Genomic DNA, 144179 nt, shown 5'->3' with positions numbered 1-144179 from the left:
TTGAGAAAGACTGAAGCATACAGCAGTGGAAAAGTAATTTGGCTGCTATTCTTTGGGCATTTAAAGGTGGAAATGGGAGCAACAACACGGGGTAATGCCCAGATTCTCCATTGAGCACATTGCAGTTTATGGTCTCCGTGTCAAAGGTTAATGATTTGTAATCGGGGTCTTTGCAGGTTAAAGATTAAAGTGGCTCCAGAGAGAAGCTGCGCAAATATTTAATAAAACTGGCATAAGTGAGATTACTTGGCTGACAACAGTAGCCACCTGCACTCTTAATTCAATGACTTTTCTTTTGAGTCTGTTGAACTACATCAAACCTATGTGGCCACTTTATTAGATGCACCTGTTTAATTGCTCATTCATGCAAATATCTATTCAGTCAAACACATGGCAGCAACTCACTGCATTTAGGCGTGTAGGCACGGTCAAGATGACCTGTCGAAAGGGGAAGAAAGGTGATTTAAGTGACTTTGAATGTGATTTGCTTTACTTGGTACCAGATGGGCTAATCTGAGTATTCCAGAAACTGCTGATCTACTGGAATTTTCCCACACAAGCATCTCTAGGGTTTACAGGGAAAAGTCAGAAAAATCAAAAATATCCAGCGAGCGGCAGTTCTGTGTGTGAAAATGTCATTTCCCCCGATCTCTGCCAGCTACGGAGAACCGGTGAAAATGAATGGCTGAAATGCTTTAAGCTGATAAAAGGGCAAAAGTAACTTAAATGACGACTTGTTACAAGGAAAGCATGCAGAAGAACAAACAACCTGTCCAACACTGAAGCAGCAGAGATACCTCTGTGAGCGAAGAACAGGAAAGTGAGGCCCAACAAAATTGGACAATTGAAGATTGGAAAAATGGTTTGACGAGTCTCAGTTTCTGCTGCAATATTTGGATTGTCAGAAACATGTTGCAATGATGTTAGGGATCTTTCCATGGCACACCTTGGGCATCTTAGTACCAAATGAACAAAGTTCAAAGACCATACTATCTAAATGTTGTTGCTTGTCTTTTGTCATAAAGCTCAGAAACTGAACCTCAAACAGCCCTCAAGAGGCCTCCACAGTCGCGAGATCCCAGTTCAACAGAGCACATTTTGGGATCTGGTGAACTGAGAGATTTGATTTATGAATTTGTAGCAGACAAATCTCCAGCAACTGTGTGATGCTGTCATGTCAATATGGATCAAAATCTATAAGAAATTCTTCCTGCATCTTGTTGAATCTGTTCAATGAGGAATTAAGGCAGTTCAGAAGGCAAAAGGAGAGTGCAAAGTTGTATCTAATGAAGTGTCAAGTGAGTGTACTCAAATCCTTTTCCTTCAGAGTTCATTTATTCACTAATAACTTCACTATGGCCAGCAGACATTTTTCTCATCTAATCAGATTATTTTCATGTCCAGGGTGCTGCACCACCTAATAATGGAAAAAGCTCAAGTAACTTAATTACAGCTAAGAAGTTTCAATAGCAATCAGCTCTGTCAGTATAGCACTCCAAAGAGGCCTAATCACCTCTTATAAATCACTATGTATCTTGAGTGGAGCAGTGTGATGTATCATGACAACATACTGTATGGTTCAGAGCAAAACTACACGCACAAAGAGGGACTCCAGTCATGACAACAATAGCGGTCTTGCAGTATTACATCTAGGCGAGTGATGCGAATTGATTTTAGTCTCTTCTGACCCAAAAGTAGTTTGTCCCATATTTTTGTCAGTACGGGACAAACCTGCTTCACATCCTTCGGCTGAATGCGCTTTACCTTCACAGGCAAAGACAGATGTGGCTTTGTTTGAGCAGTGCATATTAAGTTCATTTTGAATGACAGTAAAGGTCGGATAAACTCCCCTCCACTAATCTTTGGATGGGATCCATGAACACACAATGGCAGAGGGTGATGCAAACATTTTCCTCAGGGCCCTGCGGCTCTGTAACACAGGACACCAGAGAGGCTTTGATTTCACGTCTCTGAAGATGGAAAAGGACAGAGGCTTGCACTCGTGGGGTTAGAACAGGAAGGGCGTGAGGATCCCAACACCACACTCATCCCTTTAATTTAGTCTCTAACAATAGCACCACAGCGCTATTCATCATGAACCATTTGCAAGGCTGATGAGACGCTGTGGTGACCACACCTCATGGAGCGATCTTCACTGCGGTTACGGGCGAAAAGGTTAAGTGCTGTGTAGAAGAAGCAGCTGAGAACAAGCAAAGCAAATATTTTCAAGAACAGCCTCAGTATTAAAGCTTTCAATTTTCCTTGCAGCAGATACTTTGAGCCCTGTGGAGCTTAAACAGAAACCATTCAAGTTCAACCACTTAATGCATAGTGCATCATATTTGATAGAGTTTTTGAGCCTTTACATCATCACTGGAATTTCATCACTGGGGCAGAGATTTCATGGCTCAGGCTTTAAAGTGATATTCATGGTTGCACAGCCAGTTGATAGTGGTTTGGGCCATTCTTTTATGTTACTTATGTTAGGACTATATTCATAAGAAGAGCCTTTCCACCCACAGAGATTTATATTTGGTGGTATAGCTCTAGCTCATGTCTCTTGAAACATTCCTGTGCATTTGTGGGCATGTATAAAAAGCCCAAGATAATAACTGAGTACTGTATGTCACTTAAAGAAGGAAAAGCTGGAAAAAGGTGGGTTGCAAAGTGGCTCGCTAATAATTGCTAATGCAAAAACCCACCTAAAGATCAGTATTTGCATTCTTTACTTGTTTATTTTCTCACATTTGAAAACTTTTAGTTTAATATGCTAAAACAGATCTCAGGATACTGATGGAAAAGTCACCAGTATCATTAAGGGGGCAAATTTTGCTGATATGTTTCACTACACTTTACCCGTCACGTCTCCCTGCTGCTATATAAAACAAACTGACTTTAATTTAATTAGGGGTTTTAGGTGTGCCGTTTGGTTTCAGTATCAGTTAAGTTTATTTATATAAATGGACACAGTTGTGCTTTTGGTTTATGCTAATAATGGCTATAAGCTGAAACGCATCGCTGATTTAGCTAAAAGCACTCCCTACAATGCCATAGACTGACTAACTATGCAATAAACAATGATTGTTCCACAAATCTTTGATGTGATGGTCGACCTCTATCCCCCTCTATTATTCCATATGAGCTTATCAGCTGTCATGATTTGCACAACCACAGCAAAGAGCCACAGTGGAGTCTTGTAAGGACAGTATTGATCCTGGTCAGGGTTTTTTAGGCTCTGACAATCTGTAGTTTCACATAAGCATATAAATTTGGTATCGGTAATTAAGAAAACTGTTGCAGTAATATCCACTTCTAATGTCTTCCAAAAGGCATGCACACATACGTGCATGCAGAGTAAAACTCTGCAGTTTTTGGAGTTGAATGACAGAAAAGCAGAAAGATGCTACTGCCCAAAAAATGTGGGAAGGCAGAGGGTGGAATAAATCAAATAGAGCTGAAAGTGGCCCTGAATATTAAACAGTAAGCTGAACCTCAGCTGATAACGCACCCTGAGAAGCAAAAAAAGCGAAATACTTCATGGATTCATCATGAAATTTTCAACGAGCTGCTAATCTCCAGAGCGAGAGAGTGTGTGTGTGTGAGAGAGAGAGAGAGAGAGGTTGTGAAAAGCGAGGAGGAAAATAATTGGTGATGAGTCACGCACCGGCTGAGGACAGCGGCGGCTGTCCGAGTACATGAGCGGAGAATGGATGTGGATGTGTGGAGGCTGAGGGGAGTTAGAGGTGTGCGCTAAAAATAGTTCAGCAGAAGAAATAAGCGTGGCCACTCGACAAACTCATCTTCCTGTGACACAGTCATTTCCTTTTATGGCTCCTCTTTATCTTTGTACATGGCAAGGAAAGACTGATTTTCTGGTATTTATACTGAGTAGAGGCACAGAACATTGGCTTCCTTCACTCCAGAAATACATCATTTGTAGTAATATTAGTAAAATCTGTGTAGGTGTGTGTCAGGTGAATAGGAACACGGGGGAGGGTTGGATTCTGAGGCCGCCAGATGGCCTTAAGCAGGCACAAACAGAAAAGGTGAATAGCACAGTCATTCTTTTCCTTTCTGAGGACAAAAAGCAGCTCTGGGCAGGAGATGCAGCACATTCAGAAGGAGAGGAAGTGGAGGAAGATAGAGAAAGACCAGCTGAGTGTGGGCATGCTAAGGGAATTCACTTTCATTGACATTTTAATGAAGCTTCAGAGATGGTAGAGGATGAGGCATCAGAGGGACTGATGATGTCTATCTGCTGTCTGAATACTCCTGCTCCTTACTGTAGCTGAAACTCAAACATGCAGTTAAGACTTTCAGAGGGTTTTGACTTTATTCTTAATGACCTCGTTTCACACATACGTGACGAGAAGTTTAGACACGTTGAAAGTTTGTGAAAAGGCACCATCAATTCAACAGCTTGCAATACTCAATATCAGTGAGTTCTCAAGGAGACAAACCACTACCCACAGTTCACCCACAGCAGCCCACTGTGGGCCTACATGCAGTCCAGCTTTGCCAGCAAAAAAATAATCAAGCTGGATATCTATACTGATACGGACTGGGTAAAGTGTTAGGCACAAAAGATGCCACATCATTTGTTGGAAATTAATATTATTAACCTACAGCAGAGGTGTCCAACTCCAGGCCTCGAGGGCTGGTATCCTGTAGGTTTTAGATGTGTCCTTGATCCAACACATCTGCTTTAAATGGCTAAATTACCTCCTTAACATGTCTTGAAGTTCTCCAGAGGCCTGGTAATGAACAAATCATTTGATTCAGTTGACCCAGGGTGAGATCTAAAACCTGCAGGACTCTGGCCCTCGAGGCCTGGAGTTGGACACCTCTGACCTACAGAGAGCTGAATTCAAAGACACCCTAAAAATCAAAGTGAAAAAAATATCCAGTAGGTCAGCCTATTTTGCAGCAACTCAAAATGATAGATGTAGTAGTTTTTATAGCTCCCACGCGGTTGACCTGACAATGTCTGGGTATGCTCCTAATGGCGTCCTACAGGATCTCCTCACAGATCTAAACCAGCACATCACTGAGCGTTTGATTGGTTAAGTCCCTTCTGTGACTCTGTCCAGCTCTCATAGAGTAACTTCTGGCAATTACACACAGTGCATTTAAAAAAATGAAAACTAAAGGTATATCATTCCTTTGCCTTCATAGTAGATGTTAAAGAAATACTTGTGCGATATTGATCTCTCGCCTCCACCATCTGGCCACTGCTGCTTACTCAGTTTGCAAATGACAGCACCAACACGAGCCGATCGTACCCATTTCTGCAATAACACGGCTTCATTTTTGGAAAATGGGAGGAAGTACTGATGAGTCATCTACTTATATAAAGTCTGAACCAAAGCATTTTATTAAGTGACATAGCCATCTCTGGAGCCATATAGCCACCATGCCTAAAACATGTTTTTACGCTAGCAGCATACACTGAACATGACTTCTGCAACAATAACCTGAGTGAGAAGTCATTCTTCCTTTGTTGCCCTGACTATACTCATCAGCCGCTGTGCACAGAGTTATCAGGGCATGCAGGGTCAACAATTTCCTTTCACACAGCAAACACTCAACTTGCACACTTAATTACTTTGGAAAGGCATGTTCAGATAAATACGCAGCCTTACTGTAGCTTTCTCACCTTTCTGGATGAAAGAAAAATACTTCCTGCCCATTTTAAAAGGTAATTAACGTCCTCACCTTTAACCTGCAATCCTTCCAATGAGAGTCCAACTTTAGCAAAGAACCAAGTGGAGATCCTGCTGATAATCTGATACATGTCAGCTACGTAACGGCATCCAAATCCAATCACTCATGCAATTGTGTCCGGATGCATCTTTTTTTCTCTCTCGAGCAATGATCAGCTGATCCTGATCAAAGAGAAGAACACAAACTGCTGTCGTTTCTTTCCGTTGGCTTCTGCCTGGAAAATGTCTATAATGCGTGAAAAAGAGTCGAATGCTAGTGTTTTAAAATCACCTCAATCAGGGCAATCACTAAAGAACAACCTGACTCTTGGCAATCGCTTGCTTTTTTTTTTCTTTCATTTGGACATTTTGTTTCTTGCCATCTGCTAAGAGCCCAAGATTGACCTCTTTTAGCTCTGTTTTGGTCTCCACATATGAAATTGTGCATTAAGGCGCCATACTCATTTTCTACTTCAATCAGATTCTGGGAACACAACAGTGCAGACTTATTAATCTAACATACTGTGAGACATTAAATTCATGTATTATTTACTGGACGTTCCTGCTGTCTGGTGATCTTGATAACTTTTTTTAAGCACCTGACCTCGGCTGCATGTTCGTGAGCACCTACTTGACTTTTCAGCTTTGCACAGAGAGGACTGGCTTGCTGGGCAAATAAGCCAAATTTAAAAGAATAAAGCCTTGAAATTTGATCAACTCTTATGTAACATATTCAAGTGCATAAAAGTCACTTAGCGCTTTGCACAGCACATCACTCACACTCTAAAAGCCATTTGGGAACCTTTTCAGATCTCTTATCTAAAACCAGTCAAATCTACTTCCGACCCACTGATTAGAGCACTTGTTCTGGGGTATAATGCATTCTATGAGTCACACCATATGGCTGCTCACCGGGTCCGGCACGGAGAAAGCAATCAGGAGGAGTCAAATATCCAGTCAGCTTCACAGCTTTGGGCTCTGTCAGCTGTCAAAGGCTGAGGGTGTGCCTGGAAGCTCGAGCAGCAGGACAGGCAATTTGCGCTCTTCTGCTTCTGCACCCTCGGAAATAGCTCGACTGTGCAATGTGAGGAGGTACACACAAGCATTGTTGATGGATGTCAAATAACTGGTGAGTTATTTGATCACTCTCCAGGTATTTCATTTCACCCAGCAGGAATCACAAGCAGTTGATTTTGGGAGCAGCATGGCCGCTGCAGTCAGAAAGTTTGACTGTGCCATCTTTCACCAGGTTTGTTTCAAAATCAGATCACACTGTAAAGTCAAACTCATTTTCTTCATTAGAGATTATATTACTGTAAGTGTTACAACATCTAATCCATATTTTGTTTTTCTGCAAAAAGAAAAAAACAATACCAAATAATCTTTTTACAGTAGTTTTTCACAGTAGAGTCCAACACAGTAGTGTTTTGTTTTTGTGGCCTCGTCTCCCCTGTCCGCCCTCTGAATGTCTGTTTACATCTCCAGACCATACATCAGGCTGATCCACGGTCCTCTTCTTGGCAATGAATGTGGTAAGCAAGTGGTATTTCAGAAGCAGACACATTTTAGCTCACTCCTTTGTTTTTGTTCTGCTGTCTGGCTGTCAGACAGGCCAGTGAGAGGAGGGGAAGGCGGCATGTTTGAGGAGTTAAGGTGACGGAAGTGACGGAGAAAGGTAAGCGACCCATGTTGTAGGTGACGTCAGACGCCGGAGATTTGGCGGAAAAAAAAAAGCGAATGGTAGCATAGAATTTAACAAAGTTTCTTTAAACTTCAGTATTGCCAAATAAACTAACCAACTGTCATATAACTAACAACATCTGTCCTATCATCTCTAACACCCTGGAGGACAACGAGGAGAGTTTAGACGCTCTCCAAGAATACATCGACCGGTGCTTTGAAGATTTAGTAATGAAGAAGGCCCAGAGCGCGTCTTCCCCGGCCAAAGCTGAGACGCCGTCATCTAAAAGATATCGCCCGGCAGACTCCCCCGGCACAACATCGCCTGCCGGCAAAGATATCGTCGACATCCTGGAGTCAATCGATAAGCGATTGTCCAGTTTCGATGCAAGGCTGTCCCTGGTGGAGATCTTACACCGGGAATTTAAATCTCTAAAAGAATCCCTGGAGTTCAGCCAGCGGCAGGTGGAAACACTTGCTGCGGAAAACGCCACGCTACGGGACTCGGTCAAATCTCTAACCGATAATGTGACCCAATTAAACATAGAAAATAAAAAAATAAAAGAGACCGTTATAGATTTACAAGCCCGTAGCATGAGAGATAATCTGGTGTTTTCTGGTATTCCAGAGTCTGCCGGAGAGGACCCGGAAACGACCGTGAGAAGCTTCATTAAAATCCACCTGAAGCTGCCGGAGGACACGGTGAAAAACATAGGGTTCGATAGAGTGCATCGCATAGGGGCTCCGAAGACAGGAAGTGGGAGACCACGTCCTATTGTAGCCAAATTCGGCCACTTCAAGCAGAAGGAGCAGGTGAAGAGTCGCGGCAGAGAGCTGAAAGGAACGGATTTCAGCGTGAACGATCAGTTCCCCAGAGAGATCCTGGAACGACGCAGGGTCCTCTTCCCAGTCCGACGTAGTTTTATCCAGAAAGGCTCCCGGGCTGTCATCGCCGTGGACCGGCTCTACGTGGACGGACAACTCTACCGCGACCCTGGCACCACTCCATGGCTGTATTGACCGCACACCAGATAAGAATCCGCTACACTATTCTCTTCACTCACACTCTCTTGTATTAACTTTTGCTTAACTATGTAATTTCAGTTTGCTAATTTAGTATAACGTCACCGTCACTCTCCGCCAATGCTTTAATTGGAATGTTTCTGTTTTTATTTCTTTTTTCCTCTCTCTCTCTTGTCGCGCACCTTGCTCTTTGGTTTATTTGCTTCTCTTTTCTATCACTATGTCGATCACCTGTTTCCCTATCCATTCACAAACGACACTGTCTATTTCTACATGCTTACTCTGCACGATCACGCACACACATGCGTTTAAAGGCAACACATTTACAACAGCCACACAGCGCACACAGATATAGGACACATGCACACATTTGCTCATATTAGTTATTATGCACACACATAGTCAGACCTATGGAGCTTCTTGCCGCGCATTTTCTTCTCTTTACTTACCAAAAAAAAAAAAAAAAAAAAAATGATGTGTTTCCATTTTCCTCACCCGTCTAAGCGAGACACACAGCGTACATCATTAGCCACAAACACACAACTATGGGCATGCTAAGATTTGTCACATGGAATGTGCATGGAGCTGGCTCTAGGGAAAAAAGGTTAAAAATACTTAACCAACTTAAAAAATTACAGGCAGACGTTGTTTTATTACAAGAAACCCACATGCCTGTCACAGGTTTGAATAAACTTAAAACACCTGAGTTTCCTAATGTGTTCTCAGCCTGTTATAATTCTAGACAAAGAGGAGTAGCAATTCTAATACATAAAAATATTAATTTCACAGTACTCGATACAGTTATAGATCCAGAGGGCAGATTCCTAATCGTCAAACTATCTATACTTAACCAAAAGCTAGGTATTGTAAGTATATATGGTCCAAATGTTGATGACCCCTCATTCTTCCACGGTTTTTTTAGTACACTCTCCGAACACCTAGACTGCACAATTGTTCTGGGGGGAGACCTCAACCTGGGACTAAATGAAGAAATGGATAGGCTCAATACAGCAGGAACTCAGCGTAACTGGCAGTCCACAAATATAATCAAACAGTATATGAGCGACTTTGGTCTTTGCGATGCATGGCGCTCCCTTCACCCCAATAGTAAGGAATATACTTTCTTCTCACATGTCCATCACTCCTACTCTCGTCTGGATTATTTTCTGGTCAGCAGCTCACTGCTGAGTAACATTACAGACACTGAGATTCATCCTATAGCTGTCAGCGATCATGCTCCTGTATCTTTAACACTAATACAGATGAATAATACTACACCAAGAAAAAACTGGAGATTTAATACATCACTGCTCAAAGACAAAGAGTTTATCAAATACTTTAAAAAAGAATGGACTCTATATTTAGGCTTTAATGACATTCCTGGAACATCAGCATCTGTCCTCTGGGAAGCAGGGAAAGCCGTGATGAGAGGTAAAATAATCTCTTTCTCATCACATAAGAAGAAAGAAGAAAACAAAAAAATTCAGGAACTAGAGAAAAACATCAAATCCTTAGAAAAAGCCTATGTGTCACACCAAGATCAAGAAATATTAAACAAAATACACAAGACAAAACTAGAATTAAATGAAATTATTAATAAAAAGACTAAATTCTTAGTACAAAGACTTCGCCTGCAAAATTATGAACACGGTAACAAATCCGGACAATTTCTTGCTAACCAGTTAAAAATCAATAAAGAAAAAACAACTATATGTGCTGTTAAAGATTTATCTGGGAATACAATATATGATCCTAAAAAAATAAATAACATTTTTAGGGATTTCTATGAAACTTTATATACACCACAAATAAACCCATCTAAAAACGAAATTGATCAATTTCTCGACAACATAACTCTTCCAAAATTATTAGACACCCAAGCAATAGCACTGGATTCGCCACTGACGCCAGGTGAACTCCAGGAAGCTCTGATAAGTATGCCCAATAATAAGGCTCCAGGTCCAGATGGTTTTCCAACAGATTTTTACAAAGAATTCTGGACAATTCTGGCACCAGTTTTTCACAGGATGTTGCAGGAAATCAAAGAAAATGGTAGACTACCACCAAATATGAACTCTGCAAATATCAGTCTCTTACAAAAACCAGGCAAAGACCCTGTATATCCCTCAAGCTATCGTCCAATATCCCTTATTAATGTAGACCTTAAAATAATCTGCAAAGCTCTCTCAAAGAGATTAGAGAAAATAACCCCCCTTTTAATTCATCCTGACCAAACTGGTTTTATAAAAGGTAGGCACTCATCAACAAATACACGTAGATTACTTAATTTAATAGACTACTCATGCAGTAAAAACACTGAAACCATAATATTTTCTTTAGATGCAGAAAAAGCATTTGACAGAGTTAACTGGAAATTTCTATTTGCAACTTTACATAAATTTGGTTTTGGACCCTGTTTCATAAACTGGTTAAAAATATTATATAACTCCCCAACAGCTTGTGTCAGAACAAATGACCAAACATCCTCCCGCTTCTCTCTTCTGAGGGGCACCAGACAGGGATGCCCACTCTCCCCTTCACTGTTTGCAATTTTTATTGAGCCATTAGCAGCAGCAATTAGACAGGCTACAACAATTAAGGGCATAAAATGTAAGAATATAGAACATAAAATCAGCCTTTATGCAGATGATGTGTTACTTTTTCTCCAAAACTCACAAACCAATATCTCTGGGGTAATTGCATTGATAAATTCCTTCTCAAGTGTCTCAGATTATTCAATTAACTGGTCGAAATCAACAGTTCTTCCGATTAATTGCTCCTTCCATAATTCTTCTCCTTCCCCACTGCAATGTGGAAATATAAAATATTTAGGTATTAATGTCTCTCCTAAACTTTCAGAATTAACTAAATTAAACCACATCCCACTTTTAAAGACAGTAGAAGGCGACCTGGCTAGATGGAAATCTTTACCCATATCACTCATGGGAAGGGTCGCCGCTATAAAAATGATGATCTTGCCAAAAATAAACTATTTATTTTCAATGATCCCAAATAAGCCATCACAAGATTGGTTCAGATCTCTAGACTCGTACATTTCTAAATTCCTTTGAAAAGATAAACCCCCACGTATCAGCTTAAAAACACTACAAAGGACCAAGGATAAAGGAGGATTAGATCTGCCTAACTTTAATCACTATTTTTTAGCCAACAGGCTTCAGTTCATCTCTAGATGGTTTAAACACACCTTCTTAGATGAACCTTGGATAGATGTAGAACAGGCACTATGTAATAACCTAGAAATTTCAGACCTACCATTTATCAGCTCAAACATCAAACGACATGAATGCTTTAAAAGCATCAATATTAGCTCTTCTCTGACAGCATGGTGGGAGTTTCTAAAAATGACAGAGTCTTCATTAATCCCATGCAAACGTACACCTATCTGGAACAACCCGGACATATTACAAAACAATAATATGATAAACTTTTCAGATTGGAGTTGCAAAGGAATTAAATACTTGGAACATATATTGGAAGGAACAGACTTTATTTCGTTTGACAGACTAGTTATACAATATGGGATCAACAAGAAACGATTTTTGGAATATCAACAAATTAAATCCATAGTAAAAAAGAAATTTAATCCCAGTGAAGCTGAATTACAAACACCACCAAGTGTGGTACAATTTCTTAGTCTAAAACCCCCCAAATTATTGTCTAAAATATACAGAACACTTTCTAAAATAGATGAATCAATATCCCTTCCTATTGCAAAATGGGAAGCAGATTTATCAATCAACTTAGACCCAAACCTTTGGTCTCAGATATGCTTAAAAACCTTTCAATGGATCAGAAATCCCAGTTTGCAATTAATACAATACAAAATATTACACAGAGTGCACTATACTGGTCATAGGATGTTCAAGATGGGCTATACGCCTTCCAACAACTGCTCACACTGCACAGCAAATACACCGGACAATTACATCCACGCTCTTTGGTTCTGTCCACCAGTTCAGAAATTTTGGCGTGAGATATGTGAAGACTTATCAAAGTGTCTGAAATGTAACATTCCAGCCTCCCCTTTAGTATGCTTGCTGGGCAACTTGGATGAGGTCACTGCAGAAATAAACACAGCCCACGTTGTTTTTACGGCCCTATGCATTGCCAAGAAAATGGTCCTCATTAACTGGAAAAATAAAAATAATCTTAATTCTAACCAATATAAAAACCATCTAATAGATCACATTAGTCTTGATACAACCTCTGCCATCACATTTGATCAATCCCTTTGGGCTCCTTTGATCGGCTTCATCACCTAGTGGGGGTGGGGGGTCATGGTTTGGTCCTGCCTTCGCTATTGTGGTTGATGTGGGGGTAGGGACGGCCTTAGGGCGTCTGGGGAGTCCCTAGGGACGTTTCCCTGGAGGGCCTAACCTGGGGGCTGTGGCCATGACCTGGTTAGAAGCTCTGGGGCTCTTGGATGGTGTTTTCCTTGTGGCTGCGTACAGCGGAGATGGGGGAGGGTCTGTGCTGGCGGACGTTGGTTACTGGCCTGGTAGCCTGGCTGCCCCTGGGAGGGTCCGGGACGGGCGTGGAGGCTTGGGGGTCTGGGGGTGCTCCGCCCCCCGGTCTGGGGTGCTGGCCGGGCCTTGGGGGCTTGGGTCCTGGCTGTTGTGTCGCCGGAGCAGTGGGCAGGTGGGTGCAGGGGGGCTCAGCCCCAGTGCAGGGGACCTCTGGTGCATCGGCCCAACTAGGGGGCTCTCTAACTGGTGGGGAGGTTGTTACATCTTTGCAGGTGGTCTCCTCACTACAGGAGCTCACTCTGCAGGTGGGGGGAGAGATATAGGAGAGGGGGAGAATGAACTCAACCTGGGTGTCTATTGTCTTGTGTAGTTTGGGAGATGATTGGATGATGGGGTGGGTGCAGTTTTCTCTGGGGTGGAGTCGGGTGGGCTGCCCCGGACTCTGTGGGGCTGGGCAGTGCTGCTGCTGCGGGCCCCGGTCCGGATGGGCCTGGGCCTCCTTGCCCTGGTGGGTTCCAGAGCGTGGGGGTGCCTACTGGGGTCAGCGGGGGAGCTGGCCCCAGGGAGGGGCCGCTTGCCCCTCCCTTTCTTCCCTCCCCATCCTCAGCTGCCTCCCTATTCCCGCTCTACCACACCCACCCACACACGCAGGGCTTGGGGTGCAGGTATGTCACCAGGGTGCAGGGGAGGCACTCCCCCTCTGTCCCCTTCTGGCCGCCTGTGCCTCAATTTTATTCTGCAACCTAGACATCCACATTACTCACACTCTCACATAACACATACATATAGGGCCTTGGGGGTGGGCACGTTTTACAGCATCCAGAGGATGGTCGTTGTACTCCAACCCACCTCTGGCGCTGGTGCCCTACCCTCAATTTTAAATGCATTTAGACACTGAGGGTTTTCGGGAGGAGCCGTGCTGCTCTCTGAGAGGAAGCTAGTACCATGCTCTCCTGAGTTTTAAATGCACTTTAGAACAGCACACAACAACATTACATATGAGCGGGCGTAGGGAGGTTTGAGGTCTTCACTCACCCCGGTTCTGTTAGCCGCCAGGGCTGGGGGGCTGGGAGGAGGTGCTGGCCGTCAGACTGGGGTCTGGGATGCGGGGCCTCCCTGCTACTGCAGATAAGGAGGTGGTCTGCTTGCCTCCACCCCAGAGAGAAGGGTTACATCTCCTGGGTCTAGGTGCGGCTTGCCCCTCTGGGGGTGGGGGTACCTGGACCTGGGATATAGAGTATGTTTGGGGAGTGCGACTGTCTGTGCAGCGTCTATTTGTGTCTGTCTACACGTTGGGTGAGTGCCGAGTATTTGGTTGTGCATATGGGGGTGGGAATGCACGTCTGTGTCCGCGTGTGCCTGTTTGTCTGTGTCTATATGTCAGGTTGGGTCTTAGACTCAACCTCTCTGGGTACATCTCAGGCCCTCTAAAGTACGGAGGCCTATCTCCCCTCACCACACTCCCTGCCGGTGGCTGATGCCCTTAGACGTTGGTGTGTTGGTGGTCCTTGTCATCTGGGGCTGGGCGCTCATGCATGTACCGGCTCACTCCTGGTGGCCGATTGGCGGGGCCGGGCGCCTGTGGCCCGGCTGGGCTCCTTCCGGGGGGTGGGATGCCCTCAGGCCTCTGGCCTCTGGGCGTGAAGCTCGGTCCTCTCTGGCACAGCTGGCTGCCGGCGGAGCCCGCGGGCACGCCACTGCAACCCCCTCTGGCCTCTGCTCCGTAGCTGCGGGGTGACCTCTCGTTTGGGGCTCTACTCAGCTCTTCCCAGGAGGGTGGCACGGTTCCCCCCCCCTTTGGTGGTCCTCCTCGGGTCCTTGTACTCTGGGCCCCTCTGGATATCTGGGGCCTGGATCTCCTCCATACCTGCTTCATACCCTGGTGGACGGGGCTATGGCTCCCCACACTCCCTAGCAGATCGTTACATGGAGAAACCTTTGGAATACAAGCATGCTGATCCACACAGGTATGCACACAGGTGTACACACGGGTGTTCACAGACGCGGACTACACCTTTCTTGGCTGCTGCCTCAAAGCACATTGTGCGCTGTCTATCTTGCGTGCTGCACAATATCGTTTATTATTTAGTATCTACTGTTATCTACTGCTAGCTAGTTTATTGTGATGGTGCTGTTTTTATTATGTTGCTCTTTGTTGTTTGCTTTCTCTTCTGTTTTTTTTTCTCCATACAGGTGATCCAGGCGTTTTGTTTGTTTGTTTGTTTTTTCCTTTCTTCCCCCCCTTCTCACCGTCTCTTCTCCCTTTGGTTTTCTTTCTCTCCCTCTCTTTCTTTCATTCTTTCTCCCTGTCCTATCCCCCAGTCACGTCTGTCCCGTTTGTATCAACCGAAAATAAAATAAATACATAATTATAATAAAGGTCAATCAAATGGACCAATATGGCAAGGCCATGATGATCCACTTGGTAAAATAAATCCGCTTGGCATCTTTCTTGGCCTTAAGACAACAATTCTGATGGCTAAAGATCCAAACGGGACACAAAAAAAAAAAAAAAAAAAAAAGAGATTATATTACTGTAAGTGTTACAACATCTAATCCATATTTTGTTTTTCTGCAAAAAGAAAAAAACAATACCAAATAATCTTTTTACAGTAGTTTTTCACAGTAGAGTCCAACACAGTAGTGTTTTGTTTTTGTGGCCTCGTCTCCCCTGTCCGCCCTCTGAATGTCTGTTTACATCTCCAGACCATACATCAGGCTGATCCACGGTCCTCTTCTTGGCAATGAATGTGGTAAGCAAGTGGTATTTCAGAAGCAGACACATTTTAGCTCACTCCTTTGTTTTTGTTCTGCTGTCTGGCTGTCAGACAGGCCAGTGAGAGGAGGGGAAGGCGGCATGTTTGAGGAGTGACGAGACAAGAGTTTTTACGAGCTGGCGCTTCACACGCCTTGAAGTTAACTTTCCGAAAGAATTTCCAGAGAAGTTACAAAGCACATTTCCCTCTGTTAATGTGAATGCTATATAAACAGACAGAATAAGTGAAAGCCAGCCTGTGAAAAACACTTTCTTACAGTTATTTTTGTTTATTAGTAATTACTGGCAGCACATTCACAGCAGAAGGAACAGAGCACACACGATCAGCTTATGAAGATGACAAAGGCAATAATACTAGTAAACATAATTTTAGTACTAACTTTGCTTTTTATATGTGGACTGAAACATTTAAGCTACACTAGGCTGAAGTCTAGGGAAAAAAATCACAACACCAACAATCAGATGACCCCTATGAGCAAGCACTTGGCAACAGTGGAAAGGAAAAACTCCCTTTTCACAAGAAGAAAGCTCTGGCAGAATGAGACTCAAGGAGGAGGACAGGAAAACAGACACATATGAAGAGAAGCCAGTGTGGGAGAAATCTGCTCTCTTTCTAGTCCCTGCCAGTACTCCCACTCCAGCCTTTTGGATCAATTGAAGGCTTCTCAGGGAGTTTCTTTTAGGACCACCTGATAATAATGAATTACAATAGTCCAGTCTAGAAGCAATAAATGCTTGAACTAGTTTTCACCGTTTCACTCTGAGACTTTCCAAATTTTGAAAGAAAGGCAGGAACATATCAGAAATTACTTCAGGATTCCTCACAGTGTTACTGGGGATACCATATTTCTAAAACTTTAGGGTTGAGTACAGTAACCTCAGTTTTATCTAAACTTAGCAACATGGATAGAAAAAGCTGAGTATCATTGGCATAGCAATGAAAATGTACGATACGCCTTTTCATAATACTGCCTAAGGCACAGGTGTCAAACTCCAGGCCTCGAGGGCTGGAGTCCTGCAGGTTTTAGATGTGTCCTTGATCCAACACTTGAGTATGAACTTATACAAAAAACAGCAAGATATTAAAAAAACTGTTTTATTGATTAAAAAAACCACACTATATCGGATTCATATCGGTATCGGCAGATATCCAAATTTATTATATCGGTATCGGACATAAAAAAGTGGTATCATGCCATCTCTAGTTTCAACAGTATGTCTTGGTTTTGCACATGATGAAATCTGTCCGAGGGTTTTTTTTAAAAGCAGCATATTTTTGTTAATTTAGTGATTTTTGTTTTTTGTTTTTTGTTGACCTGCAATACAAAATAAATAATTCTATATTAGTCATTTAATTGTTTAAAATTTTATAAGCACTTTGTTGTAGTGTGAATGAGCATAAATGTGAATACTGATTAATGCAGTTATAAATGCTGGCTAATCCATTCTAGTCTCATTTATTTGAGGGCAGCTTTAATGGCAATATTGGTAAATGGTAAATGGCCTGTATTTGTATAGCGCTTTACTAGTCCCTATGGACCCCAAAGCACTTTACACAACCAGTCATCCACCCATCCACACACTGGTGATGGCAGCTACATTGTAGCTACCCTGGGGCGCACTGACAGAGGCTAGGCTGCCGGACACTGGCACCACGGGTCCTCTGACCACCACCAGTAGGCAACAGGTGAAGTGTCTTGCCCAAGGACACAACTGTCCAAGCCGGGGCTCGAACCGGCAGCCTTCCGATTACAAGGCGAACTCCCAACTCTTGAGACACGATGGTAAGGCTCAAAAAATGTTAATATGAATTCCAGGCAAAGGTCCTCTCTGTAATATTCTAAAATTTATTATAACTGTAACAATCTGTCAGTGTGTGCAATAAAGAGCCTGGAAGTCATTTCTGCTGTGAGTCCTCTCTCTATACAATAGAACTGTTGAAAGATGGCGAGGCAGCAGAGGGAGAAAGTGCCTCTACGCTCAGATATTGACTGATGTTCTCTGCAGTGTTAAACATAATAATCTGCTGCCGTGTTTTTCCTAATACAGCATGTATTAAAAGTCAGAAATAGCTCATGGAACAGAATATTTACTTGATGTGCTGCACTCTGACAAATCAAACAATTTTGAGACACCCCAGAGGTCTGCTGCTGATCATTCGGAATAATCACAGCTAAAGTGAAAATACCACCGGTACTGCTGTCTAAAGTAAAGATGAAACACTGATACCTGACATTTTTTTCCAAGTTAAACTAAGTATCAGAAATCTAAAGCTGTTAAAGTGTTTGGAATCAGAAGGAACATTTAACACTCAAGGACTGCAAATTGTTCAAGGTTTTCGTTGGTTGAATTGATAGCAATTTGAACAAACCTGACAAAACATGTAAACAAACAAACAAAAATGCAGCACAAAGATGGAATTTAGTGTTCTGATTGAACACACTTCAGGTAGGTTAAAGACTGAACTGAGGGTTCACAACCTTGTGTTTAAAAGCTTTTAGCTAAACTGCATTGATAAGAGATTTATGAAGTTCACAGTACGGCTCCAAAACAACATATTAAATCTGCTTAACGTTGTTATTTTGCTTTTCCTCCCTGTTACAATGTGCGCGCAGGAGGAGTGTAATTTATTGCCCAAATGCAGATGTTTTCCCACTGAGAAGCAAACTGATTGATCTGATAGCATCTGCCAGTTTCCAGTGAAGGCCTATGTTTAGATGAGAGCTGCTCATTGCTGAAAGGATCACCAGGGCTACACGAAGCATCAGATGTGGCAACAATGCCTGTTGTCATGCTGTGCTCTGTTTTTGTACATTAAAATAAAGCAAAAGGGAGACATGCTGGTGACACGAGGATCAGGCAAATACAAAGCTGCAGCTGTCCACGTGAAGATCAAATGTCCATGTGAGAGAGGAAGAAACCTTTCATTGAGCAAGTGGCTTTGTCACCAGAAGAAGGAGCATCAATGTCATTGTTCTCAAGCTTGTTACAATTTTCTGTTCTTCTACACTTCTACAACAACTTAGGAGACGAGCACTCCACCAAAACTCTGGAAAAGGCCTGTGAGAAAGTTCTATAGCTCAGTCCTCGCTGAAATATTACCATTATCAGACTCCTTGAGAAGTTTTTCACAGACACTCAGTCTGAAAGGATGAAACCAACTGACTTCAGTGAGCTGTGACTTCTCTTTCAGAGTTATAATGAGCTGCAGTTGTACTGATATCTTGAGTAAACCACTGACTGGCCAGAATGACATAATGTATGTTGTTCTCAGCTGACTGCAAGTTTTATGTGCAACAAGTTAAAAACATTTGAAACATGCAAAAAAAAATATATATATATATCTGCAATACACCATCAACTGCACTTTGATTTTAGTACAAATGGCAAATGCTAACCCACTCAATAAGAATCAGTGTAAATAGAAACCATGAGGCATGTGAGGCCACATTCACACAGGCCCAGAGACTAATCAGCCAGAGAACAGAGCAACCTCTGGTCGCTGAGGAACAATGTGTGTCCTCTGACAAGTTGCTAAAGGTTGTTGGAGGTAGCTGTGGAACTGATTTTTAAACCCCATTCGATAGGTCTAGAGCCTGGTTAGTGACCAGTGGTTACTAGGGTTACTAAGTGTATACTCTGCAACTGGCTGGCATGTGGTTGCTGGTAGCCACTAGAGTGTAAAGAGGTATATGGTGCTGAATCAAAAACCGGCTCAGCTCACCAAGCAGAAAGTTTGAAAAATGCAATGCAAACTGGAAACAGAAAGTTTGGCTACAAAGTTAAAGTTGCACCCAAGCCCCAGTGTTTTCTCTTTGTGTTGGTTGCAGTGTTAAGGCCCAACATTTTCTCTGCAGGTGATTGTTCTCAACATTCATAAAGCTAAATGCTCCATTCCTGCAGACACCTGGAAATTGCATGGAGGTTGCAGACGTAACTGTTGCAATCTGCTGATGAAAGCAAATACAGGGAGGTTTTGGTGCATTGGAGGAAACCTCCAGCAACCACTCGCCAACTATTCAGGGAATATGGATTTTTCTCTAGCAAGCCGAGGTTGCAAGGGGGTCACTGACCAGCCTCTATTTCATTTGAGCCACTGTTTGTTCCAAACACAGATGTGTTAGCATGGCTGCAGACTTTGCAGCCTAGTCTTATGGCAAGGTGAGAAATAATCACAAAATTGCTACAAATAAAGAGGTTTTTTTCTTTAAAGTTTGGACAACTTTAAAAGACACATTTTTGTGCCTGTACCACTTAGGTTCTAATGAGTAAAAATATAAATAAGTCCTGAGTGTCTGAAGGCAGTTTCTATTGAAACTCCTGTCTGAAAGCACAGGGACAGCTGTGACTTGCGATTCATTGGGACATAAAGATTGCATGGTCATGGCTTTCTATCCAGGCACAGGACTCAATATATTACATCTTGCAAGAATTTCACAAACTGCTGTGAAATTTTTTTTGTACTATTTTATCTGTTTCCATCAGCTTTTTCACACGTATTTTGACAGTTGTGTGACTGTCAAAATACATGTGAAACACTGCAGGAAATAATCAGCAGTAACTGCTTGCAGCTGTTGGAAAAGTTATCAGTGAGGTGCTTTTCGTTTTGTTCTTAGAGAAAATGAGCAGTGACATGTTCATACATTGAAGACAGAAACCGGAACACTAATCTTATTTCCAGAAGTTTGGATGTGAATGACAGGCTAGCGTCTACAAAACAGAAAGTCGCAGTAAAAGACGGGAACTGCAGCAATGTGATTGACATGGACAGATGTCAGCTCCCTGATATATATTTTTTTTGCAGGGGGGGATAAAAACTTGATGAAATGATGAGCTTCCAGCACCAACATCACACTTTTCAGTTCATGGAAAGAAGCAGCAGATTCAAGCTTCAAGGTATGTTCTGAAGAAGAACCCAGACTTACGTCAGATGCCATCATCCTCACTGACGTGCTTCAGAGCTGCACTCCTTCCAGCTGGAGGCTATGAGCTCCTCAGTCGTTATACTTCTCAGTGCAGCACTTGAATTGACCTCCAACGACATTTTAATGGCCTCCTTTAACACAGAGGAGATCCCGCCAAGGCCTGTTTTCTAACATCTGATTGCTACATAGAAGCAATCAGGCTTGATTTTCCGCCAACGGGAAACACATGGTCTGTTTTATTACAGAGAAAACGTACACGGTGCCAGCTGAGCGTGAGTGGCTGCAGCTTATGGAGGAAAGCTGAAACCAGATGATAATGACTCAACTTACTTATCTGCGGGAATGAAGGCTTTTAAGCCAGACCGATAACAACCACCTACTGCATTGGTGACAATGCAAACAAAGTCAGTATGATTTTTACAGCAAGCATAAAAATCCTGAAGGGACGATGGAGGGAAAACACTGGAAAGCACAAACTATGAAGACACAATATGGCAACATTAATGAGGCGGAAGGAGATTGGGAACAAAAACCACATTTATGCACCTAGTCCTATGGTGAAGTTGTTTAATATATTAGTTTGAGCCACTCGAAGAACTAAAAGTGTGCGCACAGTAAAACAGTCCTTTGTTAGAGCTCGAACAAACACACACAAGCACACACTGATGTTTACCTGACTTTCCCACCCCGGCTCTGCCGAAGACGGCCAGCTTCACCTCCGGGCTTTTGGCCATGACAGCAGCTGTGACGAGAGAAGCTCAGCGAGCCAATCAGTGATCTCCGAGGTCAGCACCAAACATCCTCCATCCAGGAAGCAGCGTCTGAGGAGACGAGGTAATGTATCTTTAAGGTGCGTCTACGTTTAGCTCCACTGCAGATTCATATTAATGTACAGAATTCACCTGCTTGCTGCTACTACTGCACACTCACCCAATGTATATACTATATATATATATATATATATATATATATATATATATGTTCTTCCTCTACCCCCCCCATTTTTGCACATGTCGAGGAGCGTGTCAGGCTACATTTCACTGTGTGTTATACTTGTATAACTATGCATGTGACAAATAAAGAACCTTGAACTTGAGATTTCACGAAACATTTCCACCATCAGAAGTGAGTCACAGAGAAAGTGTTCAAGGAAGCAAGCAGAAGTAGCAGACTATGACTGAATGTGATGAAAAGGAAATAAATAGTTTTAGCAAATAAAATGAAATAATTCATACGTCAGTGTCACATCACTACTTGCAAATAAATATAAAAACCTGATTTTATGTGGACAAGGTTGCATAGATAACATGAAGATTGTGATGCTAGCAGCTCTTTTAAGAAGATGGCCACAAATTCAGGACCAAAGCATTTTCTTTCTTCCTTTTTTTTGTTGCAATTTTTGGTACTGAAAGGATCAAGTTCAGTCTAAAAAGGTGATGAGTTCATTGTGTACAGGTTAAAGAAAATATCAGTAGAAAGGCTGATTCACTTACTCAAAAAATGAATGAAACGATGTGAAAACATGTCAGCTCTCAGTGGAAAAGAATCATGTCTACACTGATATGGACTTTGTAATGTGTTAGAAATGAAAAGATGCCACATCGTTTGATGGAAATGAAAACGATTAACATGCAGAGAGAGGGCTGAATTCAAAAGTCAAAGTGAAAGTGAAAAAAAGGAGAATACCAGGAAAGGAGATACCAGCTTTAAAACACTATTAATCCATCAGCAGTCACCGAGGATGAAATGCACACTGCAACCTTCCTGCAGCTGTCATCTGTCTATGGAGCTTTAATCATCTGAAGGTGATGGCCCTCACACACCTCTCACTGTACCTCCACAGGAGAGAACCGATACAAATCACAAACCCACAAATCAGTGAGTTTTCCATTTCCAACAACATAGTGAAGTGAATGTTGGACAGTCATGTCCATCTTTTTTTAGGCTGTTGATCTACCCAGGCTATGGTTGTTTATGTTGGTGCATGAAAAATGTGAAGTGATAAAGACAGGAGAGAGTGGGGGAGAACACCGAGATCTGAAATCATCCATTCAAAAAGAAAACACCAGTACAGCCAGATGAAACAGCCACACGCCCGTCTGTTTAATAAGAAAACAAGCAGCTGTGGCGCTGTCTCTCTTGGTAATTGACTCTAAACTTCTGGCCTGATCACTCTGTTTTTCTCCTGGATTCCACTCGGACCTTTGACCCGAGAACAGATACTGACAAGGCTTTAATTCAAATCTTAGCTTGATGACTTCAGAGCAATCCTGGGACAAACTAGCAGGAGACTGCTGTGTTTCCCATTAGCACCAGTGCTGACAGAGAGAATGTAACACCCCAAGTTTATGTGGGAAGTCATGCTGTGTTTGGCTGGGCAGCTGCAGCTAAAGATAATTTTCATTTTTTCTCACTGCGCTGCAGTTTAGCAACGATATGTGCAGAAAAACATACAGCTTAGTCACAAATCTACTTGGGAAGCAAAGTTGTCGACATTATCTGTTCGCAAATCCTTTCTTCTAATGTGCTGCAGTGCAGAGGTGCAGCTTGTCAACCACAAGCCACAGTTAAAGGTACAGTATGTGGGAAGGGGCTACCTTTATTTGTCAGCCTGACTGTCTTTGAACACTTCAACACATGGACACTGAAGTAATCACTATTTCTGTATACCTGCCACCCGTGCAATGATACTCAAAGTAAGATCTTGGCTTGCTGTAGGAACCAAGATCTCCAGCTCTCACAGTCACCTGATGCCAGTGATCAGGAGGAGTGATGCCTCAGTTAATCCCGCTGTGTGTTAGTGAAAAAACTCTGGCAAGTGACAGTCTCCCCAGTTACTGAAAAGGTCAGACTGTGCCATGCTCAGAGAAAGTGTAATAAGCCAACAGCTACATCTCAGACTCTACGGGCCTCAGTCAGCATGTTGAATGTTAAAGTCCATGACAGTAGAATTAGAAAAACACTGAGCAAGTATGGCTTTTTTGGAAGGTTTTACAGAACATAGTGTCAGAACATGTAAACACAGCTTACGTTTGCAAAGTTTGATCTGAACAAATCATAAGACTTATGGATCAGTGGCGTTTGGACACATGAAACTAAAGTGGCAATAATTCAATTCAATTTTATTTATACAGCATCAAATCACAGCAACAATCACCTCAAGGCGCTTTATATTGTAAGGTAGACGCTACAATAATACATACAGAGAAAAACACAACAATCATATGACCCCCTATGAGCAAGCACTTTGGCGACAGTGGGAAGGAAAAACTCCCTTTTAACAGGAAGAAACCTCCAACAGAACCAGGCTCAGGGAGGGGCGGGGCCATCTGCTGTGATTGGTTGGGGTGAGAGAAGGAGGACAGGATAAAGACATGCTGTGGAAGAGAGACAGAGGTTAATAACAGATATGATTCAATGCAGAGAGGTCTATTAACACATAGTCAGTGAAGAAGAAACAACTAGTGCATCATGGCAATCGCCGAGCAGCCTACACCTGTTGCAGCATAACTAAGGGAGGATTCGGGGTCACCTGGTCCAGCCCTAACTATATGCTTTAGGAAAAAGGAAAGTTTGAAGCCTAATCTTAAAAGTAGAGATAGTGTCTGTCTCCCGAATCCAAACTGGAAGCTGGTTCCACAGAAGAGGGGCCTGAAAACTGAAGGCTCTGCCTCCCATTCTACTTTTAAATACTCTAGGAACAACAAGTAGGCCTGCAGTGCGAGAGCGAAGTGCTCTAATAGGGTGATATGGTACTACAAGGTACTGTAATAATATTACACAGCACCACAATTAGCAAGAAACACAAAGATCTCATGCCAGGTGTCCAGCACGGTGGTGGAGCGGTGATGATTTGAGCTTGTTCTGCACCTACAAGACCTGGGCACCTTGCAGTCCCCGAGCCACCCACGAACTCCTCTGTACACCAAGTATACGAGAGTCAAATGTGTGGCCAACAGCTAAACCCTGGATCATGCAATACGACAATGATCCCAAGCAGAGCAGCAAAACTACAACAGAATGATGTTGAACAGGCAGATGTCAAGAGACAACAGTAATTTGTTCTGTGAATTATTTTTAAATGTACACTCTAATTTAACACCACATAACTTTGCCGTTCAATAATTAAGACAGCCATTTATAGCGTGCTGAAGTTTGTCAGCCAAGTTTTTGAACAGATTTATCGTCAGTCACCGTTGTGTACATTACATGAAGTACAGACGATCCGTTTGGACTTCTCGCTCTTTGTTGGCTGAAATGAGCTACAGCAGGAAAATGAGAGAAAGCTGAAACCGGATCACACGTTCGTGTGCCCAGTTAAATAAAAGCTGTGCTTGGTTAATATGTTGCTGGCACTGACACACACCCAACTTCACACTGGCTGAAATTATTAAGTGGCCAGCATCCAGTTTTCTTCTCCTTTACTCCAGGCAGACGCTTAAACACACACATATGTTTTAAACTAACCTTTTCCCCTTCATAGCAACACACATATGTCTATATATGGTGTGACAGCGTGCCGCTCTGTGTGACCCAAGTGGAGATCGATCATCTGTCTACGTCTCCTACTCGGCGGGTGGTGTCACGGCAGCTGCCAGCATCTTTAAATATTTGTTTCGGTCATTGCTGATGTGGCTCCGATAACCAAACAGCACAGTCAAAGCAGTGAGTAAAACCGCTGCTGTAATAGGAATAATGACGTTGTGTTCTGTCCTCCCAGCTAAGTTTGTGGTGTTTGGCAGTTTCGAGGACAAAGATGAATCACTGAGTTTAACCCTGAGTGGCATTCTCCCACTGTTCAAGTTTGAAATGTGTCATTACATCTCCAACCAATATTAATATCACTGCCTCGGTGATGCAACATTGACCCTTTATTTCCTGAGTGCTTAGAATGAATGAAACTGCCACATTTAAACAGAGTCATTAAGGCTGGGTCTAAAATCAAGTCACAGACTCCCATGTCTTTAAGACAGAGGAAGCATGTTTACAACCTGGTTTAAAACAAACAGTATAGGGGTACATTTTTCACATGACCCACCCATTTAAATGCTATTAAGGCTTAAAGTTCTGATTAAGTGTGTGGCTGCTTTTAGAGACAGGCCAGTTCATCTTGTTTAGTCTTTGTTTTAAAGGACACTCTGAGCAGTTGGCTGGTTAGTTGCTCCAGTAAACAACGTGTCGACACAGCACTCGCATCAAGGCTTTAAAATGGGACTTGACAAACCAGTGGGTGACATCACTGTAGCGACATCCATCTGTTTTGCAATCTATGTCGATAACGTGGTCGTCCTATGTATAATAAATGGTGGAACCACAGTCTCTCCCCTCTGTCTATTCGACGCAGTAGGAAGCAAAAACATGGCATTGAAGACGAGCGATCTAACCAAGGTTTTTTTTGTGAAACTGACGGCACGTACGCTTATCAGTGTAATCACAATCAAACGGCACTTAGATCCCACCTGTTAAACAAGCTCTGTAAAATATCAGATATGAAATAACACTAGAAACTTATTGTGGCTACTCTGTTGCTCACAGGGTTTTACATAGTTCCACATATTTAAGTTGGGAGACTTTTTACAGTCTCATCCTGATCTCGCAGCAGGGATCTTTTGCATATTAGGTAAACACTATGATATGGAGCCATCAGATATGAAATGATACTAACAACCAAAAACAACTGCTGTCTGTTTACAGACTCATCGCTTCCTTAGTTTGCTGTGTACCATAATATACCGCTCAAAAACTGACATTTTTCCCATGGAGAGACTCACAAACCTCTACATGCTGTGCAACCACACCCTGCAGCGCAATGGCTGCCATTAGTTATCAGAATAAAACTCCTGGACCCGTTGTCAGAGCCCATGCCGGTGCAGTGGGTCCTGGATTCCTCGTGGTGCGCAACAATGCCCAGCTTCGTGTTCCTAGAGCAGAGGTAGGCAACTCCAGGCCTCGAGTGCCGGGGTCCTGCAGGATGTCTCCTTGATCCAGTACAGCTGATTCATCTTGATGCATTCTCAATCATCCAGGTAAGTAAATCTCCAAAAGTTGATTCTGTTCATCTGGACGTAGTGTTTTGTGGGAGAAACGTTTCGTCAATCATCCAAGTGACTTCTTCAGTCTCAGCTGATTGCAGGTTTCCCCAATCTTATAAACAGGGCATTTGCATAATGACTGAAACCAGCCCACTGAGGGAACAATGGGCTGGGAGGTCAGTCCTTTAATCTTAATTATGCAAATTCTCATGACCATTGATCAACAACCACTGATCAATGGCCATGAGTACCATTCACAGAGAGTTGGGGAATGGCTGCAATCACAGCATTGTAAGATGCGAAAGATGTACCCTTAGGCCCCTCCTCGATTCAGAGATGGTCTTTCCCTTTTCACGTAAATGGCCTCCTTGGGGGTTAATCAGATACAGCTGATTCAAATTGTTAAGTGACCTCTTCAGCATGTCTTGAAGTTCTCCAGAGGCCTGGTAACGAACTAATATTTGATTCAGGTGTGTTGATCAAGAGTGATAATTAAAACCTGCAGGACACTGGCCCTTGAGGCTTGGAGTTGCCCACCCCTATCCTAGAGGATAAAGGAAGTGACACCACTGACGAACCCCCAAGTCTTTCTGACCCAAATTCAACAGAACGCCTCTGGGATATTATATTTTGGTCATTCCAACGTTTCCAGGGTGAGAGGTAGGGTACACTGTGGACAGGTCACCAGTCTTTGAAAGAGCTAACATAGAGAGACGGACATTCACTAATCTAATCTGAGCTATCTAATCTGTTTTGTTATTGGTGTCTATCTAACACCTGCATTATAAAAGTCTGGACAGTTTGCTTGAGGGGACATGAGTATCTACTGATACTGGAGTTCGCTGTGCACCAGACCTGCTGCTACTTCTGTAAAACACACCCTCTGTCTTCTAAAATGTTTATTCACTCCATCAAATGCTAGCTATAAGAATTAGTAACATCCATAACAACCGCGCTCTAAAGGGAGATAAAAGCTTCTCTTTTAGCTCCATGCACAGTGTTTACACAGACAGTAGATGCTAAAGGAAAAGTCTTCAGTTGAATGTAAACAGGACATGAAGGGAATATGTATGGCTGTTACAGCACTTTTTTTTTCTGCCTTGTTTCTCACTTTTACGCTCGTGTTTGCTCTCCCTCTGTTTCCCATCTCGCACACATTGCTGTAACCGCACACATTGCTGTAACCACACACACACACACACACACTGCTGCAGTGATCCCTTGTTCTCCCACGCAGCAGCAGGGAATCACCACTGAGAGGAAGAAGAGAAGCACAGAGACGTGTCTCCCTATCGACTCGGCCATTCGTCTTCCTGTTTTGCCTTTTATGGCCTCCACACCTGCTCCATCCTTCATCCAAACACATACATGTACACACACACACACGCACACACCTCAGTCATGCAATGAAGTCACAGGATGATCTGCTTTAGTGAGGCTGAGGTGTCTTCTCTATTTTACTCAACACATGTAGAGCTTTCTTTTGACAGAGAGCAAATTCCAGTGGCTGCCAAGACAAAAACAAATGATATGTTGTTTCAACATGGATCCAAGGTCAAAGAAACATAGGATCAGCCAGAGAAAGGAAAAACAACAGCTATGAGCCAGGATAAGCACTACAAGTAAAGCAGGGATGCATTTTAAAGAGCAATTTTTCTCACATTCTGAAAGACAACAGCCTGTGTGTTTGCCACCTTTATGTGTCAAACGTGGTAATCACTATCAACTTCATCTCACCTGCATGCGGTACAGAGGTAAGACAAGCTGTGACTAGCTTGGCTGACCTTAGCACTGCACTCGTCCAGCGCTAACAAAGGTGCATTTGCATGTTGTCTCTTGTAAATATGGAGCCTCCTCTTTTTCTTCTGCTCTTTTTTAAAAAAAAAAACCTGATAAAAACCTGGCTAGCTGAAGTCTGATACTGTTGTTGGATAACAAATCACTGCTTGTTAGAACTGATTCTCTCAACTGAATCTGGAGATGGGGAAAAAAGAAGAGGGAAAGACAGCTCTCTGGATTTACTTCAACAAGTGAGTCTTTACCGTGACTGTAGTCTAGCTTAACTAGCATGCTGTAAAGACTAGTGAAAACTGCTGGCCCAACTTTTTCTAAAGTTAATAAAAATGATCTTTGGTTCAACTAGAAGTGCCAAAAATTCAGTTCCTTAAGGTATTTGTCCTCTGTGGGAAATTCATCCATCTGAATACAAGAGTTACAGATGTGTTTACTTTGACTGACAGGCAGCTACAGCCAGTGAGCGCCTGCCAGGCCTTCCCTCCACTATCTGGAATTCTTGACCACGGTCGTACACAGATTTCCAGATCAGCCACCCTGTGCTACCCCGGCAGTTCATTATATCTGCCAGGCTTCCAGTGTGTTATTATTTGTGCCATGTTGCTATTGTCAGTATTGTCTGTTGCCTATTGTGCAGTGTGCATTGAGAGCAAAGAAGTGACCTGAGCCCAATTCCTTGTGTGTGTACAAAATACTTGAGCGATAAAGTTCTGTACTGTTAGCTGACATGCATGTCTGTTTGTCGCATATATACGGCTTACGAATGCATTTCTGCTGGTGTTGCTTGTCTTAACCAGCAGTTCCCAACCCATGGGGCCGGTCCGTGAGTCGTTTGGTACCAGGCCGCGAGAGTTGAGGCTCGGGTGTGAAATTTATGATTTTTCAGGGTTTTTATCGTTAACTCGGTTTCCCTGGGTCTTTTCCCGGATTTTAGGAGGACACTGCTAATAAAGTTACACAATTACACAGTGAATTCGTGTTTATTATTATATTTACAAAATACCACAGTTTTTGTCTTGGTCGTATCATTTTATTTTGTTGTATTTATCTGCGACACCTTAAAGGCCGGTCCGTGAAAATATTGTCTGACATTAAACCGACCCGTGGTGCAAAAAAGGTTTGGGACCGCTGGTCTTAACTAGCAACACTACCAGTCTTAACTAGCCAAGATGCTACCGTTGACGCACCACAGGAACTACGTCCATTTTATACATCTAGTTTATTACAGAAAAGGGTCTTTTTTTCTTTTCTTTTTTGGCTGGGTGGAATGACTTCATTCTCAGACAGTTTTTGAGCAACACATGGTAACGGCAACGCTTTAGGAATTCACAGCACCAGACTGTTGCTAAGCTAAGCTAAGCTAAGGGTGTCCAGACTTTATAGGTACAAATGAGCGATCTCAGCTAACTTCCATCAGGAGACTAAATAAGTGAATTTCTGTATTTTCTACAACATTCCTTTAAATTGAGTTTCAACGTTAATTAGAACATTCTTAACAAATCAACATAAAAGAGGCGAAAGACAAACTCGCTGTGTACAGCAAAGGTTAAATACAGTCAGCACTAACTACAGCATGTGATTAGAAATGACTACAAGATTAGAAAGCAAATCCTGTGATCCTCATCAGACTGTCTTAATAAACTTTTCCATAATTGGCTACATAGCCAGTGCTGTCAAAGTGTTTCTGTGAAGCTGTTCTTGTTTACTTTCAGGAAAAGCAAAAACTTTAACAGAGAAATTCAAAGACTGATGATTGATGGACTCGATGCCCTCTGTCCAGGATGCAGCAGTGTGCTTATTTTGACACGTGGACCTCTGCTCTGCAGCGACTTCATCCAGACTGTCAAACTGGGCACGTGTATATATTTTTTTCCACTGTGTGCCCAGCTGGCCTTTTTGTAATTTTTACCCTGAGAAATGAATCTGGGTGGTGGTGCTGTGGTTGACTGAGATTACAGACCTCAGTGCTCCAAACCAAGGGAGGAGACCTGCTGCACCACAGGCTATAGAAAGACGGCAAACCACAGGCCTGTCATCAGAATATACAGTGAAATGGTGCGCAGCCTCTGGAGGGAAACTAGTGGGGAAAATACTTCTGCAATGCCCTGACTCTAAGAAAACATTTAAATTATATTTTTAGTTAAGTAAAAGCCAAAAAAAGCCACCTAGATTTTCAGTAACGATCCAGACCAGGCCTTAATATTATACAAAAAAATTCCAAAAATTTCTACCATATGGTGACACTGGAACACCAACCAGGGGTGACGGGTATCTGTCACACGTTCATCATCCTGATACATAAATAGAAGTAGGAGTGGCTCAGTATAAAAGCAGAACTCTTCACAACTCTTCTAATAAATTTCATTCAAGTTAAAGTAAATAAGTTTGGCCTCATTTGACCTGTTAACAAATAAGTCAGTGCGTACTCTGAGATTTCCTTAGGAGCAACTTTAACATTGAACTCGATACCATGCAGAATGGCCCCATCCTGGACATCATACTAATTTATATAATATGTTAATGATGTGTTGCTGTTATCTATGCATTAGTGTTAACATTAAAGTCCATTGTAACTAGTTGCAGTGGGTTTTTTCTTATAGGTTAACACGTGTTTATGTAATCATAATCGGAAGTTCAGTTCAAGGGATATTAAGTAGCAAAAACAGAGTATGTCGGTTGTACTTGTGTTTTTTAGTAAATGCACCAGTTACAATGCTTCATCAGAAGGCAGAGACTATAGTGCATGCTTCACAGCTCTGTTTACAAAAAGGACTATTATACACTTATTTAAGCTATTATAAACACAATATAGCAACATTTATCTCTGTTTTAAATATAATGAGTACATGCATATTATTTTTCATTATTATTATTACTATTTAATAATTAATTATTATTCTTATCTGGCCTTCAGTCCAGATTGAATTGATTGAAATTCAGTGCATAAGCAGTATATCAAAGCCACTCAGCATTTACTTGCCCCTCTTCTTCTGCCCAGTTTGGCAGGCACCAGTGCTGGGTGACAGGACCCTAAATCCCATAAAGATTTGGCCTGTTCTGCAGTACTCGGGGCTGCCCATGAATGCGAATGGAGAAGGAGAAGGGAGATCAAGCAGCAGAGTAACACGAAACTGCATATTCATAAAGACTGAACTCTTTTGGTTGTATTACAAAACTGGATTCTGGCTTTCTCTTTCATTGCTCCATTTTAATTTCCTAAATAACTGACTTGCAAGACTTTTCCAACTTGCAACACGTCATTAAGACCACAGACTAAATTACATTAAGCTATGGTTAAGGTTAATTTAAAGCAATCCCAGCAACACTTAGGATAGACTTTCCCCCCATGAGACTCAACCTCACCTCAGGAAACACGAGCTTCCTTAAAAGGATTCCCTCAGCTGCTAATATATCAGACCTCTTGGCCTGACCACAAGTCTGATCGCTTCCACGCCTCTATATTGCGGGGATTTCACCTCACGAGAAAACACCGGCAGGGCGACTCACCGGTGACCGCTGAATTCAGTAGTAATTCCTCCGGTGATGAAATCAAGAGGACAGAAATGGGGGAAAGAGAGGAAAAAAAGAAAGAAAAAAGTTGACAGGTCCGATGATCGAAAATATTGTGTCTGACCTTCTGAGGTGCAGATGCGGACGCTGCGCACCTCTGGGCAGAGGGGGAGGTGAACACGGATAGGTGGATGGACGGGTAGATGGAAGAGGAGATCCTGTCTGTGCGGACCGAGCAGCAGCTCTGACGGGGATGAATGAATCCCAAAAACAGAGCCTCAGTGGAAATATAGAGAGAGGAGCTGCTGGAGTTCCCGACACTCTGCTGCCTCTGACCAGGCTGATGCTGCGTGCCGCTGCATGAGCACAACGAGGGGGACAGCGGCCTCTGGTGGCGGGGAGCGATAACACAGGCTTCGAGTTTCTAAAGGGAAATGCATGTGTCAACACTGATTTTACGCCATATCCATCAAAGGTTGGGACATGCAGAAAGAGAAGAAGTCAAAACTAAGACAAAAATACTGGATAGTAAATTTCTATTTCCTTAATAATTTAATAATAAACACAATTGGCTACATTTTAAATGTGTCTGATCAACGTCTTCATTCAAGAATGAATTGTCTTTCTCACGGAGTCATGTGTATTTTGTGTTTTCCTCGGGCTGGTGATCCCCGCGGTCGTTCAGCTCCGGAGTCCAGAGTTTTAGTGTTTTAATCACATTTAGTGTTACATTTTAGATCACCACAATAGGATATCCATAATTTAGGATTCAGGCATTTGTTTTAGTTCAATATCGTAATCATTCTATGACTGAGTAGTTTACAGAACCTTCAGTCTGCAGCAATAACTTCTGTTGGAGCTATTTGTTCTTATTTTTTATTATTTTGAAATTAGTTAAAGTTTGTTGTTAGTTTACTTATATTTTGGGGTTTATTTACAAGTTTATTTGTAGGTTAATATTTGTTTCAATGTTTTGTTTGTTTGATGTTCCCTTGTTAAATTAGTCAGTAAAAGCTGTAGGGCCATTTTGTTTCTATAAATAAAGAGACTGGTATAGGACCAGCATGCACTGGGGTGAGCCTATGTTTTTTTTTTTTTTACCAGAGCAGGAGAAGCAGCAGGAAGTAACTAAAAATGGATCTTGTTATTGCTTGCCAAACTGGATAAAATAAACCATAAAAACGCAACTTTAAAGTTTGGACAGTGGACTTCTTTTGCCTGCGTACGAAATATTATCTCAGTGCAGCAGTGGCTTGTGGACTTTTAATTGTGGGATGTTTGGTTTGTCAAACAAAAGGAATTGCCACTACAAAAAGTAAAAAACCTGCCCGTGGACAAAGGAATAATCCTTCATTAATGGATATGTTGGATATATGGATTTCAAGGATCACCGTCGAACTCGAATAAAAGTTACTGGATCGTCTGTAAGTACTCCAGACGGATTTGATGTTGAAGCCTGGATCAACATGTCACTCGTTCATCAAAGCTGGTGAGTGATATTGTTTAAGCCGTAAAGGAAAACGGTGAAGCTATTGGAGTTTAAAGACATTATTTCACTACAAAGACTGATGAACTGAGTTTTGATGTACTAAATTTGTGCATAATAGGATCACTAATTGAAACATGCCAACGCCCTCTGTGGAAATGTTTGTTCACTGCAATCATGTTTGCGCTTTATGCTATGGATTCTCAGTGTGCTGTGCATCTTTATAATGTTTGAAATAATCCAAGAGGACAATAAAAATGTCGGATATTAAGAGTAAACAAGAGCGTAAACAAGAGGATGACACTCAGATGCAAGAAGAGAAAAGAAGCATCAAATTTACGCCAAAAGGTTTGGATTTGTATATAAAGACATGCCAAGAAAAGCGGAGTTCAATGTGTAAGCAAGCATCTAAGTACATGGGGAAAATTTCTGCTTTAATGACCTCACATGAGAACGTTAAGGAAGTGTCTTCTGAATTTGGGAAGTTTATTAAATGCTATCAAGATGCAAACGCTTTGCAAGAATCCTTTTTAAGTTTGCAACTGCCAGAAGATGAAGTGAAAAAGCAAAGCGCACATTTTCAGTCTAAGGTGACAGCATTCTCTGTTTTTATGGACAAAGTAAAGGTTTGGTTGCAGGAAGCAGGCGAGCCGTATACTGAACAAAGCAATACTGCTCTTAATGATCAAGCTGTTGAAAGTTTGGATGAAATAAATCCTGAAGACAGTGTCTCTAATATCTCAAGTGTAAAGCCACCTTCGAAAACATTGTCACAGCAAAGTCGAATTTCATCAACATCTTCCGCACGCATTAAAGCTGCGGCTGACAAGGCAGCGCTCATGGAGCGACTCGCTGCATTAAAGAAAAACATTCTATTGAAGCGCAAGAGGAAAAACTGAGAAAAGAAAAGGAGAAATTATCCTTGGAAACAGAGTTGGCAGCAACTAAGGCAAAGCTTCGTGTCTTCAAAATAAACTCAGTTTGTAGCTCTGAGCGTTCTGATGGAATGAACTCTTATTTTGAAAGAGGGCACGTACAAGAAGCGCCTAATTTAAATCCTTGTGCTCATTTGTTCCGGCAGAAAGAGATTACTCTGGTACAAATTCTGCATCTGAATCACAAGTAATCATACCTAGACAAAGTCAAAACCAACATCAGGTGGATGAGGTGATGGTAAAAGTTGATGATTCAGCTCAAGTGACGCAGCAAACACAGCCTCAGTCTCCTACTTTGACTGAGAATTGCACGAAGGAGATTGTCAATATTATGCAAAAACAAAATGACATCACTACTTTGCTTGTAAAACAAAACTTATCTTCTGTCCTTCCAGCTAGAAACATCCCTATGTTTGATGGAGACCCTTTACAGTACAGATCATTTATGAATGCCTTTGAAAATGGAGTAGAAGCTAAAACTGATAACTGGAGCGACTGTTTGCATTTTTTAGAGCAGTTCACTAGGGGGCAGCCTAAAGACTTGGTGCATAATTGTCAGCATTTACCTCCTGAGCAGGGCTATTCCACAGCCAAATATCTTCTTGAAGAACATTTTGGGAACGAAAATAAAATTGCCTCTGCATATATGGAGAGGATTGTGAGTTGGGCACCTATTAAAAGTGAGGATGTGAAAGGTCTACAGTCATTCTCTCTTTTTCTTCAAGGATGTTTGAATCTAACACAGCAAGTTGTTTATATGAAGGAGTTGGATTTGCCCTCAAATATGAGAATGATTGTTATGAAACTTCCATACAAATTGAGGGAAAAATGGAGAGTTGTTGCCTATGAACTGCAGGAACAAAATGGTCACAGAGCAGCGTTCACTGATCTGGTTGCCTTCATAATAAAACAGGTGAAAGTAGCATAAGATCCAGTGTTTGGCAACATCCAAGACTCACAATCTGGAAGCAGCTTTAAAGTTTCAAGTTCCACCAAGCAAAGAAAAAAGGGAAGTAGTTTTGCCACTAATGTCAGTACGGTTCCAGGAGTCAAAACTAATTCAACTGGAAGCAGAACAAATTCCACTGTTCTGCATAGTTGTTTGTTTTTTTCACACAGCAGTCATTTACTAGAGAATTGTAAGCAGTTTAAAGCTAAAATGCATCGGGATAAGGTGACTTTTATCAAGGAAAGGGGAATTTGTTTTGGTTGTTTAAAAGTTGGTCACATAAGCAAAGACTGTAGGAGTCGTTTGGATTGCAACGTGTGTCACCAAAAGCACCCAGGGGTTCTTCATATAGAGCGAAAAGATCCAGGTGCACCCTCAGAACAAGCTCAACAGATGACAAGCTCTAATGTCAACTTTTCAACTGCAACCACTCAGACATGTGGGCATATTGGGGCCGGTCACGAAGTTGATGCAGTTTTTCCTATAGTTCCAGTTCAAGTTAAGAGCCAAAAGAGCAACAAAATCGTGCAAACCTATGCGTTTTTGGATCCTGGAAGTTCAGGTACATTCTGTACAGAAACCCTGGCAAAAAGACTGAATCTAAAAGGTAAAAAGACCAATATCCTTTTGAGAACAATGAGTCAAAATAGGATTGTTAGTGCACAAGTTATGTCTGGTTTGGAAGCAAATGATTTCATGCCGTTGCCAGATGTTTTGACTCAAAAGACCACGCCAGTTTCTACAGTCAATATTCCCCAGCAAGGCGACATTGATCAGTGGCCTCATCTTAAACCTGTTAAACTTCACAACATTGATGCAGAGGTGGAGCTACTGATAGGCACTGATGCTTCCAATGTTTTAGAGCCATGGAAGGTGATAAACAGTGTGGAGGGTGGACCTTATGCTGTAAAAACAAAAGTTGGCTGGGTCATAAATGGTCCCCTGCGCACTGGAAGTAACAGTGGAAATAAAAACAACTGCACTGCTGTAACAGCCAATAGGATTTCTGTTGAGCGTCTTGAAGAAATGTTGATTAAACAGTACAATCGTGATTTTAATGAAAGCTCCTCAGAGGAGCAGACTGAAATGTCCAGAGAGGATATGTGTTTCATGGATATTGTTAATAGTTCAATAAAACTTATTGGAAATCATTATCACATTGATTTGCCTTTCAGGAGAGAAGGTCCCAGCTTGCCAAATAACCTCTGTGTCGCGGAGCAGCGTCTCCAGAGTCTCAGACGGAGATTTGAAAAGGATGCTCATTATAAGGATGAATACACTGAATGTGTAAACAACATGCTTGAACAAGGATATGCCGAGCTTGTGTCTGCAGATGAGTTGCACAAAGATGATGGAAAGGTGTGGTACATCCCTCATCACGGAGTGTATCATCCCACAAAGGGCAAGTTAAGAGTTGTATTTGACTGTGGAACAACTTATAAAGGAGCATCATTGAACAGCCAGCTTCTACAGGGACCTGATCTCACAAGCTCGCTGGTTGGAGTTCTGATCAGATTTAGACAAGAGCCTGTTGCATTAATGGCAGACATTGATTCCATGTTTCACCAAGTTCACGTCTCAGAAAAACACGTCATGGCAACACGTCATGTTGCCACCGTTTCCTGCGGTGGCAACATGGTGACACTACAAGGTCTGCACAGGAATACCGGATGAAAGTGCATTTGTTTGGAGCAGTATCTTCGCCAAGCTGTGCAAATTATGCTCTGCAGAGAACTGCAGATGATAATGCACAACAGTTTCCAGCTGAAGTGGTTGATACAGTCAAAAGAAACTTTTATGTGGATGATTGTTTGAAATCTGTTGCTTCAGAAGAGGAGGCAGTGCACATGGTGAAGAGGCTGACAGATATCTGCGCTAAAGGAGGATTTAACCTTTCAAAATGGATCAGCAACAGTCGCGCAGTGCTCATGTCAATCCCAGAGGAAAGAAGAGCAAAGGAAATTAAAGATCTGGATTTGGACACACATCAACTTCCAGTTGAGAGAGCACTGGGTTTACAGCGGTGCATAGACACAGACAAGTTCCGGTTCAGAACCTCCCTGCAGGACCGTCCAACAACCAGAAGGGGCATTTTGTCTGTGGTCAGCTCACTGTATGATCCTTTGGGAATCTTGTCTCCCTTCAGTATGCCAGCTAAACTGTTGCTACAAGAGCTTTGCCGACAAAATTTGAAGTGGGATGAAGTTATTCCCCACTCTCTTTCCCGGCGGTGGCGTGATTGGCTGGAGGATCTCCAGCTGATTTCAAAGTTCAAAGTGGAACGTTGCATTAAACCAAGTTGCTTTGGAAGACCAGATAAGGCACAACTTCATCATTTTTCTGATGCAAGTCAAGATGGTTATGGAACAGTGTCATATTTAAAGTTGGAAAAGAATAACATCACGCATGTTGCTTTTATCCTGGGAAAGGCTAGAGTTGCTCCTCTCAAGCAAACTACAATTCCCAGGCTGGAATTGACGGCTGCAGCTCTTGCAGTTCGAGTGAATATGCTTCTGCAAAAAGAGCTGCAGGTAAGGTTGGAAAAATCTGTTTTTTGGACTGATAGTACAACAGTACTGAAATACATCTCCAATGAAACCAGAAGATTTAATACTTTTGTTGCAAACAGAATTGCTGTCACTCGAGAAGCAACAGATGTGAATCAGTGGAGATATGTTTCTTCCAAGGAGAATCCTGCAGATGATACAGCCAGAGGCATGAGAGCTGGGGATTTCCTCAAATGTAGAAGATGGATAAAGGGGCCAGAATTTCTCTATAAGTCAGAAAAGGAATGGCCTAAACTGGATGTGGAGTACAGTGTAATTTCTGCAGATGACCCAGAGGTCAAAAAGGACCTGACAATGAATGTCATTGTGAAGGAATTACAAAATCCTACCAACTATCTTATCCATTACTTCTCGTCTTGGGCAAAACTTAAAATCTCTGTAGCCTGGCTTTTAAAGCTGAAAGAGGCTTTGGTGTTGCTGGCGCAGAAGAGGAAAGAGTTGCTTGCTGCAGGTTTGAATAAGAATGATCTGGAAAGTCAGAAAGAAGTGGAGATAAGAATGGAAAGATTTAGGACCACTTTGAAGAAAGGAAATCTGACTTCAGAAGATTTAGCAAAGGCAGAAAAAGCTATTTTTCAATATGCACAACAACAGAAATTTAAAACTGAAATGGCTTTAATCAGCAATGGCCTCAAAGGAGTCTCCAAGGGAAGTTGTCTTTACAAACTTGATCCATTGTTGGATGCGGGAATCCTCAGAGTGGGTGGCCGATTGAATAAAGCAGCCATGCCTATGGAAGTAAAGCATCCTGCAATTTTGACAAAAGATATTCCACTATTTTCCAGTTCATCTCTCATTTCGCCAAACCCCCTAAAGATTTCAAAGATCTCAAAACGTTAAACGATATTCTTCCAAACCGTCTGTCTATGTTAGATTTTTTCCAGTGTTTTGGGGGCATTTAGGCAAATGACACGCACAACTGTCTGCAGTTTGAATTATTATTGGTGGTATATGTTCTTGTGAGACAAATTGATATTATTTATATCAATTAAACCCTCAAAAATATGCCATCATCCTGAAATTTCTTAAATCATTACATGTAGAATTGTTCATCTAATGTGAATACTATTATTTTGAAATTCATGTATTAAAACTTTTTTTGTGTGTGTTTTTTTTGTTTTTTGTTTGTTTTTGGAGAATTGGGATGTCACTTCAGGTCCACTTCTGTTGTTTAAATGTGCTATGACATGTCAACACAGACACTTTTTCACTTTTATTAAACCCTGGCTGACTTTAAAAAGAGCACCACAGAAATGTGCAGTGGACTAAAACGTGTTCGGACACAATAACAAAATGTGGAGTTTGTCTGTGAAGGTTCAGCCAGTTTCAAGCAACTTAAAACAGTCCAGATGCTTTTCTTTCCAAGCTCCTTAGAAAAAATGTGGAGTTATTTAAAACTTTAGACAATATAAATCATTAAACTGAGAAAAGCAAAATGATACTTGTGAAACTATATGCAGCAGAAAACAGACAGAGAAAATATATACAGTCTGAGAACATGGCACCAAAACTGTATTGTCCAGTAGAGTCACGCTGCATACATCCAGCAGCCAGTTTATTATGTGTGCCTGTTCAGGTCAAACTAAGCATCACGATGGTGAAGAAAGATGATAGAATGTGTCATGGCTGTTGATGCCAGATAGGCTGATTCTGCTTGGATTTTCCAGAACAATGATCTCTGTGGTTTACAGAAAATGGTATAAAGAAGTTGAGATATCCAGTGAGCTGTATTTTCCTGGGGGAAAATACCTTCCTGATGCCAAAGGTCAGTGGAGAATGGTCAGACTGCTTTGAGCCAATAGTGAGGCAACAGGAACCATTTGTTACCATCAAGGTGTGCAGAAGAGCAGCTCTAAGTGCACAACACAAAGTAAATGGGCTACAGCAGCAGAAGACCACACCAGGTGTCATGATCCTCCAGTCCTCTCTAGAGCTCCGTTTGTTTTGGATGTTCTCTCTCTCCCTCTTCATTCCTCCTCCTGGTCCCTGCCTCAATCTCCACGACTGCTCATCATCACTCACCTGCTGCATGATTGCTCTGCCACTACTTAAAGCCACGGCAGACTGTTGTTCATTGCTGGGTTGTTGTGCTTACCTTCGTTAGTGTAGTTCCAGCTCTCTTTGTGAATCTCCGAGTCTCATCGTGATTCCTGATTTTTCCTAACGATTGTTTCCTCAGGATCCCTGCCTGTTTCATGTGGACCCTGCTTGGATGAGTGTCAGTGAGTTTCAGCGTGGGAGTGGATTGAGTACGAGTGAGTCACAGACAGTGTGAAGAGGACTGTGGACGTGGACCCCTGCCCTGGACCTTCCCCTAGATTTCCTGGAGCCCGTGTCCCTTCATCACTGTAATTCAATTCAATTCAATTCAATTTTATTTATATAGCGCCAAATCACAACAAAAGTCACCTCAAGGCGCTTAAATATGTACATATGTATATATATTTCACTTGGTGTTGTTGTAAATAAACCTCCCTTTACATGCACAGCTCTGAGTCCCGCATTTAAGTCCAGCCGTGACACCAGCCACATGTTAGCTAACATCAGTCCATCAGACACTTTGATCCACAGCAGAACATTAAGAAAACAATGAAATTATCCCCACTTTGTTGTGGATGTTATTGACCCACAGAGGGCTGACTCAGTGTACTGCTGCTTGTTAAAACTCTTAATTTGCAACAACCAAAGCATTGTTTTACTATTAGTTTGGATTGTCATTGTAAAAACAGAAACAGAAAAAAACCTTCTTGTGTGATACATTATGTCTGTCTGCTTTCATAAAATGCTACTTCAGCTAGTCCTGTATGAGCTCCCTCCTAGGGAGGACAGCGGCCTCTGGTGGCCACAAGTCATAACAAAGGTTCTGAGTTTATAAAGGGGAATCCCTACACCTGTTTCACACACCCTGCCCGGGATGAGGGGCTACAGGCAGTTTTTGGGGCACCGTCACAGTTTGCTGCTGGTTTTTGGGGGGGGGGGGGGGGGGGGACCGCCTTGATGGGAGGGGCTCTGCCGGGTGGTTCTTGGGCACCTGTGGCCCTTTGACCCTGTTCTCGGACCAGGGCAGCCAGCCTCTAGCGGGGTCGACTACCTCTGGTCCTCTGGGACTCTCACCCCTTAGCTATGGGAAACCCATCTGGGCCCTTCCTGCTTCTTCTACTGGAATAGATGCGTGGATGACGCAGATGTGTGTTGGGGGCTTTGGATGGCATGTATCATGATCTGAGTGAGTGTTTAGTGTTTTTCTACCTTATTTACTTATAAATAAATAACTAAATAAAGGCTATCTTCATACGTTTTCAATTACTCTCTCCCCTTTATCTAAATCCCCCTAAAGTTTTCACCCAGCTATACCCAGTGAAGCAACATCAGCAAAAAGGAACTCTAGAAGCCCGAGAAATATCAAGGGCTGAGAGGGGAGCTTGAGAAGATGTGGAGGGTGAAGGCAACAGTACTAGTGTGATAATTGCAGCATTCGGGGCAGCTACCCCCAAATTGAGCCAGTGGCTCCAGCAGATCCCAGGAGTGATATCAGAGATCTCTGTCCAGAAGAGCGTAGTCCTGGGAACGGCAAAGATACTGCGCCAGGGCATGTGTATCCAGTACACTTTCCAGCCTAGGTCCCACATGCTACTCCTGGGATATGAGCAAGAGAGACAAAACTGAAGCTATATCAGCTCGGACATCATCTAGATTAACAAGGTTTGTGTCGGAACAATATGAGAATAGCATCCATTCCAAGGCTTGAGTTGGAGCAATACTCGAACAGCATATGGAAGAAGGACATCACCAGACCCTGACATGATTCATGCCTACTGGCTAAAGAAACTAACTGCACTCCATGAGTGTCTGGCAGCACATGCAGCACAACACTACATGCCTTTGCAACTTCAGGTTGGGGGTCTGACTCCCGACCAAGGCGTCTGAATCCAGTAAGGATCCTTTTAGAGGTTTCAGAAAAACTGGAGAGGACTAAAGGAGAAGTATGTGATGCATATTTATGGGACCCAAACACACTGTATGGCAGCATTTATTGAGAACACCTTGATGGAGATTATTTTATATTGTGTCACAATTAAAGAGGGTTGTTATTAGCTTCCAGAAATCAGCTTTAGTGTTGAAATCTAGTTTTCAGCTAATGTTTTTTTATTGATTTAAAACTTAACTTCATCTTACTCTGTGTTGAGGGAAAGGGAACTACTGTAATTGTGCCTCTTTTTTGTTCCTGGATATTCATAAATACAGAAAAAAAGACTTCAGGGGCATAAATACACATATATACCATTGTGAAAATATTCTTTTTAACAAGAGAGAGGACAGTTCTCATAATGCTGGACACAAATGGAGAACTGATTCACTTGAGTCTGTTGGATCAGGAAATGTGACGACGCTGTACTTGTGGTCAATTAGACCACGACCACGAGTCACATGCCACTGTTCATCAACAATCCAGCCGTGCATTACAGAAGCACTTACGCCTTACTTAAACCATTTTTTAAAAAAATTGTTTGCATGTTCAAATATTCTATGTATTTTTGAGTGAAAGGGCTGTTTATGGCATTCTGTTTATCATTAATTATGATTTTATATTGTAACCATAGTCACGACACTTAACACTTTTCATGTTTAAGATTTGTGAACAGAGATTTGTCCTCACACCGTCTTTCACCACCACTGCGGAGCAGCTTTCCAGCCACACACACACACACACACACACACCTCTCCCTCCAGGCCCGGTGTCACTGAAATGGCTCCTCTGCAGTGGAGCCATTTACCACACCTCCGCCAAAATATTTAACAGAAAATATTCAGAGCAGCACTTTGATACTCACACGTTGGGACTTTGTTTCACTCAGAAACAAAGTCCTATAAATATGTTTTAAAATCCCCACACCTGTACTAATGAAGAGTCATGTGATGACTTACACAGAGAAATCATGCTGGTGCACAACTACATTTTCTTCCTCTGAGTGGTGAGTCCCTGCTGCTACATAGGAGCGCAAGGGATCACTGAAGCTGTGTGTGTGTACGTGCATTAAGGTGTTGAATAAAAATGATTACATATTAAGATTTTGTCAGTACCCTTATTTCATTGTGTTACAGCAGCGGTCCCCAACCTTTTTTGCGCCACGGACCGGTTTATGCCCGACATTATTTTCACGGACCGGCCTTTAAGGTGTCGCGGATAAATACAACAAAATAAAACTAGTACCGGTACCGAAAAAAAGAAGATTTATTCATAACACACGTGAAAAGACCCAGGAAAACCGAGTAAACGATAAAAACGATAACAAAATAACGCTGAAAACCGATAAAAACCCTGAAAACCATACATTTCACACCTGAGCCTCAACTCTCGCGGCCCGGTACCAAACGACTCACGGACCGGTACCGGTCCGAGGCCCGGGGGTTGGGGACCGCTGTGTTACAGGACATGTTACAACTAACCCAGACTATGGGATTAATTGCATCATTCCACTCTTTGTGTTTGAGACCATACCATGCAAGTATTAATTGTATTGCTGAGAAAATAGCTGTACTATTTAACAGCAGAGACATGTAAATAGTTTGCATTACATTTTGCATCCACTACTTTAAAAGAGCTCAAAAGCAACAAATGCCAGAAACAGGGGAGACCGGGTATAGTTGTAACTATTTCTGGCTATTGTACTCACAAACACATATGCAGCGAAAACCAAGAAATCGTTATTGCCATAAGAATACAACGCTCAACTACTTCCTGTTCACCGCAGGGGTACAAAGCGAAACTTTTTTTCGGAAATGAATACTGCAGTAGACACTGAGAGAGTGCTGCTCTTAAAAGGTTGCACACTTTAGACAACTGTGCACGTCAGAAAGAGGATGTGTCTTGTCTTCCTTAGTTTTTTCTGACTTCATGGCACTGAGAGAGAGGCTGCTACTGTTAACTTGTCTCTTAGATATAATTTCTGACAGGATGTAAAAAAGCCGAACAGGAAGGCAGTATTCGTCTCAGCTTTTAGACCCACGCTGCGCTTTTACGCAAAAGTCTTGAGACACCACGTCAGAGAGAGAGAGCAGAGTGCCGTGCCAGACTTCGCTGTGTAGAGGAAGTATTGCTGTAGGTTCAAGATGATCCTGCTGCTCGCTCTGCTTTCTGTTCTCTGCGGAGAACCGGGTTTGTGCCTGGATGAGGATGGGGGCTTCACGTTTAATGGAGACATCCGTCAGTTCGCCGTGACCTCAAACACACTTTACGTCGCCACAAAGGAGAGGCTGTACCAGCTGAGCCACGACCTGAGTCTGATCAACAGTCTGACCCAGAGAGGAATCTTAAAGACCGGAAACCAGCAGGATGATATCCAGTTTTACCGGGTTTCTGAGGCAGCTGAGTGGAACGCAACTTTCAGCATCAACGTGCTGTTGCCTTTCACAAAGAATGACTCTCTGATCAGCTGCGGTGTGACTGACGATGACTGCGGTCACTGTGAGATTCTGGACCTGAAGAACATCTCTAACCTTCTGTACAGGGAACACTTCCAGGTGGGACCTCTGAAGAACAGCAGCAGGTCTGTCAGCTTTCTGGTGGGTGTGAAGAAGAAAACTCAGACTGACGCTTACATTCTGACCGCGATCCAACAAAACAAAGAACAGCCCGAAAACAACAAGTGTGGTATTAATCAGCAGGCTGTCAAGCTTCAGGATACGGATAACAAACAGGGTGGAGGTATTTTTTCTGTGACTGATGGAGCTTCAGGCACACCTGGGATCCAAAGTAAAGGTGATGTGGAGTTTGTTGACGGGTTTCAGATCAGTTCAACCATCTATCTGTTCTCCAACGTGCTCTCAGCTCGAACAAACAGAGTCCGTCTCATTTGGCTCGAAGGCGATAAAAGTAAAACTGACACACTCAGGTCTCTGCGGGGCGCGACTCTCAATGTCTCTAACGGTGAACGCAGCAGACTCGTGGCCTCCTCGGTCATCCCGGGGGAGCAGCCGGTGCTTTGGAGCGGCGTGTTCAGTATCGATGGAGGAGACACCGACACCGAGCTGATGGTGTTTGACATCAGCCCTGATTACAGCACGAACACCGACAGAGATCCAGACTTCTACACCTCTGTGCCAACAGAAGTGACGGTGGGTCGCTGAATAACTTAAGTTTATTTTTTAATGATTATTTTTTGTGTTGAAACTGTTTCCACCTGTCCCATTTTTTTCTCTGGTTAGTAGAAAGTAGTATTAAGTCATTGTTATATGGCATCAAAAAGACATAACAACTGTAAGAAATGTGCAGGGGCACAATCTACTGTATTATTAACTAAACAAAAAATAATTAAATGGTGGAACTAAAATAACAGCGACGAATCAAATAAACGACACAAAATATTCCATTAAAAGTTTTAAATATTTAGACTTTAGAAAACAGAAAAAAATCCAGGGCCTCATATTGTAAAAAATGAACTAAAAGTCGTGACTGAATAAGGATTGTGTTGTCTGCCGGTTGGTGTGAAGATGAATGATGTTTGATTTATTAAAAACCATAAAGTATACAGACCAGCTTAAGCCTTCTGTAGAGTTGGTGCTGTGCATTCATAGGACCTCATATTGATTCATTATCAGAATATTAGTTTTCCAAACTGTAAGTAAAAACCATGTTGCTGCAGCTGCTGACCAGCACAACTCTCTGGATTTTAGCAGCTGTGGATGGGAGATCATTCTGTTTAGACAAGATGTGTTGTGTGTGAAACTGCATCTAATTAGTATTCAATTAAGTAAATGTATATAAACAGAAATGATCTATAAAAACGTTTAGTTCCATTGATTCTTTAAGGCTAAGTTTTAAACTGTACACATGATGTAATAAAAAAAGAAAAAGAAAAGAAAAAACCCTGAAACAGTACACGTGACATGTTGCCACATTATGTACTTCTTAATTTTCAACTGGCACTACGAAGTATTTGCTAGCACTTAATTTTTTGACAAGACAAAAATACAAAGTGAATAAATAGAGGTCACTTTGATGGCACAACAACACAAGGCTTTTTTTAGACTTTGAGTAATGAGATGCTATTTCTATATCAGGTACTTTCAGTACTTCTTCTGGTTAGTTATTTGTAAATATCCGATCTGTTGGTTGCCTGTTTTTCAGCCAAAGATCCTGAAACCGAAGGCAGTGCTCTTCAGGCACAGCTCCATGACCTCTGTGCTGGCAGTGAGGCAGAGAGGCTGGATGGTTTTCTTCATTGGGACAGGAGACGGGCAGCTCATTAAGGTGTGTATTAAGTAATAGATATCAGTTAATAGAAATACTTTCTAGAGATACTATCAAGTATCTGATAGTCACGTATCTAACACTGCCTTCTGCTTGGATTCTACTCCATCACTCATCATCCTCCACCTGCTTTCATGTAGTTGACAAAAAAAAACCTATTCAGCAGAGATTCTGTATTGACAGCTCACTCACATCGTTAAAGAATCATATTGTGCTTGCTTGACACAATATTTACTATTTACTATATTTACTAAAGTATTTTCTTTCAGGGTGCATTTACGCTCATGTATAAATTATAATAGTAGCTTAATGGCTTTAATGGATGGAGGGATGCAGCTCCATGTAATGCCTTCCTCTGCCATAGTCTCTTGCATTTTACTGTGATCTAATAAAGCCAAAGATTAACTGAGTTCTCTTGCCACTCCCACAAAGTTAGATAGATGCTACTGATGTCAGTTAGTGAAGTGATTTTCAGCAGATGAATCTCTAACTTAGGGTAGAAACCCAAACAAGACAGACTACCCTGATTCACTGGCACAGTTTACAAATGTGAAACAGTGAGCTCATATTACCACAGTAATCTGAGAAGCACATGAGTGTCAGGTCAAAGATCTATACAGGAAGGGAAGAAAGCTTGAAACCACAATCAAGGAAGTCTGGAACAATGTTAGTCAGTTTACTGAGATGCAGAATGGTTCAATGAGAAGCATGATGAATAGATGAATATGAAGTACAATATAAGTACATAAGTGCGACTCTGAAAGCTGCCAAACAAAGGCTCACAGCTCAAGCCACTAAGCTGAAGAAATAAACAATAAATGGTCTGTTCTCCAAAGCTCCAGTTCTGTTCTCCCAGTTACAATGAAATAATAACATGAGAACAGATGCACCCTGAACTGCAACTGAGTAATACTGGAAGAATTGGCTGAAGTCCCTAGCAGCATTCCATGAAAGGCAAGTGAACACTTGCTCAGAAAGAAAAACAGGATGAAAGCACCTACTCCTGTTTGACAGAGCAGTGCACCAAGACTCTTAGACCAGGCAGACCACCCTGAGCACCGCTGCACTGACTACAAGAAAGCCTTACACTCAGTGCCCCACACACAAACACTGGAGTGCTTGGCACTGTATCAGACTAACAGTGCACTAAGAACATTCATTCAACAACACTGAAGGCAATCACTCATGTCCCCATAAAGTTTCAAACATATCTAGGTGATGCACTGTACCTACTGCTTTTGCATAGACCTCAACCCTCTAAGCCAGCTTATTGCAGAGAGCTGATACGGACATTAATTCAGGAGTGAAGAGATCATCAGTCAGCTCCTGTACAATGAATGATTGCAAAGAGAGTGAAGGTGATGGAGTTGCCAGAACGCAGAGAAGCAGACATAAAGGATACAAGTACCTGGATATCCCACAGGTCAACAGGAAACATGACAGAGATGCACAAAGGTCAGCCACAGTCAAGTACCTCAAGTAGACAAGATATGTACTGAGCAGCCACCTGAGTGGTAAAAAGTGTTGGGATTAAAACTACAAATACATAGGCCCTGACAGTCATTAGACACCCAGATTGAATAATAAGCTGGTCACAGGAGGAGGCTGATGCCACTGAAATCAAAATACGAAAACTCCTCACAATGTACAGATATCTCCATGTTACTAGCAATGGAAAGCGGGAGGGTGAGGATCAGCGAGTGTCAGAGCCAGAATGGAACATGGAGCATCCTCAAATACATCAGGAAGGTGGTCCCTAAAGACTAACTGCTTCAAGACTGCCTCGGCAGTTGAAGACACATGTTAATGAGGAACAGGATGAGGAACTATCCTGGACGACCAAACCCCTGCATAGGCTGTACCACTGACAGGTAGACAAAGTGAAATCCTGCCAGCCGGTAAAAAGGCCAGCTTAAAGGACACAGCCTCTGATCTTGTAGTTATGGTTGTTCTTGTGCTGTCATGATCATGTAGGAGTCTACTACACCTGACAGGACCCAAGTTGCAGGCTGGGCAAAGGTACCCCAGTGACTATTCAGTACAAAGTAGCAGGATGTAAGATGAAAGCTGTGTACACTGAGAAGCACAACCAAGTGCCTGGGATAGTGTACAGGAAGACCTTTGCCCCACTTGAAGTCCCCAAGATCCAATGGAAACCAACCAGACAATGTGGTGGTTGACAAGGAACAAAAAAAATGCAATTGTTTTCTTTTGAATGACCGCTGGGTTTGCCACATCCTGGCAGACAGCAAGGTGAGGAAGGAGAGTGAGAAAAAAGAGAAATACCAAAGTGCTCTCAGTGGTAACAGGAGCATTAGGAGTTGTAACCCCCAAATTGGAAGAACGGCTTCAGTAGATTCCAGGCACAACATCAGAGATCTCTGTTCAGAAGAGTACAGTCCTTGGGACAGCTAAGATACTGGGCACTGCCCCCAGATTCCCAGGCCTCTTGTAGAAGAGCCAATCTTGAGAAAGAACACAGACATACCAACCCACAGGGAGGTCGAGGGGGGTCTTATATACATTGTATATCTTTTTCCACTAAAACACCTGGAAATTACTTACTGCTTAAAATTATTTTTGCATTACTTAAAATTGCTAATAATTTAATTTGTGTCTCTTGTCCTCTATATTACCTGAAGTTACACAATACTTTAAATTCCTTACACTACTGTGTAATTGTCACAATGTAACAATTTCATTTAATTCTAGAGGAATTCGACGGAGTAAAGTGTGAAGTGTTCTAAAGTGTTTTTCTAACTGGATGCTGGCAGACAGTTAATGTTTCTGATGACACGACTCCTTTTCCGGTCACTATATTGCAGCATTCGTGCTGATCCTGTTTAGAAATATGACACCATTACATCTGAGTGGGCCTCTGAAACGTTGCCATGATCTCAGTCATTCAGCACCGCTACTGTTTGCTGCAGATATTTCTATTTTATTGCAAAACTGTTCTTTTCTGCTTCTTAGTCATTCTGCTATATAGAGCATGGGTTCTTCTAAGGAAGCAGCATGGATCATGAGTGCATTCATTTCTGTTTGTGGTTGAATACGAGAAGAGGAGGAGACAGATTTGCTGCACTCTGAGACATTACTTAATCGATCTGAGAGTTTAATGGAAGTGTTTGTTTCAACATTTGAAATGCTGCCATGAGGCTCCATGTTAACCTCACCATCATTTTTAACACCCAGACCTTTAGCATGGATACCAACTGTAATACTTTATTTGGCTTAATTGCAATATAAAATGTTTGTCAGTTAAAGGTCATTATGGTCGCAGTATGACATTTGTGTTCATACATGCAAAGAAAGTGAACTGATCACAAACAATAAAAGATGTCCACTTTCTCAGACCTTATGTTATCTTCTTTTAAAGGTACACTAAGTATTTTTAGGTAATTTAATAGAAAAAAGAACGTTGTGCTCATCAGTTATACAAGAAAGTGTGCCATTACGTCTTCAACCAAAGCGATACATTCTTATGAACTTAGACATCATCCATTAAAAATACATAAAAGGAGGCGTTTATTTGTGGCAGCTAAACAACAACAGGTGGTTATCAGGTGAGATTATGCCAGCTAATTTAGGCTCAATAGTCCTAAAAATCACACTTTACAGTTTGATAACATTCTCACATCATATTAGAGTTTATTCATTAAGTGTCTGAGATCAACAGTATTAGATCCACTTCAAAGAAAGTTTCACAAATGTAGGCTAACAGCAGCTAAAAGAGGCTAACAGCTGCTAACAGCAGCAAAACTAGCAGCACTCGCCTACAGAAAAGTTCAGGATATCCTCAAAAACTCGTCTCAGTATCACTGCCATAACTGAGCTTTACTGACTTATGGACTCCAAACGGACTTTCACAAAGTTTTACAGCCTCCTCCAGCGTAATTAGATGTGGTGTATTGCTGAGGTAAACAGCAGGCATATTAAAAGGACCTGAAATATAAACAAAATATGACCAGGTCGAAAACAATCCAGCCAAAAACAGGTTTAACTTTACGGTAACACCTACAATATAGCTCTTACAGGCCTTAGAAGTGGACTCTGAACTGGTTTTAATCACTATAAACTTTTAATGAGTTGTGAGATGTTCCACTAATATTTTTCTTTTTTTAAATTTTGTTCCTGTTTTTGTAACTTTTTAAAAAAAAATGTATTGGCATCCAGTTCAAAAAAAGGATATAATGGTCAGTGTTCATTTTTTTACTACATTTTCTTTGCTTCAAAAAATGTATTTATTGTCTTTGTACTATTTAAAATTAAATGTATTTTTTAAATGTCTGTGCTGATATGACCCAATCTGTACAACCCTCAAAAGTTGGCGGTATCACTCTAACATGACCGCCAACCAGCTTGTAGACCGGGTTTCTTTAACTTGGATCTGGGGGTTGTTTTGAGATCATGCTCGAGGTTGGTGCCTTGTGATCAGGTCTGCAGAGGGGACCAAACAGAAAAACTATCACACCAGTGGTGCTGACTCACGGTGGACTCCCACATGTTCCACTGGTCTCATGTCAGTGTCTGATCGTTTTAATATCTTATCACCTTTTGTTTCCCTTGCACTCTCACACTCACCATGACATCTCTACACATCTCTTTACACCTGAGTATCCTGAATTCATGTTTATCCTATTTTTCATATTGTCTGCTTTTGGAGACAAAGCTTAAAAAGCGTATTTACAGCTATTATTAAAGCTGTTAATTTATATTTAAAAAGCTGCATCACCTTCATTTTAAGACCCAAATATATTTTGTGACTACATTAAATTTTTCATGGAGTCAGAAATTTAATCACTCTGACTCATACACTGAGCAACACAATGACAGTTGGAGGATGTGATGAAATTAGGCAGCAACAAAGAGTTCTCTAAAACAGTAGCAGTGTTTTCTACTTTCTTGTTTTTTATTTCTGCGCTGGTGTGATCCCGTTATTAGTTTTAACCCAGTGTTCAAAGGCAAACTTGGCAAAATCTCCTTCTTGTTGTCAGCTGTCTGTGGACAGGAAATATCACGCTGGCTGTCCCACGGTGCTCTACAGGACCAGTGATGACCGCAAAGTGTTTCCCAAATTACATCTGGATCCAGTGGATCAGAAACATGTGTATGTGCCATTTAGTAACCAGGTACTTATATTTTTTACAGATTATCTGAACGTCACATGTACCTGTGCTGCATTTTACAGTGTTTGTTGTTCTAGATAAAGCGAGTTCCTGTGTCGAAGTGCAGCACGTACACAACTCTGGAGCAGTGTTGGTCTGCACAGGATCCATACTGTGTGTGGTGTGGCTCTAAACGCAGGTGAGAGAAACAACACGTGCAGCTAACGTCTTCAAACAATTCTGAACTTGGTGATCATTTCTTTTTCTTCTCGTAGCTGCACATTTGAAGATGACTGCACAGATTCAGACTGGCTGTCCATTCCTGATGAGTCCCAACACAAAATGATTTCCCACAGAGTGGAAAAGGACACAAACGGACAGGTGCAGCTTACAAACACACTCAGGACTGTAATCATTTGTGGATTTCAGTTATTTGTCACTTTTGTTCTTCATTTTCAGATCTCACTAAAAATCCACACACACCTGACTGTGGGTGAAGAAGTGTCATCGAGGTTTGCCTGTCAGTTTGCTGCAAGGTCTGGCTCGATTTGTGTTTCGAATAGCCCTCCTCCACAGTTCCCACAGTGCACCTGCATCCTGTCTGATCGTACACTTCCTGCTGATGGTCAGTGGCTTTTCAGAAATAATTCCAAGAATTAAAAACACTTCACAGTAAAAGTTGTTTATTGATTTGCAACATTTGCCAACATAAAATATATTATACTCAGAAATAATGATAGAGGTACTCTGACTCTCTGTTTATTATTATATACTGGTTCAGCTCATTCAAAAAGACATATCACTAATAACAGAGACACTGACATTCATCATAAGTTTTTTTCTTTTTTTATTTTACAGGTCTTGATGTCACAGTAAAATTCAGACTTGGGACATCACCACTGTCACAACGACTGGCGTTAAACAACTGCTCTAACATCAGGGGAGCGCCAAGTTTCGTGTTGTAAGTCCATCAATATCAGAAATGATTCAACGACTCACTGTGGACAGACTGCAGTACATCAGACAGATCAGACAATCAGGTCACGGTTAGAAATCAGAGAGAATGAAACCTTCATGACCAAAGCTAGAAAAGTTTAATAATTGGATGAAACTGTATCAGACGTTGTTAGCGAGTGGTCTTTACTTTGGTGTAGTATAGCCATCGTCAAGACAAAAAGGACATCTGGAGGTGTACAGAGACTTTTTAGACAGGAATTTTTATCAAGTGAGCACTCGCAATGTGCTGTGGTCTGGAGTTTCCCCAGAGCAACATCATCATTATTGTTAGATGTTGTTAGTCAGCACAGTAAACTAACACAGCTTCCTAAATTCAGCTGTAGTCAGAACAACTTGGCGGAACATCAGCTGTTTTCCTGTAATTCCTGCAGAATAACGCAGACTGAATGTTTCTGCAGTCACTGAAGTGCACACCAAGACTAAAGCACACATGAGACTAAAATATAAGAAATTAATAAAATTAATAAATGAGATATTAGATAAAAGACACATGAAAAGTACGACAGTCGTCACATCCTCGATTCCTCGACTGCTTTCCTCTTGTCTCGGCGAGTCCCACCAGACGTGTGAGCGCAGACACGTCTGCAAAAAAAAAAAAAATTCAGCTGCAAGGAATATTTTTGGTAAATTTTATGTTTTGTAGGGTGCTGAATCCAAAAACGATCTCCGTTTCCCTCACATACAGTTTTGTTTGCAAATCAAGAGAAATTTACATTTTTTTAAAAAAAAAAGCACAACGGCGATGAAAAATAAATCAATATTTTATTCCAATTAACTCGGCATAATTTTTCTGAGATTCCTTACTTTCACTGTGAACAAAATAAACCTGTTGGGACGCGATCATCTGAGGTCTTCACACTGCCACCGGACCCCCCCCCCTCCTACTGACCCCCCTTAATTCCTCGCATTTTCTATGTGTATTTCTCTTGAGTTAGAAATATCAAATTAATGTAAGAAATCATTATTGGAAATTGTTTTTTTACTCAAGTATAGGATACCAGATTTTGACTGCTTAATTGTACACTTAATTACATTAAAAACATGAGGTTTGCAAGAAAACCTGACGAGATGGAATTTTAAAAATATTTTTCCTGTTTTCAGTGAGTAAAAATCAATAAGACACAGTCAAACAATCCTATGCAGTGTTTTGGTTGCCGACCTGTAATTCTCACCTGATGTCAGTAAAACATTTGTTATAACAAAACCACAGCTGTCTTTTATGATATCAGATCAGTGTCCACGATGTTTTATACTTAGGCACAATGTGACTTGTTACTGTATCTGGTCCTTTTTTAGTCCCACACACAGAAAGTCTGATCACCTTAAATGACTGAAACAACTCACAGTCAGAGTAAAAAGAAAGCTGTTTCCCGTCTCTTCTTCATGCTCATCTTTTTTGTGATTACACCTTTTATTTTGTTCATCTCATCTCCAATATGTTTCCTGTCCAGGTGTCAGCAGTGTATCAAAGCTGGTTGTGGATGGAACAAAAACAGCTGTTCCTGGGCTAACCAAGGAAAGACTGATGTACTAATGACTGATTTTCTGGATTTTCATACTTCATATCAGTCTGTGCTACATTATTTTAAAGTCATCACTTTTAACATTGAGCAAGAAACATGGGATTGATGGTAGAAAATGAAACAATTAAACATACACCAGAGATGCTAAAGAACAATTTTTTACTTAAAAAATGTTATTCACCAAAACAATACCAAGTGCTTATTGCTTCATCAGTACAATGATTTACATGTCTAGATTATAAAAAAATGGCAATACTTTTATTAGCAGTTTTCTGTTTATTCCTCTTTTTGAACTAAACTAACGTTAGCTACAACAGGTCCTAGGTCAGTCCTGATAGATTACAGTGCTGTGCAGATGCTAAGTGCTGTATCCCTCCCGCAGGACAGAGCTTGCAAAGATTTGGAGTCTGGGAAGAAATCTGTGAGTCTGATCCTCATTATCCCCATCCAGTAGAGGTCATGATGTCAGCAGAAGGAAACTAAACGATCTGATTATTTTTGTGTGTTACTGCCAGGGGCCGGAGATCTACTCCATCACTCCCAGTGTGGTGTCTTTCTATGGGAGTAACCATGCGGTGTTATCAGGTCAAAACCTTGGTTATGTGACACGAGTGAGGATCCAGACGCACGCTGAATGTGCTCCAAAAGAGTGAGTCACTGTACAGATCACTAAGATGCTGAGAAATAACTGAATAAAGAGCAGATTTTAATCCAGGGGAACTCCACCCATATTACAAACCAGAGGTGCGGACTCGAGTCATTAATTTTATGGCTTGAAAAAAGACTTGTGACTTGACTTGGACTTTTACACCAATGACTTGGGACTTGAATTGGACTTGAACCTGTTTGCTTGAAAAGGTTTGCTATATTACTCCAAATCTAAAATTTAACAGGCATATTATATAAAAAGTGTGCACCATTTGTTCATTCATTCATTCTTACCACACTACGTACTGTGTGCCTGAGCTGTTGCACAGCCAATCAAATTAACCAGATTTTTAAAAAACAAACAAACAAAAAAACACTCAAGCCAAAAATGCTGCCAAGAGTAATTTCTTTCAGGTACATAAACTACGAAGTAGTCAACAAAAAATGAAATGCAATATGCAAAAAACATGCAAGAAGAGAGTCACAGACAAAGATGGAACAATTTCCAACTTTGTCTGACATTTGAAGTTGCATAAAGAACAGTAGGTGGTGCTTCTCTTTTGCTACGATAAGATAGCTGACTTCATCTTACTAGCAAATGTTATCCAGGCTACACTGATGATATTGTTTGGCTTTCACGTCTATGATATTTTTGTTATGCTATTTTAAATCCAATCCTACAAGCGCATCTAACATGCAGCTTGTTATCTCAGAATTGTGAATGGTGAGCGGGGTCTGTTTCAGAAATTGGGTCCCGTACCTGAACTCAGGGAGCACACACTCTGTGACTCAGACATAGACACATACAGACACATATGTGCACAAACAGACTAGGCAGGAGAGAGAGGACATGCCAATCACAGCGCACTACATTTACTGCAATGGGTCTTTGTTTTCTACTGTGGAAATCTCAGCAGTTTTTGTCTGAATAGGAAGTTCTGCTTTTGCAGTTTTCATTCAGAGGAAGACTATTCTTGCAGCTAAGTTTAATTGAGCTGCATTTTATAGAGGTGCAATTTCAGAATAACTTTGTGTATATTTTGTAAGTTCACGTGTTTCATCATGTGTTGAGATAAGTGGTCTCTTTTTTAGCATATAATTGCAATTTTTTTTCTTTTTTCTTCTAAAGACTTGAAAGGACTTGAAATTCAAAGTTTCAGACTTTACCAGGGACTTGATACTTGACTCGTGACTTGAGTATAAAGACTTCAGACTTACTTGAGACTTGCAAAACAATGACTTGGTCCCACCTCTGTAACAAACAGTGTTGGTCAAGTTACTTGAAAAAAGTAATCAGTAACTAATTACCGATTACTTCCCCAAAAAAGTAATCCTGTTACTTTACTGATTACTTATTTTCAAAAGTAATTAATTACTTAGTTACTTAGTTACTTTTTAAAAACACGATTTACAACCTGAATAGGTGATAAAGCGATAGATCTGTCAGCCCAATTCTACTTTTTCTACATAATCCATCATACAGAATGTAATCAAATGGAAAAGTCTCTTTTTTTTTAAACTTGTTTTATCAGTTTTAATCTTTTAACTTTATGCATCAAGCAAAAATTTAATTATATGCAACATTCTCTGACTGGAAGAAATTTGTTTAACATTTAAACCTATTTTCTGCACATTCCAGCACATAAAATAAAATATTTTTTTTGTGTTTACACTCAGTCTTTCAAATAGATGCAAGTAAAACACAGCAGAAAATAAATAACATCAAAGACTAGCGGTCCTTTTGCTCTATTTTCACCTGCAAATTAGGAGTGGGGTAGGCGGAGGTTTGCCCTGGTGCAGGTGAGCCGCAGTGGTCAGTTGAAGAATCCGCGAGTTTCTCTGTGAGTTTCCCATCACGTCATAGCGCACTCGGTGCTTGCTTGAAAGTTTAGGGGGTTTTTTTTCGCTGTAAAAAGAAGTTTTCTTCCCACGCACAACGGACTTAATGTTTTTGTCACTTTTTATGGAATCAAACTCAAAGTAAGGTCAGTACTTCCACGCTTTAAACTCTGCACGCTCATACTCTCTCCCGCACTCGATATATGATCCATTGTTGATCTGCACACAGCTGTTGTCACGAACGTTGCACTCGCTTACGTCACTGTCATGAGACATTCTCGCAAAAAAATCACGGTTTTAGTAACGCAGTAAGGCAGCGTTCCTACGGGAAAGTAACGGTAATCTAATTACCGTTTTTGCAATAGTAATCCCTTACTTTACTCGTTACCTGAAAAAAGTAATCAGATTACAGTAACGCGTTACAAGTAACGCGTTACTGCCCATCTCTGGTAACAAACCACCATATTCTACAATTTGGGAATATGTGAGTTCTCACCCAGCACTTATCGATGGCAAAATAGTTAAAAATGAGTTTAAAAAACACTGATACAGATTTTATTGACAACAAACATTCATTTTTACTGGACATGCTGATTTTTATTTATGTTTTCTTGGCTTTGGAGCTTTTAGACTCAGGCTTGCAGAAATTAGGACAAATGATGCACAGTTTGAAACGCAGATTGTTTGGTTTCTGAGTGTAAAACAGAAGGAGGAGAAATGTATTGTTGTCTGCACAGTAAGAAAAAACACAGCATGCAGTGAAATTCACAATGAAGTCTCCCACACAAAACAATAAAATAACTTAAGCATTAAAAATTAAGGTGCAAACAACGAAATTAGTAAAAACCAAAAAAAAACAAAACATTGTTATACAATGTTTTGTTTCAAGGTTTTCTGCATGTCGTGATGATGTCACTGAGTCTGTGTGTCTTTGCTCAGGTCTCCTATTTGGGACAACGCTGGTGTCAGTCTGACGTTCCACATTCCCAGCACAGATATCAAAGGTGTGGTCCGTGTGTGTGTTATCCTAAAAGATGGTAGTTGCCATGGTGACGCCAACATCACTTACCGCTCATTGCCATCCTGCGGCAACATTACTCCAAGCAGCAGCTGGATGAGGTAAAATTAGTTTTGCACAATTCGTTAGTGATAACTGCTGATCGTAGATCCACAACTTCCAGAAGCCGAGGTTACAGAAAGAGTTTGAACTCAAACTTTGCTTAATGTCAGTTTCTATGCAATTATTATTAAAAGAAACTTGTGCTGATAGTTGTTTTTGAGGAGGCCACCTTTAGCTAAATTCTAAAACTGCTAGTTTTTAGTACCAAACTATCATATAGAACCAAATTAACAACTCCAGGGAAAACGTCCCTAGGGAATCCCCAGACGCCTAAGGCCGTCCCTACCCTCATATCAACCACAATAGCGAAGGCAGGACCAAACCATGACCCCCCAGCCATATGTGCTCCATATGTCTCATTTAATGTGACATATGGAGCGCGCTGTCTCTAAGAAATTATCTTCTGAAGAAGTGCAATAACAAACCTGATTAATCAAAATCAAAATCATCTGCAGATCATTTTATTGGAGATTATGTATCATAATTTCAGGAGCAGGACCACGCCTCCAAACACGCTCGTCTACACAGGTTCCCTCAGTTCTGCAAGCTGTTCATTCTCGTTTTCATGCCCCACCCTCCCTCCGTCCTTGTTCTCCATTCTTTAACTTCTTCACTTCTATTTAGTACATGGGGATCTGCCAGGCCTGGGAGCCGTCGCCGGTCCCCTTCGAGGCCTTCCCCAAACCACAGCTCAAGTCATGTCAAAGCATTCACTTTTACCTACTACAACGCTGTCAAACCTAAAATGAGGACGTGGGCCCAGCTAGTGAAGTGGGGAGTCTTCCTGAGGCAGATAGTCAAGGTGGTGTTAATCATCCGAATCTAAAACTACATTAGTTTTATTTATTTATTACAAATATAACAGGTTGGCAGGAAAGAAAATAGACAGATGGTTATTTTTCTGGTCCATCAAACAATAAGCTTCTCGTTATTCTTCAGTGAGCTCCGCTGGATCCAAGGATGACTCACTTCTCTGTGATCAAGAGTCTTTCATATTCTCTGCTCTGCATAAATGCTGCTCTGTGTTTGGCAGTGGGAAGAGGAAGCTCACACTCACGGGGTCACACCTGGAGGTTGCTGAAGGAGTGAAACACAGCCACACCAAGCAGGACGTCAAGCTTCCCAGAAACAGCAGCTATCAGGTCTGCAGACACACACAGTGGAAATGGGACTGTTTATTATAAATTGAATACGTCAGTCTAACATTCTGCTCTGAGTTGATGGACTCACTAGCTTGGAAACCGATTGGCGTCTTTGTCTAGATGAACGATTAATTACAAAAGTGTTCAAGTTAACAATGAGCAAAGTAGGTTTTCATGTTCCCGATCATTATCTCTTTAATGCACTCTGATGTGTCCTTTTCTGTTGAATATATGAATGAGAAAATGAAAGTGAGGGTCAGACAGATGGTTCAGTGCAGCAGGGAGGAAGAGGATTTTGGATTTACAGTCTGACATTTATTACAGCTACAGTTTTAACACAACTTAAAAGTAAATATTTCTAGTTTCTTAGTCAAGAATTCCTGAAGGCTCCGTGCTTCCAGGAAGTATTCAGAGCGCTACAGTTGTTCCAGCCTCATTCCAAAATGGATTCAATTCATTTTCCATTTAAAATTCTAGAAACAGTACCCGAAAAAAGACTAAATGAAATAAATTTGCTTGGAATTCCTGCAAATTTATCAAAAACAAAAAGATAACATGTAAGTATTCACAGCCTTTGCTCAGCACTTTGTTGAAGCACCTCTGGCAGCAATTACAGACCTAACTGTTTTAGATTATGATACTATGAGCTTGGCACAACTATTTTTGGGGAATCTCTCCCATTGTTTTTTGCAGAACCTCTTCAGCTCATCATGTTGGATGATGAGGATCGGTGCACAGCCATTTTCAGAGAGGTTCAGTTGGGTCTGGGCTCTAAATTGGGTCACCCAAGGACATTCACAGACTGTCATGAAGCCACTCCTTTGTTATCCTGACTGTGTGCTTAGCATTGTTTTCCTGCCAAAAGATGAGCATTCCCCTCAGTCTGATGTCCAGAGTGATCTGGTGCAGGTTATCTTCAAGGATGTCACAGTATATCGCTGCATTCATCTCATCTCAACCCTAACCATTATTCTGCCACCACCATGCTTCACTGTAGGGATAGTATCGGCCAGGTGATGAGCAGCGCTAGTTTCCTCCCGACGCTTTGCATTTAAGCCAAAGAGTTCCATCTTGGTTTCATCAGACCAAAGAGTTTTGTTCTCATGGTCTGAGAGTTCTTCAGGTGCTGCAGAAATGATTGTCCTTCTGGAAGGGTCTCCTCCCTGACTGTGGCCCTTATAACCCAACTCAGATTGGCCAGGCCGCCAGAACTATGAAGTCCCCGTGGTTCCATACGAGTGGCCAGCATTTTTGCTCATTGGGACCTTTTCTGTACCCTTCCCCACATCTGCACCTCTATACAATCCTGTCTCAGAGGTCTACATGCGCTCTGACATGCGCTGTCCACTATGGGACCTTATATAGACAGATGTGCGCCTTTCCAAATCACATCGAACCAAGTGAATTTACCACAGGTGGACTTCAGTCGAGATGTAAAAACATCTGACAGATGATTTGATTTTGACTGAATCAAAATCAGATGACTGATTTTTAATGTCATGGAAAAGGCTGGAAATACTTATGTATATGTTATATTATTTACTTTGTCACTATGGTACACTGTGTGTAGAATCTTGAGGAGAAAGTGAATTTAATCCATTTTGGAATAAGGAATAGCTGCTGGAATGTTTGGAATAAACATGACAAAATGTGGAACAAGTGAAGTGCTGTGAATACTTTCTGGATGCACTTTATGCTCAACAAAATAAGGTGACTTAAGAATGCCAGCTCTTTTGGAAATGTGTTTGTGCTTGGTTTACCTTCACATCATCATCTGCTTGCTGTACTGTCCACACACTAAATACATTCTGTGTTATACAGTCAAAGTCCTTGCAGAGTCTCACCTATGACACACCTGCAGCTGAAAAAACTTTGAGCAGCAGTGTGTCTTTGAAAGTAGCCAATCAAACCTTGGCCTGCTCCACAAACATCACCTACTATCCGGACCCTGAGTTTACCAGCTTCACGGGTATAAGAACAGGGGAAGATGTACACGTCACCATACAGGTAATGTTGCTTCTGTTGAAACAATCTACTAACATATGACATCAGCTCACTAAAGGTCAGACTTCTGTTGTTGTTTCAGAAAAAGTCAGACAACCTGGAGATGTCAAAAGAAGAGTTATCAGTGTGGGGCGTTCAAGACAAACAGGAACACCCCTGTATCCTGGAGGCCAAAGAAACCAGTAAAGAGATGGATTCATTTATCTGTCGGATTAAAAGGCCACCCAACACAGAATTTTACGAGTTAAAGGTAAATCTTTCTTTTAAGTGTGATTAATGTGATAATAGGTATAACATCACAACATCTCTATTACCTTACAAAGTCCTCAGAAGTGTAGTACTGTGCTAACAATTTACGCCATAAATAAATTTCTGGTATGTTTTCAAATTACTGATTTTTTTTAATTGAGCTTTAAAATACAATTAGCAGAAGAAAAGATCAAATCAGCGCTATTTGCCTTTAAAAATGTCATGAAATGGTCGTGTGTGGTAGGCAGGAAAGGACCCAAATGCAGACTTGTAGGCAAAACTCAGAAAACAACTTTATTTGCTGAATAAATAAACAATGCAAAACTAAACTGGGAAACCTAATGAACCGAACACACAGAGAATCACACAGCCATGAGGGTTCGACGTGACAAAAGGCAACAGAAAACACAGGGTTTAAATACACATGAGAAACAGGAGGGAAACACAGCTGGGACTAATCACACATAATGAGACAAAGGGAAGCAAAACTAGATACACTGACATAGGACAAGGACTATCAAAGTAAAACAGGAAGCATGAGACATAAGCAGACTTGACACAGAGACGTGGAACATGGCAGGTTTAGAACCAAGCACATAGCACACGGAGACTACATGAGACAGAAAAACTAAACCTTCACTAAAGTCAAGACACCAGGAACACAAGGAGGGCTCAGAAACAGAACATGGAGCACAGAGACAACAGTAACTAACAGTGACAGGGAGACGTGACTGACTGGGAAGAACTGACTTTAAAAAATACTGACACGGTTCAAATGATGCATGCGCGTGAGGAAAACAAAAGAAGAAGCTAAAGAAAGCTGACGAAATGCTAACCAAGCTGAAAAGGGATGAAGAGAGACAACGGGACAGATGGACACAAGCATGAAGACAGCACAGTGACCATGCAGAGTCTCCCACAAAAACTAAAAATATTCAAAGCTGAAGTCAAAAGCGAAGTGAAAAAAGAACTAACTTGCATCAGTTATGCTATGAAAAGGAAATTTGGAGAAATTCAGGAAACGACTCAAGAAGACATAGCAAGACTTAACAAAATGCAGTGCTGGGTGACAGAATTAGGAAAGTGGCACAAAGAAGCTAACGAGGCCCTTGTGATGTTGTTGAGCCATACACAGCAGATGCAAGAAAAAATAACCAACCTTGAGCAAGATCGTGAAGAAGCAACATCCACGTATTTGGCATACCAGAAGAAACAGCCTATACCAAAATAAGCATCCATCTGAAAGACGGGGTGAAACTGCAAGTGACCTATGGAAGAGGGGGATCGCACTAGAAGCTTCAGGAGAGCAAGAGGCTAGGACGCTGGGAGAAACTGGAGCACCACCAGGAAGGCAGCAGGTGAGGGCTGGCAACCTGAACGGAAACAGTACAACAAGTGAGGGAAAAGCTAATGAGAATCAGTCTTTTTATTTCAGGTCTCGCTATGCGGCAAGCAGAGTGGGACGAAAATGCAGGACTCAAAACTCACGAACACAAACTTTAAAATAGCTTTATTGCTTAAGAACTCAAAATGTGCTATTCAAAATAGCTCAGGTAAGACTGAAAACCAGTAACTCACAGACTGGCCTCCAACAGGGGCCCATGGATCACACAGCTTGTGGGGAGAACACAACAAAGACCACGTGAAGACTGAAGTAATGAGACATAGTAAGCAAAACTGAACATAATGTACATGGGACTATCAAAATAAAACAGGAAGGAAACGGTGAGAACGTGAACTTGAAAAAACTAAACAGAGAGACCGCTGGGAGGTAAATAAACACAGAGACAAGACTTCCACAACAGATGCTGAAGACAAGACACAGAGATGAAATGGGACATGAAAGGAACGAACATAGTAAAACAAAAAACCATGAAACAGACATAGAGATAACAATAGTTCTCTACAGTCGTTTTCAAATTGATATATTTCTTTCAAAATAGTAGTAATAGAGGAAATACTGTGACCCAGTGCTCTGGTGAGACTTCCCTCTGTGAAATGCGTTTTTGTGTTTTCTAGATAAAGTATGGTGACAAGACAGTGAGTCTCAGTAATCCTCCACCACACAGTGTCTTTCCAATACTACTTTCCCTGCTGATACCTGGTATTCTTGCTGGTAAGTTGCCTTTTTCTTCAAACCTGGACACAATTTCTTAAAAACTCCTGAAACCCTTTTCTAATGCAAATTGAAGATGTTCTAGTTTTTCCGCTCAGGTCAAATCTGTTACTGTTTGTCTTTCAGTGTTGTTGGCCATCTATCTGTGGCGGAAGAGTCGCTCGGATAGGAATGGGTTTTGACCACCGATGCCCGTCTCTGTATTCAAGTGATATTATATTTGAAGTCTTGATGTCTGTTTTTCCCCTCTCTTGGGATTAATTTCTGTGTTGTTTAATTCAGGTGTATTTATTTTTTTATTTTCAAAAAAAATTAAAAGTTTCTCAATTTTGGTTGATTGGCAACCTCATAATTCGACCTTAACTCAAGGCAGTTTATGATACTGTAGGTTAACGTTCAGTGTGCATTCCAGTTGTTGTATATATTTATTAATTTTGTTTTATACTTTACATCATGCTTGAAAGGGGTTATTGATCTAAATCTCCTCCGGAATGCAAATAAAAGCTTTCCTACAGTGTTGAATTATTTTGTTAAATCAGCGCGCTATTATGGATTTCCTACTCTTCTACTATTTCTGCTTTCCTGATATAGTCTTTGGCTGTATCATATATGAAGTAATTGTATTTTTACTGTAATTGTATATTTAATAAATATTGATATATGTGCAACAACATTTGTTTTCCATGAATTAAATTACCTGAGAGAGAAAGAGAATCGAAAGCCATAATACTGGTAGGCCTTCTAAAACATTTACAATTACTTTGCATCCATCTGTTTGGTCACTTCTTGTGTGTCAAAAACAACTTCCAAGAGCTGACCATAGATATGTCCTTTGCTGCACTCTAGTAATAACCCATGTTTGGAGGTATCCAATATAGTATAGCATGTAATAGCCCTATAAATAAATCAATAAAACTACTTAAAGATACTGTGTGTGTGTGGACTGCTGAGAAAATAACCGCAGAGATTCATGAGTCTTTGACTCTGTCCTGTGGTCAGAGACAAAGACCCATGTCCTGGTGTGCTTTTCTTTCTTTCTTTTTAAATTGTAGAGCATACAACAGGAAAAGGTGTGTATTGGGAATTGGAAAAGACGACCCCCCCCCCCCAAAAAAACAACAACAACAAACAAACAAAAACAAAAACACAACCACACCCTTCAAAACATGCAAATGTTTTGAAGGGTGTAGGGTAACATTGGTTCTATCTGTCCAAAATGCATGTACATACATACCTACATACAAGCATATTATGATCGCACTGAGAGAATAAGTCATTAACAATGACACCAAAAACATCGGTATCATAATGATAACCATCCCCACCAATAATAAGTCATTAGTAATAATACTGACCTGCTGCTGTTTGTGGATGTCATCAGTCTCACAAGCTATCCTGGCTGATGTCCATCCCCAACACTGACACTATACTCAGTCAGTTTAATTCAGTGAATAAATCTAAACATCATCAGCTTAAATCCAAATTCATCTCTGCTAATCTTCATGTTTCTTCTGGTCTGACCATGAGCACCACAGCCACTGTGCTTGAGTCCAGCACAGTGGCTGTGAATTACTGTGTTCATGCAGCATTTGAATAACACAAAGTAAGTGTACCTTTTTAATGGCCTACTTTTTAATTTCTGAAAGAAAACATGTATTGCTGTCATAGTTTTAATAAAAACCTCAAAGTTCATCAGAGAAAATCATTCACTGCACATTTATGCAATACACACTGTCTATTCAGTGTGCTGCCTCTCACTGTACCATTTCTTTTTTCAAACTGTTCAGCAGAGCCAGTAAAATCACAATAATAAATCACAGTCATGCTACAAAATCATTCTGTAAAAACTGAAATGGCCTACAAATGCTGAAAAATGGACAATGTGTTGAATCGGCATATTTTCTGCCTGTTTTTAAACAACAACAACAAGTGAAGGTCCCATATATTTCAATATGAGAGATCATTTGAAGGAACTGGAGATGATTTATTGATGTACAGAATTCAGTTTGAGGTTAGACTCTGATGGCCCATCGCAGCAGAACAGAATCCCAGCGGTGATGGGGATTAGTGCATGACCTGCAGACTCTAGATCCTGGTGGTGGACATGAAGATGGAGGCTTAAATGGAGCCTGAGTGACAAGAGAGAGGAGGTGATGGGGAGGAGGTGGGTTGCACAAATGGGTCTGCAAGGGAGAATGACAGATGCGAGATTTAAAGTACACGGAGTGAAGGCTGATTGTCCTGAAGAAGGGTGGCAGAAAGATGATTGGGCTAGACCAGTGATGTCACAGTCAGCTTGACAGCATGAAAAGTGGATGTGATATAAAGCTAAGACAGATGCATGACTGCAGAGCGTCCTCATTGAACTCATGCATAAGTTAATTTGTGTCTTTGTTTTACATAATTAACATAATTCACAAATTAATAACTGTAGCTCCCAAAGGCTAAATTATTTTCAGCTGGAAATGTGAATGCACACAGAACAGAAACTTTCCATTACTAAGTTTGTTTCTTTGTTGTGTTTTAGTAATAGGATCATACCCTAAACAAATGTTTGAAGTTGGAGTTACTTAATTTAACCCTTTTGAATGTAATCTATTTTCTACTGTGAAAGTCAGAAAGACCGAGTTGGATGAGGCTCTGCTGTATTTCTTGTGGAGGATTTGCAGCTCTTTGAAGAGAATGAAAGCTTTCAGGGCCTTGGTCCAAAAGCATGACCCCACCTTTATCCTTCCATCGAGAAAGACACTCAAGGAAGTGGTGGAGGACAAGGACAACAACATCAAGGAGAAAGCCACGGCTGACATACAGAAGGGGGATTTTGTTAGTCTTACAGCTGACATGTGGCCTTCTATTAGCATAGATGGGTATATTGGTGTGGCAAGTTACAAATGCTGTAATTGGGAAGGCTTTAGGACCCAGGGGATGAAAGGGAGGGTATAAAAGAAGAAATAGTAGCACGTGCTCTTCTTCTCTCCTTTGTGCTGATGAGTGGCTGTGAACAAAGGTGATTTGGGAAGGCAAAGAGCCTGAGATGATTTTGTGGATGTAGGAGGGATGGTAATTTAATATATTTGACATTAAAAAGGGATATTTATGCATTGAAATGTAATTTATATTGTATTGTCTCCTACAAGACTGGATGTACATGTGATTGTGTCACTGTTTTTTCCTCTTTCTCCTTTTTTGTTGCATTTTTCTCCCTAGTTTGTTTTAGAGCATGTATGAATGTATGAATGTATGAATAGTATAAAGGCGCTTGATGGTTATTGTGTGGTTTTAATCACTACACTAAGATAGCAACAGTTCTTGTCGTGGTGACCGCAACGATTGTTGTTGTAATTTGGTGCCATATAAATAAAACTACATTTAATTTGTGAAATGTCCAGCTGCTAAACCTCCTCTCATACTTAATTTGCCCACACTCTAAATCATTTTATAAAGTAGGCCCGTGACTGAACACCTGCTCTGCAAGAAATTTGCAACAAATCCTGAAAAATAGTTGGATTATTTGTGACTATAGACAGATTCATGAATGCATGTCACTCCTTTAACCATTTAAGCTCACAATGACAGAATGTTTGAGGACCAGAGTACTGGCATTAAAAGATAAGATAAGATACGATACCTTTATTAATCCCACAAGTGAGCAATTTCATGTTAAGGCTGCCGACCTATTGCACGCAATGGCGGCGCCATCTTTCCCTCCAACCATACATACATTACACAAAAACATCACATGGGGAAGACAGGTCAGAGAGGTATAACAATGGAAAAAGCACAACATGAGGAAAGATAAGGAGAAAAAAATAACTCCCCCCAGACTGAGCTCCAACAGGGAGATCAGGTTGAGAACAGAAAAAAAAAAAAAAACACCACTGCACATAGCACATAACAAAAAAAAAACAAAAAACAAAACAAAAACTCTTAATACCATAAGGAAACACGTGACAAGCAACAGGGATGGGTAAAGGGTGAGAGACAGCCAATGTAGACAGTACATCCGGGCCTGCAGCCTATGCGCTGGTCTCCTTGATCCACCGTCAGCATTGGAAGGGAATAAGCGTCGAAGGCGTTTGGAGGGGGGGGGGATGAGTGTATATCTGTGTCCTCCGCCCTGCCAGGCTAAGTAAACAGTCTTCCAGCCAACCCAGGTGGCCTTGCATAGAATGGGAAGAACAGTCTAAACACAGTCCGTATCAGGGTGTTGTTGTTCAGCTCCAGCCTTGAGACCACAGCTGGTGCCAAAGGGGTATCCACATGAAGTGATGGTAGTTTTTACTTTAGTGCGAACAACTCATATGAATTTCAAAGTTGTTCTAACAGTCCGACACTGGTCTCTCAATCTCCCGTTGGATAGCCGTGAGCTTCTCCATGATGTTATCAAACTTGTGCTCCGTGATGTTGTCATTCTTGTGCTCAAAGAGCCGATTCTGAGATCTCACGACCGCAGTGAGCTTCTCCAAGATGTGATCCAGTTTGCACTAAGAGGTCTTATTCTGAGTATTCACGGCAGCCGTAAGCTTCTCCAAGATCTTATCCATGCTGCACTCAATGAGCCCATTTTGAGAACTCACACCTCGTCCCATCGTTTCAATCCCAGCGGGCAGCCTTGTGGGGGTTTGAACAGCCGGTTCCGCTTTTTTAATTCTTCGATAAGTCAGGGCCAAGCCAGCTCCGATCAGCAAGAACCCTGTTATCATGGTTCCGAATAGGTAGATATCTTCAACACTCAGGCTCGTTGAGAAAAGGGTGTCAGTTGCATTCAGGGACCAGTTGATCAAATCCATAATTCCTCTTTTAGGTTTTAGAGAACAGACCGTGAGAGAGTGTTCAGGGAAAGTAATACAAAAAACACAAGACTAGACAAGGACACAAGAGGCTAAGCAGGGAAGGTAAGGGAGAGGAGGAGGAGGAGAGGAGAAAAAGTGCGACTGCCTTCGTCAAGAGCAAGAGAAGAAGGTCTTGAAAACTGACACCACTCTGCAGAATGCTGCAGTACAAAGTGTCAGGAAAGATTAAACATGGAAGACCGGAGCCAGCTATACAATTAGCTAAGTTACAATGACCATATAGTCCTGTATAGTTGGTGCATAACTGCCCATAAACATCATATTATGATATTTAACTTTATTAGTAATTTATAATTTGTTCATGTTTTGTAACTTAGGCTCACACTTGAAGGCCTGCACACCAGATCATTCTGGGTACCAGCCTTGGTCACGCTGCCTGACCCAATTTTTTAAAAATACTGCATGTGGACATCTGAGTAAGGCCCACGAAGCACAGACTCTGGTGTGTGCTTCACTGATACCACCACCACCAGATTGTGAGCAGTTCCAGTTTTCATTTCACTATAAGTGATATCAGCTAAAAAAGTAATGTGTTTGTTATGCCGATGCTTTAGTTCTCATTAACTCAGAAGCACAGCCGTCAACATCTACAGGCCCACCACAAGCTCCACCGCCACAGCAACCAATCAGCAGCAGCAACCACCAATCATCAACCACAGTGATCACAGACTTGACAGACAGTGTGGGAAGTTTCTGACAACCGGGTTATAGAAACCCCAGAGTGCCCACAGTTACGTGAAAGAGGGCATTATAAACTTTATTATTATTTGGTATCAAAAAGCCACATAATCTAAGGAAATATGCTTTCATTTAAAATCAGTTCATTTGTACAGATGAACTGACTAAACTTTTTGAAAATCAGTTATGTTAATAATAATAATAATAATAATGGATTGCATTTATATAGCGCTTTTCAGGGCCCTATGTAACAAAATCAACACAGATTTTCAACAACATAGACATATATAACGGCAAAAGCTACTCGCAGCAGCTCTTAGAAAGTTCCGGATGTTCGATTCTGTTCCTGCTCTGACTTCCTGTTTCCTTCACCCACTTTGTGTAGCTTGACTCAGGTTTCTTGAATTGTCATGAGTGTTCGCAATCAGCTCTAATTTTCATGAAACTAGAGTAAAGTGGACTTTATGTTGAAGGTATCTTTGATACCGCAGTCAAACATAACTGTATATTCTCATCCTCCTTCCTAAACGTCAATATCAGTTTGAATTCCTCTCTTGCTATCTTCTTCCAAACTACAGCACTCCCTTCATCTGAACTGATTTCACCTATCACCCATTTCCAACTTGGCATTCCAACCAAACTTTCATCCTCACTCCACTTCCTCCCTCGTTCTCGTCCTTTTCTACCTGAGACCTCTGTCCTCCATACCCATATCATCCTCGTCCTCCACTTTCTTCCAGCAAAATCAAAGAGGCTTTTTCCTCTGGACTGAATGCAGTGAATTCGTCAGTCACAGCAACATTTAAAAGCTGCTGCCCTTTAGACAAGCTTGTAAACTGCCAGACGGGTCTGTTTAATAAGTTCACTGTTGGCAGTTTTGTGTTAAACCTTGTGAGGAGGACAAACACAGAAGAGGGACTAAAATGACCGATCAACCACAGTTGCGTAACTTTATTTGACAGATTTATTCACGGCCTTCTCTTCCTCTCTTTCAAAGAAATCTAACCCACATCCTCAGTTGGTGTTCCTGACACAAAATACCAGATCCATGAGCCATCCAGGAATGTGTATGAGTGGGATCTGTCTGCTGAGCCCTGCAATGCAATTCACAGAGATGGGCTATAAGCGTGCACTCAGCACTGTTTTTTTTTTATCAGAGTTCTTTCATTAAAAAAAGTCCTGCAGCTGCAGCACACAGGAAGAAGTCCTTGAAGCACACGTGTGGAGGACGCAAGAGTTTGTAGTAGAAATACTTTGCTCCAAGAAAAAGAGGACTCTCTTTTTAAATGAAACACACATTGCACTCTCCTTCATCTACTACTAAACTGTTGTTTCCTGAGCTATTGGTAACAGCTAAACCTTTTGAGAAACTGTTACAGGCATCTTTATAATCAGTGAATGTTGAGTTGAAGGGAAGTTATGAGCTGTTTCTGAGAGACAAAAAGCTGGTAGTGATGGGAATTCCGGCTCTTTTTAGAGAACCGGCTCTTTCGGCTCCCAACCGACTCTTCAGGTTGTTTTGTTGCTTTAATTAATTTATTATCAACAACAATAAAAAATTATGCACAAAATGTATTTTTATTTATATATGTTTATTTTATAAATATGCTTTTATTTAATTACTCCACATAAAATTTAAAAAATAAATGATAAAATACAAAAACCAACTACTTACAATTCAACTTAAATATTTAAATTTTCAACTTTTCCTTTTAAACAGATTTAAGGTGAAGCAAACACAAAACACTGCAAACCACAACACAATAAAATAAGAATTAATATGCAAAACAAAAAGAAGATGCACGTTTTCTGTCATATAGGCCTGGGATGAGTTTTGGGGAGAGTGTTTTCCTGCTTGGAATTGCATACAGGATTTAGTGCATGAATAACTTTCTGAATCCTTTAATGTTCACAACTGAAAAAACTGAAAATAGTTGAAAACAAGTGCAATCATTTTTGCCAGGTCTTTTGAGGTGTGTTTTGCTGGGGTCACAGACTTCTGCAAAAACTGTCTAATAGAGCTCTTGGTTGGTTTAGGTCGTTGTGGTGGTATACTGCAAGATGCTGGAGATGCAGCAGCAACAGTTGCAGTAGACACACTGGCACCTTCATTGATATCACACTCAAATTATGTTTTATCTTCCCATTGCACTGATGGGTGGACAGTTCTCAAGTGCCTGTGCAGGTTGTTAGTGCACACACAACAATGCTAACCTTTTCTTGCAGACTCTACACATAGACAGATTTAGCTTCTTTTCTTGGTGTCACTCATTTTCATTACTATACCTTTCTAATGTGATGATGTTGTCTCTTGTTGTTGCTCCTGGCTCTCTCCCTCTCCCTCCTGCTCTGTTCCTGTATAACTACCGCCCCTCCCCCCTCTGATCGGCAAAAGTCAGAGAGAGAGGGTGAGAGAAAGAAAAAAAAAAAAAAAAGAAACAGGGCTCCCAATAAGGAGCCGGTTCCCATCGTTCACTTCAAAGATCCGGCTTTAAGAGCCGTTTTGTTTGTGACCGACACATCACTAGTAGCTGATAGTTGGTAGCTGTGCAGGGGTGGGTCTAGCAAAGTTTTGCCAGGGTGCCACGTAGGGCATTAACAAGGAAAGGAAGGCACAAAGACATGCGTTTCTTTCATTCTCATTTAAAATGTCTCGCTTTTAATAAATAATTATCGTAATCTTACAACCAGATTGTCAGGAAACAAGATGGCGCAGAAAGAAACAGGCGGGTGGCGTGGTGAAAATTGTTTGGTGATTCTAATTAATTTTATGTAATTCTGAGTATAGATCCTGCCTGGAATTAGGTAATAGTAACAAAGGGAAAAGAATAAACAAAGGATAGATATCTAAAAGAGGAGAAAATGGCAAAAATGAAGAAAATCGAACAGGATTTGGAGGAGATCAAGCTTTCACTTAATTCGTTGTCGATGGATGTCAAGAAAGTAATTAAGCAACAAGGATTACTTACGTCTCTGATGGACCAAATTAAAGAACTAAAAAACTTGATTATGGAGAAAGACAAGAAAATCCAACTCTTAGAAAGGAGAGTGGACGAGTTGGAACAGTAGACATGGCTTGAGGATGTCATCATTACTGGTCTCGAAACCAAACACAGGAGTTACGCGAGAGTCATCGAGACAAACTGGTGGTGATGAGCCCCCGGTAGAGTAGCTGCAAACACTGGAGTGGCAAGTTGTGGAGTTTTTTGCGAGTAAAAAACTGCCCCTGCACAGTAACAACATTGCAGCATGCTATACCCTTCCCAGAAAGAATGCTAAAGCACCTCCAGCGATAGTAGTGAGATTTGTAAATCAAAAACACAAAACTGACTTACTGAGGCAGTCCAGACAGCTGAGAGGAAGCGGAGTAGACTTGAATGAACATCTTACAAAAAAGAATGCAGACATTGCCAGACAAGCTCGCATATTACGGAAGGAAAAAAAAATCCAAGCAACTTGGACAAGAAACTGTAAAGTGATGATAAAGCTTAATGGAACACCAGAAGAAGCTAAGGTCATCACGATTAAGGATCTCGAGGAATTGGATATATATATATATATATAGGAGATAATACTACTGGAGTCAATTGTATGGAAGAGGACCAGAGTCAGGCTGTAATTTGGACATGGGACTGTGATAAGATCACCGGATTTTCTCTTTATGTTCGTAGACAAATGCCGACTGCTAATGTTGTTTCGTCTTTTGTTTTTTTGTTTTTTTGTGAGAATAAGTCATTTAAAGAATACTCATTTACAATGAACGGTGATTTAGATTATAAATCATATGACTTTGAAGCCAATATTGATCTAGAAGGGAATGTGCTTAACACAATTAATGAGACGTGAATATTATATGGAGGAGCAATTTAGAGATAACATTGATATAAGTAATATATTTTCTTTAATTGCTTTTAATGGCTGTGGCTACAATGTAGCTGCCATCACCAGCGTGTGTGAATGTGTGTGTGTGAATGGGTGGATGACTGGATGTGTAAAGCGCTTTGGAGTCCTTAGGGACTAGTAAAGCGCTATACAAATACAGGCCATTTACCATTTAATTGTAGAAGCCTATATAAAAACTTTGCTCCAATTAATGGTTTTTTGCATAGTTTGAGAGGCAAGTTTAAAGTAATTGCTTTATCTGAAACATGGCTAGATGAGAAAAGGGGCTGTGATTTCTATATTGACGGGTATGAGTTATAGTACATAAATAGAACTAATAAGAAGGCAGGAGGGGTGGCACTTTTTGTTAACTGTGATCTGAAATGTAAACAACTTAAAGATATGTCTATGGTTATTGACGACTTAATGGAGACTCTTACAGTAGAACTAGAAATGGAACGAAGAATATAATTGTTACTTGTATATATAGACAGCCTGGAAAAATGTATAGATGTAGTGGAAGATTTATTAAGTAGGGCTAAGGGAAATAATACTTTCTGTTTGTGTGGGGATTATAATATTGATTTTCTAAAAGAAACTAATCACAAGAAACAAAACCTAAGAACAGGAAATCACAAAACAGTGAAGAACTTAGAGAGCCAGAAAATCAAAAGACTAAACCATGAGAAAAATCACAAAATCAAAGAATATAAAATAATCAAAACTTAAAAACTGGGTCACCAGACTCTCGTCGGTGACAGTATGTCTGAATACTTGCAGCCTGTGCATCATTTACAGATGCAGCATGGCAGTATTATTTACAGTGCTGCTGTATAACTCCCAGGGATGCTTCAGGGATGCTGAAGTGACTGAAGAGGACATCGCTGTTTCTGTGTGTAACATATCTCCAACCAACAACCAACAACTTTTCTTGTCAGAAATAAATCTTTGACTTTTTTTTTTTTTAATCAGTTCACTTATTTCTCTTTTTTTAAATTGCATTTTGAAAAAGATTTTTATAAAATTCTGTTTTTTTTTATTTAGAATTAGAAAATGGTTTTTGAAATGAGTTTTCTATTGAGAGTTGAATTCTTTTTTTGACATCCATTTTGAAATGGTCATTAGAGAATAAGTCCTTAATTGATAAATTAATTTCAGTTCCCATCCCTAACCACAAGATGGCTCTCCAACACAAAAAGTTGGAGAAAGTATCTCTCTACAGGCAGTTTGTCAATACTAAGCAAAGCAGCAAAGCACCATTTTTACCACAAGGTGACACAGTTGGCTTTTCCTGCACATCTACTAACATTTTTATGTAGTAAGTCTTTAAAGATTTTCTGTATTAAATTGTATGAAAGACAATTAACCCATTGCTAAATTAAAAAGTAAACAGTCATAAGCATGTCCTGATTTAACACATGGATGGCCTGAGGACAGAAAATCCTCTTGAGCCTCTCTGTTTTTGCTTGGATGGTTCAGAACCTTCTGCCTGATTACAGAAGTTGGAAAAGTTTATTGCTGGGATGGGACGGGTCCTTCCATATCTGAACTGCCCTGGACCAGCATCTCCTGGTGTAAATGTCCTGTAGGGAGGGGAGGGCAGTCGTGCAGCCGTACAGATCACTCTCTGAAGAACGTTTTGGTCTTTAGCAAAGCTGTTCCCGCACCAGGATGCGACGTTCTGTGTGAGGATGCTCTCCACAGCGCCTGTATAGAAAGTCCAGAGGATCACTGGAGCGAAGCCGAACTTCCTCAGTTGTCAGAGGTGATACAGGCGCTGCCTACCCTTTTCGGACTGGACCTGAATGTGGGCAGACCATGTCATGTCTGAGGAGATGTGGACACCGAGATACTTGAAGGACTGCACCCTCTACACCTTTTGGTTTTGCCGACATTCAGCTGGAGGTGGTTATACTGGCACCACGATGTCAGATTCTTCACTTCATCCATGTAGGCCGCCTCATTGTTATTGGAGCCCAACACCACTGTGTTGTCAGCAAACTTCACAATGGTATTGGAGCCGTGGGTAGCCACACAGTCTAAAGTATAGAGGGAGTAGAGCGGTAGCGAGAGTACACACCCCTGTGGCGCTCCCGTGTTGATGGCAATACTGTCGGAAACGCACCAACCCACCCTCACCACCTGAGTTCTGCCAGTGAGGAAGTCCAGCACTCATGCAGACAGACGACTGATGAGTCCTAAATCCCTCAGCTGTGTGAATTGTCTACCGGGCACTACTGTGTTAAATGCTGAACTGTAATCAACAAACAGCATTCCCCTGTTTCTTGTCTACATGGCTAAGGGTGGTGTGCAGGACATGGGCGATGGCGTCTAGGTTGGTAGGCGAACTGGAGTGGATCTGTTCGAGAAGGGTGCAGTCCTCGAACACCTTCATTACTGCAGAAGTCAGTGCAACAGGCCAGTAGTCAATCAGGCATGAGGGCATGTTGGACTTGGGCACAGGGACGATGGTGGATCTCTTGAAGCACGTGGAGACCACAGACTTATCCATGTATCACTCACTTAAAAAAAATCAACCAAACATGTAATTAAAAAAACTATATATAACCTCCATTTGTTCTCATGCATAACGACACTGAAGGACATAACAAAAGGGTGAGAAAACTAAAATCCTGATACATTAGAGAAATGTGCAGTCAAAAATAAGCAATATGGAAGATAAACTGGCAATATTAGTACAGCTATCCTCCCACAGTAAGTTCTATTGGTTGTTAAGATAAAAAGACAAACGTGATAATAATAATTATTAGTTCCTGTTCCAAATTCAAGATTCAAGAGATTCAAGGTTCCTCATTCGTCACATGCATAGTTATAAAGTATAACTCACAGTGAAATGTAACCAGACACGCTCCTCGACTTGTGCAAAAGGGGGGGAGAGAGGAAGAACATACATATATAAAAGAGCCACTAAATAAGACTAAACTATTTCTTTACTATTTGGGACTCTTTCATTTATAATAAGCATCCTTTTTGAAACATGTCAGTTGTGTTTTTCCTTGTTTGATGCAATTATTAACACATAATGGGCAGATACTGTTGTAGGAATGCACTTTTAGTTTCATTTCTCAGTTTCCAGCATTTCAGGCTTTGCAGCATTGTTTGCGTTGACCCAACTGACAATAAAACTCCCAATCCAAGGAGCATCCTTTCAGTCATTCATTCAAGGATCAGAGGTGGGCAGAGGGTGTCCAGCAACAAAAGGTAAGAGTTTCCAGTTTTCTACAAGTAATTTCACATTAACTTTGTTACATAGACTGGGAAAGGTAATTTATATCATGAAACTAGTAGCAGTTTTATAGAAAAGTTTTCACTTTTTAATTTTTTGGAAATACATATGTGCACATGCAGTACATTAGTCCTGTTCAGGGAAACAGAGGTCAATTGAATGTCCATAGAAAGCTTTTAATTTTTTCTTACACTCACCAAACGATTACTCGTGCTTACTTTTTCTCTGTGTAATGCTGTAGTGTCTTCACCTTGCAATATAACATTTCTTGTGAATTTACTTTGTAAATCAAGCTTAATGTAGAGATGTAGATGTATTATACAGCACTGTGTGTCAGCTGTAGTTATTTTACTTTTTCTTCTCGACTTTCACAGAGTGAGCGTTCAGTGTCTGTGGGTGAAGTTCAACATACAATGGCAATTTCAGGAAAACCCTTGACAGACTGGCACAGTGGTGTCCTTGACTGTTGTCAGGATATGAAAACTTGTAAGAAGCAAGTTAAATTTTACTGACTCATAGATTAAATTCAGGATTTTTTTCCTCATTTGTGTTGCCTTCATCTTTTGAGACGTGTTACCACTTTATTGATGTGTTTCTGTGTTTTTCAGGCTGCTATGGATTCTGGTGCTGCCCCTGTCTCGCCTGCACTGTTTCAGGAAACTTTGGAGAGAACAGCTGTCTCCCTTTATGTGATATATGTGGCCCTGGTATATTAGCAGCCTGTGGGATACCTATCTGTGTTCCTCCTGCAGTTTTGTCCTTAAGAGCTGGCATGCGAAACCGATACGGCATCAAGGTATGAAGCATTTGATGGTGACACTGAACTCAAAAATCAACTAGGAATTACAAATCTTATTCACCAAATCAAAAAAATCTATATTGGATTTAATCTATGCCTAAACCTTTTTTGTCTAACATTCACACACATAGTATCTCTTCCGAGGAGATTCCAAGGGATTAATCTACCAAACTTCTGATTGTTAGATTTTGTTTAACCTGCTCTTCCACCTGAATTACACAAAATCTGTATGCTTGTATTCTTTTTCTGCAGGGTTCTCTCTGTAATGATATTGTACTTTCCTGTTTCTGCGAGTGGTGCTCCTGGTGTCAGATGCATCGCAAGTTAAAGCATCGCAAGAAAAACCCGACTGTCACCCTGTTGTCAGCATGCAGCCTATTCCAACTGTCCAGCCAGCAATGATGATGATGATGCCTGCGCAACCAGTTGCAACTGGTTTCATGTCTCAACCAACAGTGGTCATCCAAACAAAGTGACACTCGTAGAAGTCTGATTCTGCTCAGAGTGTGTTCTCATGTATTTACTTGTGAAAGCATAGAATCTAATCATGTTCATGTTAAATCCTTGCTATTGATTTTGTAATTATCAAGAAAATTATCTCTATTAAAAGTTAGCATAAATGATAGGAATGATGATTCACCTATTTGAAGTTTAGTTTACGTTGTAGTTACAATAAAGTAATAATAATGTTTTACTGACTCAATAAAAAAATGAAATCACAGATATGGGCCTCATTGTGTACCTTGATCCTACTTTTCTGAGAGGTTTTTCAAATAAGTGTAACACCCGTCCCACGTTCTACTGAGAGGGGCCCTGGGTTCCTATTGTTACTTTCCTACTGATACTCCCTTTTTGATACTTATGATATAAAATATGCAATAAAACTACACTACAGTGGAACCCCGACTTACGAAATTAATTCGCTGATCAGAGAAGTCGGAGACCTCCGTGAGGAGCCTTCCGTTAATCCTGCACCACTGAACCTGTTGATGCTGGGGTATTGTCTCTGGATTAGCCTTTGCACAACATAGATGAGATGAACAACTTTGCAATGACCGGAGGCAAATAAAGCAAAGTTCTTAAAGGTTATGGGACTTTTGTAACCCAGAACTTTAGAAATTGTCGAATTCTGTTAAACTGCTTAAAAATGGCCTTCTCATGTATGTTCTGATTGAATATACAACAGCAGGCTATCGTTGGAAGATCCAACAAATAGGAATAGAAATACATTTCTCTGCAAATAGTTTGGTTTATTCATTTTATCCATCCATCTTCATCTGCTTTATCCAGGGCCGGCTTGCGGGGGCAGCAGTCTAAGCAGAGAAGCCCAGACCTCCCTCTCCCCAGCCACCTCCTCCAGCTTATCTGGGGGAACACTAAGGCATTCCCAGGCCAGCCGAGAGATATAATCTCTCCAGCGTGTCCTGGGTCTGCCCCGGGGCCTCCCTCCGGTGGGACATGCCCGGAACACCTCACCCAGGAGGCGCCCAGGAGGCATCCTTGTCAGATGCCCGAACCACCTCAGCTGGCTCCTTTCGATGTGGAGGAGCAGCGGCTCTACTCTGAGCCCCTCCCGGATGGCTGAACTTCTCACCCTATCTCTAAGGGAGAGGCCAGCTAATCTTCGGAGGAAGCTCATTTCCGCCGCTTGTATTCCCAATCTCGTTCTTTCGGTCACTAGCCACAGCTCGTGGCCACAGGTGAGGGTAGGGACGTAGATCGGCCGGTAAATTGAGAGCTTCGCTGTTACACCCAGCTCTCTCTTCACCATAACAGACTGGTACAGCGTCCACATCACTGCAGCCGCTGCACCAATCTGTCTGTCGATCTCCCGTTCCCTTCTCCCATCACTTGTGAACAAGACCCCAAGATACTTAAAAAAACAAGTTAGACCCTTCTCTTATTAGCAGTTACAGACCAATTTCAAAATTACCATTAATTGCTAGGATTTTAGAAAAGGTTGCGGCTAGGCAGCTTTTCAGGTTTTTAATCGGGAAACAGCATGAAGGAAGTAAGACAGCGCAATGAGGAACACTGAAACAATGCTACACATGCCATAGATTCTCCAACAGTTCACAATCCACCAGATATACGTTTAATCTGAGATAAGGAAAAAAAAGAAACGACAAACGACACACAGCTAAAAGCAGACAAACGGCCAACAAGGGGAAATATGAAGTCACTTAAAAATATTTAACATATCTATAGCTTTTTGTTGTAACTTGCTTAACAATGAAAAATCTGACACCAGGAAAAGATTTAAAAAATAAGCTTCTGTGGTGACTAAGCTATTTTCAAACTGGAGTCACAAACAGACTTTCTACACATTTGATAATTAATTTTATTGATTATTTCTTCGTAAAATAACTATACAATAACACAGGACTGACAGTCTTTTCAGTCAGTTACTGGGATTTAAATATAAGAAAAAATATATATTAAATTGTTCCTATTGTCTGTATTATTCTTTAAAAGCTGCAAACACAAAATCATTCATCCTGCTGTTTAACTGCACTGCTCATTAAAACCCAACATGCAGATTTGTTGGAGGTGTTTTCTGTCCATGTGGTCTTCAAACATCATCACCAAGTCATCCCAACAGGTTGATTCTGTTCATCTGGACGTAACCTTTTCAGTGGGAGAAACGTTTCGTCACTCATCCAGGTGACTTAGCTGACTGCAGGTTTCTCCAACCTTATAAACCTTGAGACACTTCACCTCTCTAAAGCAGGGGCAGTAATACAGTGGGATGCAAAAGTTTGGGCAACCTTGTAGTCATTATTTTCCTGTATAAATTGTTGGTTGTTACAATAAAAAAAAATGTCAGTTAAATATATCATATAGGAGACACAGACAGTGATATTTGAGAAGTGAAATGAAGTTTATTGGGTTTACAGAAAGTGTGCAATAATTGTTTAAACAAAATCAGGCAGGTGCATAAATTTGGGCACTGTTGTCATTTTATTGATTCCAAAACCTTTAGAACTAATTATTGGAACTCAAATTGGCTCGGTAACCTCAGTGACCCCTGACCTACATACACAGGCGAATCCAATAATGAGAAAGAGTATTTAAGGATGTCAAATGTAAGTTTCCCTCCTCTTTTAATTTTCTCTGAAGAGCAGCAACATGTGGGTCTCAAAACAACTCTCAAATGACCTGAAGACAAAGATTGTTCACCATCATGGTTTAGGGGAAGGATACAGAAAGCTGTCTCACAGATTTAAGCCGTCTGTTTCCACAGTTAGGAACATACTGAGAAAATGGAAAACCACAGGCTCAGTTCAAGTTAAGGCTCGAAGTGGCAGACCAAGAAAAATCGCGGATAGACAGAAGCGACAAATGGTGAGAACAGTCAGAGTCGACCCACAAACCAGCACCAAAGACCTGCAACATCATCTTGCAGCAGATGGAGTCGCTGTGCATCGTTCAACCATTCGCCGCACTTTACACAAGGAGATGCTGCATGCCAGAGTGATGCAGAAGCCTTTTCTCCGCCCACAGCACAAACAGAGCCGCTTGAGGTTTGCTAAAGCACATTTGGACAAGCCAGCTTCATTCTGGAAAAAGGTGCTGTGGACTGATGAAACTAAAATTGAGTTATTTGGGCATAACAAGGGGCGTAATGCATGGAGGAAAAAGAACACAGCATTCTAAGAAAAACACCTGCTACCTCCAGTGAAATATGGTGGTGGTTCCATCATGCTGTGGGGCTGTGTGGCCAGTGCAGGGACTGGGAATCTTGTCAAAGTTGAGGGACACATGGATTCCACTCAGTATCAGCAGATCCTGGAGACCAAGTCCAGGAATCAGTGACAAAGCTGAAGCTGCGTCGGGGCTGGATCTTTCAACAAGACAACGACCCGAAACACTGCTGAAAATCCACAAAGGCTTTCATGCAGAGGAACAACGTTCTGAAACGTTCATCTCAGCCCAGACCTGAATATTTTTGAACATCTGTGGTGTGAGTTAAAGAGAGCTGTCCATGCTCGAAAGCCATCAAACCTGAATGAACTAGAGATGTTTGTAAAGAGGAATGATCCAAAATACCTTCAACCACAATCCAGACTCTCACTGGAACCTACAGGAAGCGTTTAGAGGCTGTAATTTCTGCAAAAGGCAGATCTACTAAATATTGATTTCATTTCTTTTTTTGTGGTGCCCAAATTTATGCACCCGTCTGGTTTTGTTTAAACAATTATTGCACACTTTCTGTAAATCCAATAAACTTCATTTCACTTCTCAAATATCACTGTGTGTGTCTCCTATATGATATATTTAACTGACATTTTTTATTGTAACAACCAACGATTTATACAGGAAAATAATGACTATTAACAAGGTTGCCCAAACTTTTGCATCCCACTGTATCTGTACTCATTCAGTTCTGTTCTTCAACGTCTTCAAGAAATTTAAAGAAGTCCAGACGCTTTTCATTCCAAGCTTCTTAAATTACGATGACCTGGATGACTGGGACACTTCACAGATATTCAGTATTATGTTTTTTTGGAGAAAAATACCGTTGCCCATTTGTCTAGTTTAATGATCTGTTTGAGTATAATATCCCATTTTGTTGTAAATATGTGGGTAAGACAATCAATCAATCAATCAATCAATCAATCAATCAATCCGCGGAATGACGGATGACTTTAGGTGGTGTTTGAAAAAGGAAACACCACCTAGTTCAAAATAGCCGAGGATCTCTAATTTTATTTTTAACAATTTAGGTGCCACAGCAGTGTGAGCTGTGCTAGAAACAGAGTGGAGCAGAAACACAACAATAATCATAACTTTACAAAAATATTTTAATTGCCCTTCGTTAAAATCAGATGAAAGCAAAGTACCTCTGAGGAAGGCGTAAAATCCAAAAACAAAAACTGTTAATATTAATCCAAAAACATAACCAGTGAGAGGAGCACAGAGTAGCACAATGAAATAGGACAAAACATCCACAGCAGTGTCCAACCAGCAGTTAGTAGCCGCTCAGTCCGAGATTCGCACCGCGAACCCTTCGCCGACTAACAGTAGGCCTACCTCCACGTACGCAGCAGCTCTCCTCCGTTACTACTCCACCTGGTGGTTCCGTCGGCGACTCTAAAGAACAGAGACACCAGGATCTGGCCGTGTACAGCTGTTGTCGAGCTCCGAGCAACCCCAACTCGAATTCCACTGCATCCGCTCCCGGACTGTCCTTCTCTGCTCTCCAGAAAAAGAAATCGACGTCTTCTCTGTTCAGGACTTCTTAATTATCACACCTGGTGTTACGCATCCTGTCTGCCTAATACCAGGTGCTGTCTGTTAATTATGAAAATTCACTGTATACTGGAGCCTGCATTAAATATGTGGAAGGAGCTTATGATCCTTTGTGATGAAGACCTAAAATGCTATTCTGATATTCTAATAATATTATATTAATTAATAATATTATATTATCTAATATTCATGTTGCAAAATGTAAGTAACAAACAATGAAACAAAAAACAAATAAACAAACAAAACTAATATCTTTAGTCTTCCGTGAGGCCATAAAACAGGCCATCTCAGCAACATCACCCTAAATATTTGCCAAAATAAGTTACAAATAAAATCCTAGGTTTTTTTCAAGTCTGTTGTAAAATAAAATTAGCTGTCAAAAATTTGCACTGAAGACGATTTTGTTGTTGCAATAGTTTCTGGGAGTACTGGACCCCATTTTGCCTTCATTTAACCTGCCACAGATTTAGCAGGGTGCTAAAAAGCTTCCCCTGAGGTTTTGGTCCATATCGATATGTCAGCATCACACAGTTACTGGAGATTTGTTGGCTTTACATCCATGATATTAATCTTCTGTTTTATAATATGCTGCAGTGTAAGTTGGTACCAAGAGGCCCAAAGTAAATATCCACAACACCAGAGTTTTTATAGTTTGTGTTTTCAAATGACTGTTTTTAGTATTTCTTGCTCAAAAGTGTTTGGTTTAATTAGTTTAGTTTAATTTGTAAATACTTTATGTCAAAAGTCAGTACAGAATTACAATAAAAATACAGAACTTTTTGAAAGTAGTTACACTCTTGTTGGCATTAAGAGTCTCAGTAAATACATTCATCAATGCCTCATCAGACCAGCTCATGAAAAAAATTAACCAATATTACAAATACTGAAAATGGAGATATTTCTCCCATGTTTTTATTTTTTATTTTTCAGTTTTCCAAGGTCACATAATCGTTTTTAGATTTTATTTCAATTTTTAGTTAAGCAAAGGGTTTTGTTTTTACATCTAGTTTTAATTGTGTATTTAGTTTTAGCTAACTATAATAACCGTGCCCCACAGCATTACACCCCCACCACCAGCCAGAACTGCGGATACAAGACACGATGGATGCACATGGACGGATCCATGCTGTAGGCCATCTGTTTTACAGTTCCATATGTGTTGTGTTTAGAGATGCTGTTCTGCATACCTGGGTTGTACAAATTTCCCTTTCAAGCACATCTCAAGGATGCTGTTGCAGTGCATTGTTTTTAATTTTCTATCATCAAGTTGCAGTATACAAACCAAAGGTTCTGTTTGGTTTTGCTCTTTATTTGCAAAAGAAAAACACAAAGTCCAACTAGTGCCGATGCAAAAATGAGCAAATCTGTGTATATTTTTAAAAAACCTCAACTTATCTGTTAACAGCATGTTAAGGATACATTTTTCTCACATACACACACAGTTGAATAGTATCATAGATGGTTCACATAAATTATTTTACTTATACTGGCTCTAACATTAAGTATATAACATATTTCTGTATTAGTAAACTGTGTACATGACTAAAGATGATATCCGATCTCGGACAGCTAGATAAAGATGTCCACTGTCCTCTCTTCTTCTTTTTCTCGTTCTGTAAAGAGGCGGTGTGTATTATGATTAATGTACATAGCCTCTGAGAGTGTATGACATTGGGAGAGCATGGTATGTATCTTTTTACCTAATGCAGCATTGATGGATCCAGCCTCTTCATCTCCCTCTGGACCCAATCATCGTCTGGATTGGCACACACAGGTTTGGACTTCTTTTTCATCTGAAACCTACATATGTGAGTATCATTATTTAAAGTTCTCAAGCTTATTTTAGAAGTTCACATACTTCATTAAATGTCGATCATGCACTTCCTAAATTGGGTTTTTCTTTTTCCGTCAGTCTGTGCTTATTAATTATGTTGGAATTTGACAGTGCAGGAAAACAAAATCAGTCAGAAGTGAAGGATCTTACACTGTATACTCACAAAACAGCTGTGATGTTGCAGACAGTGTTCGATTCCTGCATAGTGTAACCGACGATGTTTCTCTTCTTTTTTATGTCGTTAACATAGCCGAGGCAGCACTTGCTATACGAGCCTGGAGAGAAAGTTAGAGAGTAACGGAGAAATAAACCACCCCGCTTGGAAATGTTGTGGACGTCTGCCAGTCAGTGCTGTCCAGTATTATTCCCACATCCCCTCACTAAAAAAACAACAGGTGTTCAGGAACAAAGACAAAGGAATGAGGCTTCAGGAACTGTGGTTAACCCAAGATGTGGCAAAAAAAAAACCCACCAAAAGATGGGTGCATATTTTTAGTCAGATTTTTAGAAGATACTGTGAAGAGCTGCATGGTTACATTTCTGTGAATTCTGTTAAAAGTAGATATTTAAGTGGAAATGTCACAGTTGAGTTCTGCATCCAGTCCATTCTGTTTGACTTACCTTGTGCCAGACTCAGGTACGTGCAGATGAAGAGAAGAATGAAAACAAAAGCATGAAACTTCATCGCTGCTGCTGTTGTTCTTGTTGTTTTGCTCATTGCACAGAAACACTAAGAGATTAAATAAAAGAGCAAAGTCAAACAGAAAGGTGGAGGCAGAATAAATCACACCCACTGCTTTGCAGATGTTGGGCAAATATACAGTTTTTTCCAAAGCAAATGCCTCCCTCTGTGCTCTTTCATAAGAGCACAGAGGGAGGCATTTGTTCTCATTTCTTTAGTTCAATCTAAAAAACATCCCAAAGGTGCCCTCAACAAATTTGATGCAAGCTACAACAACTACAGCAGATACAAAGTAACTGAAGGTCACGTCATTAAGAAATCAGAGAAAACATCCGTCAATGATTTGGCACAGGAACCAGGATGTGTATATTAATGATACCAATAGTGTGATACTTTGTTTCCATCCGCTGAGTTCAGTATGTAGCCCACTATATTGTGCTAAATAAATTATTTTTTGGGAAATCAAAAAATATGCTAAATATTGTACTGTACAAAATGAAAAATGATCACCTGTGAATAAAAATATACACAAAATGTATAATTTGTGTTGACTATCATGTCTGGTTCTGAAGAATCAACATGCTGGTTTAAAGCTTATAAAAATCCCACAAACTCTTTTTGCTTTAGCTGCTGCGTTTCCATTTTTATTTGTAAATCTTTCAGTACATCACTGCATCCATTTTCCATTTTACAAGCAGAATGTAAAGAAATGAGGGGTGGTTCTACACTGTCGCACAGACCATATGGGAAAAATCATGAACAATACACAATTTTTTAATGACACTAATGATAAAAAATATTTAATGTTTAATATTTTTGTTTCAAATTTCATTATCAGTTATACCAGTGTTCCCAGTTCACAGGAAAATCTGACAACATTGTTAAACAGGGTCAGAAAAATAAAAATAAACATTTTACTTTAGTCCTTAAATTTAAATAATTATACAAACATTGTATTGGGGGGGGGGGGGTTGAGACAGTTATTTATATATTACATATTATAAGCTTATAATTGCTGTATACACTATGAAGCCATCACCTTACGTTATCTAACAGGTAAAGAGTTTTTGAGCTAGAACAGATTCCTATTTTGTAACAAATATATAACAGAATACAAAGAAATAAACTTCAAAAGAAGAATAAAAACAAAGAAATGCTATCGTTGTTATATGTCGCTTGTTTCTAGCCTGGAAACAGAGAAAACGTACTTTTAACAGTATTTTTAGGTTGTGATTGTAACTCTTGTTTTTCTTTCTCCGTTGCTGCAGTCAGTCTCTGTCTCATTGGTCCAGTTCTCATAGCAGACAAAGCCGGTCATTGACCCAGAGCCACAGATCAAGAGCACAGCTGTAGCACAGTCCCAGCCAGACGTGGGCTGTGTTGGTGTTCTTGGCTGCCTCCTTCACCAGTTCCTGCTGTTCCAGGTTTGTGATGGAGACCAGGTCAAACATGCACTCTGCATTATTTTAAGGCCTCATGCTATTATTTTTCTTTCTTTAATCAAAGTTTTTTGTTTTTTCTTTGTATGTTATTTTTTTTAATCAAAATACAGGAATAAAGCATTCTACAGTTTGAAAAACAAACAAAGCAAAACAAAACAGCTTCTAACACATTAGCTTTGAGGACAAAATGTTGCCTTGGTCCCTGATGTATCCCACCCACTAACAGGCTCTAAGATGAAGAGATAATCAGTGTAATTCACCTTACATGTCCGGGGTCATAATTTTATGCCTGATCAACTTAAATGATTGTTATGTGTCATCTGTTTCTAGTATTGGCACATTTTAACCCATGACTGCTACACTGCTTTCAAAACCAGTCACAGAGAACAGATGAAGTTAAACTTCTCTTCATCATCTTTCTTGAACCATTTATGTTCTCCTCCTGTCTCCATGGCTACAGCCAGGTTGCAATGTCCAGTGTCTGTCTCATTGGCCCAGCTCTGATAGCAGGCAAGCCGGTCATTGACCCAGAACCACAGATCGAGAGCGCAGCTGTAGCGCAGTCCGAGCCAGACATACGGAGTGGTGGCATTCTTGGCTTTCTCCTTCACCAATTCTTGCTGTTCACTGCTTGTGATGGAGACCAGGTCATCATGGTGCTTTCTGCAGTAAATTAAGGCGTCGTCCCAATTTTTGCTTTCATTGATCAGGATCCATTTTTCTGTCATGAAAGAACACATGATATTTGTATATAAGAACAGAAGAAAACTAGTTTGTGTTATTTAGCTTGATGATGAAACTTATACCAGCGTTCCTCATGTACACTTCTTTCAGTGAGAATAAGAAAGATTCAAAAAGTCATTTTAACATTTATTCCTTCAGTAAGAAAACTGACAGAAACCAGATGTAAAAGCTGAATCTTTGCAAATCTCACCATCATAGCAGAAGAAAGGTTTTGTGTTGTTACAATCATCAGCGCTCCATTTTCCTTCTTTGTTTAATGCAATCATCGCACACTTCCTGGTGCCGCTGTCAGTTTTAGACAGCTCTACAGGCAACTCATGCACACTTTCCCAGTGTCTGTAAGAATAATTACTCCCATCTGACCACCTCCAGGTGTCTCTGAACAGGCCGATCCATGATGGTGGTTTACGAGATAATTTACTGACTGCTTCCTTTAACTGTTCTGCTCCACTGGCCAGGTCTGTGTGGTGCTCTCTGCAGTAGCTCTGAGCCTCACGCCACTTTTTTTTTGTGTCAATCAAATGGAGTGATTTGTTTTGTTCTGTGGAATAAAGAGAAAAAAGTGTCACAAGAAATGCACATTTTTTGATCTCAGACAATAGTTTTTTTCATGAAAACTGGAAAATATTAACCTGGAATACTGAAAATTATGATCATTTCATTGTGCTGTATTGTAACAATTTGTAGTGTAAAAAGCTACTGTCAGTCTGTAAAATAAGATCAATAATTAATGACTAGCTCAATAATTCATACTGCATGTTGAAACAACCCACTAACAAAAAATGCGACTTAAAACAAAGTCCAAAGCTGAAGTATGATTGTAAAAATACTTTCATGTTTTACTCTCTGTAACAACATTAGGAGAATACCCACTGCTGTGACATCATGCTCAGGATGTCTTTGCTCTGTGTGGCAGAGAAACAGTTCTCTGAAGTTTTATTCTTTCCCAGTTAAATTTACCCATTTTATTTCCTTTCCTATTCATAGTCTTTTATTTTAGGTCACGAGCAGTTGTCTAAGCATTTCACTGCATATCGTACTGTGTATGACTGTGAATGTGACAAATAAAATTTGAATTTGAATTTTATGTTATTTTGTGTAATACCATTTGGCACCACAAGATGGTGCTATAAATCAATGAAACATACAGTCTGCTCTGCTCTAAAAAAAAAAGCAGTGTTTCTTTTCATATTCATTAGAGGTGAATTATATTTAAATATGAACAGTTATTTAATTAATTAATAAATGATTGCCTTATTCTCACCATTATAGCAGACAAAAGCGTGATTGTTAGAACAGCCAACATCCACCAGCCCATCAGGGCTTTTAATCCGTCCACAGTTCTCAAGATGTTCAGGTTTATCATTAGGTTCCCCTACTTTCCATTTTATCTCTTTATCATGGAACTCCACTCCTGGCAGAGACCAGTGCCACATCCTGTTTTCTCTTCCTGAGATGCTGTACAGCCCAATCCAGGCGTTTGCTTGATTCTCTGTAGAATCTATGTACAGAGTCTCCCTATATGTCACGTCAGGCACTGTGGCCAGGTCTTTATATCCTTCTCTACAGTAGCTCTGAGCTTCGGCCCATGTTTTAGGCTCTTTAATAAAATAGTACTTATAGCGCTGGCATGAAAACAAGGAACACTGACCTAAAAAGAAAAAAACAAATATACACCTTAATAAATGTATAAACGTAATGATGTCAGAGAAGTTGTTAAGAAAGTTAAATCAGGAGGGAAGACATCACATAAAGAAAACAACACATGCCTAAAACGAGTAGTTTCAATGCTTTTAGTGATTACACAGTAACAGTGCACTAATCTGAAGTGAATTATTTTGTGGTTTTTCCAGTAAAATTATCTACTTACCCATTAGAATGAGCAGAAAATGTCTCCAGTGCATCTTTGCTCTGTTTGATAGACCCAGTATTTCAGTGTGTGGTTAGTTTTTTTTAAATTGTTGTTGTTTTTAGACGTGGAGAAAAGACAATTCAAGTTAATATGGTTTCACCACTTTGTCTAAGAAAGCTCAATAGAAGGACGGATAGAAATAACAAAGGACAGAAATGTGCAGATGATAAAAATTCAACTAAACAAGGAAAATAAACAAGAAGCTGAGACTTTTTGTTTTGTTTTGCATTATGAAATTGCTATTTCACAGCTTGGAACAGCCGTTTTAACACAAACTGTTTTACTGCAGGACTATTTTATCACTGCCTTATATTGCTATTTTTGATTCTGTCATTATAGCCACCCCCTGTGACAGCAAACAAGAATAAAACATGGGATCTACATTTAATATGTGAAAATACATTAATATCAATCTCTAAAGAAATACATTTTAACCTCTATTCTGAGCCAATAATGTCAAATTACACTACAAAGTTTCTACTTACGTCAGGTTGTTCCTCTGTCCCTGCTTCACTCTGATCTGTTCTTATTCTGGGTCATTGAATGAAACATTCAGCTCTAACAAAAAGATTCTGTATTATGTATTTGAGCATTCAAAACAGAAGTCAGTCATTCACAATCTAATCTAGATGAAGCCATGGAAAACAGGAAAGACGACAGGCCGATCTTAAATTCAAAACCGGACCAGGAAATGTGCAGCTATTGCACATTTAAAAAACAAAAACATTTCAATAAATTCAAATTATCTGTCACCATAATGCATACTACTCTAAAGACGCAGCATTTGACATCTGCTTTCTATCAGTGTACTTTATGAAGATGAACTGAAACTTTTATTCCCACAAATCCCTTTTTTCTCATTTAAAAAGCACACAAAGCTGGTGGATGTCAGCCACGTGAGCCAGTGATAATACTCAAGTGTGTGACTATCTGTGATGTGTCGAATTCTAGTAGATTTATATCAAAGTTTGCAGTGATCAGTAAATGTAATTGTGGTGGAGGTGTGGTCCCTGGATCAGCTGCAGGGGACGGGGAGGTTGGTGGGTCAGGTGGGGATGATTTATGATGAGGTTTTCCCCTTTTTCAGTGATGTCGCAGACCGGAGATGGAGGAGGAGGGTGCGCAGAACTGGCTGCCGTGGGTGCTGAGAGTGAAAGTGTCCCTGAGTGATTAATAAACCCATAAAGGTGAACACGGGGTGCTGGCTCCCAGTCCTTTACAGTTGTTTGCAAATCATCTCGATAGCAAATGAAAAAGAAACCAAGTGTTTGTTCCATCACTTACCTTGAATAAGAGGGACAGGAGACCAGCCGCAAAGGCTGACACATCCCACATCGATGGAGACAACACTGAATGTCACACCGCTCAGAGAAAAACACTGAAACATGACTGTAGAAAAATGTGGTCCACACCGAACAGTCATTAAAAACATACGAACAGAATTATATTAAGGTTTGTAACTTCATCATGCACATATTGTTATTAGACTTTGTTGGTTCTCGCTGGATGAAACTGGATGCAAAGAAGATTAAAACCTCGTAGTGACTGGTTGGGTCGCTGCAGTTTTTCATGTTGGTCTGCAAACACAAAGTGTCACAAGGAAAAACATTCATTCTTATCAATGTTATATAGATCAATATTTAAGTGTAATTTCCCAATAGTACACATCTTATGTGTAGTGAGGTGTTTTATACTAGTGTGGTCATCCTGTAGTAAATATATAACAGTGTTCAAAGAAGTAAACTGAAAAAGGAGAATAAACACAAAAGAAACGTTATTATTGTTTGTAGCCTGGACGATGCAACAATATTGTATTTTTCCAGACTTGCTAGAAATAAAAGGTCTATCACCGGTAAGCCTGTCAGAAAGAATAGATGAAGTTTAACTCCTCTTCATCTGTTTTCTTGGACCACTCGTCTTCTCCTGCTTGCTTCTACAGACATGTCAAACTGTCCAGTCTCTCTCTCATTGGCCCAGTTATCATAGCAGAGAAGCTGATCATTGACCCAGAACCAGAGATCAAGAGCACAGCTGTAGCACAGTCGCAGCCAGATGTGTTGGTGTTCTTGGCTGCTTCCGTCACCAGTTCCTGCTGTTCCATGTTCATGATGGAGACCAGGTCAAAGGTGCACTCTGCAGTAACTTCAGGCCTCATCCCGTTATTTGCTTTCTTTGATCAGGATCAACATTTCTGCCATGAGTAAACACAGATGTTTGGTTGAATCTGAGGACATCGGGCTTCAGTAAGAACGACATTAAAATGTGAGGCGAAACAAAACAGGGCAAAAAAAACAAAGAGAAGAAAAAAGTACGAGTTAGGCTTTACGTTTTGACTTTAACATTTTCCCCGTATCATCTTTACTTTTCTTACTTTACTTCATTGCTTTGCTTTCTTCATTTCAATATGGCATCTTACTTAAAATTCTAAAAGTAATTAAGTAAGAATGCTGACAAAGACCTTATTTAGAAATCTCACCATCATAGCAAAAGAAAGGTTTTGTGTTGTTACAATCATCAGCGCTCCATTTTCCTTCTTTGTTTAATGCAGTCATTGCACATTTCGTAGTGCCACTGTCAGTTTAAGACAGCTCTTCTTCAACTCATGCACACTTTCCCAGTGTCTGTAAGAACAGTCACTCCCATTCGACCGCGTCTGGGTGTTTTTGAATGATAACTAATAAGTAAAAAGTTATATCAAAACTAAGAGAGTGAAAATGGTGAGTGAAGAGGAAATACTCAAGTAAAACCCTCAGCAGCTTAAACCTGTTGCAGTGTAGCTGGAAGCAGCTCTCCAAACTGGGAGCTGGAACGGCAAGGGCGGGGTAAGTGGTCAGAGTGAGGCAGATTGGTGATCTAATTGATCACCAATCTAATCCAAGAGGTGCTGTGATGCAAAGAGCTGCCGAGTACAAACCAGCTTCAGGATGAAGGAGTGCATTGCCAGAGGATGGAGGTGGCAGACAACAGGATGGCTGAGGGAAGGAAAACACAGGCTGAATAAATGTTTCTATGAACAAAACCCTCTTTCTGTGAAACTCTGTGGTGGCCAGCACTAACTGTGGTTAGCTGAAGACTTGGCAAAGAGTCATGGTGAGCACTGCTCATCAGTACTGGCAGCTCAGTTGCCAGCAGGTGTGGAGACGCGCAGGAATGCAGCAACTCCACCCAGGGGTGGAAATGGTGACTCTGTGGAAAAACCCAAGCACTCACCCGGACCATGACAATTTCATGTTAGCACTACTGGCACCACTTTCTCTGGTTTATAAAATATAGTCTGTTTTGAGGAAGAACAGTAAAGAAAGCATGGAAATGTACAGACTTTACTATTGTTACTTCAAGTTTTAGGAATATCTGCCTCCATTCACTGTAAAAAACAAAAAAGACTTCAAATAAACATTTTTATAAAAGAAAATGGTAAAAACATTCAGACCTGGACATTGGTCTTCATTCGTCTTTGATTGTCTCCCCTTTGTGGGCTAAGGAAGAATTTACTGCTGGAACAGGAGGACTGTAATCTGCATTTGAACATTAAAAAAATAAGTCTGAATTCCATTGCGTCCTTCAACATCTAATTTACATAATGTCATGTAAGCAGAAGAGACAAGAGGCCAAACAGACGCTCTACTGCTCCTCAATCCAAACTGCTCAACCCGACTCTGTTCCTCTGATATACTTCTTCCTAATCCTGTCCTTTCTGGTCACTCCCAGCAAACATCTCAACATCTTGAGCTCTGCCTCCTTCAGGTTTGGCTCCTGTCTTTCTGTCAGTACCACTGTCTCCACCGTCCTTCTGTGGAGTGCACATTTTCAAGCCTCAACGCTTTTTAAGTGTTTTGACTACCACCATGCTGGTTTTGCTGGAGCCATAGAGTACTGCATTTGTTTGAGGGTAGAGTGCTAAGCTATCAGCTAATGCTTTGTTATTATGAAGCTACATCCACTATCTGTACAAGTGCATCAGAAACAGACAATAAAATACAGTATAAGCCACCAAACCTCAAGAAAAAACTTTTTGGATCATCTGTATCATTCAGCGAGCTAAACATAGTGAACAGTCTCAGGTTCTGTGAGCTGAGGTGAGGTCCACACACAGGTCAGCTATAGCCACCACTAGGAAAACAGAAAAACGAAAACACAAGAAACACAATCATAAAATCAAAACAGGAACCAAGACTCAAAAATATTAGTTCTGTATTCCTCAAAATTCTATTTAGGATACCATTTTGTATAAAATCCTGTGAAAGTTATTATCACCAAAATTAAATTGACTAAATAAATAAACTTATTCATCTTTTTGTGTCATTGTGAACTCGTTTAATGTGTATTGAAAAAAAAATGTTTCAAAGAGCTCAAAGAAAGTGCTTATAACCACTAATAACTTAAAAGTTTGGATATGATCCTTTGGAAACTAAAGCTTTATCCTAAATTTTATGACCCTGACCTTGTACCTATACATAAGGTGTAGTTTATAATCTTTAACCATTTGTATGGAGCAGATTTTGGCTTATATGAGCTAAAAGAAAACCTTGAGATCCTCTTGAAATTTGAAGCTCAAGGTCAGATGCTTAGCCACACTAGGTACTTGTGTCCCCCAAGGCCTAGTATACTTTGAAGTTTGAAAATGCTTCACAAAGAATTGTGAGTAATATAAAGTTTTCACTGATTTTCGGCAAAAAGAAATCTGCCTGTGCTGTTCTTGGTATCTACCCTCACACAAAACTGTGGCGACTCGACTGATGGACAGACAGACAAAAAAACTAAACAAATGAAACCAATTACATACTCACTCCCTTCAGGGGGAGAATTATACACTGACATTAATTCAGAGTTTTGCTTGCCTTTAATCATTCAAGCACTCATTTTCATCATATTTAGAGACTGTGGAGCTGTCTTTAGAGCATTCAGAGGGTGTGCTCAACATTTACAATGAGCTGCACCTCTGAGCAACACTTTTGCCATCTGTCACATTAAACAAATGTCCAGGACAAACGTCCCAACCTTTTCTTTTTTATAAAACTTATAGTTGTTGGGCTGAATCAGATAACCCTGAACCATCCTTTAGTTGTTCTGCTGTAGGTTCGCGCTGCTGGTTGACTTCCCATGATGCACTGAAAATGTCTTCCCCTCTTTTCTCTCCCAGTGCGTTTATTTACACCACCGCTGCATGGCAATGTTTGTCTGCTGCCACAGTCTGCGTTTTATCCAAGATCTCTCTAAGCGGTCCTTTTCTCTCGTCTCTCACCTCTAAACTGGTCAAGCTGGATGCTAGCTGCCCCACCCTGAGCCTAGGACAGCTAAAGGTCCTTCCTGTTAAAATAGAGTTCCTCCTTCCCACCAAGTGCTGTGCTTAAAGGTTTGTTTGATCATTTGGCTTGTCTATTTCATATTGTAGGGTCTTTACAATATAAAAAGCCAAAGGAAAACTTTAAAGTGGTGCTATATAAATAAAACTTTATTGAATTTCTTATTGAATTGAAATAATATTATTAAAAATATTTAGAAAAGGGAAAATTCACAATTCTTAAGTCTTTTTTGACTGAACTTTTACCCATTTCCAGACATTCATTTTTAACATCTGCTGGTGATACTCAAAATGTACTTACATCATCACATGAGCTCAGTTTTAATGCAAAACTGGATTAAGGTTGAGTGTGAGGAAAATGTGAGTCATTTTTGTGGAAAAACATATCAAATAACGATCTTATAGAAAACAAGAAAACTGCAAAGACATGTGTGCAGTTTGAAAAATTGCACATAAACGTCAGTCAGTGTTTGGCAGTCAAACTGAGCAGAATAAAGGCTACAATAAAGGCTAAAAAACCTAAAAGAAATCTTTAAAAGACAGATTTTTTTTTTTTAAGCTAATACATTTTGGTTTCAATCATCCAACTGACTGATGACCACTTTGCACATCACGTACCATTAACCAAATGATGACAATGAAAAAACATCAGCATGACAATATCAGTCACATTATTGTAATTTCTTTTTTCTGAAACACGCCTGTTGTTAAATTTTTTTTAAAAAAAAAGGAAATTGAGGTTTGGCCATCAAAATGAAGTGACTGACTGTGTTTTACAGCGACGTGGTCAACAGGTTTGCCACACCTCAGTGCGCGTTGTTGTTTTAACCTTTTTTTATGTGTAATAGTTCTGGTTCGGCTGCATTTTTTTCCGAGGTATCATGCACAATGCACATGCAGCATGTTCTCTCAAAGCTTCCTGACTTCACAACAAGACTTCCAGCTTTAACAGGTAAGATTTTTTGGTTGCTAGTAAAAATGGAAATCTATAATCAAAACAGTGAGAGGTGTGAGATTATATCAAACAGCTAGAACAAAGAAGAAATCATTTTTATCGTATTTTAAAAAAATATATTTTCCGAGTTGTAAAAAGCTACATTCGGAAGATGACTTGTAAATGCCTACAAAAGCTTGCAGATCTAACATAAAAATGATCTGTTCTGGCTTTCAGCTGAAAGATGTAAACTAATGTAATCATTCTGGTCTTTTAACAAACATTTATGGTCACTGAGTATTTTAAAAACATGTTTATTATTTCTAACTAATGTTTTGTAACTGATGCACGTGGCACTGTGTCGAGTTTGTGTGTCTTTTTTTCTCCTTCTGTAAAAGTTATATTTTTAAAGTGCATACAATTCTAACTCTGTAAATCATTCATCAGTCAAACAACTAGTGTTGTGTTTTTCTCCAAGTGGGATTGCACAATCGTGTAATTTACTTTTCCCACACTGAGCTACCTCGCCCTTGTTCTTGATACAACTGTGTGGTAGTGGCTTCCAGGTAAATGCATTGCTTAGGTGTGGTTAACAACATGGTAAAAAATTTCATACACACAGTTTAACACTACCCAATGTTGCTGTTAACAAATCCATTTACTGACTGCACTGCCTTTGTTGCGATCTAAGAGTGGTTATAAAACGGACATTTTCGTAATCTATGGGGAAATCTCTAAATACGCTGATTTAATTGTGTTTTATTTTTGGAAAAAATTTTCAGTGAATTATTTTAGTCTTGGTAGCCTCTGCTCCTGGCTTGCCGCCCGGCTCACAATGCACCCGACCCCTACGGCACCTCCTGTGGGTGGTTGCCTGCAGGAGGATGGGCCCATGTCCCCTTTTCTGGCTGTGCCCAGCCAGCCCCATGGACTAATGCCTGGCCACCTGACGCTCGCCCTCGGGCACCGTCCCCAGGCCTGGCTCCAGGGTGGGGCCCCAGTAACCCTATCCCATGCAGGGTGAACTGTTCCCTCGATGGTCTTGTCATAGGGATCTTCTGAATCGCTCTTTGTCTGGTCCCTCACCCAGGACCAATTTGTCATGGGAGACCCTATCAGGGGGGCAGAAGCCCCCAGACAACATAGCCCCTGGGATCCCTGAGACACACAAACCCCTCCACCACGATAAGGTAGCGATTCGGGGAGGGAATCTTCTCACCCTATCTCCCTTAGAAATAGGGTGAGAAGTTTGGCCATCCCGGAGGGGCTCAGAGTAGAGCCGCTACTCCTCCACATCAAAAGGAACCAGTTGAGGTGGTTCGGGCATCTGACAAGGATGCCTCCTGGGCACCTCCTGGGTGACGTGTTCTGGAGAGATTATATCTCTCGGCTGGCCTGGGAACGCCTTGGTGTTCCCCTGGACAAGCTGGAGGAGGTGGCTGGGGAGAGGGAGGTCTGGGCTTCTCTGCTTGGGCTGCTGCTCCCACGATCCGGCCCTGGATAAATGGAAGAAAATGGATGGATGGATGGAGGGCTGAATTATTTTAGTTCACTAATTCTAGGAGGTCAGAGTTCAGAGTTGTGATGTCATCAGTAAGCGCAGAAGAAGACAAAAACAGTGTTTGAGAGCATTGTTTGGTGATGATATGCTATGCTGCCTGTAAACTCCAAACCTGAAGTGAGGAGAATAAAGAGAATGGAGTCATGTCTCTCTGAGTGTGCAACACTTAGATATCACTCATCAAAACAACACAGTCAAAGTTGCATTTATTGTATCCAATACTATGAGGTCATAAATATTTGGTCTTCATACAAATGAAATAGCTGTCAAGCTGGGATTTAAAGATTTTTTTTTACAGAGATTTGCCTATGGTCCAGTGCCATCCCAGTAATTCTTCTATTCTTCCTACTCCTTTTTAACTTGCAAGCATATTCACTTAGTGTACATTAGATACCTTTTGATGTTCAATTCAGTTCAATTCAATTTTATTTATTGAAGCATGGTCACTGAGTAAGAGCAGTTGCTTCAAGGTGTTTTGTACTGTAAAGCAAACGACCCTAGAATAATAGAGAGAAAACCACAACAATCAGATGACCCCCTGTGAGCAAGCACTTTGCAACAGTGAGAAGAAAAACTCCCTTTTAACAAGAAACCTCCAGCAGAGCTGGGCTCAGGGAGGGGCAGCTACCTGGGTGTGAGGGAAGTCACATGACATTTAGAAAACAAAACTTGTTCTTTGTCTTGTTAAATCAGCCTCTTAATGAGGAATATGTGCTAAACGTGAAGGTTTTGCATTAGGTGTTCTTGCTTGGTACTGATTTCCATGTATTAACAGGTACAGTAACCAGTCAACAACAATGACAGCCAACTGGAATACTGGCCTCTTTGGCTGTTGTGACAACATAAAATCTTGTAAGCAACCAATTTTTTTTTTTTTTATATTTCCCTTTTATCATCATATGCTGCATTTAGATAATGTACTAAAACATAAATAAACATAAATATTATTTCCAGGCTGCTATGGTTTCTGGTGTTGCCCTTGCCTCGCCTGTACCGTTGCAGGAATGTTTGAAGAGAACCGCTGTCTCCCATTATGTGACATCTGCAGCCCCGCTGTGTTATCAGCCTTTGGGATACCACTGTTTGTGCCTCCTGCTGCCTTGGGTCTGAGGGTTGGTGTTCGACACAAATATGGCATCCAGGTACAACCCTATAACACTTATTAATAAAAATATTATTCTGACAGTCAGATGTTTTTTAGGCTCCCACTGGTAAATTACTAACTAAGAAATGGTACAAGTAGTAAAATGAGTATAGTTACAGAATATTTCTCTACAGGGTTCTATCTGTAAGGACATCGCCACTTCCTGTGTCTGTATGTGGTGCACCTGGTGCCAGTTGCATCGCGAGTTAATAATTCGCAAACACGGCACCCATGTCGTCAACATGCAGCCTACACCCACTGGGAAAAATTGAGAGTTTGTTATGGCTTCGTGCTGAGGTTGCTCCTCGTTGGTGTGATCTGTCCTCTAAGATCAGTTATGTTTGGTCTCACCAAACTAATTGATATTTGGTTATGACGGTCTTGCTTTTGACCTTTTTTTTCCCTCTAAGGATTTCTGCTGTGATACACTCAAGACAAGCATCGTATGTTTTATATATGCATGGTTTTCATTGCCTCTCTGAGCTAGCTCGTGACATGTAAGTTAATTATTTTAATGCTACAATAATGATGATCATGACAATCGAGAAACAGAGATCAATGACCCTCAAACACATCTACAAAAATAAAAGTGAACTCTACTAAGTTCTTAAATCTCTGTGTGAATCTGTAACTTTTTTAGACATACTAATTTTGTATATGTAAAAGTATCTCAAACTAAATTCTGAATAAATTCATCCATCTAACCCAAAAGTCCTGTTACATGAAAAACAAAACATGCTGTAAACAAGATCAGCCCACAGTCACAGGTAATGTTGCCGTTATGCAAATGTGAAAAATACCTAAATGGAAATGTTCTATTTCAATACTTTTTCTAAGAGATCATGAATATCAATTTGTCCATGATGCTATGATTTTCATGATTGCTTGAGATCTGTTTAATCCCACCATATGAATCTATGATGTCGTGACAAGCAAGGAAGCAATGCTTGTCTTTCTGTAAAAAGTCACCGATGCACCCATGAACATGGTTGGCTTGGTGGGCTTCCAGCTGAGAGCAGATCTTCAGAGGAGAACAACGGCAATGTTGGATTAAAATGAGTCCACAATTACAGTATGATCTGCAAATATACAGAAATAATGCATCATTACACATTTTGTACACAGTCTCTAGAGTGTTGTTGTATACATTGTGTGACAGTGAGTGGCCTGATCGGTTTCAAACTCAGAACAACAAACACTTACAGCAGAACAAAAATAAACTAATAACCACTAGATTACTGTGATTCAGAGTCTTGTGTCACTGTGATTACACCTAGGTACTCAAATAAAACTGCCACAGCCACAAGGTAGGTAAAATGACTGGTGAATTAGCTTTACCTGCTGATAATTATTACCATTGCTAATCTACACTGATGCCCCCCATAAATGCACTATAAACACCCTATGGACGTAACCTTACACCAAGGTCAACTTGACTATTTTATGCTTGCTTACCTGCAAACATACAGAAATCGCGCATTGTTACACATTCTGTACACAATCTCTAGACTTTTGTATAACAGTGAATGGCCTGGCCTCTTTACTCCAACTTGATCTGATCTTTTAGGATATACTCCCTCTTGTGGTGTAATGTAGGCGTAGCTGCTATTAATAGAAGAGAATAAACCTTTATTGTCCCGCGAACGAGAAATTTGGGTGTTACTGCTCTTACAGCAAGGGGAATATACATATTCATATATATACATAAGCAACTGAAGTTATACAGGTAACAATGTACAGAAATATGTATAAACATTGTACGGAGATATGTACACGAGAGTGTACATATCTCCGTAAAAAATGGTAAACTGTGTTACAGCTCAGTGCTCATGCAGGGGATGGGAGGTATTGTCCACAATGGATGTCAGCTTAGACAACGTCCTCTCCTCTCCAACCTGCTCGATGGACTTCAGAGGACAGTCCAGGACAGATCTGGTCCACCTGACCAGTTTGTTGAATAAATATATAATATATATATATATATATATATATATATATATATATATATATATATATATATATATAAAAAACACCCATCTCGCCCCTGCGGGCGGTTTATCCTTCAAGCTTGGGTCCTCTACCAGAGGCCTGGGAGCTTGAGGGTCCTGCGCAGTATCTTAGCTGTTCCTAGGACTGCGCTCTTCTGGACAGAGATCTCCGATGTTGTTCCCGGGATCTGCTGGAGCCACTCGCCTAGCTTGGGAGTCACCGCACCTAGTGCTCCATGGCTCCCCGTCGGGGAATCGAACCCCGGTCTTCCGCGTGACAGGCGGAGATACTGTCCACTATATATATATATATATATATATATAATATATAATACATACACATACATATATAATACATACACATACATACATACACATACATACACACATACATATACATACACATACATATACATATACATACACATACATATACATACACATACATATACATACACATACATACATATACACATACATACATATACATACATATACATACACATATATATATATACACACACATACACATACACATATATATACATAGGTCCCTCATCCTATTCATGTAACCCCTTCCGCCAGGGTTACTTGGGTAGTAGCATTCCAACAACGCCCTGTTTTCGTCTCTTGCCCACCGATGCCTTCTTGTTCCAGTAGCCCACTTCTCATCAGGGTGCCCTGGTTCCTCAACACCTGACGCGGGCCTTGTTGATCCGGGCGACGTCCGAGCCGGCATGCCTTCATATTTATCTGTCTCGCTCATGTCTGCGGTAGGCTTGCTTAGCATAGGGGGTCTAGCCTTAGGACCCTTACTGGATACAGACGCCCCAGGCGGGAATCGAACTTGCGATCCTCTGCTCCAAAGGCTTGTAGTCTAACCACCAGCTTTGTCCTACCAGTGGCTGGACAAAGCTGGACTGAAAGACAGCACGGAAGCACTACTCATGGCAGCACAGGAACAAGCACTAAGCACAAGATCCATTGAGGCTGGGGTCTATCACACCAGGCAAGACCCCAGGTGCAGGCTGTGTAAAGATGCTCCAGAGACAATCCAGCACATAACTGCAGGATGTAAGATGCTAGCAGGCAGGGCATATATGAAACGCCATAACCAAGTGGCCGGCATAGTGTACAGAAACATCTGTGCCGAGTATAACCTGGAAGTCCCGAGGTCAAAATGGGAGATGCCCCCAAGGGTGATGGAGAATGACCGAGCTAAGATCCTGTGGGACTTCCAGATACAGACGGACAAAATGGTGGTAGACAAACATGAGAAGACGGCCGTAGTGATCAAAGTAGTGGTTCCGAATGACAGCAACATCAGGAAGAAGGAACACGAGAAGCTCGAGAAATACCAAGAGCTCAGAGAAGAGCTCGAGAAGATGTGGAGGGTGAAGGTGACGGTGGTCCCAGTGGTAATTGGAGCACTAGGTGCAGTGACTCCCAAGCTAGGCGAGTGGCTCCAGCAGATCCCGGGAGCAACATCGGAGATCTCTGTCCAGAAGAGCGCAGTCCTAGGAACAGCTAAGATACTGCGCAGGACCCTCAAGCTCCCAGGCCTCTGGTAGAGGACCCGAGCTTGAAGGATTGACCGCCCACAGGGGCGGGTGGGGAATTTTTTTTATATGTGTGTGTGTGTTTGTGTAGGGACTGGAAAACAGGACGAAGGACAAAGACAGGGAACGCAGATAGCAGCATACATGGGGATCTCTTGAACCAAGAGATTCAAACACAATAAAACAACTAGGAAGGAACAGCTGGTACTAAATTTCAAAATAAACAAATACATGAATGAATAAAGAAACTGTTGATTCTGTACTTGAATTACAAAGCTGACGCTGCTTTTGATATGACAGCTAAATGTCTTTATTCAAACTGTCAGACCCCTAAAAAAGTCTGGAAAAACTCAACGTACCTGTGTACGTTAACAGTCACATCTAAGTCACCTGAGACTTGAACATGATCATGACTATTATCAGCAGTTTCTGTTTGTTTTTTTAAGAAACACAGCAACAATAAAAGGAAACTTTTTTAAAAGTAAATTTCTATGTGTATGTTTTTTGACATTTATCTTCAACAGACATATAGATGTTGCATTTGTTTGTATGCTTAAAATGAACTTGAACGCACTTAAAACACAAAGAGAAAAGTTCATTAAAAATATTGAGGAACTTCTGGGCATGATCTTTTGATTTCCTTTCTCTGTTTCTATAGTTTCAGGTTTTGCAGCATTTTTGTGTCAAGCCAATGGCAACTCTAAGCCACTCCCATTACAAGGTGCATCCTTTCCTATATTCCTTATCACAGGTGCACACAGGGAGTCCAGCAAGACCAGGTAAGACCTTCCACTTTTCTACAATGAATTTTACATCATTTACCGTTTAGTGTTATTCCTTTATGGTTCACTGTGTAATATTGGATGTATAACGCTGTAGGAGATGTGATGACAGAGGGACTAAAATGTATGTAAGTTTATGTAAATTGATACATTCTTAGAAAGAGATGAGTGTTTTTTTTTCCTGGTTATTACTGACCCTCTGTATTGATAACTGTTTATCTGCAAAGGTGAATTATATGCAGGGCTGCAGACTGTAAGCTGTCTTGTGTAAAGGTCAGTTTATATTGAACTGTACTCTCAACCTCGTGACTGTTTAAAATGAACTTGGATGTTTTAGGAAAGTCAGTGTTTTACCTCGTGGTGTTTCTGGTGTTTTTCTGTCTGACGCTGTTGCGTTTTTAATGCTCAATCTTAGTCTTTGGAATCAAGGATGTATAAATCAGATTTAACTGAAGAATTACAGACAATGCACTTTTCATTTCATTTCTCCGAGCCAATAGTTTCAGTTTGTTTGTGTTTATTCAACCATAAAAAGATGCTGCTTCTAATCAAAGGAACTATGTAATTTTCTGAGGTAGAAAGCTTTTTTACATGTATATATATTTGACTTGTAGCCAACATACAGTACAGTGTTGTTCTTCTTTCTATTTTTCGTAGTTAATCTTAGCGATCGCTGGAACAAATATTTTAAGAATTTGAGGTTTCTGATGAACAAGCTTTGCTACAAGGTGCTCCAGAATCTAATCTCATCATCTACTGCCTAGATGTCCTACACAACAGACGGTTCTTTCTGTAGATGCATTTCTTTAACTTTGGTTTACCCGCTCCTCTACTTTCACAGAGCAATCCTATAGCATCTTGTCACACAATGGCAGAAAAACCCTTGACAGACTGGGACAGTGGTCTTTGTGACTGCTTTGAGGATGCACATACTTGTAAGAAGCCAGTTAAATTTGATTGACTCATAAATTGTATTTGTGTTTTCAGGACTACAGGTTTTTTCTCATTTGTATCGTCTTCATCTTTTGAGACTTGTTACCACTTTATTGACGTGTTTCTGTGTTTTTCAGGTTGCTATGGTTTCTGGTGCGGCCCCTGCCTCGCCTGCACTGTTTCAGGAAGATTTGGAGAGAACAACTGTCTCCCCTTATGTGACATACTTGGTTCTGCTGTATTAGCAGCCTGTGGGATACCCCTCTGTGTTCCACCAGCAGTTTTGTCTGTAAGGGCTGCCATGCGAAACAGATATGGCATCAAGGTATAAAGCGCAAGACAATGACATACTCTGAACTAAAAGTGGAAAGATATAGCAAAGTAATGCTTGTATTCTCTTTCTGCAGGGCTCTCTCTGTAAGGACATTGCAGTTTCCTGTTTCTGTGCCTTATGCTCCTGGTGTCAGATGCATCGTGAGTTAAAGCATCGCAAGAAAACCCCGACTGTAATCACTATAGAGAACAACACTGTTTACAACATCCAGCCTGTTCCAGTTGCCCAGCTACCAGTGGCGATGGTGTCTGCACAACCACCCACAGGTGGTTTTGTTGCTTAACCCAGGAGGTGTTATGTGCTCACAGTTGCACTGCTCTGAGTTAGCTTTAATGTATTTATCAGTGAAATCAGAGCCTCTAATAATTTTTAATTGAATTGTATGATCAATTATTTGTATTATTTTCCTAATAATCCTCAACATTTTTTCCTTTAACAGTTATATTTTGAGAAATGATGATGATAGTGAGAGTTGGTGATTCACTATAGTTCTGAGATTCATTTAGTAAAAAATAGTAAAATGACGAAATCAGATACAAAGACGAAATCAAAGTTTCAGGGCTCATTTTTGTAGCCAACTATGGCAAAAGTCCATCATAAAACTTTTCTTTCTGACTTTATACTGATGTTTGATGTCATGCAGTCTGTCCAAATTATTTCCATTTACACAAAGAGAGGAGCTCAGAGTTCCTGCTACAACAAATAAATAAATAAATAAATACAGGTTAGCAGAACACAAAAGACTGAATCTGGAAAAAGAACGAAAAAGCATCAAACTAACCCTGCTACAAAATAGAGCACATTTCATTTATAATGTTGTAAATCCAAGCCCATTATGTATTCATGATTTGAATCCTGGGTTGTGCGAAATCCCAGAAATAAACCTTAGACAAAGTGAATCTGTGAACTAAGGTGTAGGTCTATTAGGTTATGTTGTGGTGATCCTCGGGTTGAGGGATGGGTGTTCATACTGGAGTGCAAAATTAAAACCAATGGAAGATGGACAAGAAAAGTTCAAAGCCATCAGGTGCTCAGTTTAGAAAAAAGAGAAAAGAAGAGGAGAAGAAATGAGCAAAAGATGCAGGTAAGCAGATGTGTCATTGGATAATGGCAGGTCATCCTGAAACAATCAGAATCAGAATACTTTATTAATCCCTAAGGAAATTATGAGGGGTACATTTGATCCAAGAAGAAAAATAGAACTAAAAATAGTAACAGTAACAGACCAACTCCAAACAATACATTGTCTTACAGATTTTACACGTTTAGGAAATAGCACTAATATATACAGATCACTCAATTATAAATATCAAGAATGAACAGAAGTGATTTTAAATAAATATCAAGAAAATTGACAAGAACATTAGAGAGTAGAAAAGAGTGTGTGTAAAATGGCTGTAACTATTGCAGTGTTTACAGTGTATTTCACTAGCTGGGACCACATCCTTGGTAACAATGGGCGATGAGCGATGAGGAAGTGTGAATAGTGCTGCGGTTTGGGGAAGGCCTTGAAGGGGACTGGCGACGGCTCTCGGGCCGGGCAGATCCCCATGTACTAACGAGAAATAAATGGAGGAAAGGAAGAGAGGAGAGGAGAAGAGAGGAAAGAGGCAGGCAGGAATGATTTCCTGTGTCGTTGCCAGAGGTGGTGTTCGCCCAGGGCACCAAACAGGCTAGGACCGCCACTGGGTAAGGGTTAGGCATTCATTTTTCATGGTTAGGGTTAGGGGGTAGGGAAAGCATTATGTCAATTATATGTCCCCACAAGATATGAATACCCAACATGTGTGTGCGTGTTTTCGTCATGATTCTTAGTGTCTATTAAACATTAAAAAGATGTTAACTGTCAGTCACCTCAGTCTGTGAATGCTGCTGGTTGAAGAGTAGCAATATTGATCCCTAGTCTGGAATTACTCTAAATTTATTTTTATCAATAAACAACCCTTTAGGAAATGCCCTGCGGGTCTATAAAACACTTACTTGTCTGTTCTATGCTGAATATGCTATGTTGGTGTGGATATGAGTGTGTCCTAACTTGTTATGGAAGTAATGCTAATTCACTGTCGATGTAAGCTATTCCGAGTTGTATTTTCACTGTGACTGTGCACAAGGGTTTGACATGGTGTGATTTCTGAGAACAGGAATAAAAAAAAAACAACAACAAGATATTACAATGCAAATAAGAAATATTTGTATTGTATAGGTCAGAGCAACAGGCCCCACACATGGTAAATGGACTTGTTCTTATATAATGCTTTTCTACTCTGAGCACTCAAAGCACTTTACACAGCTTGCCTCATTCATCCATTCACACCAGTAATTTTTTTAAATGCTCTTTCTATGTAAGTGCTTTCTATCTAACATTCACATGCATTCATATTCCAATGGACGCATTGGAGAGCAACTTGGGATTATATCTCGTCAAGGACACTTGGCATGCAGACTGGAGCAGAAAAGATAGTATCATGAGTGTGGTTGTTGGGGGGTTTTGGCGGGGGGTGCCTTTGGGGGAATTGATTTGCCTACTTCTCTGAAGATATCATACATTTAATGTTTTGTTTTGGATTTTGAATTCAGGCCTGGGAGCTTAGGACGATCACTAGGAGATCGAACTGCTCACCTGAGCTACAGCTACCCCTACATTCACACTACAGTCCTGTTAAGGAGATGCATTCTCCTTATTGTGCTAAGAATGCAAAAATAAATTAAAAACAGTTCTTAAATGCACCACAAGATGGTGGACCAACACAAGTACTGAAACAGGCAGTTTTCAATAGTCAACATTTCAGTTACCGTCTGTGCACCAGGAATATAGTTCTTTAACACCTCTGCACACAAGAAACTCTTCAAGCTACAATAAATACTGATGTAAAGAACTAAACCCTGAACAAGGGCGGAAACGATGATGATGATCTGACCTCACTCCTGACAGAAATTGAGGCTGTCGGGCTTTTAAAGAAAATACAGAAGATATTAGCTAAGTCAGATTTACAGCTAAACAAAACTGCCAGCTGACGACCTGGCAAAGGTCTTCAGACACAGACATAGGAACATATTCTTGACCTCTTCAATGTGGCCTTGGACTAAGCTGGGTCCTTGAATATGAGATCTTAATCTTCCAGGCTTCTAAGCAAGAACGATCCTTCATTTATCAGGCGCATCCTCTATAGCTGTACATCACTGTACAGTGCAATGCCCTCATCCAAGACCTTACCACTGATCCATGTGACTGCCAAAGAAAAGAAATGGAATGCACAGAAAGACTCCCTTTAGAGGTCGAACTCCTGTACATACCCAGACCTTATGTCTCATTGCCTCTGTTCTGAATGCAGCAACAAGAGCACTGTTTCTTCTCAGATGAGTTGTTGATTGAAATTACAGCTTTCATCAACGCTGCCCTTGCTCTTAATGGAGACGGACGCGTGCTACATTGGATTCATCATGGTAAAAACCAAGCTGGTGCCTTGATGAGGCTTGAGTTGCACGCTTTATATTACACCAATGACTCTTCGCGAAGGTTTTAAATGTATGTACCCAAAAAAGTCTCAAGAATTAGTACTTCCACTACACAGACTCAGTGGCACCATGTTTCAAAGGATCACAATTTAGCTAACATTGCGACAGGGCAAATAACAGCAAGTCTGCAAGTAAATACATGAGAAGTACACCAGCAAGTACACCAAGACAAGTTTTTTCACTCATCCTTGGTTCCGGAAGTTCTAACAGCAGCTATTTACATCTGAGACATGAAGTATGTTTGATCTGGTCAAACCAGAACATGATGCAGAGATCTGCCCATTGAGCAGTGTTTTCACAACTAAAACTATTGACAGACTTCTTTTACCACATTGACTAGAATAGTTCTCCTTATGGAAGACCCTGATATGAGGAATGACAAAGCTCATCAGTGTGGCAAGGAAGTCTAAGGTTTCGAGGGAAACCCCTTAAAACCCATAAATACTGCAAATTTTCGGGTGATCCCCGATGTTTAACAGTTAGCATTCAAGGATAAAGTTAAACAGCTGGAAGAGGGGAACTAGTTTTGAAAATAAGTTCTTTGTCCAGGCTGAGCCCATTCCTTGACCAGGTTGTGGGACAGTTATGGTAAATGGACTGGTTCTTATATATCGTTTTTCTACTGCATCTGAGCTCTCCAAAGCGCTTCACGCAGTTTGCCTTATTCACCCAAGCACTTTCTTTCTAAGCTCTTTCTACGTAAATGCTTTCAATCTAACATTCATCATCATGTTTCTAAAGTAGAATCATTGCTTTGAAGTCTCTCCGTGGTGGTTTTTATCTTTGCTTTGTGTTGTCGGCTTTCGTTCATACCTAAATACTAAGAGAAAGAACATGTGTGTCCTCATTAGGTGGGTGTGGGGCTGTAGCCACAGGTTTATAATGTTAATTGGCAATTATGAGACAGTGTTTCAAATCATTTTACATAGTAACAGGAAAGTAACAACGAGTAGTACAACATGTCTTTCTCATGGGTGTAATAAGTAACATACTGCACTACTTTTAAGAAGTTCTGTGTAATATGTGTAACAACTTTTTTACTTTTCTATTTTGGAGTTATGACCCCAACACTGATCACAACAAAGAGGGAAAATACCTCCAACATTCACAAACATTTGACCACGCACCGTGTAATTAGTTTGCATGAATGTAATGCCGTTGATATGCTACTTAGAGATGGTGGTGACTCTCAAACTGGAGCAAATGAGAATCAATAAGGATTTGAATCGATGAGGGATATCAATGTTGAAATAAGAATCGCTAAATCCTTATCAATTCCCTACGTGTGTAACACTGGCATGGTGTGGTCACATATGTATCAAAGTTACAGATTGGCATTTTGAGGATTCTTAAGATAAGAAGAAAAACATGATAATGATAATTATTAGTTCCTGTTCCAAAAAACAACTGAATAACACTTAACTGTTTATTTTTCTTTTACTACTTAGGACTCTTTCTTTTATAATAAGCACCCTTTTCAGTTGTTTTTGCTTTTCCTTTAAAAACCACCTGGAATGCAGTTATTACTAATAATAATAATAATAATAATAATAATAATAATAGATTGCGTTTATATAGCGCTTTTTGGGGCCCTCAAAGCTCTTTACAATTCCACTATTCATTCACTCTCACATTCACACACTGGTGGAGGCAGCTACAGTTGTAGCCACAGCTGCCCTGGGACAGACTGACAGAAGCGAGGCTGCCATATCGCGCCATCGGCCCCTCTGGCCATCACCAGTAGGCGGTAGGTGAAGTGTCTTGCCCAAGGACACAACGACTGAGACTGTCCGAGCCGGGGAACTGCCAACTCTTTGAGCCACGATCGCCCCCGCAATTACCACATAATGGAAATTCACTTTTAGTTTCATGTTTCCATTTCCAGAGTTTCAGGCTTGGCAGCATTGTTTGTGTTGGCCCAAATGCCACTGACACTCCTTATACAAAGAGCCAAGGATCCTTTTATTCATTAAGTTTCAGAGGTGCGCAAAGGGTGTCCAGCAATAGCAGGTAAGACGTTCCAGTTTTTCATTCAATTCATTTTACATCAACTTAGTGGTCAGTACTTAGTTGTTTGTACCATGATACTAGAGGCAGTTTGTAAAGAAAATGTATGCATTTCCAAGAAATTAAAAAGTGGATAAAACCTTCACTTTTTAATTTCATGGAAATACATATGTGTACACGCAGCGTATCTTGTATATTAGTCCTCGTCGGAGAAACAGAGGCCATCATTACGGTGTGACTGTAAAAATCTAAGGTTTATGTAAACTGTTATGTGTGTTATTAGTATTCCCAAAGGCAAACCACATCCCGAACTCCAAATTCTAAGCTGTCTGGTGTAGAGGACAGTTAAAGTAGATTAAACTGTCTGAACTGTAAGCGTAATAGACTTTCACTTCCAAACCAGTCTACATATCCTGTTCAGATGTTTACTTTTGAGATATGTCAACCACATATTGCTGTTTGTTTTAAAGTCACTTGGATGTGTATAGAAAGCTTGTTCTTCCTTCATCCCCAAATGCTTGTTCATTATCAATGTTTGGGGGTCTCTTTCTGTAATGCTGTAGAATCTTTACCTTGATATATAAAATGTCTTGTGAATTATGGATATATTAATCAAGCTTAACTGACGACTTACAAAATGACCACAATATCCTTAACATGCACTTTGGTTTCATATCTATGTGCATGTGTCCACAACATATACTTTTTTTCTCTACTTAAACTTTCCCATTGCTACAAATATTTGAATGTCTCAGGTCTCGTGAACAAGTTTGATAGAAAGAACTTCAAAATTAACATTTTGAGTTTCATTTAATTTGGCTTTTTCTGCTTCTCTACTTTCACAGAGTGATCATTCAGTGTCTGTGGGTGAAGTTCAACATACAATGGCAGAAAAACCCTTGACAGAATGGGACAGTGGTCTTTGTGACTGCTTTGAGGATGCACGTACTTGTAAGAAGCCATTTAAATATGATTGACTCATAAATTATAATTGTATTTTCAGGACTACAAGTTGTTCTGATTTGTGTTGCCTTCATCTTTTGAGACTTGTTACTACTTTGTTGATGTGGGTTTCTGTGGGGTTTTTTAAGGCTGCTATGGATTCTGGTGCTGCCCCTGTCTCGCCTGCACTGTTTCAGGAAGATTTGGAGAGAACAACTGTCTCCCTTTATGTGATATATGTGGCTCTGGTGTATTAGCAGCCTTTGGGATACCCCTCTGTGTTCCTCCTGCAGTTTTGTCTGTAAGAGCTGCCATGCGAAACAGATATGGCATCAAGGTATGAACCGTGAGATGATGACACTGAACTCAAAGCTGGACTTTAGGCTATGTTCACACTGCAGGCGAAAGCGCATCAAATCCGATTTTTTTTGACCCTATGCGACCCATATCCGATCATGGTATGACAGTGTGAGCGGCACAAATCCGATATTTTCAAATCCGATCTGGGTCACTTTCGTATGTGGAACTGAATCCGATACATATCCGATGTTTTAGAAAGCGACTGCTGTTTGAATGGTCATGTCGCATTAAATCCGTCTTTCACGTCACTGACACAAGACAGACGCCAATTATCAGCGCCGGAGAAGACATAGTGAACGCTTACTGGCCATCCAGCGTAGATGTCAGTGAAACTGTTGGGAAGACAACGTGAACACTTTATTTGTACTGTATAATCTGCAGATTCTGACAGAAATCTGCAACTATCCTTTGAAGCACCGCTCCTCTCTAAAACAGCAATAAGGATAATTATTAGGTTATTTACATTATTATGTAAATAACAATAACTTAAAGCAAAAATTGGGAAATGTAAAATCTGAAATCTTTATATTAAGGGCCATCTGTCAAACAATACTGTTTGCTCTGGGTCTAAACAGAGCGCGTTGTGTGTGACGTCTTCTTTTGCACATGCGGGCCGCTTTGAGCGTTCACACTAGAGCGCGTTTGCTGTCGCATTTTATTTGTAGTGTGAACAAGCAGACAAAAAAATCGGATTTGATCAAAAAAATCGGAATTGAGCATCAAGACCTGCAGTGTGAACGTAGCCTTAGTGGGAATTACAAGTCTCACTCACTGAATCAAAAACATCCATATTTGATTTCAACTATGCCTAAATGTTTTTTGTCAAACATTCACACACATACTCAGTATCTGCTGCAAGGAAATTGTGACGTGTGGACCAGAAGAGCCAGGGACTGATCTACCAAACTTCTGGTTGGTAGATGACCTGCTCTTCCACCTGAATTAGACCACATCTGTAATGCTTGTACTTTCTTTCTGCAGGGCTCTCTCTGTAAGGACATTGCAATTTCCTGTTTCTGTGAGTGGTGCTCCTGGTGTCAGATGCATCGTGAGTTAAGGCATCGCAAGAAAACCCCGACTGTCATCAACATACAGAATAACACTGTCGTCAACATGCAGCCTATTCCAACTTTTCAGCCAGGAGTGATGATGATGCCTGCACAACCAGTTGCAACTGGTTTCATGGCTCAACCAACAGTGATCGTTCAAACAAAGTAACACTCGTAGAAGTCTGATGCTGCTCAGAGTGTGTTCTCATGTATTTACTTGTAAAAGCAAGAATGTAATCATTTAGTATGTTAAATTCTTACTGTTGATTTCCTAGTTTTCAAGAAAATTAAGAGAGTTAACATAAATGATGGGAATGATGATTCGCCCATTTGAAGTTTAGTTACAAATGTATATGTACTTTATTGTTGAAGTAATACCAATATTTTACAGGCTCAATAAAAACAAATCTGCACCCCATTTTTGTTGTCTTATCCTACTTTTCTGAGACTTTTCTGGTCAAATGAGTGATTCAGTTTTAAAATCTGCAAAAATCCACCATGAAGCATTTGTTTCAGATTTTACACTGATGCTTTGTGTCATGCACTGTGTGGTTGTGTCCTTGTGGTGTTTTCAATATGAAGAGCCATTAACCATAACTATGTCTGTGAAGATTCTCAGTCATCCAGGTCATCGTAGTCTAAGGAGCTTGGAAAGAAAAGCGTCTGGACTTGTTTAAGTTGCTTGAAGACATTTCACCTCTCATCCGAGAAGCTTCTTCAGTTCTAAGGTCAAATGGTGGGGAGTCCCAGATATAAACCTAATGGGAGTTTCCCCCCAAAGAGGGACAAAGGACCCCCTGATGATCCTCTACCTAATCACATGAGCCGAGGTGTGAAAATGGGTGTAGGTCACAATCAGCCAAGGTTTTGGGTGAGCTCATTGTGAAACCTGGCCCCACCTTATCATGCGAATTCCTGAGGTCAGATGGCCCAGGATGTGAGTGGGCGTTAAGGCGTCTGGGAAGGGAACTCAAAACTGGATTATAGATGGCAGACAGTTGGTGTCGTAAACCACCGCTTCTGTTCAAAGATGGCCGCTCACAGTGGATATAGATGGCTTCTTTCACTCCTCTTTCAAACCATCTGTCCTCTCTGTCCAAAATGTGAACATTGGCATCCTCGAAAGAGTGACCTTTGTCCTCTAGATGCAGATGAACTGCTGAGTCTTGTCCTGTGGAGGTGGCTCTTCTATGTTGTGCCATGCGCTTGTGAAGCGGCTGTTTGGTTCTCCGATGTAGAGGTCTGGGCATTCCTCGCTACACTGCACAGCATACACCACATTGTTAAGTTTGTGTTTTGGAGTTTTGTCTTTCGGGTGAACCAGTTTCTGTCTGAGTGTGTTGCTGGATCTGAAATGCACCGGGATGTCATGCTTGGAGAAAACTCTCCTGAGTTTCTCTGATACACCGGCTACATAGGGGATGACAATGTTGTTGCATCTGTCTTTCTTATCCTCCATCGCTGGTGTCTGGTGTCACTGAGGAGAGTAGTGATCTTTGTGTGGTAATCCGTTGTGTTTAGGACCACGGTGTACCTTCCCTTATCAGCTGGTAATATAGTGATGTTGTGGTCTTTGCACAGGGAAGCGACGGCCTTCTTTTCTTGTAATGTGAGGTTAGACGGCGGGACTTTGGCACTGGAGAGGGTGGCTGAGACTTTCATCCTGATTTGCTCTGCTTCTGTCTGTGATAATTTATTAATCCATATGGCGGTTTCTGTGGCTGTGATGAGGTCCACTATGGGCAACTGTTGCGGAGAAATGGAAAAATTGAGACCTTTAGCTAATACTTTCTTTTCAGGTTCAGTGAGATTCCGGTCTGAAAGGTTCTTCACCCATTTTATAAAGTTTATAAAGTCATTTATAAATTCTCCATGTCCCACTGTTAGCTAGATTGCATTTTGCTTTGCAGCATTGTGCCACCGAGTCTGTGTAGTGGACTTTCTAATTAGGGCTGATATTGTCACTGATTTTTACAACTCGTTCAATTCTGATTCGCAAGGTCCTGATTTGATTTGCCTCAATTTGATTTTGAAATATTATAAATATATTATTATATTATAATATTATAATTGTGATCATTTATCTTGTATATGTACTGTATAATGATTCAACAATTCTTTGATTAGAAGTATAAGGTAGCATAAGATATAATAAGATGTAACAATCTCACAACCTCGAAGCGTGAGGAGACAGAGAGCAGGGCATGACAGACAGACGGACCAACATCCTCATATACACTATATACACACAGACAAGGAAACGAAGAAATGGCAGTTAGGCAGGGAAAACCAGCTGACACTAATCAGATGAGACAAGACTGGGAGGAAGCAAAAGAGAGTAGACACCGGGGAGACAGAGGCCTGAAACATGGGACAGGAAGGCACAGAGCAGACACAAGACGGAACAGGAATAGAGCTAGAAATACTTGAACAGAAACCAAAACACTAACATTGATAACCATGAAAAACAAATAACCAAGAAACAAATTAAACAGGTATAAAACACTGGGTCACCGATCCAGGACCGTGACAATTTCTCTGCAATTACACACTCAGTGTAAACTATCTAGGATTAAAAGCAAAGCTGACACTTGTGAGACTTAATCGGAGGTTCAAGGATCACAGCAGATGCCTTTGTGTCAAAGTAACTGAGAATAAAACTGAAAAATATCAAGATTTTTTTTTGGCCTGGTCTTTTATAGCATTATGACCCCCTTGAAAATGTTCTGCAGGAGATCAAAAACTGAAGGAAACCATGAATCAACATTTGACGATTATCTGATGCTGCTGAAGTGAAGCAGAGCAAAGTTAGAAGTTTGTTAGAGACACAGATAAGCGTTTTGCAATTTAGCATAAGTTGTAAAAGTTGAAATTTCTTTGTTATTGAAAAGCACAAATTAGGCTTTCCTGTTAAAGCTAATTTCGGGGAAGAAATAAAAAAAATAAAAAATAAAAAAAAACAGCAGCCGACAGTGCTCTACACAACGGTAGACTGGTGGGTAATAACAAAGAGAATCATGCAGAAAAATAGAGATTTTTAATGGATTTTCTCGTGGTGGAAGCAAGACAGCCAAAGTAAGAGGGAATTCATGACAATGTTTTTCAAGTGTCGTTTTGATCTTCTTTTGCTGCTGGATCAGTGAATTTTGGACAGAGTGACAAAGCCTGCAGATTTGCAGTCTGTGAGATTGCAAAGCTGTCTGCTTTCAGCACCCAACGGCGTGTCCATTGTTGCCAGATGAACCGCAATTTTCTGTTCAGATATTTATGTGGAAACTATTTACCTGCTCTTCAATCGTTTGCCGTTTTAGCAGTTTGGTGGGTGTTGAAATACTTTTGTGAGCTTTTAGCTGAGATTCTGGCATTTCTGGCAAAATTCATTTATATTTAAAAATGTATTTCAGGACTTAATGAATCGATATTATTCAAATGAAAATCGATTTGAAATGGGAAATCAAGTTTTTAAACCCATCCTATTTCTAATTCTTGAGTCATTTTTTGGATACATACGTGTAAAACCTTTGTGAATAGTTAGTTAGTTATAATAGTTACAAACTTGCCAATGGCAGCTGTAGTTTCAATAAACAACTCATCTGAGAAGAAACAATGCTTTTGGTGCTGCATTGACAACAGAGAGACATACAATTTGGGTATGTACCGGAGTTCAACCCCACCGTCTTTCTGTGCATTCCATTTCTTTTCTTTAGCAGTCACATGGATCAGTGGTATGGTCTCGGATGAGGGCCTTGCACGGTACAGTGATGTACAGCTATGTACAGCTATAGAGGATGTGCCTGACTAAGTGAAGGATCGTTCTTGCTTAGGAGCCTGGAAGATGAAGGCATCATATTCAAGGATCCAGCTTAGTCTAAGGCCACGCTGAAGAGGTGAAGAGTGTCCCTATATCTAAGTCCTTTTCCAGGTCATCAGCTGGAATGCATCCATCACTTTGCTACTGTTTGAGGCAGTTTTGTGTAGCTGTAAATTTGACTTAGCTAATATCTTCTGTATTTTCTTTGGAAGACTGACAGCCTCAATTTCTGTCAGAAGTGAGGTCAGATAATCGTTAGCATAAACATTCAAGATAACAAATTCCTTTGTTTTTTCTGCTACTCCTGACTTTTCTTCACCCATTGTTGCCCGATTATTTGATCATTTTCACCCTTGTTAAGGGTTTAGTTGAGGTTTTTTCTCTTTCTTTTTCCCCTGTCCTGTCCACCAGTGTAGCAATCAGAATTTGTGTCTGAAGGACAAAAATGCATTTGCCGTATTGGTCCACTTGATAGCCATATTTTAAAGAAATATTTTTAGGATTTCTTTTATATTTAATTATTACAATCACAATGTAACAGACTCGGGGCCAGAAAAGAAAGAATAAAGCTGTGGAGAAACTTAAAAGAAGGAGATGGAAGGAAAAAACACTTAGAATCTGCTTCAACACCTACTGAAAAAATATAAAATTAAAAAATGAGAAAACAAAGCAACAACCAACATAAGAATAAACAGCAGTAAATAATACATGTTAATGAACAGCACACAGTACACTCTAAAAAATATTCGTTGTGTTTGTCGGTAGAACTTAACAAAAAAGCATTTTTCTGCTAAAAAAAGTAAGTTGTCTACATGTACACGTTTCAGTGAGTTGAATAATCAATGTTAGAAGTCAGTGCAACACAAAAATTAAAAAACAGCTCCTTAACTTAAATGTTTGAGTATATTGAATAAAATAATATTTTCTGTTGTTGATTGATGACAAAAGTAAGTTTGTGTAACATGTAAAAATGAGTTTCAACATCCTTCCTGTTTGAATTGAGACCATTCAGACAGATGAGGGCAACCCCGTAGCATATGTTCGTATCGTGCGCAACAGTTTCTGGATTCTTGCGGCTTCGTGGGAGAAGAGGTGTGTTTGCCCTAGACTGTGTTCGGTGAGTTAAGTAAGTACTGAATTCTAAATAGATGAATTACAAGTTATATTTGTACACTTTAAAATGTCATATTTAAAAAAAACTGAAATTTGATGGTTTTAATCGTAATTTAGCAGAGTAGAGTTGTTGTTGTTTTTTTTTAAGTTTAGCTAGCCATTTCTTTTAGCTAGCAAACGTTCCTCACAAATAAAAGAGTACAGATACAATTAAAACATGTCACTTGTCAGGGTACATTTGGTTAGCTGATAGAACATGCCGACAGCAGAGCATGTTCAATTTGAACCCGTATATGTTCAAATTAACCGGTCAGTAGCTGCCTGCATTTTTATCATGGTGTCAGAGTAAATTCGTGTTTCCACAAGATGGTCTCGGGTGAGGTAACTAATTACTGACAGAGTAAAATGTGGTGAATTTATCCCTGACTAAAAGTATTTCTATCAATTGTGTTGATGTTCTAAGCTCGACTGGGAATTCTGCCTTGTAACTGCTCATTTGAACATATGCTTCTCATAGGAACCGAAAACACACTCCTCACTCATTGGATGACTTCAAGCCTGAGCTGATACAGAGGTGTGTCAGTCGTTTGAATGCAGGAGATGATCCTCTTGAGGAACATAATGAAAATCCATTGTGTGAAGATGTAGCAAATGAAGAGGATGAAGAAATTGGTGAATTGCCTAATTTAATTGAGAAACATTTAGCCCACCTACTACTAAAACTGGAAAGTATATATAATGTACCTCGCAGGTGTATTGATGAATTAGTTGTTACAGTTACAGTTATAGTTCATGTCATCCTCTGATTCAGGTCCTATTCATCAAAAGCACAATTGTGCTGTTGATGAAATTTAGGTTACATTTACTTTTACTCACTTTATCCTACTGCTAGCAAAGTGGGCATTTAAAGCAGGCCAGTGTGTAACAGTTTAAATTGAAGTTACAAAGATTAAATCTTTATTTCTTTTAAAAACATATTTAAAATCAATATTTGGCACAATGCAAGTCACATAAATGTAATAGTTTTGACTTTTCACCTAATAAACTGTAAGTTTAAGTTTTGTTTTGCTTTTTTTATTCTCCAGAGTTCAGTGGAAATGAAGAGAGAGGTCGCAATCCGTTGCCTGAAGGTGTATCTGAAAGAGAAGGAAGAGGATCTCTTCAGAGAACAGCTGGTAGGTGAATCTCGCATTCTTTTGTGTTTTATTTTTAAATGGCACATAAAATGCTGACATGTTTCCATTTAAACTACCTACTTGCCAGGATGGTGAACAACAGTTCCCAGAAGAAGTGGTAAAGATTGTAGAAAGAAGAGAAAGACCCAACAATCATATGACCCCCTATGAGCAAGCACTTTGGCGACAGTGGGAAGGAAAAACTCCCTTTTAACAGGAAGAAACCTCCGGCAGAACCAGGCTCAGGGAGGGGCGGCCATCTGCTGCGACCGGTTGGGGTGAGAGAAGGAAGACAGGATAAAAGACATGCTGTGGAAGAGAGACAGAGGTTAATAACAGATATGATTCAATGCAGAGAGGTCTATTAATACATAGTGAGTGAGAAAGGTGACTGGAAAGGAAAAACTCAATGCATCTTGGGAATCCCCCGGCAGCCTACGTCTATTGCAGCATAACTAAGGGAGGATTCAGGGTCACCTGGTCCAGCCCTAACTATATGCTTTAGCAAAAAGGAAAGTTTTAAGCCTAATCTTAAAAGTAGAGATAGTTTCTGTCTCCCGAATCCAAACTGGAAGCTGGTTCCACAGAAGAGGGGCCTGAAAACTGAAGGCTCTGCCTCCCATTCTACTTTTAAATACTCTAGGAACAACAAGTAGGCCTGCAGAGCGAGAGCGAAGTGCTCTAATAGGGTGATATGGTACTACAAGGTCATTAAGATAAGATGGGGCCTGATTATTTAAGACCTTGTATGTGAGGAGCAGGATTTTGAATTCAATTCTGGATTTAACAGGAAGCCAATGAAGGGAAGCCAAAACAGGAGAAATCTGCTCTCTCCTTCTAGTCCCTGTCAGTACTCTTGCTGCAGCATTTTGGATTAGCTGAAGGCTTTTCAGTGAGTTTTTTGGACATCCTGATAATAATGAATTACAGTAGTCCAGCCTGGAAGTAATAAATGCATGAACTAGTTTTTCAGCGTCACTCTGAGACAGGATATTTCTAATTTTAGAGATGTTGCGCAAATGGAAGAAAGCAGTCTTACATATTTGTTTAATATGTGCGTTGAAGGACATGTCCTGGTCAAAAATGACTCCAAGGTTCCTCACAGCGTTACTGGAGGCCAAGGTAATGCCATCCAGAGTATGAATCTGGTTAGATACCATATTTCTAAGATTTTCAGGGCCGAGTACAATAACCTCAGTTTTATCTGAATTAAGAAGCAGAAAGTTAGCGGCCATCCAGGTCTTTATGTCTTTAAGACATTCCTGCAGTTTTACTAATTGGTGTGTGTTATCTGGCTTCATGGACAGATAGTCCCCATTTTCGTAGTCTTATCCTACTTTTCTGAGAATTTTCTTCTCAAATGAGTGATTCAATTCTAAAAACTGCAAAGACTTTTACAAGAAAACTTCAGAAGGGAATGCAAATGGTACATTTGAACACCATGGATATACAGTCCAGACTGACAAACAATAACAAGGAACAATAGTTGAGATGTTAAGCTCTCCGTAACCTGCCAACACATGCTAGCATTGTCTGCATATAAAACCTTACTGGTTTGTTGTCTCCTGCTTCACAGCCAATAGCAGGAAAGGATTTTAAAAATACATTTCTTTGGTTAGTTTGTTTAGCTTCAAGATTACAAATAAATGGGAGCCAGATGTATTCATATGCTTTATTTTGGAAATTAACTAACTTTACCGCTGTAGGAAACCTGTATATTTGTGAATTTCCAAACTATGAAAAGAGGCTCTTGAACAAATTGACCTGGCAAGTGCATCCTGATAATGAGTTTGATGAATCGCATTGACAAAGAGCTTAAGACAAACATAGCTTCAGGGAGTGTGTGTGTGCCAGAGTGCTCTGGAATGCACACAGAGTCTTTGCAGACTATTAAGGATCAAACATCCTATCAATATGCAATCAATTATATACCTCTAAGCATATATGGTTGTCATTTATGCTTAGAAATATATAATCCAACAATATAAACCTGACACCCTCCTCCAAGCTTGGGTGTGATGGTAGCCCTCTAGTGGGTCACCACACTATCCTATAGCATAGCAGCATTAAAAGAAACGTGCCTTGCAAGCTGGAAAAACTGGTTTGATTAGAAGTTCATATTTTAGCACTCTTGCAACACTATTACAGCACTCTGGCTTGTAGTAATCCAGTAATTAAATACTTGTTTGTCTAAAAAGCACTTAGGTCACACAGCATACTTCGATTTTTGGATAGAGAAACAAGGCTATTCTTTATCGTGAATTTTAGAAAGACAAACCAAATTATATTCAATTTTTATTCTCTTCTAACTAGAGCAATAGAGGGTTTTTTTTTGGTTTTTCTGTCTGCATGTCAGTCTTGATTAAGGCATGTAAATCAGGAATATGGCACCATGCATAGAGCCCACAGAGGCTCATGATGACGAAGCATTGGAGGTTTTCTGTTTAACAAGTACGATCTAAAGCAGTCTAAACCAGTTTCTCTGAGGCTAAGCACTTTGCAAAGCGAGGTAATGGAAGTAGTAAGTGATTCTGACAAACACTATAAGATTAATTCAAGCAGAGCAAAGACTGAACCATCTTTAGCAGTTAATAATAGATCAGTATGAAACGCTGAATTAGTCCCACTAGCATTTAATGAGCAACAGACCGAAAATGTGACATCAAGAATGTCCTGTAATTGCTGCAAATTTTACTCATCTATAAAACATATAAATCATAGTTCTCTTGTGTCAGAAGGCTTTCTTATTTTCTTGAAGGAAAATAGTGATTGAGATTTTTCACAGGCTTTAACAGATTCAGAGACACACAGCAGTTTGTGTGTTTTTTTTTGTAAAGCCGTGTGACATAAAAATGCTAAGTTAAGGTTACACAGAATTTAAACCTTACATTCAGCATTAGCCTCAACGGATCAGGCAGAATTGCGGAATCTCTGCTTTTTATTACATAAGCACACTTTTAAGGTCCAACTAACTTCCTCAGCATATTAAAGGCTGGTGTCAGATTTAATTTTTGACAAACTAGGACTTATTTTATACGCTTTGAGGACTTTGTCTACCTGTCACCTACAGCAAGTTTTTCCATATAACCAGATAACCTAACATGCATGTCAGCTGAGTGTGGGAGGAAGCTGAAGTATTCAGAGGAAACCCACGGCACAGGGAGAACGGGAAACTCTACTTTCAAAGGCCCCAGTCAGGGCTTGAACCAACCTCCTTTGATCAGGAATATATAGATTCCTGACCCTGAAAATAACATGCTGGGAAAGCTGACTTAAGCTAAAGCTATACTTTTAATTATCAACTAAGTTCTTTTTTATTTTGTGGGCTGTATAATGTAGTTTTTTGAACTTGTACTTGACAAGTGAAGGGTTGCTGGTCTGATTCTAGGCGGCGACACAAATTCTATTTGATTTGAGGCAGTAAGAAATATTATAATTGTGATCATTTATCTTGGATATATACTGTCGAAAGAACCCTCTAAAACTTGTAAATTAAATATATTACCAAATTAGGAACAGATTTTTAAAAAGCAGTTACAATATTGCACTTTTTATTTAACGTGTTAAGCCCCAGGGTTTTTCTGTCACAGCTGCAACGGCAGACGTGTGGAGTGATGAGAGAAAGGACCCAAGTGCAGGCACCGAATTTACTGAGAGTGAGCGTTTATCTACAGTTGGTGACATACAAACAAAGATGGGAAATGACTGGTGTGGAGCTAACAGAACCTAAACTGGGAAAACTAAAACCTAAGTGAGCCTGAAACTAGAAACCTGAAAACCCCAAAAAACGAGGACACAGAGAGCAGGGGTAACGAGGGCATGACAGGCAGAGGGACCAACAAGGAGCAAAGGAGAACACGTGCTATATATACTCAGAGAAGGAAACAAGGAGATGGCAGAAAGGCAGGAAACACAACTGACACTAATCAGATGAGACAAGACTTGGGGGAAGCAAAAGAGAGTAGACACCGGGCAGACAGAGAACTCTGCTAGCATAATGGACAGGTTTTTGACACAAACGAAAAGCAGAAGATGAATCATCACCAAATATGCGTACAAACCCACTTCCTTTCAAACCAAAAAGCAGAAAATATGATGAAGCATATCTTGCGCTTGGCTTCACCTGCACAGCGGTGGGTAATGAGGAGAGGCCGCAGTGTGTTGTCTGTCTTAAAGTGCTAGCTTGAGACAGTTTAAAGCCCAACAAGCTAAGACGCCACTTAGAGACAAAACATCCAGAGCACAAAGACAAATCAGTGGACTTTTTCAGACAAAAACTTCTAAATTGTTGTGGTCAACAGTGTCTCTTTACTAAAGCTGCATCTGTTTCGGCAAATGCTCTCCTCGGCTCCTATAAAGTTGCCTACCGAGTGGCTCAGTGTAAAAAGCCGCACACGATTGCACAGGAATTAATACTTCCCTGTGCTATGGATATGGTTTCAACTATGACTGACGACGCAGCAGCCAGCAAACAGGGTATAACGGGATATTCCTCGTCCAATAATACCATCGGCAGGTGCATTTATGATATGTCAAAGGACATAGAGGATAAGGTGTGTGACAGCCGCTTTTCTCTCTAGATGGATGAAGCCACTGATATTAAAAAAGACTGCTTACTGATAACGTATGTGCAGAGGATGCACTATATGATACACCGCGAAGCACTGGTGTCTAAACAGCTGAGTCCTGAGCTGAGTAACGTAATGACTGATGTCATCGCCACAGTCAACTACATCAAAACACGAACTGTGAAAGCCCGGATTTTTTCGGCACTGTGTGAAGAAATGGGCTCCGACCACACAGCCGTTTTGTATCACAGCGAGTCCCGATAGCTGTCACGTGGGAAGGTGCTATCCAGGGTCTTTGAACTGCGAGATGAGATCCGCATCTTTTTGAAGGAAGAGGGCAGTGATCTTACCAACAAATTTAACTACAACAACTTTCTCATGAAACTGGCATACCTCAGTGACATGTTCCTGAAACTCAATGAACTAAATTTGCAGACACAGGGCACAAACACTCAGTTCCCACATCTGACAGATAAAGTCACATCTTTGTCAGAAAACTTGAAATGTGGAAGCAGCGAGTGAAAGATGGAAACGTGGACTAGTTTGAGAAATCGAAATCATTCATTGAAGACCGCAAGCTGCGGAATACAGTGATCCCATGCATCAGAGAACACGTCTGCCCTTCAGAAACATTTCCAGAGATATTTCCTGGTGCAAGATTCCAAAGAATAATTGGATCTGTGACCCCTTCAGTGCTACACCCCCTGCTGACTTCAGCACATCCGAGGAGGAACGGTTCATTGATCTTACCTCTGATTCAACTAAGAGGCTGCAGTTTAAGTCACAGACCCTGGTTGCATTTTGGATTGGAGTGGACAAAGATTACCCACTGCTGGATAAGAGAGCCCTGGCCATACTTCTTCCTTTTGCCACATCCTATTTATGTGAGGTAGGCTTTTCTGCTGTGGCTTCAATCAAGACAAAGTACAGATCAAAGATGGACATTGAAAATGAGCTCAGAGTGGCGGTCTCAAAACTGCAACCCAGGTTTGAGAAGCTCTACACCAACAGGCAGGCTTGTAAAACAAAGGGTGGGGGCAGCAAAAGTTTGGGAATCACTGCTGTAAAGCATTCAACTCAACCCTCATCATGGCACTAGTTCGGCTTTCACCTTCATTAAAGAGTAAGGACGGTGTTAACGACAGCTGTAGTTTCAATCAACGACTGATCTGAGAAGAAACAATGCTTTTGGTGCTGCATTGAGAACAGAGGCAATGAGACATAAGGTCTGGGTATGCCTCACTAAGTGAAGGATCCTTCTTGATTAGAAGCCTGGAAGATGTAGGCATCATATTCAAGGATCCAGCTTAGTCCAATGCAATGTTGAAGAGGTGAAGAGTCTGTCTCTATGTCTAAGTCCTTTCCCAGGTCATCAGCTGGATTTCAGCCATCACCTTGCTTCCGATTTGAGGCAGTTTTGTGTAGCTGTAAATTTGACTTAGCTAATATCTTCTGTATTTTCTTTAAGAGACTGACAGCCTCCATTTCTGGCAGGAGTGAGCTCAGATCATCGTCATCGTAAACATTCCAGTTAACAAATTACTTTGACTCTTCTTCTGTGCTTCTCCTGGTTGGACTTTTCTTAACCCATAGTTGCCCGATTATTTGATCGTTTCTGCACTTGTTGAGGTTTAGTTGGGAGTTTTTTGTTGCTTCTTTTTGCCCTGTTCGTTGGCGACGCATGCAGACGCTGCGGCTTGGAGCTCCCAAACATACAGCAGCATTTTTTTTTTTTTTTTAAGTGTATTTAGTTTACTCTATCATGCACTAACTCAACAATTATAAGCCAAACTGCTTGAAATCTGAAATCAGCATCAAGATTATTCACCTGGAAACTTAAATTCCATCCGACTGGAGATCCTGCGCTCTGCGGAGCTCAGCTGAACACTCATTATACCGCCCGTGAGACGCTGAAGACGGCGAAGAGACTGGAAGCAAAAGCGGGGAAAGAGAGCCGGCATACGGGCTAGGCTACAAGCAAATATCTGCTCAGTTTATCAAGACACCGCATATTTTCAAAAGCGCTCTGACGTTTTCAGAGACGTCTGTTACCCACCAGCTCGATAGCTAGCCGGAATTCAAGGCTCACTAGAGCCGGTGAGAACACCGGACTCCCGGCAAATCATTTTCAAACCCACCGCCGTCTTTCGCTACTCAGGTTAAAAATGATATATAAGTCACTTAGATAACTTAATAATGTTACTGTTTGGCTTTTTTCAGTATTTTATTTGTTCCTGAGTAAATCGGTGTGGCTGAGATTAAAGTTATAGTTTTTTACACAGCTGAATAAACGTCAAGTAGACAACTGATTATCAGACAACTGACTACAGAGAGGACGTCCAACATTTAACCAAATTGTGTGGAAACAACGAATTGGTTCTGAACACTACCAAAACAAAGGAGATTGTTGTAGACTACAGAAGAGCCAAGAAATAGACGTCAAGCAGACAACTGATTATCAGAAGTGTGAGATGCTCGAGAATATACTCCGGTGTCCTGTTATATTTTAGATAGCAAGGAGCAGACGGCTGAGTTTATTAAACTTCACCAAAACAATCTGCAAATTTCATTAAAATTTAATAAACTATCATCTTGTCTTTATTTTTAGTTAGCACATACCTTAAACACTTAAAGCTGTAAGTCAATGATATATATAAGAGCAGATGCATGCTGGTGCAATAAGCTGTACTTTTACGTCCAATGGATGATGATCTGATTAGTCGACTAATCGCAAAAATAATCGGTGACTAGTCGACAATCAAAATAATCGTTTGTGGCAGCCCTAGTTGGAATCAAACTCCCGAATCTCGACACGGTCTATGCTAGTCGTTTACAGAAGCAAGCTAGCCGCATAATCAAGGGCCCAACCCATCCAGGTCACAGATTTTTCCATCAGGGAAGAGATATAGGGCAATCAGAACCCGCACAAACAGACTAAACAACAGCTTTTTCCCCAGAGCTGTAGCCTGTGTCACCCCTCCCCCAGCACACAATAGCTAACTCTCCCTCTCTCTACTTTACCCCATGTCATGTCTGCTGCTAATGTACAAAGTCATTTACTGGGCATTAATGTTTGTACTAAATTACCACATTGTAGATACTGTTATATTATATTACATTATACCGTTTGCGCTCAAACTAACATATTCTAAATACTAGCATTTCCTTTTTCTTTTTTGTTTTATTTACTGTGCTAAGTGCCTTCTTTTTACTTTATATTTTACTACGTTTACTTGGTTATTATGTTACTATGCTGCTTCTGGTTTTATTGCTGCTGGCCTCTGTGAGCTACCAAACAAATTTTGTTGTATAACTACAATGACAATAAAGTTCTTTATCTATCTTATCTAGAAATCAGAATATTTGTAGGAAGGCCAAAAACTGCCCAACAGATTTACTTTCCCACAAGTGGACCATTATGGCATTTGCTATATTGGTCCACTTGGACAAGACCTGGGAGCAGAAAAGAAAAAGAATAAATAGAAATTGTGGTTAAAGCTAACAGAAGAAGAGGGAAAGAAATGTAGAGCAGAAGAAAAGGGAGTGAGAGAGAAAAAAAACACTGAGACTCTGCTTCAAAAACTGCTGAAAAAAATTTAAGAAAAAAAAAAACAGCAGAAAAATCAAATCTACAACCAACATATGAAAAGAAGCAGTAAATAATAATAAATAATACATGTTAATGAACAGCACACAGTACTAACAATACCACATACATCTAGAGGCAGTAGCCAACCGAGACAGCGTGAGTCTGCGAGTACCTGCTTGTACAGCTGTATGGGTGACCGCGCTTGTATTGACAGGTTAAAACACAATGGCCATGAAGGACATTGTTGAATGGATTTGAGTTTCATTTTTCCGTTTCCAGAGTTTCAAGCTTTGCAGTGTTATTTGTGTTGACCCAACAGAAAGAAACTCAGTCCAAAGAGCCTCCGTTCAGTCATTAAGAGGTGCGCAGAGGGTGTCCCGCACGGGCAGGTAAGACCTTCCAGTTTTCTACAAGTCCTTTCACATAAACTTAGTGATTAGTACTTTGTTGTTTGTACCTGATATTAGAGGCAGTTTACAAAGAGAAAGCTTTGACGTTATAATTTATTGGATTACATGGGTGTACACCCAGTGTGTTTTGTTTGTTAGCCCTCTTTGGAGAAGCAGAGGCCATCATGAGGGTGTGGCTGTAAAACGTCAAGGTTTATTTAAATGAAACAAAAAGAGACTCAAATGTATTTAACAGTATAGAAGTACAGTACGAGGACAGAAGGGAAATATGGGCCAGATCAGACATAGGAGCCGAGGGTGTCTGACAACAGAGGACTTTTACACAGTAGGTGTAGAAAACAAAATTGCATTTATTAACAATTATTAAAGTTTAGCAGGTTGTGCACATTCAACAAAAGTAGAACACGCTTCTTGAAAACAAAATAAGACCCAAGCTTGTATTGTCTTTTGTGTCCTTTTTTTAAGTCAATTTCAGTCCGTCAATGTTCAATAGTCACTCCAGTTGGGTTACAATCTACCAGTTCATCCGTCTAATTGGACTGGGGCTCGCCATCCAGTACTGGAAAAGGGATCCTCGATTCTTCTCAGGTCCTCAAAACCAATCCATTCAAAATAAGCAAAGGAAAAAAAAAACTGACCTGGGACCAGGTCAGAACACAGTAGTTCAACATTTAAGCGATAAGGTCTATAGCTTATTATTACTACTAACTGCTTTTAGTGGTTCTAAATTTCTTTCAAATTATTATATGTTGTACAGCAAGTTTATTCTAATTTCCAAAGGAAAAAAGTGCACAGGAAACACACATTTAGAACAATACAAAATAGCTCAGCAGTGCATTAGAAATACACATTGGCTTAAGATTTATAAAGTTCCAGCTAAGTAAAGTGTGTGTGAAGGCACTTAATTTCACACTGCTAATACTTAGTGTGCAGAACCATAACTAGGACCATGAGAAAAGTGAACATGTACTAACATGACTTTGCAAAAAACCACACATTTTACATCAATACCATGGTAATATGAAAATGCAACAGACTCAGTGCTAATTGACCCTGTGCACGAGAAAATGCTAACTTCCTGGTTTGAGACCGGATGTGGGGTTGTACATTTCCGGTAGCTTTACTTTGCTGTCAATCGCTACTGCGAAGATATACTCCAAAATCATGTCCAAAACTCGAAAACGGAAAGATTGCATTAAGTTACAAAGAGCAGAAGGTGGGAACACTCACCACTGTTGTGTCATAAAAAATCTAATGATCAATCGAGTTTAGATCAATCAGTTGTTTACATCACTCAACACAAGCAGAACTGCATCACTGCAGCAGAAGACACATCGTCCACATTCAGAAGCACATCTCTGTATAGTGACTGGTCTTATGATTTAAACAGGCAAATGTTCAGCATTCAAACTACAGGTGAAGAATAGTCAAACCAGATGTTTCCCCCATTATGTCGATATCAGTTAGTCAAGTACACACCTACACAGCATGTTAACAAACCGTGAAAAAAAGCCACACAAAAAATGAATGATTGCTGGTAACGGTTTCTATACATTAGTATGTACGAAGGGTATGTTGTGACTTACCTTCAAAATTACAGCGGTCCCTCGCTATAACACAGTTCACCTTTCACCTCGCTGTTTCGCAGATTTTTTAGTGCAAGTTTGTATGCTTTTTTTTTTACATCACATTGTGTCCTGCGTCCTGATCGCTGCAGACGATCTCCTCCGTGACGTCTCTCCTGTACAGTACAGAATCGCTGCATCGATCGCTAGCAGTGTGACTCTGAAGTGCAGTACTGTATGTCCACGATGTCCACCAAACGTTTTGCACCGTCAAAAAATAAAATTGGCTACTTGATTTCACCTATCGCTCGTTATTTTTAGAACATAACACCCATGATAAACGAGGGACAGCTGAGAAATATAACATTTGAATCCCTTTTCTCTTTTGCTCTGAGGCGCGGGGAAAAAACATCGACAAGTCGATGAACATCATTTACAGATATATTGGGTAAATGCCCAAGACATCTATAGAAATGTAAATCGCCACTTGATTCATTCATTTGCTTAACTTGTTTTGGACCGTAAACAGGGCGTGAATAGGACACCGGAAACAAAGCTCCCCACAGGAGTTTCCGCACCGGAAGTAGCATATGCTAACGTGCACATAGTCAATTTCTTTAGCCTCGGAAAGGGCACTTTCATAGAGATTGAAAATGTGACGTCATTCAGGGGCAAAACCACAAAGGATTCTGGGAACTCGTGGCAGGAGGTACTAGCGCACACAGGCTTTCAATTGAAATCCGTACCAATTCAATTGAAATGGTCCTGTGCCCATCCGTAGGTAAACTGTACCTGGGCTTGTTGCAGTGACCTGAAGTTACTAAACTTCATGAGTGTATGCACTCACTCCAAGAACCGTATAATTATAAATATGAGCGTGGTGAAAGTTGGGCAGCACGCTAACGTATTTTGTCCACTCTGTGTGCTCGTAAGGGTCTAACCCTTTCACTCCTTTGATTTTTTCCTGGTGTCTTTTCTTTGCCTTTTCGTCGAGTCTGTCTTTAAAATGTCATGTAAATTATGGATATATTAATAAAGCTTAGTTGGAGAATTAAAAAATGACCACAAAATCCTTAAGACAGACTTTGGTTTCTTCAGTAGTGTTTATTTGACCGTGAAAAGAATAAATTTTTCATTAATCTGAAGGAAAATGCTCTAATAATGATAAAAGTGATCTTTTCAAACAAAAGAGATCGACGGCATATAGTTTTTTGCTGTAGTTTGATAGAAAGTGCTCCAAAATTTTAACTTTCATTTAATTTGTACATTTAATTTTCATTTTATTTTGTTTTTTCCTGCTTCTCGACTTTCACAGCGTGATCGTTCAGTGTCTGTGGGTGAAGTTCAACATACAATGGCAGAAAAACCCTTGACAGACTGGGACAGTGGTCTCCTTGACTGCTTTGAGGATGCAAATACTTGTGAGAAGCCAGTTAAATTTGTCTCATAAATTGCATTTGTGTTTTCAGGACTACAATTTTTTTCCTCATTTGTAGTGTTTTCATCTTTTGAGACTTCTTACAACTTTGTTGATGCGTTTCGGTGTTTGTCAGGCTGCTATGGATTCTGGTGCTGCCCCTGTCTCGCCTGCACTGTTTCAGGAAGATTTGGAGAGAACAACTGTCTCCCTTTATGTGATATATGTGGCTCTGGTGTATTAGCAGCCTTTGGGATACCCCTCTGTGTTCCTCCTGCAGTTTTGTCTGTAAGAGCTGCCATGCGAAACAGATATGGCATCAAGGTATGAACCGTGAGATGATGACACTGAACTCAAAGCTGGACTTTAGTGGGAATTACAAGTCTCACTCACTGAATCAAAAACATCCATATTTGATTTCAACTATGCCTAAATGTTTTTTGTCAAACATTCACACACATACTCAGTATCTGCTGCAAGGATATTGTGACATGCGGACCAGAGGAGCCAGGGATTGATCTACCAAACTTCTGGTTGGTAGAGACGTGCTCTTCCACCTCAATTACACCACATCTGTAATGCTTGTATTCTCTTTCTGCAGGGCTCTCTCTGTAAGGACATTGCAATTTCCTGCTTCTGCGAGTGGTGCTCCTGGTGTCAGATGCATCGTGAGTTAAAGCATCGCAAGAAAACACCAACTGTCATCAACTTACACAATAACACTGTCATCAACATGCAGCCTATTCCAACTGTCCAGCCAGGAGGGATGATGATGCCTGCACAACCAGTTGCAACTGGTTTCATGATTCAACCAGGAGTTGTCATTCACTAAAAGTGAAACTGAGAAATCTGATAATGCAGAATGTCAGAGTGTGTTCTGACATATTTATCAGTGAAAGAGTGTTATATAATCATTTTGAAATTAGACTATGTTAAATTATTTTTCATGATTTCCTATTTATCAAGAAAATTATCTCTGTTGAGAGTTAACATAAATGAAGGGAATGATGATACACCCATGCAAATCTTAGTTGCAAGTGCAGAAATGTAAGGATTATATAAGTAATAATATAATATAGTAATAACAATATTTAATAATATTTTACTGACTCAATAAAAACATTCAATCTACAATCTGGACCCCATTTTTGTAGTCTTATCCTACTTTTTGAGAGTTTATTGAATGAGTGTTTCAACTGTAAAACTGCAAAAATCCACCATGAAGCATTTGTTTCAGACTTTACACTGATGCTTTGTGTCATGCAGTATGTTTGTCTGGTGTTTTCAATATAAAGAGCCATTTATTATAACTATGATGCTGGGTATCACTCCTTGAGAAAAAACTGTTAACATACAAGGAAAGACTCAGAAAATTACACAAGTGTAACAAGGCCCAGAGGCCGATGCAGGAGATGAACAAACTCAAACGGTGATCACAATCACGGTCTTAAGGCAAAACACAGTCAACTTAGCCATAATGACACAGCGTTTCCAAACGGGGGTTCACTGAGTTGTAAGGCTGCAAAACACAGGAGAAGCTGGATCAGTGAGAGAGAGACGAACTGAGCGTCTGAAAGAAAGAGACTGAATGAGGTGTGCGCTGTTTTAAACTTCAGGGTGGGCAGGAGGCCGAGTGAGCGGCAGATGTGGAAGATCTAACTTCTGAAGGTGAAGCGGTGAAACAGGGTGAAGGTGGATGAGAACCCGACACAAGACTGCCAACTGTCCCAATTTCCTTTGGGGTCAACCTTCAGGGTCAATAAAGTTTTATTGAATTGAATTGAATTGAATTGAAAGTTGAAACTATGCAAGCTGTAGGCTCAAGGAAACGAAGTAAGGACCAAGTTATCACCATGAGTAGCAACAGACTGGCAAAGGAAAAACAGTCTCCTGCTTGACAGCCAACAGCAGGAAAGGGTTTTAAAAATTAACTTCTTTGGTTAGTTTAATTGTTTAGCTGCAAGATCATCAGATAAAGAGGACCCAGATGTATTCATATAATTTATTTTTGAAACTAAATAACTTTACCTCTGTAGGAAACCTGTGACTAATGTCAACATCAAAGAGAACGTCCAAACATGAAAAGAGCCTCTTGAACAAATGAATCTCTATGGACAAGTGACGCTCAGGGTTTAAGACTTAATGACCTGGCAAGTGCATCCTAATAATGCGTTTGATGAATCACACTGACAAAGAGGAGACAGCACCTGGCTGCCATGCAAGCTGGAAAAACTGCTTTGATTAGAAGTTTATATTTTATACTATAAAGTTGGTTTAAGCAGAACAGAAACTGAACTGTCATTAGCAGTTAGTAAGAAAGTAAGAAAAGCAGGTTTAGTCCAACAGGCATTTAATGACTAACAGACCAAAAATGTGACATCAAGAATGTAGATCCTGTATTTGCTTCCGTGTGACACAGAAATGTTAAGTTACGATTAAGCAGAAATGAAACTGAACATTCAGCATTAGCCTTAACAGATCAGGCAGAATTGCAGAATCTCTGCTTTTACTACATAAGCACACTTTTACTGTCCAATGAACTTCCTCAGAGCATATTAAAGGCTGAGGTCAAATTTAATTTTTGATAAACTTTGACTTATTTTGTATTCTTTGAGGACTTTGTCTACCTGCCACCTACAGCAAGTTTTTCCACTTAGCCAGATAACCTGACATGCATGTCAGATGAGTGTGGGAGGAAGCTGAAGTATTCAGACGAAACCCACGCAGACACAGGGAGACCAACCAAACTCTACTTTGAAAGACTCCAGTCAGGGCTTGAACCAAGATCCCTGATTATCCCAGGGGTTACGTTCCGACACCCCTCGTGATCGGTGAGAATCCACCAAGTAGAGACCACATGTTTATTATATTATTTTGATATATTTTAAGCCATAAAAACTCTCCCCATACTCTTATGTGTCGTGAGGATACGCTACAGTTTATAAATTCCAATTGCTACATAAACACACTTAAGGTTCAACCAACTTAATTAAAGGATGATAAAGGCTCTGATCATTTCATTGACAGTTTTGCATGGCCTCATTGGCATACACTGACCTGCAGAGACACTCAATTCAGTTCAATTTTATTTATATAGTGCCAAATCACAACAGTGGTCACCTCAAGGTGCTTTATATTATAAGGCAGAGATACTACAATAATACAGAGAAAACAAAGTGATGTTTTTTAAATAGTGGTTTAATCACTCCCAGCTTGATGGCCCTTTGTACGTACCCCATTAACAGAGATAAATGATGGTAATTTGGAAGAATCATTACCTAATGGTAGGATGTCATTAAGCATTCTTTCAGGAGTGGGGTATAACAGACACACTGATGGAGCTGAGGAAACTATATTGTTCTTTCTTTGTGATTGTTTTATGCTTAAGTCAGTTTTGGTTGGTCTGTGAGCAGACACAGTTGCTATGGTGATGGGGTTTGGGGTCATAGCAGGGGGAGAGAAGCTGCAGGGAGGCGTGTAAGATTGCAACTCTTTCCTGGTTGCAACGCTGGATAGCCATGTGATTTCTAAAACAGAGATATTGCGCAAATGCAAGAAATCAAGCCTATGGACAGGATTTCTATTTACCCTCTGGTTGTTGGTAGGTAGATGACATTTTTGTCCCAAACCAGCACACTCATACTGCTGCATTTGTCTTAAAACCATACTTGTGTGCATCTGCAAATCGATATAGTATAAGTTCAAATAAAATAATGAAGCTTTGGGAATCAAAATGTAATCCTTCAAATGTACTAGTTTACAGTGTTATCGTTTTAGCTCAACAAGGAAGTGATATCTGGAGAAACAAGGAAAAAGAATCCGTGCAACAGACACCTACTCATAGTTTGGCACACTTCAAACATGCAAACATCGTTGCTATGTAGACAAAGGCTCTGTTCATTTTAAATATCAAATTCACCCAAAGACTGCATGAAAGTGAAGCTCTGCCCCACAAACTACTACAGTCTCTAAATGTATTATATTTGGGTGTTTGTGGGCATTCTCCACACACAACAAAAGATACTTTATTGACCGCGGTTAAAAGAGAGAAAGATGGTAAGCACACTGATGTAAACTAAACCCTAACACCTCTACTAGGAACAAGCATAACCACAGGTCAACTTTCCCATCTCTGTTTTTCCAAGAATACTCAGCAAACTCTCCATAGCCACAACTCTTGGCTCTCTTCCTCCATCACTTTCACTGTCCTGACTTTGTTGATCTATGACCACAAATAAGCACAATACTGTCTGTCTGCTGACTGGGAGAGTTACAAATTGCAGTAGTTTTCATGCTGAAACTATTAAAAGTGTTTTTAACAAGCTGCTTTTAGTGATGATGACAGGCTTGATCTCGTAGCCTTCATCCTGAACCCAGAGTTCTCTCAGTGGTTACAAAGTTTTACTAAAAGGCTACAATCCAGCAGTCAGTTATACATTTATTCAGTTATTCGTTCAGTCCCTTGCTCTTTTCACTCACATGTATTAGAGCGTTGCTCTTTAAGTGTTATTTGTGTTAGTAGTAGCCAATGTTTACATCAAACCACTGGTTTTGCTTTTAGTAGTTCACTCTCAGTTATTTAACCTCTGTGCAGCCAATTTAAAATACTTGTTTGAATATTCAAATACATTCAGTACCAGTCATGCTCCCATGTCCAAAGTTTTCACTGGGACTGTGGGTCATGACCTCCTTCGATAAAGAAGAACAGAGTGTGACTGAGTGCTGAGAGGAGAGACATCAGAGTGCAGAATAAGAAGTAAGTGAAGAGTTTGTTGTGTCATCTCTTTTTTTTCTTTAGTGCTTGGTGTTAATGATGCTGTCAGTTCAGTTATTTCATTTATCACAGATTCTGATATTTCATTGCTTTAGTTTTCTTTATTATGGATGGAGGGTGAATATACAACAGAAACTTAACCCTTTCATGCATGAATAGTGACAGTGTCAATCTGGATTTTCTTTTTCTTAAGTATTTTTATTCATCTTTAGACATGAAAAAAAAAGATTTTTGATCTTCACTTTTTTAAAACATGTACTTTTCAAAAGAGTTTAACATGTCCACTTAGGTGGACAACTGGTTGACCAGTGGGTTGCAGGGTATGGAGTTACACATCAGTGTCCAATGTAGTGGTTTATGTTGAAGTATACCATCAATAGCTGACCACTGTAGTGACACTGTGCCTGAAAGGGTTAAACAGAAATATAAAAACGTCATAAATTAGCCTTGCAATCAATCGAACTATGTCAAAGTAGCTATATATAACAATGTCCCGATTCACAAGTGATGTACCCTAAAAAAAAAAAACCCTCAAAACTTCTAACGTGTAACTATTTATTTACAAGAGTATTCATGGAAAACTCAAAACCTCCTGAAATTTGTTTTAATTCATTCTGCATAAGTTAAAAACTTTAGGAAAACACAATGAAATCTTGTTGTTTGAACAAATACTTCAAACAAATACTGCTAGGCTTGCTTAATGAACCAATATGAGGGTTGATGATTTCATAGAGACAACGAACCAGTCCAGGCAAGTCCAGGCAACTAACCACTCTTACTAGATTGTATCATGTCAACAAGAACAAATTAAGTTGAATTTCATGCAAAAGGTACATGATTTAAATACGTTCACCATAGAAACATGAAATTATTTAGTTCAAATTACAAGTTTGAATCTTGTACATGTAACAACGACCCAATTTCATTTTTTTTGAGTGTACCATCAATAGCTGACCACTGTAGTGACACTGTGCCTGAAAGGGTTAAATAGAAAAATAAAATTGTCATAGATTAGCCTTGCAATCAATCGGACAATGTCAAAGTAGCTATATATAACAATGTCCCGATTCACAAGTGATGTACCCTAAAAAACCCTCAAAACTTGTAACATGTTCCTAACTACGTAACTAAAGCCAAATGGGACCAGACGTCACCTGGCTTAATGGGGTCCGTGTCCTGGTTCACAAACATGTCAGATTTTGGGATATTCTAGAGATATTCTTATTAATAAATACATTGAATATAAAATAGAATTTGAACATTTTTAAAAGCATCATTACAATACAAGATAAACACGAGTAAAAGAATTTTAAATGAATGATAAATATCTCAAACTGGGTCAAACACCAAGCAGAAGACGTGGATCTTTACACTGGATTTAAGAATTGGTGGTGAAGAGTCCTCTCTAATGTGAAATGGGAACGAATTTCAAAACTTGGGACCCGCTACGGCAAAAGTCCGTCTGAGCCTCCGCTGTGTCCTCGACACATCCAGGAGCAATCGGTTAGTTGATGTGAGTGGAAAAGCAAGTGCAGCTCAGAGAGGGAAGGTCGGGGAAGACCATTTAAGCACTTTAACTGTGCAGCCAGTTAAAAGCTGTGATCCAACATTTTGCAGCAGCTGAAGACGACACAGGGCAAAATGGTAACACCAGTATATAAAGCTTTACAGTAATACAACCAAGTTGTAAGAAGGGCACAGATTACTGTTTCTTTAGCTTTCTGTCTCAGCTGAAAGAAGACAAAGGTGAAGACAAAGCTGACTTTTATTGCAATTGTTTTATTTGGGCTTTCTCTACTTCATTCTACCTTTACAGAGTAATTATTTAATATCTGTGGCTGAACTTCAACACACAATGGCAGAAAAACCTTTGACAGACTGAGACAGTGGTCTCTTGGATTGCTTTGAGGATGCGAGTACTTGTAAGAAGAAGTTTAAGATCTTTTTCTTGTCATTTCTGGGGTCTTAGGCACTTCAGACATGTTACCACTTTGGTGATGTATTTCTGTTTTTCAGGCTGCTATGGTTTCTGGTGCGGCCCCTGCCTCGCCAGCACCGTTGCAAGAAGGTTTGGAGAGAACAGCTGTCTCCCTTTGTGTGATACATGTTGCTGTGGTGGATTAACAGCCTGTGGGATATCCGTTTGTGTTCCTCCTGCAGTCTTGTCTTTAAGGGCTGCCATGCGAAACAGATATGGCATCAAGGTATAAAGCAGTGACAGTGAGACAATGTCATGAAGCAGAAAAGCAGAAAGAAATAATGGTTGTACCGTCTCTCTGCAGGGCTCTCTCTGTAAGGATATTGCAATTTCCTATTGCTGCGCCACGTGCTCCTGGTGTCAGATGCATCGTGAGTTAAAGCATCGTAAGCGAGGCCCCACTGTGGTCAACATACAGAATAACAACATTGTGAACATGCAGCCTTTTCCAGTCATGCAAGCACCCATGATGATGCCTTCACAACCAGTTCCAGCTGCTTATATGGCTCAACCAGGATTCGCTGTGGTCTCACAGTAACAGAAATCCGAGTTTGTGTTGATGTTTCTATCAGTGAAATGAGACAATGAAGTCATTTTGAATTGAGAGTATAGTTAAATATTTCTATTGGCTTCCTAATAATCATAAAAATTACATTTAGTTTAAATGCATGAGTCGCCTTTTTAAGATTAGTCACTGCATAGCTTCAGTAATAATACAGAGGTTGAATTTTAGTCTATTAATTTTTCTGCTAATGAGAAAAAAATACTTGCATGTAGAGAGCTAAACGTGGTGTTAGATCTGCTCTGATGTTAAAACTGATGTAAAGTGTTTTTTTATCAATAAAAATATGAAATCCAAGACATTTATGATCATTTTGCAATCCTAGTTTAGATTCACCAAACTCTGCTTCAGATCAGTTTACAGTTTACTGAGATTGATGAAGACCTGATGTGCTCTTCACAGCTTTCATGACACAATAAAGATCAAACAGGAGTCCTGCAGTGGCTTTTTTCGTTTTTTATTTCACTCCTCGTTAATTTGTCTTTCTTAAAATGTGTCATTGTGTGTGCTGTGTGGCAGGAGGAAGGACCCAAATGCAGGACTATCAGTAGGAAAAATTAAACTCAATTCAATTCAATTTTATTTATATAGCGCCAAATCACAACAAAAGTCGCCTCAAGGCGCGTCATAGGTACAGAGAAAAACCCAACAATCATATGACCCTCTTTGAGCAAGCACTTTGGCGACAGTGGGAAGGAAAAACTCACTTTTAACAGGAAGAAACCTCCAGCAGAACCAGGCTCAGGGAGGGGCGGGGCCATCTGCTGCAACCAGTTGGGGTGAGAGAAGGAAGACAGGATAAATACCTGCTGTGGAAGAGAGACAGAGGTTAATAACAGATATGATTCAATGCAGAGAGGTCTATTAACACCAAGGTGAGAAAGGTGACTGGTGACCCCGGCAGCCTACGTCTATTGCAGCATAACTAAGGGAGGATCCAGGGTCACCTGGTCCAGCCCTAATTATATGCTTTAGGAAAAAGGAAAGTTTTAAGCCTAATCTTAGAAGTAGAGATAGTGTCTGTCTCCTGAATCCAAACTGGAAGCTGGTTCCACAACTGAAGGCTCTGTCTCCCATTCTACTTTTAAATACTCTAGGAACAACAAGTAGGCCTGCAGAGCGAGAGCAAAGTGCTCTGATAGGGTGATATGGTACTACAAGGTCATTAAGATAAGATGGGGCCTGATTATTTAAGGCCTTGTATGTGAGGAGCAGGATTTTGAATTCTGGATTTAACAGGAAGCCAATGAAGGGAAGCCAAAACAGGAGAAACCTGCTCTCTCTTTCTAGTCCCTGTCAGGACTAGAAAAGGTTCCTCACTAGGGATAGGTATCGTTTAGGTTTTATCCGATACCGGTGCCAAACCGGTACTTTTGAAACGGTGCCGGTGCTTAAAGAATGGAGAACACAAAATTGGTCCAAAAACCTCTCATGTTTAGCTGTTTTATTGTAAAAAGATAACAATGTTAGCCTTTTGTGCAGCTATGGGGCATATATGGTATCACTCTTGGCTGGAAGCAGTGCTTAATCAATGGAAAAAACACAAACTTTGTCCAAAAACCTCTCATGTTTAGCTGTTTTCCACTTTTTCTTTGGTCATTTTAGCCTTTTTGGCCAGCGTGAAGGGAGTATCTGCCATCAAACAAGAAGACAGCATCATGAAACTATGACGGTGTTTGCTAGTTCACCTTACATGCATTAATGTAATAACGTGGTTAGCCTACTCAACGTAAATTACACACAAACAACATTAAGCTACTCACGCAGAAAAGAACGGCTGCTGCTGCCATCATCATCCTCATCATTTCTGCTACACTGGCAGGGCTAGGGGCCAGGACTCTCCTCTTCGGGTTTTTGGGGGATGTTGCTAACTCCGGGTCCGATAACAGGCACCACACCCGCAGTAGATGTGCACGGTGTGAGGTCTCGCAGCAAGCTATCAAATACAGTGCATTTCTCGGCTTTTAAAAAAAACGCTATGCATCGCCAGGTGTTTCATCAGATTTGAGGTGTTACCTCCTTTGACAGTATCACAGTATCACCTTAAAGCACTTGTTGCAGGCTGCTGAGTTTGCATCTTTTGCTGTGAAGTACAGCCAGACTTTTGACCGCTTCGCCTTGGGCATTTTTAATCTGTAGCTCTGCTCTTAAAGAACGTACGTACCTGGACCCGCCTACTATCCTCGGAAACGTAAAATGATTGGCTAGAATCTAAAGTGTATCACAGCTCAGGAAAAAAAAGCACCGAAATAAAGCACCGAAATGTGCGCTGCTTTTCGGTCTGGTTACTACCGTTTATGCCATCATGGCACCGGATACCGGTACCCATCCCTATTCCTCACAGTGTTACTGGAGGCCAAGGTAATGCCATCCAGAGTAAGAATCTGGTTAGATACCATATTTCTAAGATTTTCAGGGCCGAGTACAATAACCTCAGTTTGATCTGAATTAAGAAGCAGAAAGTTAGCGGCCATCCAGGTCTTTATGTCTTTAAGACATTCCTGCAGTTTAACTCATTGGTGTGTGTTATCTGGCTTCATAGACAGATAGAGCTGGGTGTCATCTGCATAGCAGTGAAAATGTATGCTATGTCTTCTAATGATGCTGCCTAAGGGAAGCATGTATAGTGTAAACAGAATTGGTCCTAGCACTGAACCCTGTGGAACTCCATAATTAACCTCAGTGTGTGAAGAGGACTCTCCAGTTACATGTACAAACTGGAGCCTATTAGATAGATATGATACAAACCACTGCAGCACAGTACCTGTAATACCTACAGCATGTTCTAATCGCTCTAATAGGATATTATGGTCAACAGTATCGAACGCTGCACTGAGGTCTAGCAGGACAAGCACAGAGATGAGTCCACTGTCAGAGGCCATAAGAAGATCATTTGTAACCTTCACTAAAGCTGTTTCTGTGCTGTGATGAGCTCTGAAACCTGACTGAAACTCTTCAAATAAGCCATTCCTCTGCAGATGATCTGTTAACTCAAAGCGCAGCTTTATTTGCTGGGAAAACTCATGATAACTCAAACTAGAAACTCAAAGCACAAAGCTCTAAGGGGAAAACTGGAAACAGGGAACTAAGATGTTACCATAAACACAGCATGCTGAGGGTACGACGCAGACACTAACAGATCAAAATAAAACAGGAAACACAACAGGCACAAAACCAAGCACATGGAGACTAAATGAAGAGAATAAGAAAACAGAAATAAATGTTCACTAGAGACAACACACCAGGAACACAGGGGAGGCACAGAAACAGAACATGGAGCACAGAGACAACAGTAACTAACAGTGACAGGAGGTGAACAACACAGAGACTCAAACACAGGCGGAGGTGACGCGACTAAGATCACTGAGAGCTAAAGAAACCCAACAACATGAACAAGAATAATCAAAGAACATAATTACAAAGACTGAAACACAAATACTGGGTCTTTGTGACAAAATGTCTTTTATAAATAGCAACACAGAATCCAAATGGAGTAAATTAAAAACTCACGTTTTATATGTACTTACAATGATGCTTGGTGTCGTGTTGAAGACAAATCAGTGTTTTCCCTCAAATGTACATGTAAGCAAACCAACAAATAAAGCCAAACGTCTTTGCTGCCTTTTGTTTTTTTAATCTTTGTGTATGAACACGAATATCCTCGCCCATGTTGTTCATGTGTTTTTCTGTCTGTTTAATTCTTTTTCCTGACTTCTCAATAATTCACCTACTTGAACGTTTCCTTTTTTCACAGATAGAATTAAAGAACAAACGTTTATGTTACTAAATCTCCTGCTTTATTCTCATTTACAGTGATGTTTGTTCTTTATGATGCTCGAGTGTCAAAAACTAAGCTGGCTGTTTAGGATTTAAGAGGATTTTGTGTCGAGGAATTGAAGATCTGCTTTTCCTTACAGTCCATGTTTTTTCTGTCCTGATAAAAACTGCTTCCAGGATGACGTCTTCTGTTTTATTTTATTTTAATTAATCTAGTAGTTTCTGCCGTGGCAAAAACAAATCTGAAAACATTCAGTGATTACACAGCACAGAGGAAGGACAGTAAAGGTCTATAAGGAATACTGAAACAATGATACAAATACAAACAATGAGATTCTTAAACAGCTGATAACTCTCTGGGTTTACATTAAATCTGGGATAAGGAAGGAGGGCATATAGGAATACAGCTCACCGCAGACAAACAGCCAACAAGGTGAAACATGATACCACATTAAAATATCAGGAGTTCTTTGCTGTGACTTGCCTAACAAGTAAAACCAGGAAAAGAATTACAAGTAAACTTCTTGGGTGACCTGACTATTTTTAGACTGGAGTCAGAAACAGATCTGCTTTCTCATAAAAAAACATTAAACACAAAAAAAACCTGACAAGTTTGATAAAGAAAATATAACATGTTAAAAAAAAAAAAAAAACATTCCTGCGTGCTGTGTTATTCCTTAAAAGTAAAACATACAAAACCATTTGTCCTGCTCTTTAACTGCACTGCTCAAAATACCTGTTGGAGGTATTTTGTCTCCATGTCCCCCCAGTGATGTTTAAACATCACCACCAGCTGATCTATGTAACTGAATGAGTTAACAAGTTACAAATGAATTTTTTTTAAAGCAGTTTTGTCACACAGTGCCTCCCTGTGGTCACAATTGGCAATTACATGACACAAACTCTAAATGTGACTAGTGTCACTGCAAAGCGGAGTGCTGCTCCTGGATTCAGATGTATTAAAACTTGAGTTAAAGCATTACAAGAAAAACAGTCTTCAGTATCGAGAGTAACCCAGTTAGCATGTGGCCTTTCTCAGCTGTGTAGTCAGTTGTTTTTGGTTTTATTCCTGTTCTGATAGCAAAACGAGTTTAAAAATGTTGAAGTGAATTGATAAAGAGTTCAGGCCCCATTTTCAGTTTTATCTTACATCCTCTGAGAAGCTTTTGTGTTGTTGCAGTTTCTTTTGTTTTATTTAAATCACTGTTTCAAGTCGAGTCCAACAGCTCTAAAAACTGAAAACTAACAACAAGGAACAATAACCTGTTGTCACGTCATGAAATTAGGAATTGAATATTTGCGTCACTTAAATGACAAAGAAACAATGACCAGCAGCAGGTCTATGATTAGTTAAGTTGTCTGACTCTTTTAATAGCTTAAAGACTGAATAAAAGAAATCAGTTTTAAGGTTTAACTATTACCTATCATTTCCTCAGTGGTAAATCAGTTCGACCGCTTGTGAACTTCATCTATGCCAAACACAAAATCCAAAGCATGCAAAGATCCTCTTGAATGAATGAATCTCTGTCAGCTTGAACGTGATGTCCTACAAAACAGAAAGCATGGGCTTAATTTGACCTGGAAACTGTGTGCAGATAAAGAGCTTATCAAATCACACTATCAATGCAAACAGCTTCAGAGATCTCACACATGGCCGACTTATCCACTGTAACACAGCAGTGTCACAGGAGGCTGGAAAAGATTGTTTAACACCAGTTTATTATTTTAGCCATTGTGAAAAACACTGTTAAGTGAATGCTTCACATAAGTAAAACATGTAAAGCTAAAAGAGCCTGCCTGAGGGTCTGAGGCAGCGCTGTGGCTGGTCGGGTTGTAACAATAGGGTTATACTGCTGGGAGCAAAATCTAAACTCCTTTAAATGAGTTAAATCTCAAAAACGTCTTCTGAACAGTAACCCTGAGTGTTACTCAGCTGAGTGTGGGAGGAAGATGAGGTATTCAGAGGAAACCCACGCAGCCACAGGGAGACCAACCAAACTCTACTATGAAGGGATCCAGCCAGGGCTTGAACCAAGATCCTTTGTTGCGACTCCTCCAACCAACGGCCGCAGCAGGCAAAACATGAGGACACAGATGATGCGCAGCAATAAGCACTTGAGATGCACTTCTGTACTATTTGCTCCTTTAATTCCACGTTGTACTGACCACTATACAAAATCAGTAAATGGGATCAAACAGGATACAAATGCACAGACTGCACAAACATGAACACAACTCACAAACATTACACCAATTGCTATGCCAAACTACAACATCGGCCTATGGCATCAATTAGTGCACTAAACCAAACTCAGGCTGCATACAAAAATGCATCAAAATGACTCAAGCTGTGGTCAACAGAAGGTTTCCCCTCATGCTCAGCCTACCTTTGTGTCATCAACATCAGGTGTGGTGAACAGGTGAGTGCAACCACCTTTATCACCTAACACACCCATGAGTCACGCCCCACACCCGTGCACCAGTACAGTGTGTGCATTTAAACCAACCCTCTTAATCCAAAAAAGGAACAACTCAACTCATATGGCTCCTAAATACCGGCCCCTAATTATTTCAGATCAATAATTACGTCATACTTACCATGTAGGAGACATTGATAGACATAATCAATCCTTTATCAAACATTTAAGGATAAAATTTTATTCAAAAATAAACACATCCACATTCATTCAAGTAGCCATTTGATAAAGTCACATAATCCTCATGACTCTTCTGCTTCCTGTAAAAGAGACACTTTAATGATCGGCCCGTCCAAACAACCAGTCTTTGTTTTATTACGAAGCTGACATGCAGTCCTTTACCATCAGAAATTGCTTCCACAACGCTTCCAGGCACCCAAGAGTTACGAGGCGCAGAATCATCGACAACGATAACCACATCCCCAGGAATGACCATCCATCCATCCATCTTCTTCCGCTTTATCCAGGGCCGGGTCGCGGGGGCAGCAGCCTAAGCAGAGAAGCCCAGACATCCCTCTCCCCAGCTACCTCTAGCTTATCCGGGGGAACACCAAGGCGTTCCCAGGCCAGCCGAGAGAAATAATCTCTCCAGCGTGTCCTGGGTCTGCCCCGGGGCCTCCTCTCGGTGGGACATGCCCGGTACGCCTCACCCAAGAGGCGCCCAGGAGGCATCCTTGTCACATACCCGAACCACCTCAGCTGGCTCCTTTCGATGTGGAGGAGCAGCACTTCTACTCTGAACCCCTCCCGGATCCCTGAACCTCTCACCCTGAGAAGTTCAGGAATGATGTTCCGTCCAATTCTCTGCCTTTTCTGATGCTCTTGAACCTGGAGCAGGTACTCCTTGACCCAGCGCTTCCAGAACAGGTCAGACATGTACTGTACTTGTCTCCATCGACGTCGTCCATATACGTCCTCCTTCTGAAACACTCCTGGTGGCATCAATGGCTTGGTCTTAAGCAGCAACAGATGGTTAGGAGTCAAATCAGCAGGATTACATGATGTATTAACATATCTCCACTGAGAAGGTTTGGACACTAAGTATCTCTGTCACCCGGTTTGCTACAAATACTTTAAACCTTGAAATTTCATTTCTAATATATTGCAACACCGAGGTACTATCAGTCCAAAATCCTGACTCCTGCAGCTGCATTGGCAGCTCTTTTCTCCACATCTTACCCATTCTACTGGTAACCAATGCAGCTGTCAGCTCCATGTGAGGAATGGAAGTTTGTTTCAGTGGAGCCACTCTTGCTTTACCCATTATAAACGCACAGTGGACTTGATACTGGGTGCTGCGCAGCAAAAAGTAACTGACTGTGCCATAACCCTCCTCGCTTGCATCTGCAAAGTGATGTAACTGAGCAGAAGCAACATCTCCAAAGTTAGGTTAAAAAAAAAAAGGTCAACCTTAAAATCTGCAAGAAGGCAAAGATCATTCAGCCAAACTGTCCATTCTTGTCCAACAGTAACTGGCAACACATCATCCCAGCCCCAACGATTTCTGCACAGTTTCTGAAGGATCAACTCAGCAGGCAACACAACAGGTGCCAAAAACCCCAAAGGGTCATAGATCCAGCTCACAAAGGACAATATCCCTCTCCTTGTGAGAGGTTTGTTTTTAAGTGTTCCTGCTGAGGTATGGCAGCGAGTACTGCTCTTCTGTTGCTAATCCATTTGGTGAGCTTAAAGCCTCCTTTAGCACAAAGAGCAACAAGTTCTTGATGGAGCAACACTGCCTCCACTTCAGACCCAACAGAGGTAAGGCAATCATCCACATAAAAATTATGTAGAACATTATTGACAACTTCTAGTCTGAACTGATCTCTGTTATCCTCTGCACATTTCCTCAAGGCAAAACTCACACAACTTTGAGGTGAGGTGGCTCCTCAGGTGTACTTTCATTCTGTATTTCACCAGATCCTGACTATGATCGCCGTCTGGCCTCCACAGAAACCTTAACAGATCTGCGTCTTCTCTTTGTACTCTGACCTGATAAAACATAGATTCAATATCTGCCATTAGCACAACAGGCTCTTTACAGAACGCACTTATTACCCCAACTAGCAAGCTAGTAAGAACTGGGCCTTACAGAAGCTGTCCATTCAGAGACACTCCGTGAAATGAAGCACGATAATCAAAGACAACCCGCAACTACTTCTTCTGTGGGTAATGCACCTCATGATGTGGAATATACCACAAGCCTCCATCACCGCGATCCAATTCTTCAGTAGGCACCTTCTCTGCCTACCCTTTGGAAATAATACCAGTCATAAAACTGGTGTAACTGACATGAAATGAGCCATCCGTGATAAACTTCAGTTTAAGGTTCATAGCTCGCTG

General features: G+C 40.5%; 8 protein-coding genes and 1 pseudogene across 11 annotated transcripts in view; 6 read left to right on the top strand and 3 right to left on the bottom strand.

Moving 5' to 3' along the window:
- rerg (RAS-like, estrogen-regulated, growth inhibitor) overlaps positions 1–32286 on the bottom strand; it is a 57858-nt gene extending 25572 nt beyond the window's left edge. Inside the window, exons 1-2 of one of the 3 annotated variants that reach the window (XM_084909878.1) lie at positions 31927–32286; positions 21267–21414 (exon numbers count right to left, since the gene is read on the bottom strand). In XM_084909878.1, the coding sequence (XP_084766004.1) occupies positions 21267–21327 (61 nt within the window). In that variant the 5' untranslated portion in view covers positions 21328–21414; positions 31927–32286. Of the gene's footprint in view, positions 1–21266; positions 21415–31782; positions 31887–31926 lie in introns of those variants that run through there. The other 2 variants (XM_084909879.1, XM_084909880.1) reach the window with 2 other exon arrangements.
- Positions 32287–43717: 11431 nt separating this feature from the next.
- Positions 43718–63811, top strand: LOC146369031 (plexin-C1-like). Its single transcript, XM_084910089.1, has 16 exons — positions 43718–44982; positions 45995–46117; positions 51115–51249; positions 51324–51424; positions 51501–51606; positions 51685–51850; positions 52084–52186; positions 53694–53769; positions 54148–54186; positions 54281–54414; positions 57192–57371; positions 58406–58514; positions 60336–60521; positions 60601–60768; positions 62787–62883; positions 63010–63811. Exons 1-16 carry the CDS (start codon positions 43978–43980, stop codon positions 63063–63065), a joined length of 2784 nt encoding a protein of 927 aa, XP_084766215.1. The 5' UTR covers positions 43718–43977; the 3' UTR covers positions 63066–63811.
- A 12118-nt stretch (positions 63812–75929) lies between these two features.
- On the top strand, positions 75930–76818 carry LOC146369030 (cornifelin homolog B-like; annotated as a pseudogene).
- A 6065-nt stretch (positions 76819–82883) lies between these two features.
- Positions 82884–84191, bottom strand: LOC146369029 (C-C motif chemokine 20-like). Its single transcript, XM_084910090.1, has 4 exons — positions 84051–84191; positions 83593–83704; positions 83296–83395; positions 82884–83208 (listed from the first exon to the last, which is right to left on the bottom strand). Exons 1-3 carry the CDS (start codon positions 84145–84147, stop codon positions 83296–83298), a joined length of 309 nt encoding a protein of 102 aa, XP_084766216.1. The 5' UTR covers positions 84148–84191; the 3' UTR covers positions 82884–83208.
- Positions 84192–84744: 553 nt separating this feature from the next.
- LOC146369028 (C-type mannose receptor 2-like) lies at positions 84745–91550 on the bottom strand. 2 transcript variants are annotated; one of them, XM_084911020.1, is made up of 5 exons: positions 88695–91549; positions 88168–88208; positions 87562–87948; positions 86488–86838; positions 84745–86274 (listed from the first exon to the last, which is right to left on the bottom strand). In XM_084911020.1, exons 2-5 carry the CDS (start codon positions 88199–88201, stop codon positions 85931–85933), a joined length of 1116 nt encoding a protein of 371 aa, XP_084767146.1. In that variant the 5' UTR covers positions 88202–88208; positions 88695–91549; the 3' UTR covers positions 84745–85930. The 2 variants fall into 2 exon arrangements, with proteins under 2 accessions (XP_084767146.1, XP_084767147.1); XM_084911021.1 differs by having other exon boundaries at positions 88168–91550.
- A 2837-nt stretch (positions 91551–94387) lies between these two features.
- Positions 94388–98979, top strand: LOC146369027 (cornifelin-like). Its single transcript, XM_084911135.1, has 4 exons — positions 94388–94463; positions 96782–96858; positions 96961–97148; positions 97285–98979. The coding sequence occupies exons 2-4, from the start codon at positions 96804–96806 to the stop codon at positions 97420–97422; spliced, it is 381 nt and encodes a 126-aa protein (XP_084767261.1). The 5' UTR covers positions 94388–94463; positions 96782–96803; the 3' UTR covers positions 97423–98979.
- A 28-nt stretch (positions 98980–99007) lies between these two features.
- On the top strand, positions 99008–104326 carry LOC146369026 (uncharacterized). The gene is made up of 6 exons (XM_084910636.1): positions 99008–99098; positions 101356–101476; positions 101722–101752; positions 102321–102414; positions 102550–102737; positions 102820–104326. Exons 1-6 carry the CDS (start codon positions 99008–99010, stop codon positions 103027–103029), a joined length of 735 nt encoding a protein of 244 aa, XP_084766762.1. The 3' UTR covers positions 103030–104326.
- Positions 104327–108171: 3845 nt separating this feature from the next.
- On the top strand, positions 108172–111028 carry LOC146369025 (placenta-specific gene 8 protein-like). Its single transcript, XM_084910792.1, has 4 exons — positions 108172–108272; positions 109115–109220; positions 109361–109548; positions 110553–111028. The coding sequence occupies exons 2-4, from the start codon at positions 109154–109156 to the stop codon at positions 110787–110789; spliced, it is 492 nt and encodes a 163-aa protein (XP_084766918.1). The 5' UTR covers positions 108172–108272; positions 109115–109153; the 3' UTR covers positions 110790–111028.
- A 17141-nt stretch (positions 111029–128169) lies between these two features.
- Positions 128170–129314, top strand: LOC146369024 (cornifelin-like). Its single transcript, XM_084910516.1, has 3 exons — positions 128170–128272; positions 128405–128592; positions 128870–129314. Exons 1-3 carry the CDS (start codon positions 128206–128208, stop codon positions 129098–129100), a joined length of 486 nt encoding a protein of 161 aa, XP_084766642.1. The 5' UTR covers positions 128170–128205; the 3' UTR covers positions 129101–129314.
- Positions 129315–144179: the final 14865 nt, after the last annotated feature.

Source organism: Perissodus microlepis, chromosome 17 (genome assembly GCF_051167445.1).
Source record: "Perissodus microlepis isolate ML-2025 ecotype Zambia chromosome 17, ASM5116744v1, whole genome shotgun sequence".
NCBI lineage: Eukaryota > Metazoa > Chordata > Actinopteri > Cichliformes > Cichlidae > Perissodus > Perissodus microlepis.
Note: the sequence above shows the minus strand (reverse complement) of the source record. Positions and strands in the feature narration are given on the sequence as shown.

What these genes read in the sequence shown, in the direction of transcription:
- LOC146369029 (XM_084910090.1), bottom strand. Translation starts at nt 84,147, where the DNA reads ATGAGCAAAACAACAAGAACAACAGCAGCAGCGATGAAGTTTCATGCT. An exon ending in GTACCTGAGTCTGGCACAAG is followed by an intron (nt 83,705 to 84,050) that starts GTAAGTCAAACA and finishes CTTTCTCTCCAG; the next exon opens with GCTCGTATAGCAAGTGCTGC. An exon ending in TGCAACATCACAGCTGTTTT is followed by an intron (nt 83,396 to 83,592) that starts GTGAGTATACAG and finishes TCACATATGTAG; the next exon opens with GTTTCAGATGAAAAAGAAGT.
- LOC146369027 (XM_084911135.1), top strand. Translation starts at nt 96,804, where the DNA reads ATGACAGCCAACTGGAATACTGGCCTCTTTGGCTGTTGTGACAACATA. An exon ending in TTGTGACAACATAAAATCTT is followed by an intron (nt 96,859 to 96,960) that starts GTAAGCAACCAA and finishes TATTATTTCCAG; the next exon opens with GCTGCTATGGTTTCTGGTGT. An exon ending in GACACAAATATGGCATCCAG is followed by an intron (nt 97,149 to 97,284) that starts GTACAACCCTAT and finishes ATTTCTCTACAG; the next exon opens with GGTTCTATCTGTAAGGACAT.
- LOC146369028 (XM_084911021.1), bottom strand. Translation starts at nt 88,201, where the DNA reads ATGCACTGGAGACATTTTCTGCTCATTCTAATGG. An exon ending in TTTTCTGCTCATTCTAATGG is followed by an intron (nt 87,949 to 88,167) that starts GTAAGTAGATAA and finishes TTTTCTTTTTAG; the next exon opens with GTCAGTGTTCCTTGTTTTCA. An exon ending in CGCTTTTGTCTGCTATAATG is followed by an intron (nt 86,839 to 87,561) that starts GTGAGAATAAGG and finishes TTTATTCCACAG; the next exon opens with AACAAAACAAATCACTCCAT.
- LOC146369024 (XM_084910516.1), top strand. Translation starts at nt 128,206, where the DNA reads ATGGCAGAAAAACCCTTGACAGACTGGGACAGTGGTCTCCTTGACTGC. An exon ending in CTTTGAGGATGCAAATACTT is followed by an intron (nt 128,273 to 128,404) that starts GTGAGAAGCCAG and finishes GGTGTTTGTCAG; the next exon opens with GCTGCTATGGATTCTGGTGC. An exon ending in GAAACAGATATGGCATCAAG is followed by an intron (nt 128,593 to 128,869) that starts GTATGAACCGTG and finishes CTCTTTCTGCAG; the next exon opens with GGCTCTCTCTGTAAGGACAT.
- LOC146369026 (XM_084910636.1), top strand. Translation starts at nt 99,008, where the DNA reads ATGGATGTCAGCTTAGACAACGTCCTCTCCTCTCCAACCTGCTCGATG. An exon ending in CTTTGAGGATGCACATACTT is followed by an intron (nt 102,415 to 102,549) that starts GTAAGAAGCCAG and finishes TGTGTTTTTCAG; the next exon opens with GTTGCTATGGTTTCTGGTGC. An exon ending in GAAACAGATATGGCATCAAG is followed by an intron (nt 102,738 to 102,819) that starts GTATAAAGCGCA and finishes CTCTTTCTGCAG; the next exon opens with GGCTCTCTCTGTAAGGACAT.
- LOC146369025 (XM_084910792.1), top strand. Translation starts at nt 109,154, where the DNA reads ATGGCAGAAAAACCCTTGACAGAATGGGACAGTGGTCTTTGTGACTGC. An exon ending in CTTTGAGGATGCACGTACTT is followed by an intron (nt 109,221 to 109,360) that starts GTAAGAAGCCAT and finishes GGGTTTTTTAAG; the next exon opens with GCTGCTATGGATTCTGGTGC. An exon ending in GAAACAGATATGGCATCAAG is followed by an intron (nt 109,549 to 110,552) that starts GTATGAACCGTG and finishes TTCTTTCTGCAG; the next exon opens with GGCTCTCTCTGTAAGGACAT.
- LOC146369031 (XM_084910089.1), top strand. Translation starts at nt 43,978, where the DNA reads ATGATCCTGCTGCTCGCTCTGCTTTCTGTTCTCTGCGGAGAACCGGGT. An exon ending in CTGTGCCAACAGAAGTGACG is followed by an intron (nt 44,983 to 45,994) that starts GTGGGTCGCTGA and finishes CCTGTTTTTCAG; the next exon opens with CCAAAGATCCTGAAACCGAA. An exon ending in CCAGAAACAGCAGCTATCAG is followed by an intron (nt 58,515 to 60,335) that starts GTCTGCAGACAC and finishes TGTGTTATACAG; the next exon opens with TCAAAGTCCTTGCAGAGTCT.